This window comes from Netta rufina (genome assembly GCF_964035555.1).
Source record: "Netta rufina genome assembly, chromosome: 1".
Classification (NCBI taxonomy): domain Eukaryota; kingdom Metazoa; phylum Chordata; class Aves; order Anseriformes; family Anatidae; genus Netta; species Netta rufina.
The window spans coordinates 96,365,150-96,498,401 of record NC_140123.1 but is presented as its reverse complement, the minus strand read 5'-3'; the positions used below and the strand labels follow the sequence as shown (position 1 = coordinate 96,498,401).

Sequence of the window (133,252 nt, the reverse complement as noted above, 5' to 3'; positions counted from 1 at the left end):
TGTGTGCTTTGCTGGAGATGCAGGGATGAGTTTGAAAGGCGTCCGTAATATAAAGTCTATGTTATGAAGTTGATTCAAAGGCTATAAGGACTGGAAGGTTGCAATAAGTATAACCAGAGCATCAAACAAAACATCAAGGTTAAGGTAAAAATCAGCAGTAGTTTATATTCTTTGCAGATGGATCTGTTTTCTTTCTTCCTGAAAGTGAATGGTCACTGGGATATAGCCACTAAACTCTCCAGAATTGTATTTACTGGGCAAATCAGAGTTTATATACCTACAGATTATAACACATTTGGAAGCACTGTAAAAATAATAATAATAAAAATAAAGCTGATCTTGGCTCAGAAATACCAAGCATCTCTCCAAGATTAATGCTGGTAGGAAGGCAGCCTGTAAAGCCCTGAGAGGTTGTATGCAATTGGTGGTCCGACTTGGGCACCTTGGCAGACATAGCACGTCACTGAGCTGACACTAAGCCAAATGACTGATAAATTACAGAACTCTTTTCTAGATGCAATTAATTAGTATATATTTTCTCAACATGAGTTTGTATGAGGGAACTTTTTAAACGTTCATTTTAGAATTTTTTTACCCTTAAAAAAAGAAAAAGAAAATCACTTTTTGTTACGTGTGAGTTGGGTTGGGTGGGGGGACATTGTGGATAATGAAGTTTTTGTAATATTATTAAATACATTTTCAAGACTAAGATGTGACAAATCCAGACTTTTACTGCAACAGTGGTGTCTACTTTCATGCTGCTCTGTTTGCCACTGTGATACTTCAGTTTGTTCAAATGGAGCAGTCAAAACCCTTGAAACAGAAAAGCTGGGAATCAGGTGAGCTCACCTTAGCTTTGAGGGGTTTGCTCTGTATGTACATTCCACGTGGATCCTGGTGTTTGTTCAGCCCAAACACTCCTGTCCTACATGCATATCAATGTATCTAGAGTTAAATACATGCTTATATATATATATGTGATTATTTGTATATATAATATAAAAACACAGCTACTTTGTCGTTGTCAAATACTGAGTAAATCTAACAAAAACGTTTATAGGCACACAGTTTTGTTTGTTCCTTTAAATATTTTACAATAATGGCCATCCTTGGGAAATTATTTTTCTGTACATATGTGGATATATTTAGGACCTAATTTAAATGAATAAAGAACATGTTAAACTAGCCTAGTTGCTTGATCTAGTTGTCAGAAAAAGGTTCTGCTACAACTGTAGGTGAATTCCTCGTGCTTCTTGTAGCACTGCAAAGTGTTGCTAACCCTGTGTTTGTGTTTGTGTCTGGGATCTTAGCCTGTTGTGCAAGTGAAGGGAGTTATTGCTTCCTCTGAGCCCTTTTGTCAGGCTCTCAGGCAGCAGCTCCTGCCTTCCACAGTGAGCACAGATGACAGGAGAAGAGGGGAAAAAAGGAAGAAATAGAGGCAGAAAGAAAACATAGGAGCTTGGTAAGCAGCAGACTCTTTTCCCCTCCAAAAAAAAATATAAAAAAGGGGGTGGTTTGTCTAGCAGGTGATGGCCTGGCAGTGAAATCCCTCCCAGGTAGTGGCTGCTCGACAGGGCAGGGCCTCGAGGTGAAACCCACACTCACCAGGAGGAACGGAGAAGGTTGGGTGCAGGACCACAGAGCCCTCCTGGTGCTGGTCTGGGCGCCTGGGCAACTCGTGCTCTTGGCTCTCTCTTCCTCTTGCCTTGCCTCATCAGGGGTAAAATGCAAAGCCTCCCCCATGGGGATGGTTTTCCCGATGGGCTTTGGCTGAATGATCAGTAGCAGCCTTGCCAATGTTCTCCTGCTGTGGCTGATCACAAAATACCTTACGAGAACGTTACCCAACGCCTTTGCTTCAGCCTGTGAGGAAGGAATGGAACTGGCAAGCACGGTGCTCTTGGCACTCACCAAGTGTCTGCGCTGGGTTGAAGCTCTTCCTCCTGTCCAGGCTATAAATTGTAAAGGGTTAGCGCTTTTCAGCGGGCTAATTCACTGCTAACAGCTTTTGCAGAACACCCTATTTCAGTCCTCAACTTGCCAGAACAGAGTTTAGATTCTACCAACCTTTGCAGGCTTTGTCATGGGTACTTTTTACTTCGTGTTGGTAAATTGTTGAAAACCGTAGTATTTTTTCAATGTTATTACTTAGAATTGGGGAATATCCTCCCTGATGATGGTGGTGTTACTTTCTAGTGCACTTTTTGTTGCCAAACAAATGGTATCAGTTAACTTCTTTTTCTTAAAAAAGGAAGTGTTTTACTGTATGTTGTATTCATAAGATCCTAAAGATTGCAAAGGCGTAATAAAATAACTGTTATGTGTATGTCTTAAGATCTGGCCAGATAGGAGGAAGAAGTTACTTTTCCTTTTTTCAGAGAAAATACAATGCACTTGTTTTGTTCATTTACATCATAGGCAACTATTCTACAGTTATACATCCATACTGTGAATTTTTTGTTTGTTTGTTTAAAGCATTTGTAGTAGGTATAATGAATAATTACAAATCATATACCACTGTTTCTCATCGGACAATCTCAACTGTACTTCGGTTGCTCTGAATGTGTTGTTTCCTCTGCCATACTTGGTTAAACAATTCTATTTACAGGCGGTATCAAAACTAAACCAGTCTTTCAGCTGCATTCACCTGTTTGAGGAATTATGCCACATCCCAGACTGCATTCATCGAGGTTGAAACTGCAGATCGGATTTTAGTCTGTGCAATTCATTTGACACAGATGAGACTGTAGTTGTGCAAGTGAAATTATGCAAGAATAAACCCTTTTTTTTTTTTTCCAAGCTTCACTGTGTATTGTTACTTGTCTTCAGTACTTTTCAAGAAAGTGATACCAAGGACATATTAAATCTTTAGATTCCTGTTTGAAAAAAGGACTATATAGCTCTAAGCCAAGGGATGACTCAGCAGTGAATGTTAGCAGCATTTAACACCTGTGACACACGCCACCTTTCATCTCAGTAATAGACTGTTTGCACTTGGAAAAATGAGTGTTGGCCAAATGCATAGCAAGATAGAAAAAACAGCAAATAACACATAAAAAAAACCCTAAAAGGTGAGTGCTTAATATGCCAGGTGTCACTATTACTTTATATAGACCCTGCTATGGGGCCAGGTGTGTCATCTGCAGTATTTATCCAGCTTGCTGGTGACTGTGACTCAGCTGTAGGAGAACATAGGAAGTCCCACTCTGGTCTCTCCCATTTTTTTGTTAATAATTACTGCCTTTGGCCAGCAGCCCTGAGGTCAGTGTCCTCAATATCCTATGAAGAGGTGAGTCCATTCGTCTAGCTCTGCACTTGCTAAAACCTGCACCTTGATCGATGTGTTTCTTTGCATCTGTTTTAGGGCTGGGTTGGCACAATGTACAGTAGCATAGCCCAAGTGCTATTCCATGTTAAATTCCCACAGAAAGATTTTAGAGGGTAATCTTAGTTTAAGGCATGTATATAGCTCTGTTGAACTCTACAGATGTGGAAGTAAAGCAGGCCTGAAGTAGCTGTTGAGAACACAATGATGACAAGACAGCTTAGCAGCCCTTGTCACCTTTAGGAAGGAATCTGCTGGTTGCAGTTTCAGTGTCTTCTCTTCCCATACAGAGAAGCAGCACATGCATTGAACTGCCAACCAGACAGCTTCCTGCTTGGGAGTTTTCTCTGGAGACTGACTGCAACATTTATCAGCTAATACAGAGTTATTCTCTGTATCCTCCAGAGCAACATTCACCTGTGACACAGGTGAGCTGCGTCACCAAAGGGTCAGTGAAGACTGTTAAACTTCCTAGTTTTATCATCTGTCTCCCCCTGCTGTGTTTTGGAATCAAAATACTTGAAACCATCAATTCAAGAATAGCTTTATTGTTTCCACCTTATAAGTTTCATTGCAAATGGACAGGACAGCTTGCTAGATAGTCTCTCTCATGATTTTGGTGAGTTTCTGGATCTTTGTCCTCGTCGACATATCTACATACTTCTCCCCAATATTGACGATCATTCCACCAAGCACTGATGGATCCGTCTAAAGAAGAAATATTGAACAGGAATGCCATTAGCAAAAAATTGCTGACCTAGTATAGAATTTTTACATTTGTAAAAAGAGAATTTTGCAAACAGTACATTCTGAAGTTAAGATTTTAGTAATTAAAACATCATCAGGTCTAGAAGAAAGCACAGAAGTGTATTAAATAAAATGAATACACACCATATTTTTATTGTTTGTTCCTTTTTAAAGAAAAAAAAATAATCAGAGAGAGAGAAGCTCAATTGAACATTAACTTGATTAAATATATGTACAAATCAGAAATCCGTACCTTGGTCTCCAGCTTCAAGATCTCTCCCTTAGCCAAGAATCCATTCAGAGCACTTTTTAGGTCAGTGAGACTGGCATCATCCAAGGGCTGAAAAATTTGAGCAGAAGACAAGGAAAATTAAGGACTTAAAAATTCAAATAATATAATGAGAACACTAATTTTTCTCTTCAGATTCTTCTAACAAACGGCACTTCCAGCAAGGCAAAGTAAGCAACCTTCTTGGACAGCAATAACCACGTGACAGCACAGAAACAGAAATCACTTTGTGCTCCTTTAATTTCATGAAACATTGTGTTCTCTGCATATGTATTTCTAGCAAAAGCTTCATGGTAACATCTTCAGCAAGCAAGCATATTTACTTGCCAAACTAAGCACTCAACAGAAGACCTTCACAGCATCATTTAGGCTATATAAGAAAAGATAAATTTTGCTGTTTCTAACAGTTCAGATTATTTGCCTAAGAAAAGTTTGATGTAAAGCACAGGACAGCAACTCAGGACACGGGCAGAGAGCACCCAGCTCTTCTACTGCAGGCTCGACCAATGCCCTTGGCTAAGTACACCTCTCCCCATCACCATAGAGGAACTTTGCATCCCCGTGGGAGAAGCACTGTGAAATTACCCTTGCATTCCCAAACAGCTGCTCATATATCACTGTGACAGAAATTAAAGATTTCACAGAAAAGTAGTGTTTTTGCATTACTGGCAATTTAAATAATTTCTGTTTAATAGCTAACAGTTGAGAGCCAAAAGAAACCATCACTGCTACCGCCACAACAGGCAGCAGGAAAGTAACTTTACTTATGAATTATTTGGGAAAATTCATGAAAAGGTTTACACAGGCTTGTGAGTTTACACATCCCTGAAGGCTATCAACTAGATTAACAGTCTGTGCTTGTGGCCTACAGAGAGCCAGTCACCCTGAGATAAGTGACACTTTTTACTTAGTCCACTAGGCAGTTCATTTTAGCCCCAACCAAGGCCTACAGAATTACTTGATGTACATAGCAGGCAAGCTCCTGCTCGTAACAGACCTGGGCATGGATCCATCACCAAAGAAATTAATTAAGTGCCAGAATCCCCATATCTCCATCCTCACAGCTTACGGATACATCTTCCTTCTCACCTTTATAAGAATCAGCAAGAAGCATCTGCCTTTGAAAAATTCCTCCCGCAGTTCCAGAATTAGCCACTTCCCCAATTACTGCACACAGCGAATTATGTAGCTGCTTCTTGCAGCTTCTCGCATTCTAAGAATGCCATAGGCTTTCTTAGTTCTCAGCCTTCTGCTTTGCTCTAACACCTGATCAGTACCATTTCAGTGACAGAAATAAGACCGGAGGCAGACAAGGCTGACTTATCAGCCACTGGGTTCACACATAAGAAAGAAAGATGTTACCTGCTAAGCTGAAATAGCAGGAACACATTTAATTGTTTACCAACAATTTTTGGATATCAAAACACTATTCTGAGAGACACTTTCATCCTAGGAGAGGTGAGATTTTTCCTCACTACTCACACAGCAAGATGCTTGTATTATAGAAACCAAAATAAAGCTAAGTAATTTTGCCTTTTATGCCTGTATCTGTTCAGGTGAACCTAGAGGTTCCCAACCTACCTGCGCGGTGGTGACCGTGCACAGCACCTCTCCTCGGTACGCGCTCATGATCTTCCCAAAGGCAGACACAATGCCTGGAGTGTAGCGCAAGCGACCGTTCTCAGCAAGCAAGTCTGGATGGAAGAAGTAGATGTGTCAAGGGTTTAAAGCACCCGCTGGAAGCAGATTTGGTTAGCTACCAGTACCAACCAGTAGCCTTGGATGTTTCTCAAAATCGAAGTGATTACTCACTCATCAGGTTGACAGTAATAGGGGACATCTTCTCTTTTGCTAGAGCATCATTCACAGCTTTTTGTTTAACTGTGCTCTTGGTATGAGGGTTCATGACAACGCTGGACAGTTTGGGGTCCTTCAAAAGAGTCTACAAGGACACACGCAACATTATAACAATAAAACAAACACACCACAAATCCTCCAGGCCTGAACAAACCATCCAAGTGGGCAACAAGGTCGCTCCTTGAGCAAGCCTGAAGAGATGAGATGCGAGCAGGATGATGGCAGCCCCAGGTGCAACTCACTTACAGGAGGGGTGTTTTAGGGGTGTTTTAGGGGCGGTGCTCCCCTCGCACAGCTTGGACCCGCAGTCCCACCTCCCCCCCCCAAGGCAGGGGCACCCCACGCCCTAGGTAGACGGCTGCTGCCGGGCTGCTCACCCACACGCGGAGCAGCTCCTTCTCCACCTGCTCCAGCTTCTTCTGCTTGGTGGCGGCCGAGTACAGTGCGGTGGCATAGCGGCCCTCCAGCCCGTACACCTGCACGGGGGGCTGCGGGCGACAGCGCGGCTCAGGGGCAGCCCCGGCACGGGGAGCCCCAGGACGGGGACCCCAGGACGGGGACCCCAGGACGGGGACCCCAGGACGGGGGGACCCGCCGGTTCCCACCCGCTCCCCACTCACCTTGACCAGCTTGGACACCGGCCTGGCCGCCGACGTGCTCAGCTGCCGCACCTGCGGGACGGGACAGCACAACGGTGGCCTCGCAGCCCCTCACCGCCTCCCCCACCCCTCCCTCACCGCCCTCCCCGCGCCATCACCTTCAGCGCCAGCCCGGCCGCCGCCATTTTGTTTCTGTCCGCTGGAGGTCACGGCGCCGCCCGGCCCCGCGCAGGCATGGCGGCCGCACCGCCCCTCAGCGCTGCGCGGCCCGCTGGGGGATGTAGGCTGCAGGCGCTGCCCTCCCCGCATCAGCTCCACATGCAGGGCGGACCGGGAGCGCTAGGTGTTGCTGTTGCCACAAGTTGGGGAATTAGTGCTCGCTCAAAAGCAGAGAATTAGGCTAGGCTTTCCTCAAGACTTCCTCTTTAGGAAATACAGTCTGAATACGGAAGCTGGTACAGCATCCCCTCAGAAACACGATGCTGTAACCAACATGTGGTGTTCTGGGTGCTGGAATTGAGCTCCTGCTATCGCCGGTTGTATTTGCTCTGGGGACATGCAAACCTACAAGCATAGTTCATGATAGCTTTAACCATTCTAACACCATTCTTCTTGATATTTTTAATAACTACGGTACTAAGAAAAACACATCTAAAATGAAGAAAAGGATTTGTTTTTCTTTAAGGGAAAACATACATTTTTATTTTATTTTATTTTATTTTATTTTATTTTATTTTATTTTATTTTATTTTATTTTATTTTATTTTATTTTATTTTATTTTATTTTATTTTATTTTATTTTATTTTTGTGGTAATGTGCATGCACTGAAACTTGGGAAAAGTACAGAGAATGCATTTGTTTGAAATGGGGTCCTGTATCCAAAATTTCATTAGAGTAACCCTGAAACACCCCATGATCTTTTAGCACTCCAAGATCTTTTAGTCACTATCCATCGTATTTGAGCAGTTGTGACAGAGCAGTGAGGTTCCCGCTGACTGGAAAAGAGGAAATATAATGCCTATTTTTTAAAAGGCATTTTTTAAAAGGGAAAAAAAGAAGACCTGGTGAACTAGAGGCCAGTCAATCTCACTTCTGTGCCCAGCAAGATCATGGAGCAGGTCCTCCTGGATACTATGCTAAGGCACATGGAAAACAAGAAGGTGATTGTTGACAGACTCAATTTTTTTTTCCTCCTACAAAGCATTTGGACTCCCTGTAGTGTCCATCCTTCATTATTTGACATTTACCTCCATCCCTTGTTTCAGCGTGTTCATGTAGGTTCAATACCGCTGAGCACTCACGCACATACTCTGATTACAAGGTCTCCCATGAGAAACACCTGGAAGAACATCCACTTGCAGGTCTGTTGGTTTATGTGGAGGTCACTGTTTGTGGCATTGTAACCTCAGAGTACTCGTTCTTAGGAAATATAGTGTTATTCGTATTCATAATGCATCATAACAAGCATTCTCCTGTTGAGACAGACTAGATCTGAAATCCTACTGAATATATCCTCTCTACTTCTATTTGAGAAATCTTCAAAATAATTTTTAGTTTAGATTAATTTAAACACACGTTTGTGCTTGTTGAAGACATGGACTTCACACATGCCTAGCAGCCACAGAGCTCACTGTAATCAGCACTTTTAAGTCTTTAGAAAGAATGTGATAATTCTTCATTATTATTCTACCATGGTAGCAGTGGGGAAGTGTTTCAAGCAGGGTCCAGCTGCATGCGCCATCATAAAACTCGTAGTAAAACAGACCATTCCACAGAGTGCTTGCAGCATGTAGAGGTAAAATGAGATGAAGCTTGTAACAACACATCTGGTGTCCTCGCAATGATGAGAGCATATCTGTTTATTTCCACAAAATATGCCAAACTTAGCCTCCACCAAACTACGGCCAGCTCCTTCAAAAAGCACATGAAACACCAAAAAAAAGTCCAGTAATTAAACTAGTGACTCAAAATCTTTAAGGAGGCTAAAAATCCAAGTACTTTAGTCCCTCACCTTGAAAATCACCTGAAACTTTAGCTTTCGGCCTATTTGGAGTGCTCCTCTGCACCTGCTAGCCAGTAATTGCAGCCAGCTGTTTCCCTTTGGCTGAGCCTGGTATTCCCATACTCAGCATGGGAGGGTCCCAGAGCAGCCGGGGTGTAGCTGCAAACAAGTTCCTGACCTCTATAAAAAGTTTGTTATTTACAAGAAACAGAGGAGACTTCCACTCAACAGTGCTCAAGCCTAGGTTCAGGGAACGTGACATAGAAAAGCTATGACCTACCTCACCTCTCTGTTGCTACTGTGGTTTTGCTCCTGTGGCTGCTGAAGGAAGCTTTTTTTATTTATTTTTTTCTTCTTTCAGGGTCTGCCCTTTTCTTTCCCAGAAGCAGTGAGTGCTCCTGCTGAATCTAATTCACTTGGTTGTTTTTCGTACCTTTGCCCTGCAAACTGTTCTGCATGGGCAGGTAAGTGCAAGTGCTCTGTCACACGGGCTCCCTGGGGACTAAGCCGTCGCAGGTGGAGTGACCCGCACACTAAAACCTAGCTGCCTAGGCAAGACCTGACTCATTTTGCCATTAACAAAAGGGTTTTTCACTCAGTAACAGCAGGCAGACAACATTTTCTTTTTTCCTTCCAAGCTGGCAAGAGCGATTGTAAAACCACATAGATTGTTAGGGGAATTCAGAATAGGAGCAGCAGCCCTATTAATTGAGTTAGGATGCTGAACTCACTGACCTCAGCATCAGAGCACTCCACTGAAAATTATTTGTAGGGGTATTTGCAAAACCAAGCACCTGTGCCTACATTTTCCTGCCCTCCAAAGGGGATTTCCATTTAGCACTGCTATATGATAAAATGATAAGTCGTTATGATGTTATTGTGCCACGAGCACCCCAGAAGTATCACGTGTACGACAGTTTACTTTCTGTGCTGCCATAGTAATCTGTTGTAAAAGGGAAAGACAACTGCAATTAAGTACTTGTAGCTTCATTGGCAAAATGTCTGCTCTGAGTCTCTTTTAGAGTAATTTAATAAGCCTGAAAAATTGAGGTTGAGCTATGACATGATTTTAATAGATCAGCAAAATTAACACTAATCAGCAAGGCCTTATACTGGAAATGGTGATGAGGGCTCACTTGGACATTTGACCATTTTAGAAGACGTCCACAAAATATTACTTGTAAAAATAACTGATTCTGGAAAATATACAAATAATTGGCATGTTCTGGTGTAGGTACGTGCTAACAGTTGAGCTTTGCCATCTCACAGATTGGCAGAGCAGCAGCTAGAACATTGTACTGAGACTCGGGAGAGTTGGGATCTATTTTCAGCTCTGCTTTGGGCCTGCTGATTGGCTTCTAATTATTCTGCACCTCAGTTCCCCCATCTGTAAAAAAGCAAGAATGAGACCAACATCCTTTACAAACAACTTTAAATTTGGTCGATGAAACACGCTTTATTAATAGCAATGATACCTTCTCACACACACTGCCATTAAAAAAACTAAATTCACAACTGTCAGTCAAATTATGGTAATGTGCAAGTGGCTATGGAGAAAATAAAGTAGAGGAGGACCTTCATGCCTGCTCCATTACTGCTGTGGAAAGCGGGATGTTAATCCTTGTCCCACCTCTAGAGTCAGAATGGCAAAAAAAAATGAGATTTTGGTCCATGTACTGGAGGTCTGTCACAGGAATGACCACTGAACTGACAGGCTCAGCAGAAATCCTTGACTGAGCAGGCCTAGAACATAAGCCACATCTCAGCCAGAGACAGCTAACAGTCTAGGTACCTCTTTTACAGGATTAAAAGTGCACCTGTGAGTGGAAAACATCTCTTGCTTCAGTTTAAACTTGGGCCAGATACTGGCTTGAGTCATACCAGGGTGAATCTCTGATCTCGTCAGTGTTTTCTCTGCAGAGCTGAGACCCCAGGCTGCCATCCACTTGCTGCGTGTAGGTCTTTGCATCTGCCTTGAGCTGGAATCAGCTGTCCTGTGCGTGGATGCAGGGGTCTTGCTGAACGAGCATATTGCAGCATTCTGTATCAGACAGATGCCTCGGCAGATTCTGGTTGCATATTAGAGCTACAGCTTGCTCGTTGCCACAAGAGGGAAGCCAATACTAATATTATAACTGCGTTCATGTAGTAACTGTGGTTATTGTGGCAAGATTTTGATCCATTTCAAGGCTGTTGCGTGTCTCCTCTTTCCTTGTAGCAAACTTGCATTTGATCATATGTCAGCAACCGAGGAACATTATTCCACATTCCTTTGCTCAATGTCCTGTGAAATGAATTTCATGGATTTGCCTGCGTCGTTTGAACGGTGCATACATAAACCTGAAAGAGAAAGTAGGGACGGAACCGAGCTGGTTGTTTTCATAGCAAATCTGAACGGTCCACATGCAAGAAAGGGGAAATTTGGTGGGCACGGCAGCTGGTAAAATAAAGAAGGTGTTTTCCCTCATTTGGCTGAATATGAAAAGTTTATTAAAGAGTATTCAAGGAACTGTAGACATAACTATTTCTAGTAGCTCTTGCCCTGTAGTAATGATAAGTGAATTCAGCAAGTCTGCTGACTCTCGTTCCTTAGCCTGTTCTGCAGTGAACGTGAGCACCTCCTTTACGGATTCATTTATTACGGTGAGCCTGATCTCATTTACTGTGCTACAGACCGGAGTAACTGCTGGCTTCAGGAACTTCACTGAATCACTTATCTTGTGGTGTGTTATCTCTGAAAGTCACCCTTGTTTAGATCACATGTCTACGGCTTAAATCCGATAGGTCAAGATTTGTCGTTACATTTCATGCTGCGGCCAGACGCTGTGGTATGTGCACAGCCTTTGTCAGAAAGGTCTTTGGAAAGTGGCGAAAGCAGAGCTTTTGCATAGGGGAATTTGAAGAATAGCCTGGGTGTAACAGGGATTCATCAATCACATTTCTTTGGTCAGTGCTTTCCTGGTCTGTCTTCTAGATCGCTGCAAAATAGAAACACACTAGAGAAGATTTCTGTAGAGCACTGCTGGCATATGACAATGGTTAAAGATCGCAATTCTTGGTATTTGGAAGTCATGATTTGGCTTGTGTATTTTTTGAGGAACAGCAGAACTGCAAAGCCAGAAGCACTGCAGAAAGGCACGCATGTTGAGGCTTCCTAGGAAGCCCCCTAGGGTGTTCCCTGCAAGTGCAGGAGAGGGAATCGGGGCAAGGTTATGAAAGTCACAGACATAGATTGCAGTCCCCAAAGGACCTTTGCATAACTAGCTTCTTTGTTAAAGGATTTTTTTTTTTTTTAATATTTTAGGAACATTTAATGATATATGGGATATTTTGTTCTCTTCCCCCGTCCCTTTAGAGAAGTCGTACCTTACACTGTTTTCCTAAAGGTACTGCTGGTCTCATAGAAATTGTTAAGCTTAAAAGGGGAAACCTAACTGGAAATATTGTAATCCCCCAGGTGGACAGACACCTTTCACAGACCTTACAGTACGTTGTTCTTCCCATAATACTTCTGTTTCTCCTTTCCCTCCATTGCTGTTTCAGGCCCCAAGTACGTGAGCAGTCACACTGCCTCCAGTGAGAATATTCACATGACTAAGGCCATGCGCTTGCATAGGGATTTCCCGAATCAAGGGCATGAAAGGAAATGGCCAGGTTAAAAATAATGGGTTGGTTTTATCCCCGGTGTAATGCCTTTGACACTAGTGGAATTATACAGGGCTGAAACGGGTCCAATCTGTCCAAACAGAGAACTGCCTCCAGCTCCCTCACCTGCTGTTTTCTGTATCCGTATTTATGGCATAATCAAAGTCAATACTCCATTCCCCAGCTTTGGCCAGCTGAGCCTGAGGGGGTTTCAGATCGCTTTGCACCAGCAGGAGCTGCTCTCCTTCAGCACAACATCTCCTGAGGTGCCAGGTGAGTTTTCCCCGCAGAGCTATTAGGGATATGCCTGTGGGGCTTCACCAGAGCCGATGATCCACACGTCCCCGCTGCCATGGGGTGGCTGATGGCAGAGCAGGTCTCACCTCTCCTGCCACTTGCCTGCTCCTGACTGATGCTGAGCCCTTCTGTGGCCTTATCAGGAGCTGCTGGTCTTGGGGAGAGAGCTCCTCTTTTCTTAGTTGGTGTCTCGGTCGATCCACTTTGTGTTCTCCTGCACCAGCGCTGCCCTGCTCTTTGTGGGTGTTAAGTGCTCCAGGTGAATGCTCACATTTGAAATCAGCTGGTGCGGAAACACAAAGGTAATAATAATTAAAAAAAGAGGAGGGAAAAAAAAGGGGTTGTTAGGTTTAGAGGAAAACCCTCTTAAAAATGCTTCTCCCTCCTTTCTGTGGCTATCCTGCCCTGTGCCTGTGTGGTGTTAGGAGTCGCTCAGCTATGAAACTCCAACCTGGGACCCAGGCGAGCTCACACACCTCTGCGTGTGCTGCTTCTGTGCAGCCATGCATGGCTTTCTTCAGGCCAGGAAAAGCATCTGGTGTACCTGCCATCGATACCACTCAAACACTCCTTCGCATGGGACGGACCTCCAAAGGTCAAAAATTATGGAGCCAGGAGAGAGGGGAGCAGCAAGGAAAAGAGAGGAGAAAAAAAAAAATCACAACAAAACATCTAGCATCCAGGGCTCATGACTGCTTCGACGAGATCTATCTTTAGTTATAATAGTGAGTCACATCATTGTGATCCGACTTTACGGGTAGTTTGAGGTATGAGCCAGGCCATGGGATTGCGAGCGAGAGCGAGAGCATCACGGGATGCAGCTGTAAAATTCCACTACTCTCTCAATCAGGTTCGAAGAGCACTAAGAAACAGGAAGCAGAGAGGGGAGGGGGGCATGTGTGTGTGTGTGTATATATATATATATATATATGTTTGTTTTTTTTTCTTTTTTTCCAGTGGAAAATTATTGCAGCGCGCGGCGCATCGTGATGCAGCTCATCAGGGTGGTGAGCGCGGCGGCGGAGACGTCTCGGCAGCCGGATCCTGAGTGGAGCAGGCACCTCTTCCCGCACCGCTCGGGGTGTGCAAAGCGTCACGTCGAGCCCACCTCGCCAGCCACCACGAGCGAATGCAGGATTTTCGTGGCTGGTGCCGTGTCTCCTAGCAACATTGCTAGGCAGCAAGCTATACATCACGCGCGGCGCCGGCTACTACGGTATAGCGGGGCCGTTCCCAGCTCTTTTTCCCATCTATAAAATATTAATTTTCTGCTCGCAAAGGGGCGGCGGCACCTGCGGGTCGAGAGGCGCTCCCTCCCGGGTGGACGCGTGCAGCTCCCGTTGGCTGTCGCGGGGATCACAAGCAGCCCCAGGCTGGGCTGAGCTCCTGGTATGTAAAATGTGGGTGTGATTCCTGAGATATAAACACTTTCCGTGCCTGAGGTGGGGTACAGGTTGGCTTTGGCATGAATAAATACATAAATAACCAGGCGGTGCAGATTATCCCCCCCCCCCCCCCCCTCTTTCCTTCTTTGACTCATATGAGCAGATCCTGATGCGAGGACCACATGTCTGTGTACACAAAGAGAGGGAAATTTCGTCGACATTTGGAGATTTTGATTTTATTTTTTTTTTTAGGCTCCTCCACACCAGGGCACCGTGGATGAGAGCCCATATCACAAACGCCAGTGATGATTTTCTAGATTGATGGGTGTGATTTCAGCAGAGACTGCCTGCCAAGCCCCCTCCCCGAAATGATTGCATAACCCAGCTGTTGCATGCGCAAAAAAAAAAAAAAAAGGAGAGAGGGAGAGAAAAAAAAAACAGTCCTATTCTATAAGAAGTGGAGTCGTTATTACAGAAGGTAAACAACAGAGCCTGATCTCCAGAGCTGCAGAGAAGATGTATCTGCAGCTCATTTCAGGTGTGCAGACCCAGAATAGGAGCTGCCTTGCTCGAGGGCAAAAGGAGCCTCTTGCAAAGGGTCTACCCAGGACAGGGTTTCAATAAATCTCTGGATCTAAAACGTTAATTTTTTGGACATATTGTTACTCACAGTGTTACCAGGTGGCAAGAAGGGAGGGATGCAAAAGAGCTGGTAAAAGGCAGCAGATCGGTTCTGGCGTCTGAACGCTGTGTTTTTCTTCTGCACGTCAGCGGACAGACTTATTGTTTAAGCCAAAGCAAAGAGGGAAGCAAGAGGGGAAAACCACACTGTCAAAATACACAACGGTCTGTGAGATGAACAGCTGCATCACCCCTCATCTACGCTTGCGGATATGGCAGCACTGACGGAGTCAGCAAAACTGCGTTTTGTCCTACAATTCTTGTTTAAGGGAGCAGAAATTTAGTTTTGACTTAACCCATTCTGCTGCGGGCGTATCTTACTGCATTTTGGGGTACATGGTGGAACCAGAGGAATCAGACTTCTCTACAACAGGGCGGTAGGTCTTCACACTACAGATTTCTAAGGGGTACAGCGACTGCAGTTTGATACTGAAAGCACTCTCACAGTGTTCAGCGATGTTTGTCCATCAACAGAACAAAGCAGCACAACTTCCATTTCACGTTTTTCATGAAATCACAGTAGACTGAAGTGAATTTGATGTCCAAGGCTCAGGCTCCTTGGTCTTTGTACATAAGGCCAATTTAATCCCAGGAGAAGATACTCAGAATTTGCACTGAGAGTAGTATCTGAACGTAGCACTTTGAAGTGATACCTACTACTACAGAGGAGTAAAACATCCCAAGTAAAATACCGTCCCTTGCATACCCATGCTTCAGGCACATCTATAAGCCTGTCCTGGTTTTGCAGCCATTTTTGCTGATGATATACAAAAAAAAAAGGAATTTTCATCACCTGTCCTTTTCTAACTTGAAGGAATTGGAATGATTGCCCAGTTTTATTTATTAATTTATTTTGGCAAGACATTTCTTCCATAAAATGCTTTGACAAATATTGACAGCAGCCACAGTAAAATTTAAGGTGTATGAAAAATCTGCAGAATTTCACCCTCCGTTTGCAAATCTTTCTGTCACCACACAAAGCTTCTCAGCTTGAGTGCTTGACAGCTGACGGAGCTATTATATTTTGGTGAACGAGGACCAAGTGAAAAACTACGAGGCCCATAACTGTGTGCATTCACCGACGCCTCAAGGAAATGAATGGCCCAAGGCTTCCCCTTGTTATTCAAGCACAGATGTGAATTGTTCAGACAGATGCCAGTGACTGGCAGAGGAACGCCAGACCCAGCACAGGTCTAGGACAGTGAGCGTGCCATGCCTGGTGCCTTCCAACGCCGCGACTTCAGCAGCAGGAAGGTGCTTTGCTGGGAGCTTTAATGTCATTTACGCCCTCTGCAAGACCTCTGCGGAGTCTTAATTCAAATTTGACAATCTGTCTCAGTCCTTCCTGAGGGCTGAGAGTTATCACAGCAAAAGTTAAAAGATAAATTACATCTTACCACGAAACAGTGCCAAGTACAACACATGCAAGTATCTAAGTCTGTGCAGAAAGCAGAAGGGTGTTATGCTGGGCAGGGGTAAAAAAAGAAGCAAGCTAATCTCTAATGACATTGGAAAAAAAAAATAGCTGAAGGACTTTTTCTATCTGTGAGTTTCATGGTAAATACCACTCGGTATTTCGGTATCGTTAACATCGTATTATTATGACTACTATTAAGCATCAGCCCTACCTACTTTTGCCCGTGTTTTCTGGGCATGTCTCCGCGTTTTACAAGTTAGAGGTTGTGCTAACAGCTGGAAATATTGTATCATCATTTCATTACCACCTGGCTTGAAGAGAGGATCATCCAGTAATTGGGTTTTGTGCATCTGCTGAGATAAAGTAAGGGAGGAGGCTGCTATGCACTCTGCTATAGTCACTGTGAAACTACATTTATTTTGTTAAAAAAGCAACACTTCTTTTCTACTTCCTTAAATTGATCATCACAGCTCCTTTTTTTTTTTTTTTTTGTTTTTTTTTTTTTTTTTTAATCTCTCCTATTGATTTGCAAGAAATAGAGTTGGTTGGCTTGTTTCATGCCACAAGAAATATCACAGTCTTCTTTCTCTCCATATGACTCAGGGTCAATGTAATCTGTAAAATCAACTCTAACAAAACACCCTTTTTGCAGATAAACCCACAAGAACTAAACCCAGTGCAGGTCTCTTCCAAAAACTGTTTGCATATTTTCCTTTCCTTTACATCTATCTTTACTTGCATGTGTATATATAAAAGAAACAACATAAAGTTGTTCAGAAGTGGAGGAGTTTCATCCACATAAAGATGTGGATGAAAATGTGATATGTCGGAGAGGTTACATGTCACCTACTTTGCCTGGAAGAACTCCTGCAATGAATATAATTGGGAGAAAAAGTGAAAAACACTGGTGTTTTTCAACAACAACGACAACAAAAACCAACGATGGTGTTCTTAGCTGAAAGACAATCTGATCTTGAAATAAAAGGGTGTAATAATATGCACTAAAGGGCTAGTTAAAATACTTAAACCTATTTGGACCACAATGATCACTTCATCAGACTTCCTGCAAAATTCAGGCTGTTGATTCTTAGTCTACAATTTGTACCTCCACCATCAAACTACTGCTTGAACAAGTGACTGCTGAGACAGTTTTCATTTGTTGTTTGTTTTAAATTATGTTACTTGCATTTTGCCTTGCACTGTTGATTTAGTGTTGCAGAGCAGCCCCCCCAGGTTTGCTTACGGTGAGATGCACAAAGGCTTTGTTTGCAAAGTTGTATGTTAAATACTGCTGAAGAAGTCTCACATTTTTGCTTGTTTTTATGTATGTCTTCTTTTATTTATCCATATTTTATATTAAATATTTATGTTCATATTTCAGATTGCAGTGAATTGAAGAATGAAGAAAAACTTGTGTTTTGTTTGTTTGTTTATTTGTTTGAAGAAATAACCTTCCTAAGCAGACAAGAAAATAGATGCTGAGGATTTTTGTGGATGTAGACATTTTAAGAGGTTTTTCCTTTTTTGAGTGAGGGGAAAATTGAAATAAAAATAGTATAACTCCTTCCTCTAGTCAGTCATTTTTAATACCAGAGTCTTAAAATCTGGTTTGGAAGATGAACATTCATTACAGAAATATCTAAGCATGCATTTTTTTTGCACTGGTCCTGGATAAGTGACAGTAACACCCTCTTGAATATTTTTCCAATTCATGGGAGGCTGCTGATTGCCAGTTCATAGATGCTGGGGCCATTTTGTTTGTTCCTTAAAATCGTGTTAATGTTACTGCCATCTCGCAGTACCGCACCATGCTGTTGCTAACTAAGAATTCACTGGAACGCTCAATTATTGAAAAACAGTCTCAGAAATCTTTCTGATTCATGAACGTAGCTGTACGGATTCAGGGTAATAGCAACACAACCATAGCCAGCTTACTGTGTGTCAATTAATCTGTTGTTTCAGCCTGGATGAGTAATGCGATCTAGCTTTTGATATTATTCTGTTGTGCAGCATAGTAACGTTTGTGCTCAGGAGTAACGTGAACCCGGTGCTGATAGCGTGGCAATGAAAGTGATGCCATCCTCTGCTTTAGTCAGCATGTTATTGTGTGTCTTATTCCAGATAATTGTACACCCATGTAATATATCTACTGTAGTCAACCCTTCTTCTTTTTCTTTTTTTTTCTTTCTTTTTTTTTTTTTTTCTTTTTAGATCAAAAAAGAGAGTCTGATTCTGATCTCACCCCCATGAAAATCACAGGTAATTTAGTTACAACCAATGGAGCTGCAGTGCCCAAAAATTAATGAAGAGCTTGAAGGATTAACACCTGTGCTTTAATTTACACAGCAGTGATGATCCTGCAAGTTCATTCTCTTTGTTGGTGTGAGGAGGACAGACAGGAGGACAGAAGTTTTCAACTCCTTGCCAAGGCTCCCTCTCACATAGCCCATAATTTGGTGCTGACTCTTCTCCCACTGACTCCTCCTCTTTAAATCTGCCCTCGATGACCTTTGTTGTTGCCTTTCCAGCCTTCACAATCTGCTAAGACGTATGCTAAATTCTACATTCAGGACGGAGAGAATTTTTTCATCTTCAGGTTTTGAAAGCTATCCATGGCACCTGATTACCACAGTCATTCTTTCCTTCCTCTCAGGTGTTTTCACCTTCTCCCTTTGGCTTGTATTTGATGATCAGTGACCTCTTCAGGTGAATTTCATTTAATTTGTATTTAAAGTGTCTTTCAAACCACTGTGGTGGTCTAAATAACAACAACCAAGAAAGTAAAAATTAATATTTGTGAGTTATATGCTGCAATCCACAAGCAGCTCTGAAGAGCAAGTCACAAGAACCGGGGCTGGGAAAATCTGTTTGCTCATCAGCCCCTGTCAGTGTTCAGATACTTCTCTACAGGATATTGTCAAGTGCTTTTTCCATCTGATGATGGTTAACTGGCCTGTTCCGACTGGCCAGATTAAACATTCCCATGTGGGTTCCTGTCGAGGGGGCTGTCTATTGCAATAAATGCTGTGAATACCCTTGAGCTCAGCTCGCCTTCTCCGGGCTTTGCTGCCTTGTTGGATGGTGCCAGCAAAGGAAAATCAATACAGAACACTTAAAATTGCTGGCCAGAGGTCTGGAATAACTTCTGATGCAAAGAAGGAAGATAGAGACCCCGTTTCTGGGAGAAATTTTTCCAGTGCTTAAATTTAAACAGGGTTAATTTGGGAACAGAAAGTTCTAGAATGGGCATATCTGTTTCCAGGAAAAAAAGAAAAAAAGCATGTGTTTCTCAATCAGCTAAAATGTCCCTGGCCATATGTATTGGCATTCTGACACCTCTTTCCACACAAAACTATCCCTGGATGTAAGAGTGCAAGTAATTTTTTTTTGCTTAAAGTCTAGAAATAAATCTTTTCAGGATCCAAATCTTGTTAAATATTTTGTGGTGCTGGTGCTTGATAGACTGGGTGGAATAAAGCTTGCAAATATCAGATGTGATAAATTAACTATTAGGAGGGAGAAAATGCTCTGTGGGTTTCCTTCTCTCTTCAGAGACTTTGTATGGACAAACCCTAAAGCTGCCGAATCGTAGGTAGCATTGAAACAGTGATGGTGGTTAACAACTGGAATGGCTCAAGTGTTAGATGTAAAATGATTTAGAGAAAAAGCACTAAACAGCGGCTGTTAATGTGGTCAAATAAGGAAATACAGGTCAGATTTTTTAAGACTTACAGAGGTTTTAAAAAGAATCTCTTCATTTTCATCAGAAACGTAACAGTTAAAATCTACCATTGCTTCTGTGTGTGCAACATCCCATCCAAAATCACGACTTTTACACATTCAGATATACCTTTTTCCACACAGAAATGTTGTGCTGTCAGAAAAAAAAAGGTAAGCATCTACCATGAACTCGCAGCTGTCACGCAGATGTCCCAAGTCCTGTAGAAATGGCCACGGTGCCTGCGTCGAATAACTGTGCAAGGGATGTGCAATGAGTCCAATGTGTCTGGGATGTGCTAAGCATCCTGCTCTTTGGCTGCAGGATTGATCTGTGTGCCCAAATCAAGTCCCAGGCTGTTCCAGCACTGCATGAACTCATTTTGTTGAGATTTCCCAGATGGAAAAATGGGAGCCTGAGGTGGATGGGCAAGTAGGAAAAAAAACCCTGTATGGGTCTTCTCACAAGCCTGAACAACAAATGGGTGAAAAAGTCACCACTGAGTATTTGTCTCTGTATATTTGCACAACTGTCAACCTGCAGATCGTGAGCTTCTTGTTGGGCTGTGACTGTTCCTGTGCAGTCATTGAAAGGTGTTGGAAGAAAGTGAGCCCCCCCCGGCATGGGGATTATATCACTGCAGAGGGATCTGCAGCTCCACTGGCAGTATTTTAGGGGTGAAAACTGGAACACCTTGAAAATACGGGTTAGGGTTAAGTGTAAAATGCTGGGTGAACCAGTGTGGCAGACCTTCCTGTGTCTGCTTGTAGAATTTGTGTTTTGGCAGAATTTGATGTAGTAGTTTTCTGTTTACTCAAAAAAGTTATGTAAATACACATGTACATATGCTATTTATACTTTAAAAAGTAACATATATTTTGAGGTATGTATGTGCACACATATATATACATGCATACACGTACCTCAAACTGTACCTTTGTTACTTGCCTGCCCATATGAAACGGGGAGAGAACAACAAGAAATGGTTCAAGTGACTCAAATGGCTGCAGGGCAGTGCTTGTCAAGAGATGGTTCAGTAAACACTGACTGAAGTGGCTTCACCTGTGAAACAAAAACACACACATCTTTTATATTTATTTTTTTCCTTTCCTTTCTCCTCACTTTCAGACTACAATAGCAATAGCAGCCTTTATGGAGGGAATTTCTTCTAAATACTGGCTAACGAGAGTTAATGAGCTTCCACAATTTCTCAGTTCACCAGCTCCTCCCAGATGGTCACTAATCCCAGCAAATGCCTTGTACCTCAACTGCTCACTTGTTTCCTGGAAGAAGAGGCAACAGACCTTTAGTGCTTCAAAACGGGTGAGCCACTTTGAATCACACTGAAATTTTCTATCCAATTTTAGCCTAGTCAACCTTCAATCATGGCATGAGTGCAGTGCTTTCCTTTGTTCCCTCCCCCTGCTTTATACGATATCATGTCTTTCATAAATGCCAAGAGAAACAGGATCGTCGCTTTTAGTTCCTCCTCCGAGGTCAGCAAGTCACAGCTGACTCAAGTGTATCTGGTTCTTGTCCTCTCTGCAAGCAGCTATGGCTGTAAGAGAAAGTAGTTTAAATTATTATGATTACTCCTTGCCTGAGACAGTTCTCCTTATACCACAGCTTTCTTTGGGACCTATGAAAGCACGTGTGAGGGGATGTTTTACAGAAGACAAGAACTAAGATGATGGTCTCACCCAAAGTCCAGAGTAGAGCTGGGAGCCTGCTCCCAGGGATGGGCTGAGATGCCCCAGTCATTGCCCCATGAGGCTGGCAGCGTATCTTGCAACGCTGGCCTGTGTTCCAGTGGAGTTGTGGCTAGCTCTTACACAGCCACTATTGAAGGAATGCCAGTGTGTATCGTTACAGGTAGGGATTTACTGCTCTCCGACATCTCTGTCGGTGTAAACGCAGGGTAATTTCACTGCAACAGCCATAAAGTTGGTGAGAGACGGTACAACCTAGCCCACACTGTTTGTCAGATGAAAACAAGGGAATGTTGTGTTGAGAGGCATTGAAGATAAAAGTGGCCATTCATATTATCAAACAGAAATGAAAGAGAAAACAAATAGTGTAATTAGCATTCATATTGCTATCATTCATGCTGACTGTTAGGAGCAAACGACAGGTCTTTACTCTGCCTGTCACTGGCAGCAGGAAAGGGGCCAGTTTCACTCTCTGCTTTTTTGTTATTATTCTTACTATCTTAGTAGTACATTGATCAGAGTTTGTTGGCAAGTGTGTGGTGCAGATCACAGGCATTCCTGGTGTTGTTTTATTGAAATGAGAAAAATGACATCAGGAGGACTGTTGACCCAATGCGCTTGGTTGTGGGGTTTTTGTTTTGGTTTTAATCACGAAATCTCGCTGGGCACTGATCAATTCTTTTTTTAAACAAGATTGCTTCAGATTAAGCAAGAATAATACAAACATAACCACGCAGGGTTTGCTTGTTTTGGAAGCTCTTCTATTGAAGAGACGTAGCTCACGAGCATCCTGCCAATTTGTCCAGTTTACCAGTGTGTTGGAGAAAGCATATAGTTAACTATTTATTATGCCAGCTACTTATGCAATTATTTGACGCTCCTTGGTTCGTCTGACCTTTAAAACTTACTTTAAAACACTTTTGATCAAGTGGAGCATTAAGGTCAGTTCCTCCTTTCAGAGCAAAGTAAAGCCAGCCACTGCTGTGCAAGCAGAAATGGACCTTTTAAAGTATATCATTGCTTTTCAAATGCAAGAGAAGATTACTTAAAAAGTTAAAGACTAAAGGTGATTTAAACTATGCTTCAGAGCCAAATGAGTGATGCAAAAAGAAGTCCAAATGTAAAATGCTGTCATTTGGCCATATCATTTTATGTCTCTTAAACTTGATCCTGGTTATTTTGGGGTGCTCCTGAGTAAAATTAAACGTGTGAAAACGTGTGCAGAATTTGGCAGTCTTTTGTGTTCGCAGAAACAGACTGCCATTAAGAAGAGCACATTTCAGCCTTATGGACCACCTGAGGTGATCTTCAGCCATATAATAAGACTGAAATAAGATCTAAATGGCCAGGGGGTAAATGTTTCTCTTGTTCCACTCTTCACTTCCCCTTTCAGATTAAGCTCCCACTGACTTCATTGACAGTTTGTCTTAATGGAGAAAAATAATTGAATAAATCTCCAGGTATGACTCATACAATAGCTGTGTGACCCACCCAGATACAATAGCTCATTAGTTTATTAAAAAAAAAAAAAAAAAGCGTGACTGTTTTGTGTGATATTATCTTTAAGGAGGAAGACTTTGCCCTTTGGCTGCTGTTGCTGGGAGAACGTTCACCTCCTGTCAATATTGTGGTATCAGATTGGGGCCTCGTGATGCCCTCCTTTTGGAGATGTGGAAGCTCAAAGTTTAGCAAAGTGTCATGGCATGTGCCTTTGCGTTGGTGTTCAGTTATCAGATGAGAGCGGTGGCTATTGGCCTTGTTGGCTTTGACCAGAGATGAGTCCTACAATCTGAGTTATGTTTCCTGCTAGATCCTCTGTGGACTTTGAAGGTTGAACCAATTTTAAATCTCACAAATCATCCTTACTCACCCAATTGCCTGAGTTGAGAACAAATTGTCAAGGGAGTAAAATACTTTCCACTTGTTTCCACTCCACGTCCCATGATGTCATTAACACCTCAAGTCCTCTCGCCCACTTCCAGTGCAGAGGCTCCCTCTTTTTCACCCCTTTTATAGAGTTAGTGTTAATGCCTCCCACACCTTGTAACACACAGACATGTATCCCTCCAGAGCAGAAGTAGACCCATGTTCTGGTTGCAGTATGGTTTTCAGGGCTGTGTGTTAGGTGCAGCACATAGTAGAGGTACCAGATGTCCGACAGATCCTAAAAGGTCCTAATTCTTATCTTGGTAGCACAGCAAATAACTGGAGCTACTAAAAACAATGCAAAACAAAACAAACAGAAAACCATAAAGCATAAAATGCTGAATTACTTTTCCTGCAGGAGCCTTCACTTGTGGGTGCCAATGATTCTTCTGCTGAGCTTTGTGCTTCTTCTCAGCACTGCCCAGCCCATCTTGGTCAGCTTTCTCTCACTATGGATGGTCTGAAGTAGCATGAACCCATCCAGTCTTGAGATCATTTACTATCTCTTTCTCTCTTGGATCCCAGTGGATCTGGGAGTCTCCCCATCTACCTTTCCACTGAGCTCTGTCAACTACTGTCGGTATCTTTCCTCCTTTACCATGTCTCAGGGCATTTGCCAGTCCAGAACAGGAGAAAACTTGCTGTACCTAGCCCTTGCCTGAATAGCAAACCATTGGGAGTCTTGCATTAAATTGGTGCTTAGGGACATGGTTTAGTGGGTGATATTGGTGGTTGGGGGACGGTAGGACCAGATGATCTTGGAGGTCTTTTCCAACCCTAATGATTCTGTGACTCTATGAAATGATGTCCTTGCCAGTAAATGGTGAGCTCCACAGCCACACAACGGTATCTCGCAGCAGCTTGATGTTTCACAAGTTGTATACAAATATAAGCCACAGGTTGTTTTACGTGTGCAAATATCAATGTGTGCAGTGGGAGACGGGTGTAGATACAAAGAAGCACCGTACGTGAGTGAGTTCCTAATTACGACTTAGGAATTCACTCATGTACAGTGCTTCATTGTATCTGTAATGATCGAGGAGGGGTTATTCACTTAATGAACTAATCTGTAATGAGTCATAAGGTAAATTTAAGTAATTGCTCACTGTTTTGTGTAATCTAAGTGGTAACCAAAGATTTATGGATAACTGAAGATCAGCTGCGTGACAGCAGTGAGCAATCTGATGCCATCACTATACGTGCTGTGGAAGAGAAGCTCTTATCTGGCAAGCCGGTGCAGGTACGTGGCAGTGTGACATGGCAGGGGAGACACAGGGCTGTGCTCATAAGGGAAAGGTGAGGGCAAAGCCCCCTTGCACCGCCCTGGTGCAGGCAGCATCTCAGCAGCTGTAGCTGGGTTTCCTAAGGAACTGCCCTTTGTGTAACTGCTGTCCTTCTCCTCTTCCTTCCCCACCAATTCGGTCCCTTGTGGCTAATTTCAGCTACATGGGATGGAGGGGCTGGGTTTGCAGAGATATTTCTTACCAGTTTCATGGAAATCAGAATCAGGAGAGCGAGGGGGTCAAACTAACACATCACCACCAAGTGATTTGCTGGCTGGTGAGCCCACGTGCAGCCCTGGACTAGCTGCACTGTGTGCTGCTTCTTCCTTGATAGGAATCTCACCAGAAAGGTGCAGTCAATTGGTTTGGGTAGGGGATAAAGGACAACAAATGGCAGAAAAGCTGTTTTTATTCATCCCATCGGTTGTATAATAAGGTGTGGAGTGTCACATTTCCCATGTGATATTTTCCTTCTTGGTATTTCATTTTTCTAATAAAATGATTTTATTAAGGGCTTCAAGAAGTTGATCTTAAGGAATTTCCCAAATCTGTAGTCAATCGTTCCTGTTATTTAAGGAAGTAGAATAGAATGAATTGGAAATGGAATTTTGGGCCTTTAGAGAAAGGCTCCAGGTGTGTGCTTTGGAGATGGGTCTTATTTTTTCTCAAAATCGATGTATTTTCAGATTCAGGGCTCTGGTTCTGGATTCTCTTGGACTGTAATTTTTTCCTACCATACCAGCAGGGAATGTTTTCCTCCCAGGCTGGATGTTAGGGCTTGATGGACAAGCTGCCTCATCAGCTATGGCAGAGCCTATGTTTCTGCTAACATCTTCTCACGTAAATATTCCATTCATCAAAAACGTATGACACGCAACATAATTGCGTAAAAGGGATGATGTACAAAGAAAAATACGTAGTGCCCATGGCTAAGAATTTCTTAGTCAGATGTTCAAAATGCACATCGATGCACCAAGGAAATATTTTGAGGTATATTGTTAAAGCTTGCTATGACTAAAGAATTTATTTATGTTAAACATGATAGCTACCATTGGAGGACAAATCATTGGGATGAATTAGCATTTCTCTTTTTTTGGGGCAATGGAAAATTTCCATTTTTTTTCCTTGTGTAAATTCAAACAAATATGCTCTTTGGTCTTTCCATCCAGATTACTTCAGTAGTTGCCCTCAGGACATCTTTTTGAGCATAAACTTGTGCAGGGTTCATGTTTTTGTTGTTGTTGTTTGTTTATTTGTTTTCGTTAATTCCAATGACTTTTTTACTGTTTTCCCTATTAAATCTGAAGGAGGAGGGAATGATTTTGTCATTGCAACTATTCCCAGAAAAGATATGTAGTTTGACCCCAGAGTACTGAGCTCCCTCACTTTAAGATCTGAAATTTATAAAGATTGGGATGTTTTGTGCTTGAATTTAAGAAGCGTGGGATACGGGAAGTTTTTGGTGTTTAAGTGCAACATTGACTTGCAGGACTGAGGACTGAAAATCTGAAATCTAGAGTAGAGAAAGTAGGAAAGAGAGAGGAGACTATGGTGTTGTATTGTTGTCATGTATCCTTAGTGAAATGCTGCGGTGAATTTATGACTCTAACCAAGGACAAGCTGCTTTTGACATAGCCTGTTAATTTCTAACAGGAATGAATGAACAGCTGAGTGGGTGAAAGCAGCAAAGAACAACAAACAAATAATACAAGCTTAAAGAAAGCAATATGCAATAAATGAAATGTTACAGTATGTGGCTACGCAAGAGAACCTGGGGGAACTAAAAAAAAAAAAAAAAGGATTGAAAGGGAAGGGGAGTTTGTAACAGAGTAAATACGAATTAATATTAAGCTACAGTGAAATTCCCAAGGAATTATATTTTGCATCCACATGAATACTAGGGTAATTCATCATGATTAATGATGTTACAATGAATCCTGGTATGTGTTGAAATACTTTCCTGTTCTGAAAGTAGGAGAAAAATGTTTACTATGAACAGCTAAGTATGGGCATTAATCATTATGTCTTTAATGGCAGGTCAAAATTATTTTCCTGCTGCTAATATTCTGCCCATTATTATAACATTGAGAGTTAATAGACTGACTGAGACAAATGTAAAATTCCTAAAGAAATTGTGCAATTTAAGCCAGAGTTGCATAGAAACTCCCAGCCCTCCTGAAATGTTTGGGCAGTCTCCTTTGTTACTTTCCATGGGGCGCCAGTGCAGAATGGCTGGAGGAGCAGTCAACATGACACGAGGTGTGTTGACACTGATTTCACAATATATCCGTTATCATTAAGGTGCTGTGCTTTTGGCTGCTCCTGAGGCTTGGAGAGAGCTGGAAGGAGCAGCGTGATCCTGGCAATCACTGTCCGTTCACCCTGTTCCCTCCTGGAGCCCATCTGCAGCAGCCTCTGTGGAGGGACAGCTCGCGCTGTACGTGCCACCCAGACAGATGTCCTGGGGGGACAGCAAGAGAATTTGGGGGCTCTGAGGGTGCCAACAGCCTGGGAGCTGGGCTGTGGTGATCCTTGCTACGCCACGTGCCAGGAGGCTGGCCTGCTTTTCCTCCCCACGCGTGCCTCCCACAGACATGCTTTTGAGGGGCTCCTCTCATGCCAAAATGGTTTTATTTAGGGGAAATTACCCTGGCAGGCGCATACCCCTATCTGTCTGTTTACATTTTGAAGCTTCTGGGGCTGCATCCAAAGTCCACTGAAATCAGTGGGAGCCTTTCCACTTGTTCTGATGAGCTCTGGTCAGGCTGAGTATCGACACAAAAAGGAGGCACACACTTGTTTTGCCAGTATCCCACTCCCTTCCTCCCCGCATCCCATGCCCCAGAGTCTTGTCTGCCTCCTCCTCTCCCCATCGACACCATCACCACATAAAACAGACAGGTTTAACAAAGATTTGTGTTATCAGTGACACTTAGAGCTTCCAGAAATCAGGAGGCTTTGTAATCACGGTGGCGGGCTTTGTAATCCTCCTGTGCCAGGACTGATTATACAGGTAATGGGGTGCTATAGAAAATGTTATCACTACCTATTCAGAGTGCTAATCCAGTGACTAGAAAATTAATGATCGCATTACATTTGCACGTATTTCTGTCTGTCTAAGGCATGGGACTATCTCATTTTCCTTATTGGATTCACTTGCTTGGTTTATGTCCTCATTCCCCACAGGAAACACAGCCACCTCCCTTCCACAGCCACACGCAGAGAAACCAAGGTGGGCAAGGAGATGTGGGCACTCTGTGGCTGGACGTGGGCCTGAGCGTGTGTCACCAGGCACCAGGCTGGAGCACAGAGGGAACCTCCCATCATTTCAAACAAAAAAATGACTTTTTTTAAAATGAAAAGCCAAATCGGCAACATTTTGCAACACAAATGGCTGAAGTAATCATTACCAAGCAAACAAACAGAGATAGGAAAGGGGCAGGGAGAAGAATCTAGGCATTTTAACATTTTTTTTTCATGTTGTGAGGTCTCATAGCTGAATCCAAGCCATACTTTCAGGTGATGCTGGAGCAACTGAGTGGCTTGCATGTGGGGACTGGTGAGACCAACAGTGCTTCTCATTCACCCTTGTGATTCCTCCACTCTAGTAGCCCTGGCAAACATTTTGCAATGCTGTGTGTCCCTGTTTGTAAGTGCCGGTAAGGGATGGTGATGTTTATGCCATGGAAACAGGACTTTAATCTGCCTTGGATGAGCATTTAGAGGAAAATTTCCCTGGAAAACGAGGTTTGCTACCCTTTTCTGTCCCTTCTGCTTCCCGGGCACACGGGGCCCGCAGCCTCTGCAGGGAGCTGGCCCCTCTGCCTTGCACGGTGAGTGTTGGAGCAGGGGCCCCGGCCAGCTCCTGGGCCAGCAGAGGGGTGCACGGCCACCCCCGTCAGCTCCTGGCACAGGAGCGGAGCCAAGGGGAGCTGGCAGGGAGGAACCAGCATGTGTTGCAACCAGTTCCTCTCGGCTGACATCAGGGCCCCCGGGGGGCTGCCTGCAAGCCAGCGCAGCTTAAGCAGCCCTGGCACGGGTTATGAGGCACGAAAGTGGCTTGGAGCCACCTTTGTTCCTCCCCTGCTAGCCCCTCCGCTGTGCCCAGGAGCGGAGGATGTCAGGGAGCCGGGATGGAGGCAGCTACCAGCCAGGAACCCGCGGGGAAGCGAGAGATGTTTTAGTCAGCAATCGTTTCGATCGGCTCTGCAATGTTTTAATTGCGTCCTCCTTACAAGGAGTTGCAAAGACTAATGGCCTACGCGGTATGATACCAAGGAAAGGATTTTGTTTAACATAGTGGGGAGTGTATAAAGTAGCAGACGAGAGCTTTGGAAAGATTGGATTAAATTCAACAGATCTGGAGGAACTCTGTGTGCGTGTCTGTAAATTCTGGGGTCCTTAGCTTTGTCTTGGGCTCAGCACCAGCCGACTGAGGGCTGCAGCAAACTAGATTATCCCGATCTTATGCTGTCAGCTTTTATGCTCAGAGCAGCTTATTTCTAATCATTTCTAAATGATATTTAAAAGGCCATATGCATAAAGATCACATGTATTCAAAAGGTTCTTCTCTGCAATAATCTTCATGCCATGCTTTAGTCCTGGAAACAGCAGTGGCTTTCTGGAGTTAGTAAGCTGAATCCTATGGTTGCTCCCGTGTCCTCTTTGGAGTTTATTTGCTCGTGGTTAGATAAGCAAGTATGCAGGAATGGACCTAGTGGAGCGAACGTAAAGGGTTAATTAGATCCTCCCTACCACCAGGATATAAAAATGCAAAAAACAGACTTTAGAATGAAAGAGGAAATTGGTTTTCCTAATTTCAAGCAAGAGGTAGCAACTTACCACAGCTTGTTGCTTAAAAAAACTTGGTAAGTTAACTCAGTCAATGAAGTGGTGACATTTCTCAACAGTCCGTAGCATTGCCTCAGACAAACATTTATGTTTTTCATAAGCAGCGACATTAAATTTTTAACCAACGTTTGGCAGATGCTTTTATGTTTCTAAGCATTTCATTAAAGTTTCAGCATATGTGTCATATCTGAAAAAGCCGTTTTTGCTACATGTGTGAGTGCCCCAGAAAACTTTTCTGCAGACGGGTGTAATGGCTGGGAGAAGACTATATGGTCTTGTGTGGGGCTAAACACTCCCTTGGGAACATGAGATGGTGTGAGGGATGTGGAGACTCAGGAAAGCCAGCTCTGGGCAAGATGAGTGCCTGAGAGCTGTTGAACATCAGGCAGTATGGGCCGAGGCATTGCTCCTGGATGAAGGGTGAAACTGGAAGGAGTTTGCAGGGAGAGCATGCTTGTATTGGCGACAATAGTGAAGAGCAGGCAGGCAAAAAGATCACAGATGAGAAAGCAGTGGGGACTTGAGGAGGAGGTCCTGGATGTGTTGTGAAGTGGGTCTGCAACAGGGTTTAGCAGCAGATACATCGTCTCCTGAGAACCAGAGGGTATTGGAAGGCTTAACTGTGGTCTAGGATAGAGCAGCTCATGCATGGCCATGAGTGACTGAGATAATGAGGTGGGAGTGAGTGATGAAGGATTATATTCAGCAGGAGGGAAGCAGTTTGGTTCCGTCATTGCTCATTCCCAAGCACTCTAATGTTTGGGTGGTATTTCAGTGGCAGGGTTTTTATAAGGGAAGTGTGATGTTGTTTTATGGAGTGCTAGCCAGATCCCACTGAGCCATACTCTCAATCTTCAGTCTTCTTAGTCACAGTTTTTTCAACAGAGCATTCATCTGTTCATAAAGTTGCCAGTGTTTCAACATTATCATTGCTAAGGACTGGCCTACATTCACATTTTTTTGCCAATACAACTGTCTCGGAAGTGTGGGTTTTTATGGTTTTGTTTTGTTGTTGTTATAAAGGTATAGTCATTAGTAGGAGTGCATTTATGCCCATTTATACCAGGACAAATATCACTCGCTATGGTGAAGTATCCCACTTAGTGCCTGGGAACTGCTGCACTACCATAAACAACTCTTCATACTGGTGTGTAAAGGATGCATTAGCATGAGTGTTAGAGGTATTGGAATGACAGAGTACTACAGAGTTGTAATATAGAAACAAACTTGTAAAACGATGTCAGAAAGGTGCTGCTGAGCCTTCAGAGTGGTTTTTTTGGTTTTGAGTTTGAAGGATCTGTCTGATGCTCTAGAGCTTTTGTCTCTTCAAGAAGACACAGGTTTTGTAAATACTCCGTATTTCATCTAGGCTTATTTTTGAGCAGTCATCTGAAGTTATTTTCATGACACACCAACAAGGCATTTAGAAAAAATCTTTTCTTCAGCTGCACAGAAACAACAGTGCAACCAGTTACTTTTGAAACAAACACATTGTTTTCCCCTTTCCTGTGATACTCCTCCACCAGTTCAAAATAGCCTTATATTGTCAAGCAACATGTGATTAAAGTATTCTGGTTGAATCCTCAGTAACTTCTTTTCCTTAGTGGACTAAGCTTTTCACCTGTGATTTTGGGCTCCAGTGGCCAACACAAGCCATGATACAAAATGTTTGGAACAAGATTGTCAAGTCGAAGGCTACTGAAGTTGAACCTGTATGATTTAAAACCAAAGTGTCTGGTCAGAGCAGAGGGCTTTAGAGCAGCAATAATGAACATGTGGACAGTGAAAGTGTTTAAGGCAAAGGACATGTCAACCTCTGCAACAGCATTTTGGCTGACATACTGTGACAAGGGGTGCTTAAAGGCTCCCAAGCACAAGCCATGATAGCTTTACAGATGCCCACTGGGGCACAGTCAGCCTTATCCAGAAAGGTGCAGTGACTGATCCTTTCATGACCAGCTGGACATTCATCACCAGAGTTTCGTAAACAGAGCTGCTTGTTGCAAAACGTGCCCATGCCATCATGATGGAACTGAGCCGCAGATATTTCTGGAGCACTGCCGACTTGCTCTGGCGGAAGGTCTGGCATATGGGTTGCTTATGCAGTTCACCTTTTCTCATTTTGAATGTTTCATCCTCTTCTTTGTGGTTTTTGGTTGTGCTCTGGTGTCATGACTTCAGCTGTAGTGGTCAGTCAGGTATAACATATCTCTTGGGAGTGTTGGTATCCAAGAAGTTAGTTTACATTCATTGCTGTTCCTAACTGTAGGTTGGATTTTATACCTGGAGGCACTGTTTCTGTTAGAGTAAACATTAGGGTTGCTAGAGGAATTGGACACGTGCAATTTACTTACATCAATGCTCTGGCCCTGCCCAGTTTTCCTTCAGTACCTACAGTCAGATTTTGCATTGGCAAGGTCCAATAATAATTCAGATTTTGAATACCTCTTTGTCCTTCATTCTTAAAAGGGTGCAGTGTATTTTTCCAGGACACCTGCACCATTCAAATTCTAAGTAGACTTATTTAGGGATGAATAAGTCCAGTTTGGAAAGGGCTTTGACACCATCCTGGAGGCTCAAGAATTAGATACTTCTATAGCTAAATTTTAAAGCAAAGAGTTCAATGGCTTCTATTACTTTGGGACTAAAATGCAGTGATCAAGTCAAAAGAGTAGTTGCTTCTCAGGGTCAGAGTGGCTTTCTCTTCCCTCTAACCATGGTCATTGCTAGAAGAAACAGCATGCAATCCTATTAATGAAATGATGACCAGATACAAACCTGTTTTTGGGGGTGAGCGTGAAAGGCTGGAAGGAGGGGGAGGCTGAAGTTGGATAGCAATATAGCAATGCAAATCAGCCAGTGAGTCAATGACAGGAGGGAGGGGACCAGGGCCTCCAGAAATTTAATGCTAAAATGTAAAAACAGAATAAAACCACTTGTTCCCTAAAGAGACCTAGTCAGATGGAAACCTGGTCTCCATAGCAGGCCTTGAAATATTCTGGACACGTTTTACATATCGTAATAAAAGTGACTCAGTACCAGCTTTTATTTTAGTAGTGCAATTAAAATGCTTTTAAAACGCAAAATAAAACCAAGAGACACATGATCAGCATGAAACAATTATTAGTAAAACTACAACAATCCAGGATTAAAATACTTTATTAAATAAAGAGCAAATCAGTCTTCATACTGAGTTAGAATTAACTCACCAAATAAAAGCCAGCTCTAAGCAATCTCAAGCCCAACTCTAGAAGGCAGAATATGAAGTTTTGCTACAAACCTCACCCAAGTAACTATACTGAACACTGAAATTATTAATTTGAATTTAGTTGACTGTTTTATAATGAGTTCAAGGGTTATTTTGATTGCCCCTCGGCTTTGATTAAGAGTATATTCTTTAAATTGCATTATAGTTTTACACGGCACCTTGAAAATTAAGAAAGAGGCTAGTTTGTCCACACAACTGCTTAAAACAAAAGACAAGAGAAGTTGTTCCACGAGGAAGAAGCTTTGCTTCCTGTGGGTTTATGCCCCCTCTCTCTCAGCCTCTGGTTTCTTAAATTCTCTTCCTGTCGGGCTGTGCAGGCAGCTGGCCGTAGGTGTGCTGACTGCCTGGCTGTTGGTCCCATGCAGGAGCACAGGTCCCAGACCTCTCCCTTGCCAGGTCAGAAGGAAGGCACAGATACCTCGCCTCTTGGACACCTCCCTTTCTCCATTATTTGGGCAGAAATAAACAGCCAGGTTGCAGAGCTAATAGCTGGGCGAACAACGTAATCACTTTAGCTTTGTGTCCTTGGGAAACCAGGCTAGAGAACAGAAGAGTAAGTAAGAAGATACTAAAAATACGAGGGCAGTGCAAGCTCTTCAGCTCTCAGTCTTCTGCATGCTTGTGTAGCAGGGGCTGGGAGTGCACAGCAGATGTGGTACTGTTTTGCTGGCATACTGCTTTCCACTAGGAGGGATTTTTCAGTCTGGAGCAAGGAAAGAGATGATGGATTAGTCAGCTACTGAAGGAGCTTTTTTAATGTTGGTGCAGTGACTTGCTTTTCCCCAAATGATAGCTGTTGATATTCTGAAGCAGCAGTATTCCCTCAGGTTGCTTGCTGACCCATAAGACAAGGCTTTTCTGCCTCACCCTTGAATTTTGTGGGTTGCCTTGCACTATTTCCCTTAGGGCCAGGCATCTTTGTCCAATCAAGCTTGAATTAGGTCACTGTTAACTAGTGTCAACTTGGAGGAGTCTTGCTGAAGCTGGCAGTCTAAAAAAAAATTAAATATTTTCCATGCCACAGAGACTATTGGTCTGTGACCCACCAAAATATCAAAAATCCAGATGTATAAGACCAATTCTGATGAAGTTGGCGTAGTCTTATCTGGGTCAATTGTCTTAACAAGACATTATGTCACCAGTTAGGGGAAAATACAATCTAAAACCCCTAAAAATAACTAATGGGAAAAACCTTGCACAATAAAGCCAGTCGCACAGCATTTGGTCATCAGAAAAATAAAAATAATTTCAGACTCATGATATATTTAATCATCTGTATTTATTCCTCTGCTAATCTAAAAACAGGCAAATGTTCTTTTTCTTCTTGGAAACAACACAGTTCCGGAAAACTTCATATTTCAGGCAGCTCTTCAAACAGCTTTTCTGCTAAAACTTAAATTTCATTTTTTGTTAGGAGGAAAGCAATTGGAATGATAAAAATTTGAATTTTATATAAGATCCTTTACCATACCAGCTATGTTGAGGAGAACTATTCTGTGGGCTTTCAGAATAGACACCAAAATAATATATTTCGTATGTTTCATTACAGAAAGAGAACTAAGATTTTGTGACAGTCATTCTGATCTGGTCTGGATAAAGCAGAACTGAAGATACCTGAAGGAAGCTAGACCAAGAATGAAAAAGCATCAGATGGGAACAAATATAATTAATCCATATTAGCTGCCATATTGCCCAAGAAGGGGAGTGGCAGCTCCGTAACAGCAGCAGCAGAAAGAGCCCATGAAAGAAACAAAAAAGCAGCGGAGTCTCTCGTGTCATGTGTATGTAGAAAGCATCCTGTGCATGAATTATTTTGCTGTGGTGATGACTGAACCCTTCAAGATCACTTCTTCATTAGGAGAAAAGTTAGCTAGGTATCCTTAGACACCAGCTTCCATTTCCTTTTTCCTCCGTGGCTTTTTCATATAAAAAACATCAAGGCAGGAGTACACCAAACTATGGTATTGAGTCCAAGCATTTATGGATATTTTCAAGACCAGCCTAGATTTGAGAGGAAAAGAAAAAAAAGCAGTGCAAGGAAAGAGCTGTAAAGAGGATCTCTAAGTCTGTGATGCTGCAAAAGCTTGAAAGGTCCTGTGTTCCTTCACCACAGCATTATCCAGAAAACACAAGATGCTTTCAGTGAGGGGATACCTTTGAGAAAGGAGATGCAGTAAAGCATTTCAGATGCCTTGGAGTTCTTGAGGATCTTGAAAATGCTTGTTTGGAGCTTTTTTTCTTTTTCTAAGTGGATTAGAGATTTGGTTGGATTAGGGCCTTAATAAATACCTACAGTGTTTGTCTTTCATCTGCGAAATGTTTGCTTGCTTTTAAATAGACTATTCTTGTTTGCTCCAGTGTTGTCATGTTGATGTGAAACTCTGGAAACAGGAATTCTGCCCTTAATTCAATAAAAGGATTTGGAAACCTGAGGCCAAAACTTGCCTCAAATATAACTGGTATAAATCCAGAGTAGCAGGACTTTATTTCAGCGCTGGAGAAGCAGCAGGAGACTCGCTCCTTGACAATTTTTGATGTCTGGATGACTTGTTTATGTGCCTCATGATAGTTTGTGGTAGTGTAGCTATTATTTTTAAAGCTCAGCCCTGGCCAGAGGGCAGCTGTTCCGTTCCACACGATGGGGAAACCCAGCAGAGACAGTTCCTTCGTCTGGAGGACAGAAGACTGCTGGCTATGGCAGAGATGAATGGAGAGGCCAGGCCTGGCCATCTTTGCTGGTCCGGTGGCCATGAGATCATTAAATGAAAGTGGATCTTGTTAAACAAGAACAGATCTCATGAAATCTTTAGGTGGCCTTGAGTCAAAGATGTGCAAGGAAAGGTGCAGTGCAACAGTGCTTACTCCTGGTGCTGTGCATCACTGCTGCTGCTCCTTTGCCTGTTTTTCCTTTGCTGAGTGGCTTGGGTGGTCGAGGGTGCAGATAAGCCTGTGCATACGATGCCGTTGAGAAGATGCTGCCTCCTCTGTATCCATAAACAGAGGAGCCATAAAACCTAATCCCTGTCACTCTGGCTATCCTTTGGATGCTCTTAACTGATGAACATTTCAAAGGTTGTAACTCAATGATGACAATTTATTGCAGCGATTTATAACTTCAGTCATGTACAATTAACAACCTACAGGACGGTAATGATGAACATCTACTGCAACCATTTCTCATTTGTGTTGGTGGCCAGAACAAAGTATGTCAAGGCACAAAGGCCATGAACCGAGGAGTGGGAGCCACCTGCCAGCTTTGTGGACAGGGAGGACTCCAGCTCGGAGTGCTGACTCATGGCACTGTCATGAAGTCATGTTATGGCACTGTCTTCATGTCATGAAGACCCCCTCTCAGTCCCTCTCCCATCGAGGCATGCACGGGCCTGGTTGTGTGCTGGCACCATGGGGGAAGTTTCCCATTGCCGATGAGGCTGAGGCAGAAGGTGACAGTGGGACTGTCAGCACCTTCCCTTGCAAGGTGGGGTGCGAGGTGGAGCTGGAGGCATGGGGAGCTGCACGAGATGTAATTGAGTCATCACGGCAGGCCTGGCCCGTGGTGGCAGGGCTCGGAGTGTGTTCAGCAAGACGGCTGACTCCCACCATGATAGTTGCACCTGCTTCCACCTTCTTGCCTACTCCCACTGCTCATCCCACTCTCAGTGCTCATCCACCTTCACCAAGAGATGGTAGCAAGAGGCAAACAAGACCCCTGCCCATTTTGGTGGCAGCGAGATGTGGGGCTCTCTGGAGTGGCCGGAGGGGACACGGGCCCAAGCCTGCTTCCCAGCCGTCTGGGGAAGTGGTAGGGTTGTGCCTGCTCTGCAGGCAGAGATCTGTTTCCAAGGGCATTATTGACAGTCTCTTTGTAGAGCGGAGATTAGCTCAATAATGAATGCCTCAGAATAAATCAATGGTGGGACAGCTTCTAGACCTGGTGATTTTCCACCCTCTGCAGCTTCTGGGTAGCACACGAGTGCTGGCTTCAGCCCAGCAGGGATAGCAGGGCATGCTTCAGCTCTGCTGGAAAGTGCTTAAGGAGGGTACTGGCTTTTGCCTCATTTCAGGAACGTGGCCTTTTTCTTCAAGGTGCACCTCAGCAGCATTTTACGTATCCTCCAGGCTGACTTTTTTGCTTCAAGGAGCTGTAAAGGTCACCTACAGGGCTGTTCAGATGTCATTACTCACTCTTTAATACTGAGTCCTTTGCCATCTGATCTTTTCGTATTTGTGATGATGGAGAGTGGTCTTCATTCTGCCTGATGAAGACAGCTGCTAGCTTGCAGTGTTTATTTCTGCTCATGTAAAATCTTTTAAGAGAACTGTATTGATCTTTATAAAGGAAAATTACAAGGTCATAAGACAATTATCACACGCTGAATTGCATAGTGTACATTGGTATTGAAGAGGGCAAGTCCTACAAGTAAAGGTGAATTTTATGTGTGGAATATAATGAAAATTGACCTGCGTGTAACATCCCATAAGGTGATACAAATTATTACAATGTGTTACTTATATTTTAAGAATCCTGTTTTTCTATCCACCACAGTCATATATGACAAAAAGAGTTTCTGTCCCAAAGCATTTCTTTTGGCAATGTATTCATGTGACAAAATGCAAGTAGGAAAGAGCAATAAGAAAGGAAGGTGGCAAAGGATGCAAAAGGACACCCATCAACCCAATGACCACAAATGTTAGCATACTGTCTACCTGCCCAATGTCAGCTGATTTGTAGACATAAACGATTGTTCAGCCCCATTTTTTTCTACAGAGATTGTTTTCAATACAGTCTTTAGCAGTCTTCTTGTTTTGTTTTGTTTTGTTTTGTTTTGTTTTGTTTTGTTTTGTTTTGTCAGATTAGGACAGCAGTAGATGAGTTGGTATTAGACACACACACAAGGGAAGAAGCAAAGAAGAAACCAGAAGGTTCATGTCAGACTGGAGAGTCAACAGGGAAACTGTTTTATGGTGGTGAGAGAAAGATGTCAAATGACAGGCGGAACAGTTTGGGCAAGTGGAGGTGTTATTCTTTGTGTCATTTTAATGGCTGATGATTAGAAAAGAAGAAAGAGAGGGCAGGCAAGAATATTTTGCTATTAAAAGGGATAAGAAAGAAAAATTGTGTGATCTCCTAGGACAGATCACACGCCCAGAGCGAAACTTGTCACAACAGAATCAGGTTGATTCATGAGTCTGTGTGCTGCATGTAATTATACCTTATTTAAAAATAATATTAATATATATTAAAAAAAAAAAAGGAATGGTCTCCAGGTTCTGTGGCGCTGCTCCTGCAGAGCGAAATCCTGCCCAAATTAGGATGGAGGAAGCGCTGCTGGAAGGCCCTGAGCCGCAGGGCTCCTCCTGGCCAAACCAAGATTCCTTGGGATGGTTGAGGCAGTACGTTCTAGAAACGAAAACACACCCGGGCCTTCCTCCAAAGGCAGCTGTCGTGCTAGCAAGCCTAATAAACTAGCCACCCCCCAAAACCACACGCCGCGGTAAGCTCTTGCGTGAGCTTGCCCACATGGTGAGCTGGTCCTCTGTGCTAGCTCTTTCTTGAGTGTGGAGAACCTGATCAGCTACACGGGCCGGAAAAAGAGGCCCCCTACATCTGCTGAACAGCACATGATAGGATTTAGCCAAGAGATGACTTAATTTCTGTGGAAATAGCCTGTTTTTTTTTTTTTTTTTTTTTTTTTTTCCAGAGTGGCTGAGCACCACGCACATCCTACTGAGAATGAAGGGAGGGGGAAGAGTCAGGCGCTCAGCCTTGCTGATGACCACTGCGACGGGCTGTGCTCCTCGGTGCAACAGGAAGGGCTGTCAGGATCTGCATGTCTTGCAGATGTATTTTTTTTTTTTTCTCTTGCAAAATTCAGCAATGGCTGAAAAGATCCAATGAAATTTTTTCTGACACAAAGTGGGGAAACTCCAGCCTGAGCAAAGAATTGCTCAGAAGTGTAGGAATAAGTGATAATGGGATTCAAAAAAAAACCCACAGTGTTGTGGCTCAAAGTGAAGCCATTGCTGCCCCAGGGGCTCGTGTATTCTGATCAGGAGTGGGAGGCAAATTAGGCTGGCAATGCCTCTGTCTAGTCACCCCACCTGCAGAGTTTCCGAGTATGGTGGTTGCTTTCTCTATTAAACAGCCGACGTTCAGCCCCTTCTGCACTGCTAAATGCTAAAACCATTTCTCTCTCATGTCCTTGATTATGTGATGGCTACTGATAATGTTCATCCTCTTCTGCCAGGTTCCCTTGATCTAAACTGCCACCCTTAGCAAGGACTTCGAGTCCAGCTGGCTGTCTTATTTCCTTCAAAACTGCTGTTTTTCATGACTGCCTCTGGCCAGGAACATAGCGAGGAAAGGAAGGCAGTGCTGCACAGAGGGCAGCGACTGGGATGGGACACAGACAGCCCGGGCTGCCAGCAGACGGGGGCCAGGAAGTGTTTGGAAATACCACGATCCTTCTTCACACTTGCAGATTCTGGCATCGAGCAGCGGTGCTGTACCCTGCTGTCGGCGCTATCAAGAGTCTGGAACTAGGTCAGTTAACAACGTGCAGGCTTGAGCTGTCCTCTGCTCCCACACAAGTTAACAGCACCATTAAATGTCAAATAGCTTTTGTCACCATTTTCTGCTCTTCAAGTGCCAGGTCTTAAACTGCATTTTGCTCATGTATGCCATACCTTCTCAGTGTTTTCATCTTCCATCTCTTGTCATCTCTTGCTTTGCCTTGCTGGTGTCATGATTGCATCTCTGGAAGCTCTTCAGTCTGGGGCATGTGTATTTCTGAGGCATGTGTGACTGGTTTTGCATTGTTCTCCTGCACCCTGTTGACTTAACGGGGGTGGCACCTCTATACCGAATAGCAGAGCATTGCTCTCTGAATGTGAAACACGTTAATAAATAATACCCTCACTGACCAAATGCCAGCTGATTTTGTAAGCCTTGAATGGATAAACCAGCAATAACTTGGTATTTGCTTGTCTGGTATGAGCCGCTCCATTTTGTGAGCCCAGTGTGGGATAGGCACAGAGATGTGACCATCAGGCTCATCTTTAATTCCATTTTTAGGGCTTGTTGGGTAAGTCAAAGCTCTCATGACACATCCTTGTCTGTGGACACAGTCTTATGCTGATCTCCATCCATGCAACCACTTTCCTCCACATGCCTACTCCCTGTTGACATAACCTCTGCTTTGATTTCCTGTGGTCATGCTAGTGCTCGTGTGGCCACAGTGTCCTCACAGCAATTTAGGGGCTAGCTGCTGGCAAGGGTGTGCACCAGAAGGAAAGGACTGGCTCATGGTAAACAGAGAACCGTACTTGGAATTATGGCTGGTTGTGTGTGACTCCACACAGCTTCTTAGAAGAAGCCAAGGGGCCATGACCTCTTGCAGTATCATGATTTTGGTGAAGGCATAAAGATGTCCTAGAGGCTCAGTATCTGGAGGACAAGAGGTTTCTGAACATGATCTGAACATGACAGAGCTCTTCTGCCAGGTGGTTAGGTTGTTTTTTTTGGTCACTTTGCACTATGTAAACAAAGGGCTGGATGAAGCTGAGTTTGTAGTTGTGAGTGCTCAGGCTGCCCTGTGCTTTGCAGCATTGATGTTTAGGCACCACAAAAAAAATGTGGAATTGAATCCTGCTTTCTCCTGAGCAGAGTATTGATCTTTAAATAGGAAAAGACCAAACCATAAACCGGAAACTCTATATCCATGGAAACATGGAGCTTAGCTCCTACGACTCAACAAGCACAACAGTAATTATTTTGCTGTCATTTTTATAACTTCATAGCTTAATGGTATTAAACGACCCTCAGCTGCTCCAGTTGATTATTATCTGTCATTTGTGGTTAAATAATACTGTCAATAGAATATCACTGACTGAAATTTTATGTTCCCACTTAAAAAATAACACCTACCACATAATGTTGTATTAAGTAGTTCTTGAGTTTTTAAAATTAGATAGATAGACAAATAGCTAGATAGATATTTTGGTCTCTTTCCCCCCTCTCATTCATTTTTATTTTATTTTATTTTTTTTTAAATTTTATTTTTTTAAATTCAAATACAAACGCGTTCTTTAGTTTTATTAGAGCCTTGATAGAGCCTGTTAGCTACATTTTGTTTCCCTGGTTGTCAGGTTGGTCTTTCACTCAGTAGCAAAGGAAGCCTTTTGTACAAAAACACTGTTTCAAAACTGAAAAGACAACAAGAATACATCTGGCAGGACCAGTTTATGCATAAAGACTCCTTTTTTTACTGCAGCATCAATACTGATGGGACTGGTTTTAACAAAGAGCAGAACTGCTCCTGCTAGTGAAAGCTTTTTTGGCTTATCTCAGAGCTCTGGGGAGCAAATGGGGGGCCATAAGAACAGGACGGGGATGGGGAAGGTGGATCTTGAGTGAACATGACCAAGCTTTGGGTGACAGGAAGGTTCTTATTTTAAATAAAAGGTATTTAACTGTGTTGGATCCCATGATTTTTTTTTTTATTATTATTATTTCATAAATATCCACTTATTCACATTGTGGAAGACTGTGTCGTGCCATATGTAGAACAAACTAGCTTTAGATTGATTTTTTTTTTCTCTTTTTCGCCAGCTTTGTAACAAGCTGGTGGCAGGCTGAAGACAGCATTGGAATACATGCATTGAATCCTGGGGAGAAGGAATGAAAAGGTCTGATTTCCTTACCAGAGCTTGCAGGATGCTCCCTAAGTGTAACAAGTGGTACTGCAACTCGCAACACAAAGGGCTCATAAACAAGGAAACCTTTATTGCAGAAAAGTTTCCACTGCAGCGAGTTCTCAAATGGTCCATAAAAGGGCATAAATTGGCTCTTTCATTTCAGAAAAGTAAAATGCCTTCCCACTTGATAGCACAAATAGTAGAACCCGAAGCCAGCTCTTGTTTAAGGCGTTTACAGGACTGGGCAGACACCAGAGAACAGGAGTGGAGGAGGGCAAGGGAGGAGCCCGCGCCTCCCTGTCTGGCCGTGGCACGTACCTGGGCCCAGAAGACTCAGCCAGAATTTATGTCAAAAGAAGCAAACAAACAACACCTTAAAGGTTTAAAATGCACTGGCAAAAGAGAAGCACCAGGAAATGTACTGGTTTTGTTGCAGCCTGACAAAGAGAGAGAAGGCCTTTAATTTTAAGAGTTCCAGGGCTTTTTTTTTTTTTTTTCTTTTTTTTTTTTTCCTCAGTTATTCGCATGAGAAAATAACTAGGCATTCCAACAACATCATTTGGCAGAAATGAAATCTAAGTGCTCCAATTTGAGTTTCAATAAATCAGTACTAGAATTGGCTCTGTCACTCTATAAACTCTTGGGCATTGGCTTTTATACCCTTTTGGAGCTGGCTGGCTGCTCTCTTAAACATGCTGATCGTGACGCAGTGATGGTTTCATCATGACACGCACTAATCAAAAAAAAAGGCAGGCGAATATTTGTACTGCCCCCCACCCCAAAGATGAGCAGCATTTTTAACGGTTTTGTTACAGCCTAATCAAAATAGAACTGTTTAACATTTACACGGTTCCTCTTCTTTTCTCTTTCTCTTATTTCTTTTCTTTTCTTTTCTTTTCTTTTCTTTTCTTTTCTTTTCTTTTCTTTTCTTTTCTTTTCTTTTCTTTTCTTTTCTTTTCTTTTCTTTTCTTTTCTTTTCTTTTCTTTTCTTTTTTAATGATTTAGAAAAAATAAAAAGGCAATATGATACCACACAGCAGCCACTACTGCTAACATGATCTTTCTGTAATGGTGTGTGGAAAGAATGCACAACAAAGGAAGTAGAAAAGCTTTGTAAATATACATTGCACATTTTGGCAGAGAATAAACCCACCTGATTATCTTTCTGCTACTGCTGTAAATGATATTGCCCATTTATTGAACAGATGCAAGCCCTTCCAAATCCAATTAAAGGCTTCTCAGGTGTGCCCACATGAAGAAAGTCTGGATGCTGAGGTGTAAGTGCATTGGTGCTGCTACCGATATAGGCTGGCAGGTAGGTGTCATTTCTGCCATAAAAGCTATGAAGCTTTTATGAAGGCCTGGGTGTCAGTGTGCGTACATGGGGGACCCTGAGCGTTTCTCCAATGTAGACATGCGGTCAGAGACTCTTAGTACCAGTGGATATGAAAAGCATTGTTGTTTCTCTAAATGTTATGGCAAAAGCATGAATGGAATTACAGCATTTCTAAATATTTTGCCTAATTAGTCTGTTGGGAAGAATTTGAACTCCACTTGTCCTGGATGTGAATGCAAAGTATTGACTAAACCCAAATATCGCACTTGCTGGCTGTTGGGAAGGCCCAGGGTCAGTGTCACCAGAGAGCTGCAAATCCCAAAGGCCATTTTTCATGAAATCCTCCCTCTTAGCCTTTGCATTTTTAAGTGTTTTTTTTTTTTTTTTTTTTTTTTGACTCAGTACCAGAAATGTCTCAGATTACAGGCCCAGGTCTTCCTCCCCTGGCTTACAGAAGTGTGATACAAACAAAAACAAAGGCATAGGCATTTAAATAAAAAGTAGCCCAGGAAAGGATTGTATTTCTGTACAGCAGCTACTCTCTAGTAGGCCTGGTCCAAATGGCCGTGTTCCTTTCTGCTGCATCCATCAGAGGGGAACCCTTTGGTGTGTTATTTCCTAGCTTATTCAAAAACAAAGCCTACATTCTGTGGTAGGTAAAGCAGCTGCTTTCCCACAGGGGAGAGAAGTTGGAGCGAGGAGATCTGCCTGCTGCTCCATGGCTGTTGCTGGCAGGGCTGGAAGTGGTGGGGCGAATACGGTTCATCAGTGTGACACGGGGCTGAAAAAACAAAAGGTCTGCAAATGCTCTCTCTTCCTTTGATCCTCTCTGCTGTGACTACCAAGACCACCACAGTAACACTGAGTGGTAGGGTTCGCCAACAGAGACGTGATCCTCTTCTTTGAGTCTCCCTGGGATCCTCCAGTTCCTGCAAAGCTCTGGAGAGCAATGCGAGCACTCCTCACAGGCTCTCTGCCCACACCAGGAGGCTCTGCAGAACAGGGCCGTGCTCCCGGGTAGCTGAGCAGATCCCTGCACCTTTCCAGTGTAAATCCAATGGGAGCAAATCTTGCATCCAGTTGCAAGATCCACATAGTCTCTGCAAGATTTGGGAGCCAGCAAAGGAGAGAAACAGGATGATAGGGGAGCTCAGCGGTGGGGAGAGGACATAGCAACAACACTGAAGACATTGCTGAACTGGAGGCAGATCAGTTTGTCCTCATTCTTCCTCTGTGGGCAGGTGACAGATGGAAGTTGTCTGTTGTCTACTTCTCTTCCATGAATAGACGAGATACATGCACTCCTTCCCAGAATTTGTCTTAGTCAGTTAAGAGAGGGTCTTCTGCTCTGTGTGATACTCAGAGGCTCTTGGGTGCCAAAAGCTTTCCCAGGTACCTTTTTTCTGCGTATCTCTTTGGTTGTCCTTCAGGTGTCTGCCTGTTGCAGAACACCTTAATGGTGGTTGTCTGGTATATGAATCTCACTTTGGTTTGGACAGCCAATATTCATGGAATCACAGAAGTGCAGAGATCGGTAGGGACCTCTGGAGGCCACCTGGCTCAAACCCCCTGCTCAGGCAGGGCCACACACAGCAGGTTGCCCAGGTCCACGTGCAGGTGGCTTTTGAAGATCTCCAAGAAGGGAGACTCCACAGCACCTCTGGGTTCATACTGCTCCCTTTCAGAGAGGGGAAGGAGCAAAATTTGGGGGGAAAAAGTCACGCTACTTCTTGTCCAAGGGCTGAGCTTGTGGAAGTGAAAATATAGGTGCTGTTGTGTGTGGCAAGCAAGTCTATGTGCAAGTCTATGATGCAGGCTAACCTGCCATCACCTGGTAAAAAAAATTCACAGTCTCCTAATAAAGCCTGTTCCCACTAAGCTCACTTCTGAGTTCCACCACTTTTCCACCACTTTTCCCTTCCCTTTTCTCTGTTTCAACCAACCCCATATCTCACCAGGGAACAAAAAGCCCCAGCTTTTCACCTCCTGCTTTTGCACTGACACCTTACCCTGCAAAAAACTTCTGCAAAGACGGAGGTGTCATACCCCTTGAATCAAGGTGCACCTGCAGTCACTTCAGGAACTAGCCAGCGATGTCCCAGGTATACTCTTGAGGACCCTAGCTGTGAGGTACTCTGAGACCTAACCTCTGTGATTCATGCTGGGTACATTCAGAATCACCCAGGCTGTGAAGATGGATTTGTTACATTTAAATAAACAAATAACTAGGAAACAGCATGTTAAAAAAAAATATCAGGAGAATGAGAGTGAGGAATCAAAATTAGTGAGGAACAAAAACTGGCAAAAATGCCTACTTAAAGGGGAAACAGCCAACAAATTCTGTATTAGTGAAGCTTGTTAAATTAGCAGCCTGTTGTGACTGATATTGTAAGACTGCTAGTGGGCTTCCCACTATGCTGTGATACACTAAGTCTATTAATGCATGCTTCAGCCCTGTGATTAATTTTTCAAGCAATTTTTACGTGTGAATTTCCTCTTCTTTAGTTTTTTTGTGGCCAGCATTAATTCTCTGAAAAGAGAGGCGAGGTGTCTACCAGGTAATGCGTTTGGTATTTAAAAGGCATCTTTTATCCACAGCCATCATGTAATGCTATCAGGAAAATCGCAGTGTTTTCTCATGTTTAGAGTAGGAAATAATCATAAGATCTGAGATGTCTCACTGAGGTTACGCTCGCCAACTGCAGGCAATTGAGGAACCTTCAGATCCTTTTCTTCTTGAGTTAAGTAAACCACCAATCTGTCTCATTTCTACACGTAGCCCGCGTTTGTGGTGAATTATTCTTTGGTTATATTCTCATGTGCCTGGAGGCTTCTACCTAGAAGCTGAAATTTGTTCTTTTGTTTCAGGAAGTTGTCTTAGATAGGGTTACAGCAAATGGCCCGTGGCAATCCTTAATGCTAATCCTTCACACACTTCAGAACATTAGGTTAAAGAGAGGACAAATACCGCACTTGCTCATGCAATTGATATGTTGCCCCTTTCACTTCCCAAGGTTTTAGCCGTAAAAGTGAGGACACTGCCATTGTGCACATCCTTTCTATAACTGCTGGTAGTCCTGCTGGTGATCAGGCAGCACAAGTGTGTGTTATGCCATTGACCTGCACACAGGTCTTGTACTTCAGAGCAGGACTTGTCTGTGAAGTTTCTGCTCTGATTTTTTCTGAGACTTCCCCAGGATGCACTGACTTAGGACCATGTTATCAAGGGTGTGCTGTGTGTTACGTTGCCTTGTTTCTGAGCTGTGAAGCTGAGATACTTGGGATTTGATTTTCAGACCAAAGAAGTTCTTGCAGTGCCACCTGCGATGGGTGGTTGTCCAGCAGGAACTCAGGCTCAAGTGAACTCTCCTTAGAGGGATTCAGAATGGGTGCTGCTTTTGAAAGTGCTCACTTCCTTCCTACTTTTCTTAAAAATCACTGCAAGTATTAATTTCCCTCATCAGGAGATAATTTGGCTGATAGCCTTTCTAGTCTCTGTGGGCTGTTTCTGTCTGATGTGCAAAGTGACTGAAAGTGTCAGATTTAAATTAAGCACAGACTGCATTTTCTTACTCGGTAACATAGCCTATTTATTAAGTTCAAGGTGGCTCTTCCTACTCCTTGGGTGCGTAGTTTATTAAGCGAGTACATCCCTAGAAGCAGGGAATGGGAAACATGAATAGATAACATGGGGAGACGTTGATTCATCTTCATTTGTAGAAGCGACTGCTTAACAAGTCTTGAATAACAGTGACTTCTGGGACCGAGTCCATCTGGGATGAATAACTTTTATATAACGTTTGGGGGTCTAAATTAAGAGCTGGATTCTGCCCTTGGCTGGCCCCCACAAGTAAGAGCGTAGGGAAGCACAGATGGTAGAAAAGCTCGGTTTAAAGTAGTGACCTTACACGCAGTATGACTGCCCAGCCAACAAATCTGCTCTCTGCACTGGGAGATATTGCTCATGTAGCAGACTGCGCACTGAGGTAGCTCTTAGGAGCTAGAAAACAGCTAATGGACTATTTCTTCCGTGAGCATATGCACGTGCTGTTCTCAGCTGCAGAGGCAGGTGCTGATACAATGTGAGGTCAGTTGGGAAGAGGGGCACGGAGCATCCCATGGCCCCAGGCTGCCTGGTGCAAAGTGGCCTTTCGTGACTGTGCACTCGATGAACTGGAGCCAGCAGTACCTCTGCTATTTGCCAGATGGGTGGGATGCATTGGCAGGGTGGTCCCTGACACTTGAATGGCAGCAATCAATTGTTTTAAGTACATCTCTGCAGTATTGGGCTCATCTTTTTGTTTTTTTGGGGGGTTTTGAAGACGAGGGAGTGGGTGTACATCCTGCTGGAAGAATGCCTTTCAGGCCAACTGATGCAGGTGACTGAGTGCCATTCCTTGGCTGGTCTTCACCAAATGGGGGATAAAAAGAAAGGGGAGGAATATGTGACCTTCCAGCCTTACGCTCTGCATACCATTTGGCTGGTGGGTGGCATTAGCAAGGCTCCACTGTTCGCTGTTGTGGGTGTCTTTATGAACATTAGCGACAGAGAGCCAGCGGGCTAGCAGTAAATACAGGGAGGCACCACAATCCACTTTAGCACTTCTCCAGTTCATTGACAACAGAAAGGCTATTGGAAGTGCTCTCGTTTTTCGGAAGTTATGTGTCAAGTCTGGTTTGCAGTGGAGAGGTATTTAGGGCCATGGTGACATAATCTATCCCACCAAGCAAGCAGTATTTGCAGGGGACTGTGTACAAGCCAGCTATATGTGTGCTCTAGCCCTACTTAAAATAAACCTACACATACTATCACTTTCTTATTTTAGGAACCAGCTGAAGGGAACGAGGGCTGCAGCAGCTACATATCAGTATATGCTGCACATACGCTGATTACTCCCACTCTTGTCATGGCCATTTCTCCTCAGCATTGCCAGCGCTGCGGAGAGGCATAACTCATGGTATTTTGGAGAATGCAGGAACAGGGTAGTCAATGCTTGCTTTGCCCCCTTGCTGTTGTCAACCTAGGTGATGGATTTCAAACTGCACGTGTGCATGTGTGCACACCCAGCTGGGTTAAATTTCCTTGCTGGCATTGAAGACAAAGGTGTATGCACTGAGGGGCTCCCTGGAGCCTGCAGGAATCCATCGGTGGTGTTACAGTTGTAGTGTTACAACCCTAGTGATGGCAAAGCAGCAGCATGGAAAATGGACTTAATGCTCACTCAGCAAAGTCTATGGACTCTGCCACCCACCTCCTCTCTCCCAGTCCCCCCATTCTTTTCCATGCAAGTATGCTGGATAGCTGGTAGAGCTGGAAAAATACTTTAGGATAACGATACTGAGTCATTAACCACGAGGTGGAAACAATTCATCCAGTTATCACCAGCCAGCTCCACCTCCAGCCTCCCAGTAGCTGGGGGCTGTGAAATGGCTGTCCCTCCTCCCCAGAGCCTTCTGTATAACCAGGCCATCCATCCATGCCCAGGAGCATGCTGTGATGTACATATGGCTCATAAACTGGACACCACACTACCTATGGTAACACTTTGGACCCTTTCATATCCAACACAGTTGGGAAACTCTGAACTATGTAGAGCAGGGGGGGGAGAATGGTCATCGCCCCATTTCTTCTCTTTTACATATTTAAACGAGTACCCAAAAACTAAATGAGTACCTGAGTACCTGAGTACTTTAAAAGAGACCTCAGCTTGGCCTCTGAAGCTGTAAGTCTCAATTTTCACATCCATTTCTGTGTATGCACCATCCTAGGCATAGGTGTGCACACGCTGCAGATGTTAGTTTGCATGTAGAAAAGCTATTTGTGCAGTTTAGAAGATGTGGGAAAAGCTTTTCTATATGCAAACTAACAACTAGATTTTGAAAATATGTCATTAAGTGGTAGTGTGTCACAGATTTTTTGCCTTCCTTCCTTCCTTCCAAAAGGATGTACGCGTGTGATTGAAATACTGTGTGAGCTGCTAGTTGGAACAGGATTTTCTGATTCTTCAGTAATTTATATTTACTTCCACCTAACAATGAAAACTGCTTACCGCACACAACTTTCGGCCTACTATGGATTAAAATGCATTTTGGAAATCTCCCCAGATTCCTGGCACATTTATTACAACAACTCAAAATATAGAGCGTTTTGGATCTTTAATCTTCACATTCCTGTAATACGAAAAGTTGTATAATCCATCTCTGAAGGACAAATCCTTATGAAAATATTGCAACCACACACTGCTAGTAGACTTGCGTCATATTAAATCTCTCATCCATATTCAGTGAGGACAAACCTCTCATTTTCTTGCATTATGACATTTATTTGTTTGCTAAAAAGCACCCATGAAAATGCATTATTTTTTTTTTCTGAAGGTCCATTTTCCACCCCCCTTTTCTTTTCCGCACAGCTGGCTTCCTGATCATGTGGAATTTGTTGGTGGGCAATGACAGCATCCGAACAGAGTCTGCTGCAGTGCCATACCACCTGGGAGAGGGAAAAGAGGCAAGGTGCAGGGGATGGACAAGCAGATGGAAAGGCAGGGGCAAAGTATGGTGTACGCACTTCCTGCTCTTCCCTCTGTGGTGTACCTATTGCAGTAAGGAGCAGTCTTTTTCTGGCAGAGGTCTCATGGGTCATTTCCATCTCCAGCTTCTAAACTGCTAAAGTTAATGGCGTTTTATTGCTTCATTTTCCAGTTCACCTCTAATAACTTGGCCTCCGCACACTGCAGCTGCAGATAAAACATATATATGGAGGAAAATTCCACTGAACATATTGTTTTTTTGCTTTCTCTTTGCTTCCAAACACCACTCTCAAAGCACGCAATGCCAAGTTACATATTACAAATTAGTCCTTCTTGTTCTATTCCTGGGCCCAGTACAGAAACCTGTTTGTCGTCTGTAAAAGCAGCTGAAGAGCAAGAAACAAATGCATCATTCTTTTATATGCGGGCCAGATAGAAAAACAGCTGAGCTGCTCTGTTGACAAAGACTTAGTATTAGAAAGCATACAATTTCCTGGAAAGGTGTGTTGTGCAGTGATCATCTATCTAAAGAGTGATCTCTGGATGTGACACAACAAGAAAAAGTCTAACTATTACTTGGATCCTTTCAGGGTAGAGACATTTTGGACAGAGCCTGAGGAACATGAGAAGCCAAAAAGAATCTGTTTAAACCAGAAAATCCCTTGTGGACAACAAACAGTGATTGTTAGTGATGTTACGTAAAAAAAAAAAGGGATTGAACATCCCAAAACTTCAACAGACTCAGTTCAGAACTTTGATAGTCTTTCGCTGTATGACATTTATATCAATCTTTTTATCTATAGATATAGATAAACCTCTTTCCTTTGTCAAATGAAAGGATACCTATAAGTCATCCAGATAAAAAATGAGATATGGGACCATCGTTTATATGACATGGAAAAATTCCATTATTGTTAATTATCTATTTTGGTAAAAATTTGACTCAGAACCCCACTAGGAAGTGGTAAAAGCCTTTTATTTATTTATTAATTTATTTTAAGAAAGATAGGAAAAAGCAAAATTAAAGTGTTCCAGTTTCTTTGGCATTTTCATTATTGGTAATGGGCTTGCTCAGCTTCAAGACTTAGAAATGCTGAGAGCCCAGGAAGTTAAGGTTAAGACAGACAAATTTTGTCTTACCCCTCTGCTAAAGATCTGTCAGTTCCCGTGCATTTCTAAGTGCAATTTTATTGTACTTTCAACTATGGCTATCGAAAACTCCACCACAAATCTTATGCAGGTTGGAATTGCTTTTTTTTTTTTTTTTTTTTTTTTTTTTTACAAACAAGTGACTGAACTTTTGTTTTGTTATTTTCCTTTCTTTGTTATCTCTGTGTTGTGTGTTCACCCCCCAGTTCTGCGGGAACTCATCTGGAGCAGGGCCCGAGTGTCCTGTGCACATCTCTGCAGTGCATGTAGACAAGGGGTAGCACAGTTCCCACAGCAGCTTGAACCACCAAAAAGACACAATTACAGCAATTCTGGTAGTGCAGCTCCACAGTTTTGTGCTTACACTGCTACCAGAAATATGGTCCCACCTTTCCTCTGCTGCTCTTTCCTCCCCACATGCTCATTCCTCCCCTCTCTGCCTGCCAACAGTAGCATCTATCTGGCTGTATGTTGAGCCAAATCACGGGGTTGATCTGGCTGAAAATTAAACCAGCCCCACAGCCCCTCCATGAACACATCCGTGTGTACACACACACACACATGCATGCCTTTGGAGTTTGTGTAGAGTCGCCACCACAGGAGGCAGACACAGGTCACCAACCTGTAAATAGTTTGGGCATTGTCTTGTTTTGTGCTTACAGTGTGCCTGGCGTGCACAGAGCACTGGACAAATAACATTTCCATGGAAATGACCACAGCCAGTAATAAGGATGATCACTAGGATCTGTGTCTTTTGAAGTTGAAGGAACCCCTGGAAAATCATTGTATTGGTACCCCAGGTAAGGGAAAAAAATTTTGCCACTTAATCATTGACAACAGCTGAGACTTTAGCCTCCCTGGCAGATATTTCATGAGCAAAGAAACTGAAGGAGTGTTGTAGAGGGCTTTCTGTCTGCCAAGAAAATCCCTAGTGTGAACACTGCCTGGAGCACCCCCGATGTTTGCACTGGTCTGGGACCACCATGGAGAAGTTGTTCTCACCGTCGGTACCAACCTGAGTTATTGCAGCCTGTAGTGGGAGCCCCGGACAGCACGGTTCCTTTGTGCTTGGTTCCCTCTTTGTGCATGGGAGGGCACAGCTCAGGCTCAGCTGAAACCACTATCTAAATAGGTGAACAAACAAAGGAGGGGAGGATGTGGTGTTGCTGTTCTAATTTTACATCAGGGGATGTTGGCACAGCGCTGAGCGTGAGTAGCTGGTGGTGCCAATGGAAACCTGCCAGAACTGTCAGCTACTGCATGGCCAGTACTGGAGGGGAAGAGGGTATAAAACGCTGGGTATAATTATGTGCACTGCTGCACCGTTAGCATGAGGTAGGTGTTTGGTACCTCCTATCTCAGAATCTAGGTTTTCCATGAACGGGGCACATTAAGGAAGTGCCAGCTGAAAAAAAATGATCTCGAGAATTAGTGATTGTATCATATTCTCTGCACAATTTTGCGCAGGGAGGGAACCACGCAGACATTAATGCTAAGAAGCAAGGAAAGGAGTTGCTGTTATGTCCTGGGTTGTTCTGCTGAGAATAGCACAAGTTGTTCTGCCTAGCCAACTTGTAACGTCTTATTACACAATACAGACAATTCCACATCCCATAAAGCAATGATACAGTTCATTGTTTCACGGTGTCCACTTTTTTTTGTATCTAATTTCACCAGCGGAAATGGGAATTGCTAGGATGTTTTTTAGTGTATCAGCATTCATGACATCTCTGCAAGGGGCTATTTGATTTCCTACTTTCCTGCAGCTGTCATCTGTTTTGCTATTTCTTCCACATATTGTTGTGCGTTTCTTTTTTTTTTCCACACACATTTGCGATAGAAATAGTTCCGTGACTTACCTAATCATAACTTCTTTACACGGAGCCTGGTATTTTGCTGATACAATATACAGTTCTGAAAGCAATGTCCTGTTCTGATTCACCTCATTTTTTTGTAGCGTTGCCAACTCCATAATTGCTCTGCATGCATTGAAAGTCCAGTATATGTGACAGCTAGATCACCTTCCACTAAGAAAAAAAGGTATGATTTTTTTCCCAGACACTTGTAGCTGCTGAAGCAAGCCTGAAAATCCTTATTTTAATAGGATGCACTGCTGAGGAACACTGTGGTACCTCATAAAGACAGTCCCATTCATTCTCACTTGCTGAACAATAACGCATGCATGCGTGTGTACGTGTACGCTCCCTCTCCTGCTCTGGGGAGGGCTATGTACACTTCTGCCAGGCTCCATGCTTGCCCTGACTTGCTGTGCCTAGTAACTCAGGTTCAATGTACTCTTGCTCTTACCAGGCTTGCTGTGTTGTTAAATTGTGTGTTAAATTGCAGAACAGACCCAGCAGGACTGTAAATAGAAAGCAAATCCTACTGATTTTCTCAAAAGCTAAGAAGAAGGCAGAGATTTGGGATATAGATTGGTATCCGTAAGAAACGATGCTGCAAATTGTTTTCAGCTGTTGCTTGTATCATTTTTGTCTCCTGTTTTGAAGTTGCTGTCCTGAGAGAGGTTTCTGAGTTCTGATTCAAAGTATGGAAGAAACAGCCGATCTTCTGTTTTTCACACATTCCGATATTCTTGCTTGTACATTTTTTTCCCAAGGCTTTTTCTTTGTTACTTTACTGTGAATAAAAAAAAAAAAAAAAAAGGACCGAACAAGCTGGAGCTTTTTCCCTCTTACAGATGGGACGGAGCTGATTATTGCATTACATTGAGTTAACTCGGCAAATTCACTGAAAGCAATGGGATAGCTAAGATGCCATTAAGGCCATAAAAAGGGCAACACGCTTTATGACTGGAAATGATGCTTATGCTATTAAAAAACCTCTGGGTTGATCCTCAGTGCCTATGGTTTTATCAGGTCTGGGGGTTGGAATACGCTTTTATTTCTAGGTGGAGCACCGTTCCTGCAAAATAACAGATAAAAACACAGAAGCCCTGATTCCATTTTTTTTTCTTTCTTCTTCTTTTTTTTCTTTTCTTTTCTTTTCATGGCAGAATCCCTTTTAAAAGTTCAAACTAATTGAATGTTTCATGCTCACAAATGCAGAGTTGGCCTCTAATTGTCACTTACACAGAACTGTAGTGTTCTGTCACTTCATTCACTGAGGGACTTGAAATATATTATGCTGAAAATTTATTACAAGATTCATTAGCTTTTCCGAAGCCACCAAGTTCTTAATGCGGATTGGTTTGAATATAGCCATGATTTACATGTAAATATGGTAGATCCATGCACTGATTTTGTTTGATGGGAATTAGATATATAGCTGAATATATTTACCATGCAGATATGTCTTATTGCTTGCTATAAATCATTTCTCAGAATCCAGTATTTTAGTTACAGTAAATTTTTTAAAAAATATAATAAAAAACAAGACAGCAGATTACTTATTTAGTATACATTTCATTATACTGTATTCCGTGAAAAAAAATGGTAGGCATGTATCAGTTCCTTGTCTTAAGGGAACTTAAAATCTAATTGTATTTGAATCAGATGGGTAAAAAAAAGTAATATCCAGAGGTATTATCATTGTGTTGAATATTCATTGTTTAGCTAGAAAGCTTCATTGGGATAATTTAGTAGGGAATTAAATATTTTGAGGAGAAAGAAATGCATTCGGGCGACCACAAAAGTTCTTTCCAAATCAGTCTGTCCCAAGGGCAGAAAGAATATTGCCTGAGTATCCTTTTTCGCATTAGCATTTTGTAGTGTGAAAACATCCCACACCATGCTTTTCCCCAATGTGTTTTCCCCTAGTATCCACTAAGATAATTTAACATCTGTAATACTTTAATTTCTGGTGTCATTTTTTCCACCTGCGCACTCTTTCCTAGCTCATTTGCAGTGTTTTATCTTCTCGATTAATGTGAGAGATGAAAGCAAACAAAAATAGGAACAAATGTGCGTGTTTATTTAAGATCTGGGTCAGTTGTTTTGGCAGCTCTGTATCTGCAAAGAGGAGAAGGGAGGAGTAATTGGTTTAGAAATCTGTTGTAATTTTAGTTCACGGTCACGGATGATCCTGGTCTGTCACCAGACAGCATCCCTCTGGTATGTACATCTCATGAGACACCTTTGACTGCAAGACCTCAGGATGAAACACCAGTTTTGTACCTAGAAATACCTTCACTTTAGAGAGGATCTTCAGCTGAGCGTTTTCAACAGGGTTATGCTTTTCCTTGTGTGACTTCAGAAGTGCAGAAAGAGCAAAGTTAGGCAGGGATGCAGCCTCACTTTCTGCTCTTTGTTGTGCTACATGAGATTATTCTCATGACACAGGGATAAACTATTCCACTTCCTCCCAATGAACATACAAACTTTTTGATTTATGGTTTAAGTGAAACTTGGAGAAAGCATTCCTCAGAGCACCCGGAACCAGGAGTGAGTCAAGTGGGAGGTTTCATATTCCCCTGCTAACCGGAGGGGCAGTGCTTTAAACAGTGGTAGAAGCTGGTGTGCTTGCTGGGCTCTTGTGGCATTTTTTCTGTCCCACCATTACTGTGTTGGTCCTGCTTGACTTCAGAACAAGCTATTTAGTGCTCCCTTGGCCAGCTGCTGACCTTTTATAAGCTAGCTACCATTTCTCTGCAACCCAATTGACTGTATTTGTTCAGAAGACCCAAAAGACGGTCAAGGCCATTCCAGTGCAGCATATACCAGGCTGTCTTATAGCTTTTCCAAGACCTGGAACTTTCTTCTCTGTAAAAAAAATAAGAGATTCAGACATGCATCTATAATTTTATTTCAAGCCCCTAAATCTTGGGGAAATCCAGACAGATGTTCAAGCTTTCACTTTCGGTTTTGAAGTCCTGTTGTTGTACGGGATTTTGAAGAACTACCAAAAAGGCATTTTGTTAATGATCTCCCGTCCAGCCAGAAAGACAAATTACCAGAAATTTCACAATCATTTCAGAAAAACTGTTACTGTAAACTCACACAATTCTCAGCTGATCTGATTTCCCAGGTAGATGATATCAGTAACGTTAAGCACCTGTAAGTGGCCTGCCCTTTGTAAAGGATAATACACTTGCACAAATGTAAATTGGACAAATTGAGTAACAACTGCATTAGTCACCTGTAAAAACTGAATGTGAAACTTCTGGTTTTAACAACATACACATCTCCTGTAGGTTGTGTATGCAGGAATAAGTCTATTATCTGAAAGATTTTGAATTCTCTAATCGAACTCATTCATATGGCACCAGATAGCTTTTTTAACGTAATATTGCTAAGACTAAACTCCTAAATTCCTCTGTAGTATAACTACAGTGAACTGGAGTTAATACTGGGGAAAATATAGAGTCCTGTTTATTACAGACATTTATCAATTGTTGCGCCATAATAAAGAAACCCATAATAAAGACTAACAGCAAGGCTTTTTATTTTTAATTTTTATTTTTTTCTTTTTCTATGACAATCTTTCAGTGGCTGGCAGCATGAGAGGCAAACAGAGAAGCCGGCTGACAAATACTCTTTATGTCATGCCAAGAGAGAATTCCTGAATCTTGTGGAACGAAAGATGTGGGATATATAGCACATCTCAAAGTGGGAGTAAAGCATGTCACAGCTAGCTTACTTGCCAGGTGGGCAGCCTGGGGAGAGGTAGATTTGCCTCCTCACCTGCTAAACATACTTGGTTTAAGCTGACCATTTCCTCCAAATGTTCCTCTCTCTTCTCAATGGATTCTTAACTGCTCTTTCCTCTGTTCCTTTGAAAAAAAACATAGTGTAATTTAGGATTTAGCTCTAATTGTTTCTAATTTCTGCAGTATTTCTAATATCTCCACAAAGACTTATGGGGGTTATTTTTTATTCATGGAGATTGCTCAGAAAAAAAAAAAAAAAAAAAAGGAGCATGTTCTGGATATCGTGTGCTAAATCTGAGGCTTTTGGAGTTATTAGACTTGCTCTGCAGGGTGTTTTAGGTGGTCTGCAAATGCATAGTACGTCCAAAACATCCGTGCAGCATCAGAATTCCTGCACAGGTACTGATCAGCTCTACAATACCTGCACAGTAGATCTCACGCTTCTTGGAAGCATCAGCCTCCCAGTGCACGAAACATAGAGGTGATCTGTGGTTACGTGATAGGCGAGTCAATGATCGTTGGACACCCACCAGCCAGGCTCAAAGTCACACTTCCAGTCAGGCTGTCTGGTACCTGAAAATCGTGGAGAAATGTATGAAATCTGCATTTTCTGCCTAGACACAATTTTTGAATGGAGAAAGAATAAATGTCCAGGGAAGCCTGGATAAATGGTAACCTGAGGCAGAAATTATTATGCCCAGAAGAGAGTCAGAAATGAAAGCTGACTGAACATCCTTTGCTTCAATAAACTAGAGTTTGGGAACAGAATAGTCTTAAGCCGGGATGCAGGGCTTTCCCCTGGGAAATAGGAGACAGGTGGGCTACACTGAAATGAGAGAGAATTATACTTTAGGATTTTTTTTTTTTCTTCACTTTAATCATATATTCACAGGATTATGAGCATGCATATACATGTCAGTATCACTAATAGGAAAATAATTGCATATTTTTTTGCTTGTGTGATTTATAAGGGTGATGGGGTCAAACCTCATCACATCTCTAAATTAATCTGGGTTAGGGATTCCTCTGAGTGAAAGTAGTTTTAAACTAGATTACACAATTGGATCATTGTAGATTATTATATTTCCACAACACAATTCATTATCAGCAAGTGCCCTCACACAGAGCATGGCAAACAGCTGTAAAACTAGGGAGAAGTGTTGTGCATGCGGGAAGTGACATTTTAATTTCACAGAATTGCATTATAGCTTTCATAGCACTAGAAAAATGCCTCAGCGATAGACACAGTCTGCAGCCATTGCCAACATACAACGCAACCTTCACATGGGTTCTCTGTAGAGGAAACCTAACTGTTGACACAAACACTGCTACAGCATGACAGCAGTGCTAGAAGGTGGATGGTGCTGGCATGAACACCAGGAAGCCTTGGATTTTACTCCCACTCGTGTCATGAAAGTTTTGTGCAACGTGAGGCAAGTTGTTTTCCCCTCTTTGTACCTCTGCTGCTTCTCGCTCCGCTTTCTTGGCTTGGCTATGCAGAATATCAGGCCCCCAGGACAAGGACAAGGACGTTTGCCTCCCAAATGTTTGCAAAGTGATGCAACAAAACAGCTTTTCAGGTTCGTGAGAAAACCTTCCAGTCTCCTCATAAAGGAGAAATGCTAGTGCTTGTTTGTCTCCCAGGTGATGGGATTTCAAGCTCCTTTGGCCAGAAATGCACATGATGTAGCTAGAAAAAAAATTCAGATAAGTTACCAGTGAAGGCTTAATGCCTATTTTTCACATGTAATAGGAATCCCCTGCAGCAGTAATTCAGCCCTTTTGGCACAGGCTGCGTCTACTTACAAATGTAGAAGGTAGGAAGAGGCCTCAAGAAATTCTCTGGGGGTCAGCAACCTTTCAAAATTCGCATCCAATTTCTTTCTCCCTCCTTTGAGGTTATGCGTGCTGGGCAAAGCTTAGCGATAGCTGGGAGATGCTTTTCCCAGTGATGACACTCTCCCGCTGCCACGACTCCAGCTCCAGATGCTACATAAGCCTTTCAAACATGTGCCTGCGAGCTATTACGCACACTTGCCTGACAAGCTCCGGCCCTTGGGTCTAGTACGCCCTTCCCAACACAATGATGTCTTTTTCAAGTGTGTTTTAAACCATCAGCACCAGAGACTCAGTGACCTCCTCTGGCACCAAGGCTTCCTTAACCTCCTAGCTAGGCAGGTATTCCTTATGCATAGCAGAAACCCTAACTCCAGGCACCATTTAAGCTCCCTGCTTCCCTCTCGGCATGGGCAGCACTTGCTGCCTGTCAGCGAGCAGCTGCCTTTTACATATTTCAGGACCGTTATCACGTTTCTTCCCAGTCCTCTCTTCTCTAGACTAAACAAATCCAGTTCTTAGAGATTTCCCTCCAGGGTTAGCTTCTTAAGACTTTTAGTATTTTTTGTTGCTCTCAGGACTTTCCCTGATTGCCCATTCCCCTCTTAAACCCAAAGTGAGCCCATTTTCCCGACTGAGACCTCACCAGTGCTGGGTAGGAGTGGAGAAATTTTTTCACATCTCACCTAAGCAGTTTATACATTTCAGCACAGTACTTGCTTTCCCACACCAGTATAGCATTGCTAATTCCTAGTCAGCCTGAGATCGACCAAAACCTCCCAGGTTTATTGCCTAAGTGTTAACAGATTACACCTGTACTTGCTGCACAGACTCCTTGTGTTTTCAGACCTTTTCCTCTATTAGTCAGGATGCCAACCCTGCTCACAGAACTTTCTCAGCAAATTTGATAGCTGTTCTCTACACATCGCCTTCCTAAACACAACAAAAGTAGTGAGTGGTGCAAGTCCCAGAAAGGGCATCTACAGAACTGCTTTCTGTAACTCTTCCACATCAACAATGAGTTGATGATAATTACTCTTCTAACACTTTTTTTTTTTTTCCTTTCCAAGCAGCTCTGAGTCCACCTTACAGCAGTTTTGTTCTAGCTCACTTACAAGAAATCACAACAGACTGTGTTGAAAGCCTTGTTCAAGTGAAGATACGCAATATCTATTGTCCATATGGCCCGCTACTTGTCAAAGAAGAAAATCAGCTCGGTTCGGCATGATGTGTTCCTGGCAAATCTTTGTTGGCCTCTACTTATCCAGTCATTATCGCCCATGCACAAAAGAAAAGTTTGTTGAATTACTTGTTTCAATGTATTCCCAGGAATTCCAGTTAGGCTGTTTTCTCTGCCTGTGCTCCTCAGACTGCTTTTCTTCTTTCCTTAGCATGGGTACTGCTATCGCCTGTCTCTGGTCTCCCGTTCTCCAGGTTGTTGTGGGAAAGGATCCCAGTTCTCCATGTTCTTTCACGTGAGTTGTGTCAAGTCTGGCTGGATGGAGAATAACTCAAGTAGTCTGTTCTGTTCTTCCTGTTATTTAGCCTTAGACATTAACAGTTCGTCAGCTGGTCATAACTAACTCTTTTAACTGAGGAATGAGGGAGAAAGGCATTAATCACTCTGGCTTTTTCTGTGGCACCTCTTACTAGGTTTCAATCCTGGTCAACGGGTAGATCATTGCTTTGCCATTGTTTTGCTCTGATTTGTAATGTACAGAAGCACTTTCCTGTTACTCTCACTTTCCTTTGTTAATTACATTGCTTTTTTTTTTTTTTTTTTCCCTGGTCCTTTCTGATTTTATTCCTACAGGCTCCTACTATTCTTTTATTCGTGTCCTTAGTTTGCTGTAGCATATGATCACACTGGAGGACCCACTTGCTGAGGTTTAAAGAAGTGGCTGCCCGTAAGCTGGGGCACAGAAGCTGACAGTACACCAACTGGGGCTCTGAAGCTTTCTTTCCAGGGTCTTTTTCTATATGCTCATTTTATAGAGGTGTTTCCTTGTTATCTTTTATCCCTGGTAAGCTACCATTTGCAACCTGAGTGCTCCTCCCCAACCACATCTTGATTTCCGCAGCGCCAGAGCCAGTACCTTCGTCTGGAAAAACTGGACACCGTCAGAGCCCCCTGACCCTCCACCACCACTCCCATCTCCATGTAACCCTGTTTGACCTGTTCACAGCAGCCTTCCCACACCATCTGGGATTTGGGATTTTGGTGGGCAGGACACTTCCTTGGATATCAGGCTGGACAGCATGACTCCTCTTCCTCCTCTTTCTGCATAAAAGAATTCCCAGCCTTAAATACTTTTTGATATCTCTTGGGTGCAATGTTTTCGGGATGGGCTTGGGTTGGAAGTATATGTAGTTTAAGGGTTTTGTAGATTTTGACAGCTCAGTTTGAGACAGTAAGTATTTCAACTGAATATTTCAAGACATTGCTATGCTCTCTGTTCAGAGCACTTTATATGTCCAGCATCAACTGAATTCAGTTTCAGCTGGGATCATTCAGCACTTCTGCAAATTAGACCACAAAATCTCAATTGAGATACCCAGAAACTAGGAGCATGAAATTTATGGCCACCTGCAAAAAGTGTGGTTTAACCGACTTATCCAGCATTACAGAAGAACTGTGCAGCAAAGGAGGGATTGAATCCATCCCTAAGGCAAAGCTCAGCTGTTTTAGCCAGGACTTCATCCTTCTTTTTCACATGATCCTGTACTGTCACTTTGCTGCACATCTTCTGTTTTCTGAAATAAATGTGAAAAAACTCATGAAGATGGTGGCCTTCCCCACTATGTAGCGCCTGACATAGCTCCAGAGCAGCTCCACCCTGAGAAGTAAATGTAGAATAGACCCCATGGAAAGAATAGTATGCAATTATATTATTTGCAATTATTTGAAAATGCGTATGCAAGTGAGAGGAAGGATAAAATTACACACATTATGTAGTATTGATTTTGTGACCTAATCCTCATTTAAAGCAGATTTTATATGTGCAATTAGCTAGCTTTTAAAAAAGCAAACAGTTTAAAAAAAAGAGAGAGAGAGAGAAAAAAAAGAAAACCCCTACCATCGTGTGGCATCATATTGCTGTAAATGTCATTAGGGCTGGAGCCTTTAGATCTATGGCAGAGAGCCCTGCCACTCTGAACTAACAGGGAAGCTGATAAGAGCAGTGGCTTGTCATCCATGTGTGGACAGGGGCAATATTAGACAAATTACTTTGTCAGGAGATTCACAGGTATTTGCTGACAGAGGAGGACTGGTGGCTGTGGGTAGGCGGGAAACCCAGACGTGCATTTTTATGAGAAGCTCTGAAGTACATCATTCTGCCTGTTTGCTTCTAGCATGGCCCATTCAACTTCCTACTGCCCCATCTTCCCCTACCCTAGTCTTCTTCAAGACTGCCCTATCTGAACCCTAGTCTTTCTCCATCCATTCTTTCCCTTTCCCCCTTTAATATCCTCTCCTTAAACCCTACTCCCAGTTTGAGAGCATCACACCCCAATCTGTTCCACATTCCTTCCTCCTTGCTCCTGTCAGCTCTGCTCTGGGCTTTTTGCCCCAGACTTTATCCTTTCTCTTCTTTGATTTTTCCTTCATTTCTTTCTCAGCTCTGTTTCCTTTCAATCCTCCCTCCAGGGAAAACCCTTCCCATGTTCCCACAGCTCCAGCTATTACTATCATCTCCTTCTCTTCAGCCTGGCTTGCTCATCTTCTCCCTCGGATCAGATGACTTCTGGCATTTCAAAGCTCTGATCCAGCTCCACCCATCACTTCTTTGGAGTAGGTTTAAACCACAATCACTGCCACACTGCAGAGCCACACAGGTATTCCCACGATGGCTTTATATGAGCTCGTTCACCTCCTGTCACCGCAGGTATACAGTGCTCAGCTACAAACCCTGCCAGGAAGGTGAGCAGATATTAGGGAGAAGAGGCATGTGTATCTGTATCTGTATTTGTATCCGGATCTGTATTTCTATTTGGATCTGTATCTATATCCCTGTCTGTGTCTATAGACAAACACGAGTACAAGCAAACAAAAATACACTTGGCAGTGTATCAGTGTACAGCAGATCTCTTTCCACAGGCAATTCCTGTTTTCTACTAATGCCTCTGAAAGTCTGTCCTGATTTGGAGTTCAAGATGGGCAACATCCTACTACTAAATCTATGATAAATTTTGATTTTGGGTTGGTATTGTGTGAAGTATCACAGCTAGAAATTAAAGCTTTGATTAAGAGGAGAGTATTGGCTTTTCTGTGGTGCACAGAGTACTTGTTTCACAATGAGGTATACTCCAGCATAAGAAAGAAATCACAGAAGCACAATATAGTTATGCTCAGGCTATTAAATATCATCTTAAGGTTTTAAAAACACACAATACATTTTCTTTTCTTTTTTTCCCCTTAATTCCTACCATACTGGACCAGCTTCTTCATCAGAAGTCTATTAGATATCACATGACATTTCTGAATTCCCCAAAACATTTCCAAAAGCTTTTTCAGAAGATAGGTTTTGTATTCACATATGCATACAGAATGCAGGAGGACGTATTTTTATCCTGTGCTCTATTAGAAAGAGTGACGTTACTCATTAGTGCTCTCTGTGCTGCTCACTGGCACATGGATGGGTATGAAAGACACTAAGGGGTAGAAAGGACGGCTTGCCTTTGTAGCACCCTCAACCTCCAGCATAAAAAAAACATGACTCAGGCCTCTCAAGTCACATATTTACACTTATTACTTTTTAAAAATAAAATAGAATACCGGGGGGTGGGAGCGGTTTATGTTTGCTTTCCGAGTCCTCAGGGCACGGTCACTACATGTTTCTCAGACCTTCCTCTACTAGTGTGTGCTTTGAAACGGTAAACGAGAGTTTCCTACTGTCTTTGGATACTTGTGGTTAGTGCTCTGAGGAACAAACAAACCTGTGAGATTCAAGGCAGCAGTGGACACACTGCATTAGCAGTGAGAAAGTCAAAAAGTGTGAGGAACTCTCATGAAGATACGGGATGTCGCTAATGCACGCAGTAGCCAGCTCATGAGTGAGTGTGCACAGCTGGACGTGGGCATGGAGCCTGAGACCAGAGGTCTGCATATGTGGTATTCAGTCACAGGTTGATAATCACTGTACCTGTGTCACTAATATGCACATCAAGAGCCCCTCAAGCATGGAGATCTTGTTCAGAGAATATACACGGGAGCATGTATCTGGGAGTGTGTTTGTTAAATCTCATGCACAACCATTTCTGTGTGCATGAACAGATGGCAGGCCCAGGCGTAAATGGGCTCAGGCTCACTCTTATGTTGGTGAGGTCTTGAGATGTTGTGCTGAAGGACACGTGTGGGTGAGGTTCACAAACAGGGAAGGGGGGCTTGTTGGCCACATGCAGAGGTGTATTGGTGGGGCTTGGATGTGGAATGTAGCTAAAAGTGCATGTGAATGGTGAATATAAATGTACATCCAACTGAGATTAAATACTGACATTTGAGTGGTACTAGAAATTTCAGTCTATAGACTTGGGGATTTCTGTGCATGAGAAAGACTTCAGGAAAGGAAGTTGAATGTGTTTCATTTTTATTTATTTATTTATTTTTTTCTGGAAGATGAGTATTTTAAGCAGGTAGAGCATGGGTAAGAGCAGCAGGACACAGATTTCATTCTATGGGACGAGAACAGTGTGCTCATGTGTGACTGTACCACCACCAGCAGGGTGGGAACTGCTGTCCATTTGTGTCCGTGTGGCAGGGGTGTCTGGGCACCCTCCCCTCCATAGGGGACCACCATTTGCAGACTATGTGGATCTCCTCTGGAGTAACTCAGGCAGCTGTTCAGGACAAGGAAGAAGCTCTCTCCACACAATACCATATAAAAACCAACCAACCAACCACCACCAGCAACAAAGAAAACACAAAGCAAAGTGACCCAGGGAAGGCTTGTATGTGGTAAGCACCAGCAGGCAGTAAATTATACCTGTCAGCTGGCAGATTGGCAATGAGTGCCAAAGCACAGGTGTTTACCTGAGCTGGGGGGTGTAGGCTGGGAGTATGTGTAAAGACTTGTGCACAGGCAATTTATCCTGAACAGCTGACAACCTGTGGTGGTGCACAGAAGTGCCTAATAAAACACAGCCCCTGTGGGTGCTGCCTCACCTGTAGGGAATGACCTAGAACTCGAATTTGGAGAAGATGAGGGATGCCCACGACGTTAGCAGTGCTGGCTGTGCTGCAAGTCGCTGTGGGAAAAGTTTTCAGTTAGCAGTGCTTGCATCTCGGATTCGTTTTACCAGCTACTATATCACTGCTGTGCAAACAGAGCAAAAGCAAGCAATGCCAAGTTGATGGTATTTTTTTTTTTTTTATTATTTTTTGGTAGAGACGGGCAGGGATGGGCAGCTGAGGCCTCTCTGACTGGGGTGGGGCTGTAGGCAGGTAGTCTGAGTTTCTGAGTTGGTGAAAGTACACGTCAATGCAGAGTGAGGTATGAATTCCCCTTCCATTTTACAAGGAGGTTAAAGATGTACATAAACGATGAGTAAGAGGTTAGGCACTGTTGAAGAAAAGAGCAGGGGGTGTGGGATTTCCAGCGTCTTTTGGAGAGAACGTGGGCTTGGTGTACAAGGGGACACAGGCATACAGCAAGAAGCTGGGGTGCCGCGATATTATTTCGTTAAAGTTGTTTAGTCTGGAGATCTGCCTTCTTCCCTGCATCCTCATCACCTGGAGCCATGGCTGGTGAGGAGAGGTGAGATGTGCCACCTTGTGAACATAGGCAGGGCCAGGCCAAGAGGGCTTCAAAACCCAGGGCAGAAACTCAGCACGAGATCTCTCTTTAAAGCCAGCTCTGTGCTGTGTTTTTGGGACGCTCTTAAGCGTGTGCGTGGGATTAGGTGGTACCCTCAAGGCATGTTTCTATGCTGTGGAGAACAGAAATCCTTCTGAAGCCAGCCTGACCATACCGTGAGGCTCTTCCAACGTGCCTCTTCTGGGGCCGTGGGTGTTTGTGGACTGGCAGCACACGGTCAGGGCTGGGAGCTGGTGTGTGGTGACCCTCCATTGGGGTCGCCTCACCACTGTACCTCAGCCTAGGTGTCCCTCAGGCACCTACGCACAACCACGTGCTGCACTGAGATAAAAAAAGAAGGAAAAAAGGACAAAAAAAAAAAAAGAAAACATTCACTGGGAGTGACCCCAACTCTGTGGGCACCAGGACGCCTCCACTCAAGGGCAGCCAGCTTCCCGCGAGGGAGCAGGGCGGCCACGCCGCCGCCCTCAGAAGCTTCTGGAAGGGCACCTGGGGCACCCACCCGCGGGCCCCCCTCGCCGTGCTCCCCACCCGTGAGCGTGGAGCCGTGGCCGCAGCCTCCCGCCCGTGGGCTGCGAGGCCCCGCCGGGTGCCGAGGGGGGGAGCGAGGGGCGGTCGCAGTGGAAATTTCCACTCCCTGCAGCACCAGCAGGCAGGAAGGCGGGCGCAAGCCCGGAGCCACCGCAGGGGGGGGGGGGTGGTGGTGGAAGGAGGCGCGGCTCGGGGGGCTTCGCCATCGTCCCCCCTTGTCCCTCCGCCCCGCTGGGGGCCGCAGGAGGAGGAGGAGGAGGAGGAGGAGGGAGGCAGCGGACCCCGGGCGGGCGTGTGCGGGGCAGCGGCGGAGGCGGCGCCAGCGGCGGGCAGGGGGCGGAGCGGCGGAGGCTGCGCAGCTGCCGGCGCCCTTTAAGCCGCGCCGCCCGCCCGCCCGCCCCGGTGTCTGTGCCGCCGCGGAGCCGCGCGGGCAGGAGCCGCCGTTGGGGACGCGCCTTCCTCTTCCTCCTCCTCCTCCTCCTCATCTTCCTCCCTTCTCCGCGCACCGCCGCCCCTCTTCCTCCCCGCTCGCCCTCCGCATCCCCGCTCCTCCTCCTCTTCATCCTCCTCCTCCTCCTCCTCGCGCCGCCGCCGAGCCCTGCGATGCCCCGCTATGAACTGGCTTTGATCCTGAAAGCCATGCAACGGGTGAGTGGGGGGGGCGGGAGGGGAGGAGGGACGGCGCCTCGCGGACCCCCCCTCAGCGCCCTGCCCCGGCCCCTGCCCCCCCCCGGGGGCACCCCCTTGGCCCTTCATTTTCCCTCCCCCCCCCCCCCTTCCCCAGTATTTTGGAGCCGAGCTGCGCAGCCTGCCCCAGCCCCCCGCCTGCGCCTCTCCCTGCCCTCTCTCCCCCTTTTTTTATCTTCCATTTTTCTCATATTTTTCCCCCCCCAAAAAGGCTTAGTAGCCGTGCACCTAGCAGCACAGCCCCCGCAGGTCTCAAGCCCGAGCACCAGGGTCTTAACCCCCTATACCCCCCCCATACCCCTCCCCAGCCCCATTGACCCTCGCCCACCCCTCAGTCCCCCCCTTGGGGTCCTGTAGGGTGCTGTGGGGTGCTATGGGGTGCTGTAGGGTGCCCATCTAGTGGCCTCCCCAGCCTCCTGGCCTCGCCTCAGCAGAGGCAACACTGCGGGCATCCCCTTGCTACGGGCAGGAGGCTGCCAGCCCCGCGCCCCTCTGGCCCTCGGAAGCCTCAAAGCATCATTTTTTAAAATATATACGTACATATAGCGTAGTTAGTTCATTTAACGCGCTTATTTTCCGTTGGTAACACCAGTTGAGCCCCGCTGATAGGGCCGGCCGTATCGCCCCTCCGAAGGGCTGCCGGTGGCGGCGCGGCGATAAGCCCGGGGTGACGCGGTGCTGGGCCAGGGGTGTGCGAGTGGACCTGAGCGTAAATATTAATAACACAGAAGCATCTCCATCTAGGTAGGACCCCCTCTTTTTTTTTTTGGGAAAACGGTAGCTGGTGCTGGTCCTCCGCCAGTCCTTCCGCAGCCTTTTGTTTATCTGCCACCTTCCCGCTTCATGTGCGGTGCTGGGGTGGGAATGTAGCAGCCCTTCTGCTAGCCTGCAGCCCTTCTCATCTCGCCCGGTGTGGACACGCTCGCTCCTGCCTTTAACCTTTGTTTACAGGATCACCTCTCTCCGCAGTAGCATATCAGGAAGCTAAATAGCGTTGCTCTGTTTCCTCCGTAGTTACGGGAGCACGTCTTCATGCTTTACATGTGCTACATATACTAGTACATTTCCATTCATTTTACATGTAGCATCCACATGTCAGGGTTGGCTTTTTTTTTTTTTTTCAACTTGGCTTAACTGCAGAAGCTGTAGTAGACTTCTCAGGTGAGTCCCCTAGTGGAGAAATACGGCAACTGGAGCAAATCTGGTGGCATCGCTGCACCACCTCATGGAGCAGCATTCAGCCTGACAAAACACGCTTCTCTTGCTGGGCTTGTGTCACAGGGTGACTTCCATCCCCGTCCCCCCAGTCCACGTGTAAGCCGTAGGTAAGGTGATGAGATGCTTTCTGTATATATGCTGCTCGTGTGGGAGATGCACTGCTCTGTGCAGACCCTCTAAATGCAGAACAGGGCAGAAGGCATAGCAAATCTGACATACTGAGACACCAGTAAACTGACTGCTCTGAAAGAATGCCATAGAGTGCTGTGCTGGTGAAAAGCATCTTTGACTCCAAGTGTTTGAGCACTGAGATGCAGGGATAAGCTTTTAGTTGCAAAATGCTTCTAAGGAGCCACTGATGCACTCAGGATTTAACATCTGCAACCTTTTTCTCTTTGACTCTCTAGTACGCTCTTTCCTAGTAGTAGATGTATCTTAATGTGTCCTTTGTGGTGGTGGTAATGCACCGAGTTTTGGTTCAGGAATACTGCTGTTTCTAACCTGCCTTTGTCATAGTTCTAAAGTCAAGGGAGTTAATCTCTAGATGCTCTTTTTTTTTTTTTTTTTTTTTTTTTAAGTATCTTACTACTGTTGCCATTTCTGAGCAGTGAAAACACTTGAAGAAAATTTCTGTACGGGTTCTATGCTACGCAGTGTTGCTGCATCCTGACAAATGATCCTAATGATCCTGTAACAACGCACAACCTGAAGCATAATGCTAACTTTAATTAGTCAAAATACGGAGACCTGAATTCAGTCTGAAATTACACAGCGACTACGTACTTCTTTCCTGTGGAAGCTGGAGTTTTCCTATGCAGTCCTGAATAAATTACGTGGCTTCTTAACGCTAGTGCTCTCCAATACAACGACCCCAGGCAGATGCTCACCACGCTAGCGTGTTGGTCCCTCTGTGCTGTGGCTGCACGCTCTAATACCTCCTTCAGTCTGAGACTGGAGCGAGTGCTGGCTCTTCTCTTGGTGTCTGTGGTATTCTTCCTCATCTGACAGCTCCCCTGCCCTGCAAAAAAAATAAGCCCCTGCAGCCTGTCTTTCTTACGCTTTTAGCACTGTTGTTAACTCCTGCGGGCTCCCTAGCAGCTTGAGCGCAAACCTTCGCAGAGCTGCAGTCTGGTAGGCTTTCACAGCTCTTTCTTCGGAGGCAAACATCGTGATTCTACGGGGTTTCCCCCGCCCACAATTGTTTTTAATAGTTGCCTTGGCATTTTCGTAGATCTAGGCAGAATAAACTGCCCCCCCCCCCAGATCATTTTTGTTGCTTTAAACTCCCTTGCTCCCTAGTACTACCTGTGTCTGAGGTGGGTTCAAGTCATTCTTCTCTTGCACGTGGCTTCTGCCGGGACTGGCGGAGTTTGTTGAGCAGCAGCAAGGCTCCTCCGTATCCAGCTAGCCTCGGTGTGGTTGCAGGGCCCTCTGCTAGGACATTGTGACCCTACAGTCCCACCTGATGCTCCTGTGTCCATTTCTTGGCAGATTTCCTCCGTCTCTTCAGCTTTCCTTTTGTTGCCTTAAAAAATGCAGTACCTAAAAGCCTGGGGGGCAAGGGGAAAAACTGAGACTTTTCAAACTTTATAACTGGTTGCCTGCATGTACTTATCTCAAAAGATATGATGACTTTATCAACCATTCTCTGCCCTGTTGTGTAGGTAGTGTATGATCAGGTATTTGACTTGTAGTAAAAATCTTATTTGCAGATTGTTTGTGCACAGAGTTCTCAGTCAGCAAGGACCCTGGTTTGACTCCCAAGAAAAACCTAAATAATAAAAAACCCTAAAAGTGCCCCCCAAAACAAATACCTTAAACAGAGCAAAACCCCACAGCATTTCTTTGTGGCTTCACTGTCTTAGAGAAGCAGCTGCAGGGGGAGGCTTGGATTGTATTGCTGTGTGTTTGAGTACAAGGAGGAGATGCTTTTGGAAAAAGAAGGATGTGAGGCCAGTGAAGTGAAATAAGTGTAACTTATGGTGGAAATAATGAATTTTGCCTATGTCTGTGGCTCTTTACACTCAACATGCCAGTGACAAATAGCATGAGGAGCTTGGAGAGGTTGATGGCAGGCTTGTTGCTGGTTATCAGCAGCACACAGCCGTGTGTAAAGGGACACTGCCAACCTTCCAGAGCCGAAGTCAAAGACTGCAGTTGTGGGGAGGGTAGAGATACGAGGTGAGGACATAGCTGTTCGTGCTCCAAACTTCACTCTCCATAGCCAGAGATGATTTTCTAATTATTTCCAACTTTCTCCCAGGAGAGCAGCTTTCAGCGGGGGGGTTCTGGCAGGACGGGACCGCCAGCAGGAAGGGGCAGTGACCTGCTAGCAAATTTGCAGGAGCTCTCCCTTTGGGGAACGGGTTGTTTTCCAGGCAGGCTTCCTCTTGCTGCCCTCCTGATCCTGCCGAAACTCCCGTGGGAGCCTGGGGAAGGAAGGAAGGAAGGGAAAGGGAAGGAAGAGCTGGAAATGGCTTCCTCGTGCTCTGCTGTTGAGCAGCCTGATAGCCAGGCGGCAATGCGAGGCGCCCTGCTCCGATCCCTGGCCACCAGGGACCCCCACACTGCTCTCACTGCTGCGTGGCTCATGGAGTTTGGGCGCCTGTCCTCAGCCAGACAGTGCTGCAACTGCAGCTGAAGTGTCTGGGCAGCTTGAAGACTTTCCCTTATAGAAGAGTGAGAACACTGAGAGCGAGAAAGCGTGTTGAGACTTTACAAGCAGCATGGTCTTCACCCGCAGCACAGGATGAATCCGCAGTATGTACCATAGTCTGAGCACCTTGTTTCAGCAAAGCCCTGGGATGGGGGACCCTCCGTGCCCCGCTGCAACACGATGGTAAACCTGGGCTCTCAGTCTGGCTAGCAGGTTCACATGGCGTGGCTGGTATTCAGCACCTCTTTGTTGCCTTCTGAGCAGGTTGCCTCATTTCAGAAATGCCCTAGCTGCCTTGGAGATCGTTCAGCTATTTTGAGAAAGCCAAAGTAATGGGCAGTAGTGTTGCTTGACATCTTGACTATTACACTTAATTGCTGCGTAGGCAGCAGCAGCAATTGGGCTTTTGATTTCTGCTAGGAGGGGGGTGGGGGACGCGCAGAGGGCAGTAAGCAGGCAGGTACTGTTTTTATTTTCTTGCCTCTTTGGTGAGCCTACCTGTTCTTGCAGCTGAATTACAAGTGCAGTTTTTCCTGCACACTCTTCCTCCCCTTCCTGCACTTGGTTGGGAAGGTCTTGTGTACTGGGGGAGGTGCTGGAAAGAAGGCCAAATAGCTGGAACCAAAAGAGGATTGGAAAGCCACAGGGTCTGCAGTTGACTGTCCTGTAGTAGTCAGCCTTTTGTTTCCTGCCCTTAGCGTTTCTGTCAGAATTGCTGGAGTTGACCTGTTGGGGGAATGATACCCTCTTGGCTGACGTTTGCCGTTTTTCTCTCTGAAGACCCAAGAATAGCCTGTCTTTTAAGTTTCTGCCAAGTGTGGGATATGTGCCTGGCTTGGATATGGGGGAGGTAGAGGATTATTCTCTTCCACGACGTAGTTTAAACCTTTTTATAGCAGATAGTTGTTAGCGAGATGAATTTGGCAAAGTTGTCCAAAGCGAGTACTAAGCTGATGGCAGGAATAAGATAGCCAAAAGCCTCTTGGTTTAAACAGCCTTCTTCAGCTGATGAATGTGTGTACTGGGATGTCCAGGTTTAACTCTGCACCTCTTGTTCCTGAAGCTTTCAAGCCACGAGCCTGAGTGTTGAGGCAGGACGCTGGGCAGGACCTTGTGCCCGTGCTGGGACAGACAGACTTCGGTGGGATTTGGCTAGCTGCTCGACAGCAGGCAGAAACGGCGGCTTAAACCTGCAGATAAGAGCTCCCCTCTTTGCCCCTGCTACCTGTCCAAGCTGTGCTGTTCTCTTTTGGCTCTGCATCTCTTCGTTTGCTCACTGTGTGTGTATATGGATATACGTACACACAGCGCATATGATCAGGGAGATGCTTGTAAAATGAATGAAGGAGAACCTGTTGTGGTGATAAAATCATGCCATTGCTCTTTGTTGTTGTAAAAACCCTTGAGTGACTCTTAAAGATGTCCATTACGTCAGTTAGACTTACCTGCTAAATTAGCTCAAGTCTGAATGTATTTATACACTTGCTTTCTTCTCTGTAGTTTGTAACAATGAAAGTTCTTGCTGTCTTACCAATTCTTTCAGGATCTCATTTCTCAAAGTCCTTTGTTCCAGAGCCGTAATGCTGGTGGTTTCCACCGGAAACTTGCTTCTGGGGGTTGTTGTCTATTGATCAAGTCACTTGTCTTGTTTTTGTCAGACTCCAACCAGAGCAGGCTGTCAATTTTTTTTGTGCCACAGCTGCTCAGAGCTCCTCCGTGACAAATCTCTGGTAGTGTAAATGTTGATTATGTGCAAACAGTTGTCTGATAGTGCTGCTTGTATCAGCCTCTGTGCTGTTTAACTGAGAGCGTAAAGAACCGCCAGGTTATTCCCTTCCAAGCTGCCTACCTGCTGGACCAGCAGGGCTGGCTCTGGTGTGCATCCTGCAGAAGAGGCAAGAAAGAGGTGAAAGGGGGATTCAGCGATGGGGAGGACAGACAGGTGAAATATACCTAGTTGTGTAGAAGTGGGACAGAAAAAAAAAGAAGAGAAATGTAAATTCAGAAAGCAGAGCAAGGTTTTTTGCAAGCTAAGGACCTGTGCCGTGGGAACACCAGCTCAAATACTGGCGCTGGAAATGAGAGACTACAGAAATGTAGGCTCCTGGTGTGGAGAGGGAACAGAAACAAGCACAGGGCAGCAGATGGCATAGAGTGTCATCAACCCTGGAAATGTGAATGGGAGGAACTACACAAGAACTGCTGTTCTGCTATTTCTTGTCTTTTTAAAATCATTTTGTCCTGCTTTGTCCTGTTTTTGTAGTCTTTGTACTTCAGTTACACAAATGTTTAAGGAATAATAAGTAAAAGCAGAGGTACATGCAGAGCATGGATGGAGGGGGGGAATGTGTTCAATAAAGCTCTTGTGTTGACACTCTTTTAAAACAAATTGGGTAACTTTCACTGTAGGTAATTACAAAGAATAGTACTAGTTGTTCTTTAATCAAGATAATTTCACTTATGCCTCATTTTGGTGTCTTGAAATGCCTTAGCAGGATCAGGAATCTGGCAAGACCATCAGCAGACTAAGAAGCGTGGTGGAAGGCCTCGAACTTGAACTCTAGGATTATATATGCCCCAAAAAACTTCGGTCTCACCTATCAATTAAACTTGTGATGCTTCATGTTGTTGGAAAGATGGTGGGCAACCATAAATGTGATAGGAATATGGCAAAGTCCTGAATAAGCTTAATGAGGGTGTGTTTTGTGTGTTTCTCTTTAGTCTGGGAAATTCTGGGAAGAATTGCTTCCTCTTCTGCCCAGTTGCATGGTGACTCTCACTTCCAGTGCTCCTTTCTCTTTCTTCAAGTAGGTTCTGAAGTTCCTACTCTCCTAATCAAAATCCTCTTCAGATGGGGTGAACCAACACATTTTTCTATCCGAATTATGTCAATTATTTTAGTTATTGGTGAGTGCTGGTAGTAACCACCAACTGGATTGCATCTTTGTGCCTTGCAGCTAAAGAAAATGATCATCTTGAGCAGTGGTAGAGAGATGCATTTGCTGTCTGATGGTGTGCTTCTTACAGGACGGTAACATCTGTCCTACTCCCCTGATTATGTGGTCCCAAGTCCTCTATGGAAGTCAAATACTTGCATCCATTCTCTTGTTTTTGATCTTAATCACTAACTACTTCATTAAACTGATTTATCCACAGATAAGTAGTGCCCACCAGTGGAAATGTTGGCGCCTCTGAACGTCGAATAGGCCACCACAAGAAGGAATTCGAGTTTTCAGGCTCAGTGTTCCTCCACAGCTGCCAACATAGTATATCAGCTGACATCTTTACAAACTTACCTGGCATGGCAAATTCTGCCTGATGCCAGAACCTTCTCTCTTTTGCCGTCTCCTGGAGGAGGCACCCCTCCGCACCCCAGTAAGAATGGCTTGCTGTCCCTCTGTCCCCTGTTGTGCTCTTTACCTAGTTACTGTTGACCACGTGCATTCTCTGTACCCTCCTTCCTCTTTTGCTTCCAGTTCCTGTGTAGGAGGAAGAAGGTCACGTGTCTATCTGGAATTGCAAAGGAAAGCATGGTTTTCTTGCTGAGGGAAGGAGCTGCCTGCTCATAGTGACAGCCCAGCTGTGGGCATCTGAGCCTCGTGTCCATCTGCTGGAGTTCTGGTGAAGGCATGAACGATTCTGCTCATGTGCCAGAGAAGCGTGGTCCAGTCCCTCAGCGGTGCTGAGCAGCTGTAATTTCTACTCTCCTCAGGAACTGATAATATCTGTCACCTGTGTAAACATCAGCCAGCTCTTTCTTCCGATAAGCAGAAGAGGAAGTCCCTACCTATGTGTTTTCATTGAACTAGTAGTCAGTTTAACTTAAGCTGATGGACTAGTCTTCCTTAAGACCCGAGTTAGCAGATTACGGTATGCCTAGATAGGCATGGAGCAGATGGTCTTTCTCTCTGGTAGCCCTCTGTTTTAATAAAAAGGAAATTTCTGCTTCCCTTCTTCTGTCCTTGCCTTCCTCCCCTTAACTGTGTGGAGTTCTGAGGAGAACGGTACAAACAAATAATCTGTTACTCCTGGCACAGTGCTGGGGATTTATGAGGAAAGAAGCCATCCGAATGTGAAAGCCACAGGCAGTGGCATGAAGTGGCTTGCTGAGGCACTGCTAGTGATGTAGGTTCCAGAAAATAAACCATCTTCCTCTTGCTTTGTCATTCTTTAGTAGCCTTGGAGCTTCTGCTGTGCTGGGAAGTGCTGCGTAAGCACTACAGTAAAGCTGCATCCTCTTCTGCTCATTTTTTTTCCCCCTTAATTTGTGACTTAGTGGGGGAACGAAAGAGTTATATGCTTTGAGGACAGGAGGTTGGGAGATAAATATTATATACATGCATATATATAATATATATTTATTTATATTATATTTTTAAATAATAATAATAATAAAAAAAACCTTGATCTACTGTGCTAATGCTGTCAGTCATACTGGCCTTCAGCTTCAGCTGGCCTCACGATACTCTAGTTATGACTTCTGTAAGAGACCACAGTAGCATTTCCTTCCTCATGGGCAAGTGTAGCACACCTCTGTGAAGATGCATTTCTCTGTTTCTTCTGCTGAACTGCATGCTGTGAGTTACTTATTTCTCTCGCGTTTCCTTCAGCAGTCCTTTAGAAAAGAATGTATTATGGAGCAAGCTGCTGCTTCTGATGCTGCTGCAGAATGATGAAGAACAGCATTGGAATGATTCCTGAGACCCCAGCCATAAAAGCGTGTTACATGTTTGTAGTAACTCCTTTGAGTGGCCGACTTGACTTGAACTTTGCACCTTAAATCAGGCTTTTATGGTGGCAGCAATTTACACAGGTGCTACAGAGGCACCTGTGTTCTCCAAGGTGGCAGAAGTGTTAACGTAGGCTCTGCAGCCCCGAACTGGAACTATGTGGCAGACAGGCTGAGCCAGGCAGCTGTCCTGATTAACTGTAAGGCTGTACTCCTCCACTGCAGCATGCTGAGCTGCTGGAAATGATGTTGCAGGTGTTAACTGGTTTATTAGATGCTACAGGTCCACTGCTGCCTCTGAGGTTTGCCTTCTTCCTGTGATGTACCTATGTCTGTCTTGGGTGCGATCTCGCCTGTCCCATCTGACCCAGTCATTTTTGAGGGCAAGTCCTGAAACTCAGTTCCTGGACGTTTAGGGTTGTGTTGAGCAGCCCCTGCTTTCTCAAGGTCATACATTAAGAAGGCTATGTTACGAATAAGCTGATACATATCAATTTTTGATGAAGAACATTTTGTTCTTCTTTTTTTTTTTTTTTTTGTATTCTAGAGTGCTGTAATAAAATGTAATACATGGAATATAGTTTTTTTTTTTTTTTTTTCTTTTTCCTGAGAGATAGGCTGCCTCAGACAACCTTGTGTTTACTATGGAGCATTGAACAGGTAGGAACTTACCTGCGGTTCTGTAGCAGGTAGCCTGCAGTTTGAAAAGGACAGACAACACGCTCGAGGGGTTGAATGTTGTACAGGCCTGCTCAAGGTGTGAAATCGTGGAGAGATCAGGTGTTGAGCCTGGCAGTCTGGGTACGTTCTGCTTATGCAGGTGAGTTGTGCAATGGGTGAAATGCTGCTAGAATGAGTTACCATACCCCTGGTTGAAAAAGTGAGAATGAAGAAATGCTATTTCTGAAAAAGGACCCTCAAAACTGCTCTGTAGCCTATAAACAAAGTTAAGTATATGCTTCATTTGCTAACAAGTGAGAGTGGAGGCTACTCCGTGTGATACATGGCAGTCTGTACCCTCAGGTTAACCCTTACAGCTTTGGTCATTGAGACCATCTCTTTAGCTGCAAGAGGAAAGGGAAATAAACTGGGAAACTTCCCATCTGCAAAGAAGAGAAATAGACTAAGCATGAACCAAATGGTTGCTTCAGGGCTAGAGCAGTTTGATTCTGGTGTATTTAAAGGCCCATCTTATTAGAAAAGCACTGTGGAGAAAGTTTTCCTTTAAAGCAATCATATGAATTTCTCCTAAAAATCCCACCCTCAATCTGCTTCGCATTATCTAGTATCTCTTGAGGGAATTGAGACTTTTCTTCTCTTATAGCATGGGCTGCCTGTTGGAGAGACATGAGCATTGTTTCACCAGAGTTGTAGCCTTCTATCTTCACACAAGAGGGAAAAACATTGTTTTGCGTCTTTGATACGATCCAGCCAGAAAACAGCTCTAGGGAAAAAATTCACAGTCCTTGGCAGCAATGCTGTCTTTCTGTCTTTTTTTTTTTTTTTTTTTCTGTCAGTGCCACAATGTATGCTGCTCTAATAACTGGAGATTAAACTCGCATGGGGCGTCTCAAAAGTCCTTCTCAAGACTTGAGGTCATAACTTGCTGAAAGTTCAGAGGGACGAGTCTCATTTTTCGTAATGAAAAAAAGTTCCAGGGTTATTTTAGAATTAGGTCTAATAAGAAACTGGTACAAGAGGCTACTTTAGTGCAGTAATTTAGTGACAGTGCAGCAAATTTGTAGCGGCTACTGAAAACTTTCCACCTTCCTCCTAGAGCAAGCTGAACCCTGCAGATTTCAGATGTTGATTACAAAGGTGATGGTACAAAGCCTCTGTAGACTGCTTGTTTAAAATGCATGATTTGGCTGTACCTTCCAGTGGAAAATAATCAAGAAACTTCACGTATTGTTTATTTTGGTTAGGACTAGCCCATAGTAGTTGGCAAGTATCCTAATTGAGAAATGTCACAACTTATTCAAGGGCAGCTGCATCTTCTACTTACACATTTTGCAGAGGGATTGAATGTGCCTGTAAGTAGCCATACCGTGAGCTGGGTACCTCTTCTGTCAGGTAGATGTAGTTTCATTGAATATTGTCATGATTTATATATGTCACAGTATAGCATAGTTCTGTAAGGTCATTGATTAACCTACAGGGAAAATGTTGGAAAGTGAACTAAAGTTCAAGTCCAACATTTTTTCAGCAAAAGAGCAGGACGGTAGAAGAGGGAGAGTGTAACTACTTACAATTTCTTTATCTTGCCCATTATTCGGACTCTCTGTGTAGTAGTTTTTCTTCTTTTCCACCATGTGTCAGTTACCTCTTCTTCCACTTCCCTTAAAATGCTTGCATTGTTGGCATAAATGTTAGAATGTGGTTGCACTTGAAAACTTAGGGAAATGTAGCAAAAGAAGCAACACTATTGAAGTGTTACCTGGAAGTGCTTAAGAGCAAGAATAGCGTGCAACACTTGCATCTGATGGCACCACACCATCCGCAGTGTCTAGAATTTTATGTTGGGTTAAACTAAACCGTGGAGTAGACCACTTAACTTCTGCTGCAGTTGTGGGTGGGGATAAATACGAATTCTTCTATGGAAGAATTTAAAATACATCTGTGGCTTGAGGCTTATGAGCACGATAAATTTAGCACACTACTGTAATCAGTCCATTTTGTGCCATGTCTCCATAGTCTCTCATTATTGGCTATAGCTCCCGCAGAATGAATATCTGTATTCTCATGTGGGTTTGTGGTGGTGGTGGGGAACCCTTATTATCTCGTTCTGATTCCGAGCTACTGTTGAAAAACAGCCAGCTCATACAAGTAACATGATTGTGAATTTCTCCTTAAGGCTGAAGCTGTGGTTTGCTGTAAGCTTTTTTAAAAATGCATCTGCCTTAATGAGAAGTGCGCATTCCTATGTCAGCACCTCCACTGCCATCATGAAGTAAGGCAGAGGGTGTGTGCACGCATGTTTTTCAACCTTAACTACAGCTTATTACGGTCTATTTGAGAACGTGTAATGTTTTTATTTACTTTTAAATTTTTAACAAAGTGAATGTGCTACAGGGGTGCTGAACAGGAAACCGCCCATATACTGGTATGTTATCTAGGTGCTTGTATTAATCAGAGATGAATTCAAGGGGAAACGTGAGCTTCAGTGATTCTGCAAATGAGATGGAAGGGGGAGTACCTAAAAGTGATGCTTGTAGGACTTAGAAGGCTGATAGACATTATGGTCAGAACAGCAGTTGGTGATCTGTGTACCTACCTTTGTTAATGTGCGGGAAAGAGGAATGGGGTCAGACCCTGTTCTGAATAAGCTTGAATACCAAGGCTGTGCCTATTAGATAATGGGACCAGAAAAACCTCATGTTGAGCCCTTTGTAAACCCATTAAATGGTTTTGGATGGGCATAGGTGAATATTTTCCAACGTAGAAATAGGAGATAGGAGCATCCTTTCTCCATGGGAGAGACAAGAATCCTAATGCAGCTCTTTAATCCCCTCATCCTTTCCCACTGTCTTGGTTATCTGCCTGCAAACCTTTTTATTATCCCCTTCCCTCCACTTTGAGTGCTGCAATCCTTGTTGTTTAAATAAGTTCCCGTGTTCACTGACATGCTTTGGTGGAATGGGGTATGACTGGGGGGCTCAGGAATAGAACAACAGGGTATGCTTGGCTTCCAGACTTTCTGCCCCTGAGGTTAATGGGATCCTCTTCATGCTTGGGTGCAAAGGGGTGGTGCTGGGAACAGCACTTCCTGACATCCTAGCAACTGGAAACTGCCAAAATCCACCTGGTTCTTCCTCCTGGTGCCTAGAGTGCTCCCAGAGGATCCCAAAACCACATGGGTGCAGGTATAAAAAGGCATGTGGAAGACAGAAATACCCTAAAGTTGGATGTCAGGCATAGTTTTGCTTTTGTCATCTGGCTGAATGGGACTTTCTTCACCCTGTGTGTGTGTGTGGTATGTGTGAAGAGCTTTCAGAATAAAATGTAACCCTGTTGTGATAATCTGTACCCCAGACAGGTGCAAACTTGCTTAAATCCTGCAGAATAACCTCGATTCTCCAGGGGATCTTAAATGTATGTTGTTTTTTGGCAGCGTTATGTCCTCACTTTCCTAGTTCTAGCAGCCAGCTGGTGTCTCCAGTGCATGCATGTTACATCAGGATCTATCAGGATTTGTGGGGTGAAGTGCTAGAGAAATGCAGGAAATGACTAGCCAGGGTAAAGTTCCTTTGTGTTTTCTCTTTTTCCTAAGATTGTCTGCAAGGGGAAGGCCTTTTTAGTGGCTTGAGAAATAGACTTGAGAGACTGTAAAGTAATGAAATAATAAAAATGCATTTGTGTTTCTTGCCTTGTTCTGGGGAATTTGGGTCACTTAATAGTCCGGAATTGCCGCGCCTCTTAAGGTACTTGTTAAAGTTGACTTATTAAAGGAATTACGTCTTAGTTTTACAAGTATTTAATGTATGTGTGTTATGGATTGCATAAATGCAGCAGGAAATATAAGGGGGAAAATCTGTGGTGTTCAGTGATTGTTTTGCTAGACTTCAAATTTTTTCTCATTACTTCATGAAATTCTTCTCTAATTCAATCTTTGTCTTTTGTCTTTGCTGCCTTGCAGGGTTGGTACAGTAGGCCTCACTAAACTTAGCTGCAACTAAGAATTTCTCCTACATCAACTGAGTTAAGGCTGATGCTCTTGTGGAATGTGGATTAAAAGTGCGTGCTAAGTTCCAAATTTCCATTTGAGAAGCGGAGAAAGTAAATGTACCACAACCACCAGCATCAGGACAGCAAACCAAGGGACAAAGAATTTGATCCGCAGTGTTGATATATGTTAACTGGTTCACGTGTTGCTTAAGAGACGTTTGCTGGGGGGCGAGAAGTGGACGTCAGCTGTGCGAAGTCATTTTGTTTACAAAAATGAGGGCTTCTTTGGAAACAGCAGACATTGCCATTGTGGCTCTGTACTTCGTGCTTGTAATGTGCATAGGTTTTTTTGCCATGTGGAAATACAATCGAAGCACCGTAAGTGGCTACTTCTTGGCAGGGCGTTCTATGACCTGGGTAGCTATCGGTGCATCTTTGTTTGTGAGCAATATTGGAAGTGAACATTTCATTGGGCTCGCAGGATCTGGAGCGGCGAGTGGATTTGCAGTAGGTGCATGGGAATTCAACGCCTTAATGCTTTTGCAGCTTTTAGGATGGGTCTTCGTCCCCGTCTACATCCGGTCAGGAGTGTACACCATGCCTGAATACTTGTCCAAGCGTTTTGGAGGGCATAGAATTCAAATCTATTTTGCAGCGTTGTCTCTCATTCTTTATATCTTCACCAAACTTTCAGTTGACTTGTATTCAGGGGCACTTTTTATCCAAGAATCGCTAGGTTGGAACCTCTATTTGTCAGTAATCCTCCTTATTGGAATGACTGCGCTGTTGACTGTGACTGGAGGTCTTGTGGCTGTCATCTACACAGACACCCTTCAAGCTCTGCTTATGATTATCGGTGCCCTCACACTTATGATCATAAGTATTCTGGAGGTTGGTGGGTTTGAAGAAGTTAAAAGAAGGTACATGTTAGCATCACCAAATATCACGTCTATCTTGTTAACCTACAACATTTCCACTACCGATTCCTGCAATGTGGACCCAAAGCCTGACGCTCTTAAAATGTTGCGTGAGCCAACAGACGAAGATATTCCCTGGCCTGGATTTCTGTTGGGACAGACCCCAGCTTCTGTCTGGTACTGGTGTGCTGACCAAGTCATAGTTCAGAGAGTTTTAGCTGCAAAAAACATTGCTCATGCCAAAGGATCCACCCTGATGGCAGGCTTCTTAAAGCTGCTGCCGATGTTTATTATAGTTGTCCCAGGGATGATTTCACGAATACTGTTTGCAGATGATATCGCCTGCATTAATCCAGAACACTGCTTTCAAGTCTGCGGGAGCAGAGCTGGATGCTCTAACATTGCCTACCCACGGTTGGTGATGAAACTTGTGCCAGTTGGCCTGCGGGGACTGATGATGGCTGTGATGATTGCTGCACTGATGAGTGACTTGGACTCTATATTCAACAGTGCCAGCACCATATTCACGCTTGACGTCTACAAACTCATTCGGAAGAGCGCGACGTCTAGAGAACTGATGATTGTAGGAAGAGTCTTTGTGGCGTTCATGGTAGTTATAAGCATTGCCTGGGTCCCGATAATTGTAGAAATGCAAGGCGGTCAGATGTACCTTTATATTCAAGAGGTAGCAGACTATCTGACCCCACCGGTGGCTGCTCTGTTTCTTATGGGTATATTTTGGAAGCGTTGCAATGAACAGGGGGCGTTCTATGGTGGAATGGCTGGGTTTGTCCTCGGAGCCATACGGTTGGTACTGGCGTTCATCTATCGCGCTCCGGAGTGTAACCAGCCGGATACTAGGCCAAGCTTTATCAAAAACATCCATTACATGTATGTCGCTACAGCCCTGTTCTGGATCACTGGGATTGTGACCTTTATAGTAAGCCTGCTTACGCCTCCGCCTACGAAGGAACAGGTTCGGACAACCACTTTCTGGGCCGTGAGAAACAGGAATGTGAAAGAGCATACTGCAAAGGGGGAGCTGTACAAAGTGCAAGAAAAGAACATCTTGAGGTGCAATGAAAACGCTAATCATATCATTCCAAACGGCAAATCTGAAGAAAACATTAAAAATATTAAGCCTGAGGATATCAATCTTCTGGTCACTTGCAGAGATGACAGCAACCCGGTGATTTCTGTAAGTCACTCTGAAGTCGAGACACCAGTTGATTGCTATTCGAACGGACAAGCAGCTTTGATGGGTGAGAAAAAGCGCGAGGAAGAAACTGATGATAGAGAGAGACATTTGAAATTCATAGATTGGTTCTGTGGCTTTAAAAGTAAAAACATGAACAAGAGAGCTGTTCGGGAGATTGAGGAAGAGACTGTTTGTTTACAAATGCTGGAAGAGACTCCAAAAGTTAAGCTATTACTAAATACTGGACTGGTCTGTGTCTGTTCGCTTGGAATATTCATGTTTGTCTATTTCTCTTTGTGAGTGAATAGTGAACTTTTAAGGGTATGGCTAAACATACAGAAGTTGATACAGGTCTCTGGAGATTTTTTTATTTTTTTTCCAAATAACATAACCGCAACCCAGGCATTGTTTACGCTATAATTGTAAAATCAACTCAACTTTAGCCTATTTAGAGACCATTTGAGACATGTTGTCCTATCTCTGCTGAAGGCAGAATGTGTTGTGTGGTGTCTTTCCCTTTTCCCCTTTGTCTTTTTTCTTCTCTTTTCTTTTCCCCATTTGCAGTATTAACCTTTTCTTTTTCCACAAATACGTGTATAAATATACCAAAGGCAGGCAGGTGGCTGTGTTTGAAGTCAGGCAGCTCTAGAGTTCAGTCAACATGAAGGTGAAGATAACAACAAGTAATCGTTTACCTACGTGTAAAATCTGAAACGATTAAAGCTGTGTTGAAAGATTTTCAATGTAAGGCTGTGATACACATTATTGTATAGTTGTTCTTTGTAACGTAACTGTGTTACCTTGGCCAACTTAATACATATGAATTTCGCTCACTGCTTCTAGGTGTTTCAGTTTCTCAGTTTTCTTATGGCAACAACAGGATGATATTTTTTCTCATCTTGTAGTATTTAAAATGTGATACCTGTCAATAGCTTTCTGTCATTTTTCCCTGCAAGGAAATGTCTTTTCTTTTAAATTCACTGTTAATTTCATTACTGAAAAATTGGTATATCTGAAAACAAAAACACCCTGGAGATTACAAACCCTCAATGGGGGGAGGAGGGAAGGAATTCTCTTTATTGGACACTTGTAGTATGCTGAAAGATTATATACTCAACCTTGTCTGTCCCAAACCTTTAGCCTTGTGTTGTCATTGACATAATTAGGGTTAGCCTCTTTGTAGAGAGAAGCCTCCACGTAGGTTCTACCACATGGGAGAAAGAGAAACGGGAAGCTTGCATGTCTTCAGTTTGGTAAACACACCAAAAAATAACCATCTTCCTCTGTGACGTATGTCTAAAAGGGAATATGCCGCAGCCCTACCACTGCTGGATCTGTAAGGGGACAAAAAGAAGTGGGAAGGGAGGAGGGGGCTGGGGAAAGGGGTGGAAGTGGTCCTTAGTTTCTAGAGTCCTTTTACCTAATGCCTTACCCTACTTCTCCTTTTGCTCCCAGACCTTTTTTAAGGAATGAGTCCTGAGGCATTCTTTGTCAGGAGATGAGGAGTGACTGCAGTAGTCATCTGTGCTGGCATTTGAGGACTCCTCAAAAAAAAAAAAAAAAAAAAAAAAAAAAAACACAACCCCAAAACCTGAACCTTTTCCTGGGCAGTCACAGGTGGTTAGTAGGTGTTGAGGCAGTCAGGGTCTCTCCTCCCAGAGGACGGTGACGAAACCCTCCAGTTCTGTGGGGTACATGTGCTGGCGGGTCCATGGGCTCCAGCAGACCAAAAGGCAGCAGAGGGGGGGTTTTGGCCACTGCCCCCTCAGTAAAACAGGAGGACCTGTCCCCAGCCTGGGTGCTTTTGCCCTTACTGGAAACCAGCAGTGCTCGGCTTGGTGGCCATCGCTTAGCCAGGCCACGGCCTGGTTACGTGCATAGTCACAGGCTGGACGAAGTCAGGGCTGGGTGTCGGGCACTGAGGCCTGCTGACATAGAGTGGCCGTACACCTTCGAGCTGCCTTACCCCACAGAACTGCCTCCAAAATTAATTTCTGCAGCTGTCTTTGCTCCTGAGCTTGTCTGGGGAATTGTATGGGAGAGCAGTAACTGGCCAGGCCAAAGACAGCCCAAGGGACCATGCTGACTGTGTAACGGTGTAGATTCAAGGGTCCAGAAACGTCTCCTTGGCACAGTCTAATTTCTTAATGTAAACTCAAGAAGTTCTGTAGAGATGAAATTTGAGTTAATCTTGCCATTGACTGCTAGAGAAAGTTTGCTTTCCATTAGAGTGGTCCCAGAAGCTGCAGGCTGTCTAAAGAGCTTATAGTAGTATGATGTATATAATGCATATTTTCAGATAAACTGATCGATGTCTAGTTGTGTGGGGGATTTTTTTGTTTTGTTTTGAAATCAGTTGAATCCTATTAGTTCTGAGCCTTTAATTGGAGGATGTGATGTCTAACTTTTGTCCACTTTTAGTTGTTGCCACTGGAAAGTAGAATAACTGGAAATACAGTAATAAGTGTCAGAGCTGTCTTGGAATATATGGAGGAGAGTTACCGTACCTGAGTCTTAACGTTAATACCAGTGCAACAAGACACGTTTTCTTTGTTTGTGTGGCTGCCTTCATTCAGGAAAAAAAAATAAAATCTTTTTTAATAGGACTAGGTGAAGCCCTAGTATGTGAGGTATGTTAATGGAATCTTAATTCATAAGCGGGGGGAACTGGGAAGGGTGATATTATATGTAAAGTAAGATACAAAACATAATTAATTGCTTCTGTTCAGGATAAAGTAGCCTAGGATGAAGCTTTATTGATCACAGTGGAGTGAAAGATAAATTTGGAGGGTAAGGATAAGCCTCAGATCAGCAATATCTCCTTGAAAAGCCTAGGATCTAGAATGTCAGGTTTTACACAAGGAAAGAGACTCAGGTGCCAGGCACTGTCCCTTAACAACTCGGTGTATTTTTCCATCAGTGGCTGGTACTTGGGTTTTTCAGACCAGTCCTCTTGGCTCTAGTACTAACAAATACATTGCCACCTAACCTGTGAAGCCAGGTTAGCTCAGGGACCCTGTTGCTTCATCCTTGCTTATTTTTCCAGGGTGCCTTACGTGGTTATGAAGCTGAAGGCATGGCTTTTATTGCCACCTGAATAGTGGTTTGCTTCTCACGTCTTTTCCTTGGTTGTTTTTCCTCATTTCTTCCCCCAGGCCATTTGCTCTTTAAACAGAGCTGTGTTTAAATAGTTAATGCATAAGATGCATGTATCCTGGGCAGTATAACTACAATCAGATCCATGATGAAATTGATTCTTTGACCATCATATGGAGTCACAATCCTCCCCAAATGTGCAGTGCAACATTTGACTGTTGAATCTGAGACACTCTGCATTCCAGTTAATATATTCCATCTTTTGCTAAACTAACAAGTTGCTGAATTAATCACAGTGATAATTGGCAGGCAGTCAGAATCTTTAAGAAGTATTACTTTGCATCCCCCCACCTTTCAGACTGTTATTGTGAAGAAGCTTTTAAGCAAATTGTTTCTCCAGTGTTTTTTTCTCTTAGTTGAAAACGTTTCTATGCTACTCTCTGCCTAACGTCGGCCTCTTCAATTGTGTTCTGCTTGTATGTCTTAGAGGTCATAAAACTTGCTAATATTATTTGCTGCATGCAACCACCTAATGAAAACCCTTTATTCAAAAAAAATAAATAAAAAATAATAATAAAAAAATAAGGCTTCAAGCAAACTGTTGGTGAGCAAGTACCTCACCTTGAGTTACGGACTACAGCGTAAGAAGCTGCTTGAGGGTTTTTTATAGCGTAAACATGCCTTTGCTAATTTTCTGGTCATGACCTACCTAGAACCCCGGTTAATATGTTTTGGTTCAAGCACCAACTTTCCAGTCTGGTAAAACCACAGAGTGTCTCCCACAATGGACAATCGGTTCCATAAATTTTAATGACTGGCCTCCTCCGAGGTGGGACTGGCTAGCTGTGCAGGGGTAGAGCCAGGAGGACACTTGGCTTCTGTCTCTGCAGCGAGGGGTTTATTTATTGCCTTGAACTTAGAATGACAGTCTTGAAAAAGTTGTTTTGGAATGACACCTTTTTTATTGTTATTCCCCTTAACTTATTTTTCTGTTAAGATATTTTAATCTTCTCCCAGAAATTTGTTAAAGCCTTTTATTTAAATTAAAAAAAAAGTCAAAAAAAAAAAGAAGGCTTCTTGAGCACTTAATAGTATGTTCTGGGAGACTATTCTTATTTAATTTTTTTTAAATGAATGATTTGAAGCTATTCTCTGCCAAAGGTTTTTTTTTAACTGTTTTGTTTTTGTTTTTCCTGTTAGCTTTTGCTAATACCTGAAAGGAAATGGTGAGAGTTTTGTAAGAAATTAAAATGGCCTTCAGTATACCCTTTTGTATTTTTTTACTTCTCCAAATCTGTGTTTCCCTTTTCACCCTTACCCCAGAAGGGCCAGCATGAGACTTCTGATGCAAGTCATGAAAGTACTGTAACTGAGTAGTGGAAAGGATTTCCCGCAAGGTTACAGTGAAGTGGGCAGAGCCGTCAAAGGATCTCTGCATGAACACTTAAAGCAGAAGATGCTTACAACTTTAAAACATACAGCTTTATTTTTTTTATATATATATTTTTTTAAATCCTGAGATAAAGGAGGCGTTGGGAGATGCTCCCTTTCAGAGAACAGGATACGTGGAAGAAGTTGGAGTTGATAAGCTCCAACTCTTTTGAGGAAATCTTTGGATTTAGCATGTATAGCAAAGCAAAAATACTCATCTGTTAATTTGGTATTCTGTATGTTCTGTGCCCTTAAATGTAATTGTTTTTGAAAATAAAACTAACCTTGTTACGTGATGTTAAAAAGCAAACTTGTGTGCAATGTTTTAAATTTTTTTTTAAGAAAATGTTTGTATATAATTAAATGGTTTAATGTGCTTTAATTGGCCTAAGGTAAAGAGTAGTCCTAGAATGTAAACATATATAATTAGATTTCTGATTTCACTGTGAGATCTCTGAACTCTCTTGTTTTGCAAAGTGGTTTGTTTTGTTTACAAAACACTTTCTATGATTTCTTTTATGGTGTTGGTTCAAAGGCATTTGCTTCACTTCTGTTCTAATATTGAATTCATGGTATAGTGACATCTGGTGACACTTAGCATTATCAGTTTCACTGTGTAAAGTCAGACACTTTGAGCAAAAATGGTAATGATATGACAATTCTCTGTGTCTATGAATACACGTTTTTAAATGAGGTGGTTATAAAAATAGTTGCTGTGCAAAATGTTAGTAGTCTTCTTCAAGAAGAAAGCAAATTTTCTAATATCACTAGAGCAGTCTCTTCATTCATCTTATTTTTGAAGCACAGTGTCAAAGTGATGCTGCTTTACCTTGTATCTCTGATGTTTTTTTTAAATATCTGTGAAGTATTTTTTGTTGCTGTTGTATTTTTCTGCAGATTTTATATAAAATACCAGTTAATGAACTGCCTTTTTTTTAAACTATTCTACTAAGATACATTTCAGACCAAAACCAAATGATATCATATAGCATTTGAAACCTGCCTTTTTTCCTTGTCCCTTGTTTTTTTTTCTTTTTTTTTTTTTTTGGTTCTGTTTTGTTTTGAAATAAGCCAAATGGGCATGTAGATAAGATCGCTATAATGGATCCAGGTCTCTCTTTTGGTAAAGTGTTATTTAAAGGTCTATTAAGATCTTATAAGACAATATACTGAAAAAATTATTGTAGTAGGAATATAGTTTTAGAAGTGTTAATGAGATTAATACAGCTTAATTATACTTGTAAGTTGCTACTGTCCATAATGACAAGCTTTTTGTCATAGAAACGATGTATGATAAATTAATTTTGGTCTAGTGTATAGAATTATCATATTGCTATAAATCTTTGAAGTAAATCTGATGCAAATTTTCATAGTTAGCATTGCTGGCCCTGTGTATACTGTTCTTTGTATACTGTATGCATATTATTTTGCCTACTGCATTAGTCTTCAAACTAAAACTCTTGTTAGAGAGTATTTGGATACTTCAGACTGTGTTTCTTGCAGTTTACATTCCTTTACCATGGCATTTTGTCCTGTCTAAAAGTATTGTATGGAAATGTTTAAAACTTCTGTACAAAGTTTCAATAAAAATAGAGGAAAAACCAGAATAGATACTTGTGAAGCTATTTTGCAGAACCTGTACATAATTGTGTCTCACGGATTCTTGCCTGTGATAAGCCTCACATCTACGTGAGAATACCTCCCCCCTTGCAGAAGGGCAAGCCTCTTGAAGCAGGGCTTGGGCATTTGGTTGGAGGAGTAAAACAAATTGAGAACAACCATAGCAAAACCCAAGTCCTTTAAAACTTCAGCAAGAACTTAAGGATGCAAAATATGGTCTCAGAACTTGGCTGCAAAATTTAAGGCCAACTCATGCTGTGGGTGAGATGTGTGGGTGCTGTGATGATCTGCTCTTTCTGCAACCAGGAGGTCAGGATGCTAGCAGGGGAAGGCTAGCCACCTGATGCACCTTGCAGAACAGCAGCTTACATGCAAAACAAATTATGGGTGAGCCCTAAACTCAGTCTTCCTGGACACTGTAAAACCACATTTTTTTTTTTTCTCTTATAGGCCAGCTGTTGCTGCATTAAGCAGTTCTGGAATGGGACAGGCACCTTTATTCTTGGTACTGGAGTGTACTTAAATACCTGCAGTTGTGCTGCCACTATCCCTTTGGGACAACACCAGCCTTGGTGGCTTTCTTCTGTTTTACTTCTGACACTGATCTTGAATCAATCCTGGTGCCTGAGCCCTCCATCAGCCTGTGCTGGTGGTCATGCTCTGAGAATGATGAGTGTGATGCTGTTTACTGCCTCAGAGGAAGCAGTTACAGCTTGCAAGAGTCAGTGCTTACATCTTGGGGCTAGGAGGGATACCTGCTCATGATTTGGACTTGAAAAAGATTTAAAAATTGGCTCAGTTCTGGAAGAGGAGACCAAATGGGGTCTTCCACTTCTCTCCCAGTCCTTCATAATGACGTATTTGAGCTAATAGCCATGGAAAGTGTGGTGTGAATCATGATTTCATTGCCCAGGGAAGAAAGTTCAGCAAGAAGGGGGGCAGGCCTGGTGATTAAACACCTGTTGAGTGGTGTCCAAGATCTTCCAGAACTGGGAAAAATTAAGGACACCAAACACAGATTTTCAGCTGTGCAATAAGTGATGCATCCATCAAAATTATTCTTGATATTCTCTTTTGCTGCCGTCTTTTAAAAGAAAAGTGGAAGCTTGGTTGTTGTTTGTTAAAGGAATAAGAGGAAGGCGTGGGCTCGGAATGAAAAATAAGCAGAGCTTCTTGCCTGCAGACTTAGTGTGGATTTGTGATTTCTGTGAGGGAGTGGAACCCTTGTGTTTTTATTAGTTAGCTGTTAATTAATTGGTTATCTAATTAGCTTACTAGGTGATTATTCAGTGAGCATCTTTCCATTTCATTGATTTTAAAGGAGGTTCAAGAAGCCTTTGTCACCAGCTGGTTCTACTTGCGTTAATTAGCAATCACTCTCTCAACCCCCAATTTGTGGACGCTTGAGACCTTAATATTTCTTTGGGTGTGGAGTCCTGGCCTAGGCAAGTTGTGGGCACATTTTGCAAATGCTGCAGCAGCATTTATTTTGAGGGTGCACTGGAAAAACTGAAGGAGATGGTGGTAATGAGTACTCTTTGCCTACTGGCGCTAAAGTGAATTCTCCCTCCTTGGATGTGGTTGCCCTAGTTTGTGCTGTGTGTGCGTTGTGCCAGGAAAGTCAGCGAGGCAGAAAGTTTGAATTCGGTGCTTTTTTCCCCCTGTCTGCCTACTAAGTGCGTTTAATCAGGGTGTAATTTGCAATTTGTTTTTTCTGATGTCTTTTTTGAGGAGTATGTAGACTGATAGGGATAAGGTGATGCTTTGATTTCATGGCTGTCATGCTTATAACCCCTGAGCTAGTCAATTATTTTTAATACTTACCTAAGCCATGAAACTGTTTTTGTAAATTAGCTTTGAATATCTCTGTATATGTATGTGTGTATTTAAATATACGTGTTGTGCATAGGAGAATTTCACCAAGAAATTACCAAGTTTCAGTTTCACTTCTGCACGCCAACTGGTCGAAACAGTGTGATTTCCACCCTACGTGCTATTCTGGGTCAGAGTCGAGGACAGTTAATTTTCTGCATAAGCAGGAGGATTTTAAACCTATGGCCGTGGTCCCACACATTTGTAAAGTTTATTACTTATTCAGTGTTTTTCTTAGTCCTGACACTTGTTATATAGCACTAAGGATGACATTGATGTGTATAACAACTAAATAGTAGGAATCAGACCTCCTGTTCTAGTCTTTAAGTCTAGTCTTTAACATTTCTTTCATTTAAGGGCTTTAGTCTGGTGCTAATGGTACACCCTCACTCTAGAGTGTTTGGGGCTTCACGTGAATATATCCCAAGACTTGATGGCTGCAGTGGATGCTTTGGACGGTTGCATGTAATTATTCAAGGGCTTGGCTCTTGCTGGAGCTCTAAGGCTGGAAGCTTTTGACCAGGAAATGTTGAAATTAACAGTCTGTGGCCTTTGCAGCTGTGACTCTACCAAACTGGCGTTTCCCTTCTGTAAGGTGTGCAGTGCCAGCCTCCTTTGCTGCTGCGCACGTTTCCCCGAATTACAGAAGTGTGAAAGCTGACTTGAAAAATACCTAGCGTGCTGGAAGTGTCCGGTGCAATTACACTGAAAGAATCCCTGCGGGTTTTGAGCTGCCTGTGCGTGTGCCGTGTCAGACAGCGAGCTGGTACCCGTGGGGAAAAGTACCAGGCTCAGTGTCACCTATCCGGTGCTGGACAGGAAGGCAACTTGCGTTGTAAATGCTTGTGATGTTGCATGCTGTTTGCAACACAGCGAAGCCGTTCTTGTTCATGATCCCTCTGACTTTGTCCCTGAAGTGTCCAGGCCAGCAAAGTCACAGCAGCCACGTGACAGTGGTTTGATTCACCTCCCTCCCCTGACTTGCACAGAAGCTGAGGATTCGAGGTGATGGGCAGCTGAAGGAATTGCTCAGCTGTGCGTGTTCAGGCAGCCTTTTCCTTTCAAACACTGATGGTAAGCGGGAAAAATGGTTTTGGCTTACCTTGGAATAGCAGCCATCACTTTTGGACCCCTTCTGTCAGTTTCTGTAAGTCTTCCAAGCTGTAGTTAAATGTGTGTAAAGAAGAAAATGAGAGAAAATACTAGGGGAGTGAGATATGGACACATACACACAAAAGAAATACAATAGAAAGTAAGGAGATGGAAACAAGGATGAGAGAAGAGATACTGGAAGAAAGTGCTTTTCTCAGAATAGATATCTTAACCCAGAATTAAAATTCTGACTTGAAATTAGTCTTGTCTTGAGAAATTTGATAACATAGATGACATTCTTAGGAAGTATGTAAGTCTCGATTTAAGTCTGCTGGGTAGTATGAATAGCCAGTTGTGTTAGCAGCAGCCTGTTTTTGTAGGAATTACGTCTTATTAAACATCGTAGCAAGTAAAATTGCACCAAAGGACCTCTTATGCAGAGAAGCCATAACCAGCTTTCTCAAGAAAGCAGTAAGCTTTAGGTCAGCTGTGATATTGGAAGATGGGGAGGAGGAAAGAGCAAAACTCTTCTCTCTGTGGTGTTTAAAATCCTGATGATGTCTAAAAATACTGTTGTGAACTGAATTTCATACTTGTCTAAGGATGACTTGATGCAGATCTTTATTAGATTAGGCTGGGCAGCTTAGTTTGGCTTTATGTTGCTCATCTCAAGGCTTTTTGAAGGTGGAGGTTGGGCAATTCCAAACCAAAAGCTTGAGGAATCAAAAGGAAAGTTTGTGAAGTCAGAAGAAGTTTCAGTTTTGTTTTATTATTGTTATTATTTATTTGGCAGCTGATAGCTCTGGGAACGAGACTTGATTACCCAAATGGGCAAACTGTGCAACCACTTACCCACTCCTAATGTCCTCAGGTGGAGGTTTACCAATGAGAGGTACTGGGATGGTAGAAGAAGCTTCTTGACTGTGGTTTCAGCTTCTGTATCACAAAATGGCAGAAGACTTCAGTTCTTCTCACTTCCCCCATTTTCTGTTCTTACTGTTAGCTTTTTGTTCCGTTCATTAGAATGCATTTGCTTTTTCATCTTAAACCTGACAAATATGGAAACAATAGGAATTGTAGGTGAACGTGTGTACATGCATATTTCAAACACCACAGAGAAAAGGCTTTTGGGAATAACTCCCAACATGCTTTTTTCCTTTTTTTTTTTTTTTTTTTCTTTTTACCATTTGAGCCTATTTAAGCTTAATGAATATTTAAAATAAACCTGATGAAATGTTCTTCATGACTTTTAGATATGGAGTACAAGGCTTACTTGTAGTTTCTGGTAAGTAGACTTTAGCTGATCAGGAGCGTTAGATTGAAGTCTGTGTTGCAATTTATTGTGATTGAGAAGAAGAGGGTAAGTTTCTAGGTGGTGTTGTAACAAAGATGGCTCTCCAGTAGTATCCAATTATTAAGTTCAATGTTTCTAATAATAAACCACTGAAATGGCCCTGCATCACTGGGGATTTGGTTATAGTTGGCCAAGATGTTCAGTTCAGACTTGGAAGACACCTTCTAGAGTTCTTTTAGAAAGCGTCAACTCTTATAATTTCTAAAAACTAAATAATTATAAGCTATCTTCAGTGGTGAGACTAAAGTGTTAAATTCACTGAAACTTGGTCTTTATTTGGAACTTGTATTCATTGTGTTTTAGTTCAGTTTTGTAGCTTTAATAACTTGCTTTGATGTTAAACATTGGGTTAAAAATATTGTGGAATTTAGGTTCTTTGAAGAATAAAGGTGGATTTGGGGACAGAAGAGAGGTTAGCAGCACTTTGACTTTAAAAGTTGCTTCCTTTGCATCCAGGTCCCTGGGCTTCACATTTGCATCAGGTGAAGTTGATAATGCCTTGGCTTACCCTTCATTAAAATGCAATTAGAGAGCTGTTTCTGGGGGGATGCAGTGCTGCATTTAATTCAGACAGGGATAATGTTGGGCACTCCCCCAAACTTATCTTCAGAGACTTGCCATCTATAACTTCACTGTTTTCCAAATCCATTTCTAGAATAGTATCATGCCTTCTTGACTAGTAAATTTTTGGTGAAAATATCATCCTCGGTTCTGTCATTTGTTCCTTATTCTATGTCTGGAAAATTACACCATCATAGTTAGAGAAATCAGTTCCTACCTAGTGCTGCTCTGTGTCCAACTTCCCCTAGATAGTTCCCTCCTCACCCCTGCCTGGCTCTGAACTTCGAATGAGGTGTCTGGAGTCCTGGTTCTTGTTGCTTGCTTTCCAGAGACCCTGCCTATTATGCTCAGAAGTCGCACGCGGGTCATTTTTAGGATGGGTGCAGCAGGGCTAGCACGCTTTCTGTTCACTTGATCTACCACTTTGATTTTTTTTTTTAATACTACGTGTCCTTCCACGGTTGTGCTCTACTCGCTGCTTCTGCTCCGTGTTGTTTATGCTTTTACGGTAATTGCAGCTTTGCATCTTGCACCGGGACTTCAAGTTTGATCCCTAAGCAGATAAAGAACTAACCTGTCATGAGCTGGCTTGCATGCCCGGTACGTTTTTTGCTAATATTAGCGCTATTTTGTTCTTTGCTGTCCATTCTCAACCTGCTGATTGGTTTTTCATCTGTCTGCTGCCTCTTGTTGTGTACTAAGAGAGGGTGCGAGAGTTGAATGACTCTCCAGCTTCCCCTTGTTCCTCGTTGTAAAGTTCATCATCTTTCTTTCTTGTTGATCTTGGCAAGTTCACAAACGTATGTGTTTTTATCATTTTCGCTAATAAGTTTTTAGTATTTAATTACGTATTCAGTAACGATATGGACGTGTTTTCCAGTTTTACTGCTTTTAATTGCAGTTTTTAAACATAGTTTTTGCAGTCTTTAATTTCCGCCTCAATGAATAGTCGCAGAAGAACTTTAACTGTTTAATAACCAAAAAGACGCAGTTTTATGCTACTACTACTGCACTGAAGGGAATTTGAAGACTGCTGGATTCCTTTTTGTTTGTATTTTGAAGAGGTGTGCCCACTGGTTTTTAAATGCTTTGTATTAACAGAATGAGTTAGTTCAGAAGGACTTGAGTATAGTCCTAACTGACCCTAAAACTAGGCCTTCGGTGTCTGTTTCCTGTTCTACCTCTGAAGAAAGACTCTTTTAGGAGGAGAGCCCTGGTGGCTTGAGAAAGCTTCTTTTTTAGCCAGTTCTGTTTATTTCTATCCTTCTGACTTCGTCTCTCGAGCTCCCTCTGGCCAGCTCACTAGGTGGGACATGGAGCAGTGCTGCGATCTTTTTAGGTGGCTCTAATTCCAGCCACAGAGTTGTCCTTTCCTTTAGGATTGAGTGGATGGCTCCTTGGTTTTTAGGAGACATCAGCATTACAAAAGCTTTATTTCATGCTTTTACCAATTTTCTGGTCTTTCTCAGCAATGCTTCTTGTAGCTTCATAGCTGACGAGCTCATCTTCATTTGGTCTCCAGTAGAGCAAAGGATACTTTGCCATCAGTATATTGCCTGTTTTTTTTTTTTTTTTTTTTTTTTTTTTTTACTTGCTGGTTGAGTGAGTTCTTTACAACTGCTAGAAACTGTACTATAGTTTTTACTCCTGCTGGTGATGTATAACAACTTCCCTTCACAAAGAGGTTGTTGGAGCTGTGTTTTGGTACTTGTTGGTTATTGCTGTGCGCTTGCGGCTTTGCTCTTGGGTGACAACTGGCTGGGTGCCCCCCACCTGTTCCCATTTTTGCAATCTCTTGAGATCCTGAAGAAGTCTGTGCATTAAATAGCTTTTTGTTTCCTCGTGACATTTATGATACACTGTAAAGAGCCACAAAGGACATACCATACAGCTGAAGATCTACCCAAACCAACCTTTGACATGGGGTGGCTTTGGGGTGCATGGAAGAAGGGGTGCAGTGTAGACAGGCCTCATAGACTTGGGCATCAGTCAGCTCGGGTTTGCATAGAGGCATTTTGCTTTGGCAGGTGGTGGTGATGGTGGTATTGCTGCATGAATATGACCAAATGCCTTCCAGAGCCGGGTTGGCCCATTTGTACGGTGTGATGCCATCTTGTGCTATGGGGATTTACCATCAGGCACTTGATCTTACAGCCTGCCCCCTATGACTGGACAGAAGAAAGACTGGTGAGGAGAAAGGGACAAGCTGTAGGTATGGGGAAATGCCTAGGGCATGGTATGCGGTTGTGGTTTCTGTGATATATGGGGCTGTGCATAGCCTCTGGGCCCGCGGGAGCAGCAGCATTTCAAGTAAACTTAGCTGGATTATTTGTGGAAAGGCGCCCGCTGATCTTGTGGCATTGGCAGCAGCAGCACCAGGTTCACCCTGCTAAGTGTGGCCACAGCATTCCTCATCTCTGGAGACAGCCAGCCCTACGCAGAAAGTGTCTTTTGTAACGTGCCTCTGCTGTTTTTGCTTGGTCAGCCAGCTACAGGCTTGACTTGCTAGTTGACACGTTTCCTCTGGGCCGCTCTGAGTTTAAAAAGTGCAGGGCAGAGGGGTGAGGAAGGTTGATCCATGGATAATTGTCCTTCAGTTATGTTTTCCAGGGGCAGTTTTCCAAGTAAATGCACTTGGAAAGTCTGCGGTGAGTTCCCCTGTCTTCCTTCCACAGCTTTGGTAGGCTCAGTAGATCTGTACCCCTGAGAATAAGGTAACTCACTCATGACCAAACGATGGGGAACTGAGTTCACTAATGAAGTTCATCAAGTTCACTAAGGGTGAACCCATTCGAAAGGGCTTGATTATGCACCCAGGAGGGTGAACAAGAGCTAGAATTACATACCAAGGTTTACACACTCTTTCTAGCACTTCCTGCTCTCCAACATGGGTATTCTGGCACTGACTGCCATTTTCCCCTGCCTTTTTTTTCCTTTTTTTTTTTTTTTTCTTTCCCCTCCTTGTTTCCCCATATCTGTGGTACTGGAATTGCTGCTGGCTGTTCAGGAAAAAAATGTTGTGGCTCCTGGGTTGGGAGCCAGGCAATACCATTTCCTATGTCCTCAGCTGGTCTGGCTCTGAGGCAAACCAAGGAACCTGTGTCTGTGGATATTATGGTTAGCAAAGGCTAGCCTATATATAGTTTGGTTGATGGCTTTAGGCAAGCTATGATAAACCATGATCTTTTTTGGAGAGGAGGAATGAGAGGGATTACAGTGACAAGCTTTCAAAACCAACAGTTTATGTTTTCAAAGTACTTCCACAAATGGGGAGGTTGCAAAAAAGCGTAATATTTTACAATCCTGAATGTAGAAATCTGTGGCTTTCTTTTCTTGTTCTTTTTGTTTTGTTTTGTTTTTAAATATATAGGACTTTGTCTTAGGCTTCATTGTGTTTGGAAACTGCACATCATGTTGGACATGCTGCCACTCAGGGAATGTGCTGATCTGTTGGCATGTATAAAAGAGACGAAAAGCTTATGTGTCATTTGAGGGTAGGAGGGATGCAGAACAATAAGCTTATCCAGCACCGTTTAACTCAAATATGCACGGTTGTTATAGCAGGGTATGTCAAACAAGTCCACAGCTGGACGTACAGCTGCTTGTATAAAGGTCTCAATCAATTACGGTCGCTTTCGACCAGAGCTCTTTTTATGGATCAGCATTTTTTGTTTGAGTGGGAGACAAGCGGCAACAGTAAACTTAACGGTATTTTTATTCATTGACCTGACAGATTTCTCCTGTGATAATTGCCTGAGCACCACGAAGGCTTCTGCAACCGGAGCATGCACAGCAGGAGAAGAGTTGAATGGCAGATCCTGTTGCTTTCCAAGTGTATGTTTCCCAGCCTAGTGCTGGAAGCTCTACAGGTGTGCTGTAATGCACAAAATACTAAAGCTATTAGATAAGTTGCCCTTTCTCTCCTAAAACTGCTTTTTTCATTGTAATATAGGTAAGTAAAACCCTAATGGTCAGTGTCAGATTCTCGTTTTGAAGTCAGAACCTTCTAGGAAGTAATATTTGCATCGGTGCTTGTTTCACAAAGGCAGCAGTTCTTGTTTTTTCCCTTCTTTCTTGAAAACAGGTTTCTAGTATGGTTCTTAGAGCATGAAGCTGTTACAAGCAAGAGTGCTGAGGTGTGTATTGATAGAAGCAGCATAAAAACATATCCAGAGTTTGCACCAGCTTCTCACACCTTTGTGTCCTGTAAGGTGAGCCAAAAGAGGCATATAAGGAACTTGGAAAAACAGTTCTTCTTGGGGAAAGCCTTGAGAGGAGCCTCAGCTCTACTCTTACCCCTTTCTTACAGCATTTGTGGAGAATGGGGTCAAGTAAAGCAAAGCTCTTACCTTTCTCTAGCTGTCATTGATGTTTCTGTAATAGCAGAAATCGTAACAAACACTTTCTGCTGTGGTACAACAAAAGATGGGTGTGGTGGAAAGTAAGAGATTTTTGGTTTATGGTCGTTGTTGAAGGTATTGTGAAAATGCTGCTTGATCTACTTGGCTTTCCAGAGGGCATGACTTAAACATGGTCTTCTACTACTAAGGACTCTTAAAATAAGGAAAATATTAAGGAAGATATCCAGCATTCAAAAAATACCATGTTACTGGCCCTTGTTACTCTCTTCTGTTTCAAATAAATACCTTCAGAGAGAATGTTAGTTGGGTAAGCTTCTGCAGCTTTTGGTTGCTAATATGCCACGGTAACACAGGGAGGGATAGAACAGACCTTGAAAGCTGTGTCTCTGGCAGGCTCTGTACCTCATTAGCAATATTCTGATCTTATTTTTAAGAATGTTCCTTTTGTGGAATTTAGTATATTAAATTAAAAATAAAAAAAAAACAAAACCAAAACCTTTTAGAATTCTGTTCCTCACTTTCAGTCCTGTCAGCCAACAGGTGTCACAGTGACCCTTCCTTCCTAGTTCTTGAGTTCAAAGTAATTCGAAGTAATGAGGTAGTAACATCCTGCAGCTGTTGCTTCCCAATTCTTCTCTGATAGTATTTGCTTGTCCTTCTAGGGCTTGCAGAGAGAGAGAGGTCTGTGTGTGTGGCTGCTTGGTGGTAGTTGTCAGATGTACAGAGGATGGAAAAGATGCAAAATATAAGCACATAGAGAAGACTAAGAATCCAGTCTTGGAGGATAATGCTTGTTTTGGTGGGATACTTTGGTATTTGAATGTAGTGTTGTAGTAAGCAGCAGGGTTTGAGAGATGAGGGAGATTTAAAGGAGGAAGAGAAAGTATTAATGTGGTCACCATCAGCTGTTGGTCAGCAGCATCAATGTGTAAATGCCTACATAACTTCACAGAATTTTTTGATCTATTTTTCTAGCAAAGTGAGGCCTCTATAGTTGTGGTCTACCTATTCATCTGTCAGTCTCTCCTCGGTAAGTTTTGAACACCCTCGTTTTGTTCCAGATAAGCTTGAAGGAGGAGCTGAAGTCAAATTCAGACACCTGTAACATTTGTGGGAACAGCTTGCTTTGTGGCAAGAGGGCAAAAAGAATTGTAGGGAAAACAAGAGAGTTCTCCATTTGGGGAAGGAGGTCCGAAGCATGAGAGACGCTTACTTGGAAATGTAATAAGTACTGATGGAGGCAACCACGTGAAGTCAATTGAAAAATAATGTTATTCCTGTTTTTGAGCTAAAGAGTGATTTAAAGTAATATAGTGTAATCCAAAACTCTCTTAATAATGCCTTCATCGTATTTTTTCATGCTGTGACAAGAGATACTTTAGTATTTCTCTGTTGTGAGAAACAATAGGTTTAATGCTTCAAACTTTGGCGACGTAGTTCAAATGTGAACCTCTGGTCCCTGTGATGGTTTTACAACACAACCTAAATATATATTGGGGAAAAAAATCCCAGGCGTTTTTGCTGACCTCATAACTGTTTAGGCTCTTTGTGTTGAAAATAAATTTCCCAAACAGTTCATCTAGCTGGTGAGGGGGAAATAAAATTTCTGATTGATAGGAGCAGTTAGGTGCAGACTCTTGACTGCCACACGGCAATTAACTCATGGAGGCAAGGAATCGTTTCAGACCATCTGTGCGTCGGGTCTTTCAAAGAGCAGTCAACGTTGCAGCATGTAATATGCCGAACATCTTTGCTCTGCATCTGGAGGCTCTTTCATATCACCTTGCATTTTCAGCAAAAGGAAAGAAATTCTACATGCCTGCATATAGTGAGGTTCTAGTACCACCTTTCTTATGAATTTCCATTAAGGGACTGGGGCATTAAACAACTGTTAGGTGTACATCTCTCCTTTAGACTTGGGAGACTAACTTTCAGTCGTCATATTCATGAAATGATTGAAAGATTACACAAGTTTTCTGCTGGCTGAGAAAAGACAGTGAAATTATTATGGTGATGTGATTTCACAAAATACAAACTACTCAGAAAATCATCTCTTTCATTACTTTTTCATTTACAGTGATTACCATCTTCCCAAACAGTAGACTTGGGAGTATATGTTGATGTGAAATGTTGCAGGGAGCAGAGAAGGAAGCTGTGCAGTTTTTGTTTAGTAGGATATCCATTTATTTTACTTTCTTTGTAGGATATCTGTTTCTTAAAATGCTTCTTGTCACTGAGAGTGTATACCAAGTTTGTAGTTGTTTTCAAAACAGTCTAATTTATACTTTATTAATATTTTTCATAGATATTATTGAGTGTTATTACAGAAACGATTCGGCGCTTTAGAGCTCTGTTATGCAATAAGCAAGAAAATATTTCATCTGCTTTACCTACTGCTTTTTGGCTGCCTGTCCCTCAAACTTGTTTTTCTGAGGAGTGAAATCTCTGCGTGTTAGTCTAATTACTGCGTGTCAGTTCTTTAACTCTTAAAAAGGCTCATATGTCAGCTGTGCAAAAGCAAGGAGAGGTGCAGTGACTTAACCAAGGGTCCAAATGCCTATAAAGCATGTGCAGTAGCAATGACAATGCCAAATGAAGGTGGTGCTGATTATTGTCCCCTTAGCAAGCCACAGATTGGTGTTCCCCCCAAACTCTTCACTTTTAATGCTGTGGTGAACGATATTAATTAGCATCAATGCTCAGGGACCTTAAGTTGCTCTTTGCCAAGTGTATTTACTCATACCTGTGCAAGGGTCAGCCAAGGTGATACCAGGTGAGTTAAAGCCGTTAACTATGTCCTTTTTCCTGTTTGTTGTTGGGGCCTGCCTCTGAGATCAGTGGAAACTTTGCTGTTGCTGTAAGTCACAGAGGAATTGGCTGTTTGCAGCTGTTTGTTGTTTAAAAAATAATCATAATAAATTAAATAGATGTTTTCCTTGGGAGCAAGTGCTTCCATTTTGCCATCTCAGGTTACTACACGCTCCCTTCCAGCACTTAGCCATGCAAGTGCATGCGTTGATTGTAATCACATAATCAGAATAACCAGATTTGTGTACATTTCCTGCTTTCTCTTTTTTTTTCTTTTCAAGCCTGAGACCGCAGCTGTGCTGAAGCGCACTGTTGAGGCTCTCATGGAGAATGGAGCCGTTGTGAGGAACCTCGAAAACCTGGGAGAAAGGGCTCTGCCGTACAAAATCTCCAAGCACAAGCAGCGCCACAGAAGAGGAGGGTATGCACGATGTGTTTTTCCTTAAAACCCTTTCAGTGCTCACTTAAAAAGTCCACAAGCCGCTGTCGTTGTTTGGTCTTCCTCGTGCTTTTGGGGAGCAGATGTGCAACGTGTGTCGCCTCAGCAAAGCAGATCGTGCTCCACTTCAAGTGTTTCGTGCTGCTTTGTTTTGTGTGCTGGCTGCTCCTTGTTCATGTGCTCCTTGTGTCTTGTGAGTGGCCTGAGCTCAGGCCTCGGGACTGCTTTTCCCCAATGTACACAATGTTATTTTGTTAGGCCGTTTTTACGTAACTGTTTTCCAAGGCAGGCAGGCTGTTTACTGATAAAAGTCTCACTTAATCTGCTGGTTGCTAATTGGCAAGATTGATCCTTTTTCTCTAATGCATCTGAGCTAAATGTTGATTACCATACACATCCCGTAAGGCTCACTCGTGATTTTGGTACAGCTTTAGCTAGAGATGACCACGTAAGCACAACTGGCTTGTTTTGAGGAGAAACATCTCCGTTTGTCCCCACGGAGGAAAACTGGGACATGGGATGTCAGCCTTCTCCTGCGAGGCAGAGCAGAGGAGCTGCGGCCTTCTCCCCTGACTGCCCGCGCTGGCGTTTTGTTGCTCCTTGAGGCTGCCTCCGAAATGGAAATGGATGCTGGCTCTCCGCGAGGGCTGAGAAATGTTGCTAAGCAACCCGTGCTGCACCGGGGCTGCCTGCCGTAATCAAAATAACAATTAGCCGACCGCTTCTCCTCGTCCCCGTAGCACAACTGGGCATAAGTGGACCTGCTGCCTTCCTGTTCAGGCCTTCTGGTTCCTGCCGGCATGAGGTGGCTCTGGGGAGCGCCTTTTAGGAAGCCCTTGGTAGGTTGTCTCCTGAGGGTGCCTCACAGCTTCGCTCCCTTTGCCGAAGACCCCTTCCTTCTCCTGCAAAGTGGTAGCTGGCAGCTCGAGCAGACAGACAGTAAGCGGAGGGGAGGGAATCTCCACGTTGTGCCTGTTGCTTACCCAAAAGCAACAGCGATGTGGCCATGGTTGTCTTCTGCTCCTGCTCCTTGGTGTCTGTGATTGCCTTCGAAACATGGCTTAATCCCGATAGTTTTGCATTTTAGGGTGAAGTCTTGTTGTCTGCATGTGGGAGCTAATCAAAGCCTTGCCTCAAGACAGAATGATTCATTACCTCATCCATCCAACATTATTTCCAGGCTGAATCAGCAGGAGAAGGAGTTGGTGTAACTCTGGTACTACAGGTGGAGACCAAAGGCAGAGAGACTGTATTCCACTGATTTGGGATGCTGAAGTTGAGACTTTTAGCTTCTGGTTTCTTTTTTTCTACAGCACTGAGCCCTCTGAAACACTTCACTGCTTTGGATCACAGTTTTCGCTTGGCTTGGGTGGCAATACTCCACCGTCAGGGCTTGGGTTCTTCAGCAGGGAAAAGAGAAAAGGAGAAAACCATAACCAGATGTCACAAGAATTATGTAGAGGTGAATACAAGCCTTTTCTTGAGGGTATCTTTCAGACATGTAGGCTAGCTAAACTCATTTATTACAACAGATTACCTGTTTAATAAGCAGGAGGGGATCAGTAGACTATAATAACCCTCTGCAGAGCTGAGAGCAGACACATTTTGTTTTCTGCTTGAGGTGTGGTTTTAGTGACAAATAATTGCCATCATGTTTTGAAACATGGGCACGAAGCCATCAGATTTATGTCACCATAACTGTTGTTTCTCTACCTCCCAGTTCAAGTGTCTCTAAATTAATTTAGCAGTCGTTCTGCTTGCCCTGGATTTGGATCCTCTGTATATGAATATGGCAGTTCCCTGCTCTAAATTGTTTGACTTCCTAAAAGGAAGCGATTAAAAGTAGGTACTACAGGAAAGGATAAGGTTGTTGTTCAGAGAGTTCAAATTCAGGAGAAACCAGATATTGCAATGGGAAGCAGCAGGCAGTTTCGGTACCTGGTAATGTGGGAGAATGCATTTGTGTAGATATGCCAGAGAGGCTGCAGTTTGGTGTACAGCTATGGTGGATTCCTGATCTGATATTTTATAAGGTCCAGAGAGTAACTTGCTCAGAATATTAAACAATCTAGGAATAGGGAGTGAAAAGTCAGTTCTTTATCCACCTCATAAAATCAGTCAGTTCTGTTTTACAACATCTGTAAAAGTAATCTCTTTTTTAACAGGACAACATTAAAAAGAAAGGGAAAAAAAAAAAGCTCTTCAAGATGGTTCAGTAAGTGCACTCGCTAAAAAATCCTAACATCTTTTCTCCTTCATAATGAATTTTTAATTCTGCCTGTCTCCCCTTCAGTACCGAGGTGGTGTATTAAACAGTATAGTCTCTCACCTCTTCCTTATTCTGGGCTTTTTCTGAAATAACTGAAAGGGTTTCTGTGAGAGTGCAAATGAGGCTGTGTGTATGGGGAGAGTGGTGAACCCTTCAGAGCTTCTAATTTTTTGGGGGGTGGACTTGTTTGTTTTCTTAGTTTGGTGATTCTCAGCAGAGCTTTGGCTAGTTTATTTTCTGAGAACGTGGAGAGGCTTGTGGGCTTAGGATGCATGCTGAATCCATTACTTCCTTTGACCTCCTGGCTGGTTTTCCTGTGTGAAAATTAGGGCAGTGCAATATTCATAGCATAGGTCACAGCTTAATGGAGTGCATCTCTTAGAGACAGCTCTTGCCCTAGCGATCGCTACTCGAACCATCTTCCTGTCACTCAGAATGGCACCGAGTCCCCTCAGCTGCATGGGAAAACAAAGTGATTTTCCTAAACAGCCTGCTTCCTTTACAAATGCCCAGGGTTATCTCAGCTGTTCCCCTCACCTTGACTCAAGGGCCATCAGCCTGGCACTGCCAGCTGCTCACAGCTCTGCTGAGACGTGCTCTGTGGCATGTGTAGTATCATCCCTCTCCCAGCCTTTTGCTATGCATCTTTTCATTTAGTTAATTCTATCTGCAGTTCAAGCCTTTACACGCAGTGTATCATAACACTGAGTGACTGACAGAGAAAGAGGTGCAGTACACACAGCAAACCTGCCACTGGGCTCCACCAGGTTTTTTGTAGTGTCTTTAGTAAATAGGAAGGAATTAACCTAGAAAATGCGTAGTTGTAGGTCCACGAGCAGGTACTTTTTATCCTCAATACACATTATTTTCTTCTGAGTTCTGCAGTGCTTTCAGCATCATCTGTCTCAGCTATACAGCGTTACAGGCACATTACAAATTTACGAGTATCCAGGACGCTTTGCAGATCGATTGGCAGCAAAATTCTCATTCTCTGTAAAGCTGAGATTTTTCAAAGGCTGCCATAGGGGATTGTGGCCCACAGCTGTCACTGGAATGAACAGTTTTACTCCACCAGCAGCTTTGCAGACCTTGGATCACATGTATAATTGACTTGTTTCTTCTCTGGAAATGGTATTCACTGAGCAGGTGATGCATGTGCATTGAGAGTGTATTAAAACAAATTTAGGTCTTTCTCTTAAATGCATCTTTCTTTTGACAGAAAACACCTTCCTTTTTTAGAGACCTAATGTTGACAGGCTTTGAATTTAGATAATTATGAAAATAGTATGTTTCAAGAACCGTAAGGGTACATCTGAAGAACAAAACTTTTAAATTGTTGGTGTACTGATATTTTAAACCGAAGTCAAAGTAGCTGCTAACTCACAGTACTAATTGCTGTAGCAGAATGTTGTTTTGGCTTCAAAGTATTTAAGAGCGTGATTCAAGTACATTCTGTAGCATATCACAAAATTGTAACAAATACAAAGTCACCTTATAGGTGAATGAAATGTGACACATTGGTTCCAGCGTGGGTTAGGTATGGAAGTGTACTTGGGGCACTGAGCCTGAGCGACTTGCCCGTGGCAGTCACATCTCTGGGAAAAAAACAGCTGAGGAATGTAAGTAAGGATTCCTGGCAGTATCTCCTAATGGGCAATAGATTTGTGCCAAATATTTGTTCTGCTAGCCACTACTTGTTTCTACTTGTTTATCATTTTTAATGAGGTGTACTGAAGTTGCTTTTAACACTGGCACATTTTTTTAATACTGTATCACACGTATCAGGAGGTGCTTATTTCTGGAATAAACAAAAGTGAACTGATTTAAATAAGGTGTGTATTAGGATATGAATTCAAGGAATGTTAAACTTTGAATTTGTTTGTTGTTTAAAATGATACAGAAGCAACAAATCCCTCAAAGCTGCTTTCAAATAAAGGGTCTAGACCAGGGCTGGGGGATGACATTGCCGAGCCATTGCTGCATATTTGGTCAGTGCTGAACTGGAGGATATTGCAACTGCTCGTAAAATGATAGATCTCAGTGGCACAGTCTGTGGGTTTGCACTTTGTGGCATACCTGTTTTCTTTGGCCTTGCCAGGCTGTGCCTTAATCATACGCTTGTGGCACTTTGTCCTTCAAGGCATCGGACCGAGGAGCTGGTCTGGGGGAGGCGGTTGGTATGCCGGATATTTTTGCTTTAGGGGAGCTGCTACAACAGAGGCTGCAAAACAGATCTTAAAAAATGATTCAGGCACTCCTTTGGGAAGGTAGTGGCTCAAACTTTTTGCAGACCAGGTTTGTGTTAAACTGGAAGGGGATAGGACAGGGACTCTGGGAAGAAGGAAGTGGTCGAGTGTAATTGGGGTTTGATTATTGCCTTCCATTTGATATCCTGGTATCCACTAGAGATTTTTTGTAAGAGTTAGTGTGTTTTTTTTTTTTTTTAGTTTGTTTTTGTTGTGCATCAGCCTGCTCAGTGCTCAGATTTAGTACCATTTCATAAATCAGCACAGCACCGTGGTCTTCTCCTTCCACTTTGTTCTGTGTATGCATGTGCTTTTCCCTGCTTAATCTACCTGTAACATGGTAACGTTTTTAGACCTATCTCCCTACACTTTTGACTGTTTCATTTTCTTTATTTGTGAATTATCTAGCTAAACTGTGAATAATTTTGGTTGTTCCTAACAATTTCCATTGCCTTGTTTTCTTTTTCTCTTTTAAACTTTGATTTTTGAGAAGACAGCAATGTTCTTTTGTTATTTGCTTGCTTGTCTCTTAATCTTTTTGTTTTGCTGTTCACTCTGTTATCTCATCAACCCACTAGTTCTCTGAAATAGCAAGCTCAGGTCTTACTTCTGTACGTGCTGAGTTGTATTTTGGGAGCTTACCTTAACAAGTGTATGGGGAATTTTCAGTCGGAGGTGTGCAAGGATCCTAGTGATTGCTGGGATCTGTGAAGTAGCACGGAATGTGTATATATAAATGTATGTACCTGCAGCACCTGACCAGAGCAGACATCAGGAAATTAAAGTTACAATTTGAGTTGCAAGGTGGGTATGTTTGTGTGACAGTGGGAAAACTGCAAGGCCCAAAAAATGAGATGCTTTCCTAAGGATGCATGAAGTTTTTAGGCTCTGCAGTGCTGTGATTGCTCCCCAGGAACTGGGAGCAGCTCACCAGGCTTCAGTACCAGCATCCCCTCCGCAATGGTGAGGAAGGCTGCATGCCTCCCACAGGCTGTCCTGGCCTTCCCACAGCTCACTCCCAGCTTCTCTTGGTGGTTTAGGGTCTGAAGCAGTTTCCCCTCCTGTGGAAGCACCTTGTGTTTTGCCTCTATTATATGGCACCTGACTTAATGGTCATTGCCAAAGCACAGGCTCAGGAAAGGAGCATGAGTCTACCTAATTTCTTTGTGCCTCAGTGGCCTAATACACAAGAAATAGGTAGTTATTAAGATTAGTATTTCAGTAATGGAGCATAATGTTCTTTAGGAGATCTGAACATATCTGTGTAAATTACGTCACATGCTCAAACTTTGACTCTTTCCATAAAGTATCTAAGTTTTGGAACTATACTTGCACAAATTGATTTTAAACAAGCAGCTTGTGGCAGAGTAATATTCTTTGAGGACAAGAGAAGTTAAATTGTCATCCAGTCACCCATGCTGTCAGGATACAGCTTTACGAGTAAAATAATAGTTACCCATCAGAGTCATTCTCAGGAGTGTTCTCGACTTTCAACACACCATCTCTTCCCCAGTAAAATACAAGCTATCATGTAGTTGAAGGACTTCATCCTGAAGATAATACACCAACATGTGTAGCTTCCCTCAGGTAGGCTCACTTGATTTTCATGGCTCCTGAAGGCCAAACAGGGGCAAAGAAAAACAGAGGCAGGAGGATGCAAACTTTTCTTCTTTAACACTGCCAGCCTAAATTTATGGTTAGTGCACAACCTAAGTGTGATTTTTGTTCAGATTTTAGAACATTTTATTGTGTTTCAGCAAAAAGGAGTTCGGGATCTGTGATGTACTGGGATGAGAACAGACACAGTTTGAATGTTTGAGTATGAGGCATGCTTGTAACATTTGCTACTAAATTGATTGTCTTCTTCCACTAGATGGGGCTTTCTCCATTGATGAGTTGAACCATTACTTTTTCTTCAAATGCTTTTGTCCACACTCATGTATAAATGTGCATCTACCTTGAGTACCAGAGCCCTGAAATGTTGAGTTTTTTTTTTTTTTTTTTTTTTTTTTTCCCTCACCTTATCACTGAGGGTGCGATTTGCAGTTTTGAAGCTTTTTAGCAGGAATGGCACAGTACAGTAGTTTGTGATGCTGAGGTGCCAGCATCAATTTCTGGTGCGGTAAATTCTGTAGCATCTTTATGCAAGCATGGTGATTAAATGTGATGGCTGCACTAAATAGTGGTCTTGGTCAGGTGGGAAGCAGTCACTTTTTTTTTTTTTTTTTTTTAAGCTCTGAATTAATACTTGCTGTGTAACTGCAGCTGTGCTCATAACAAATTTGCAGACATTTCAAATGCTGCCCAGTGAGCGTGACTTTTCAAACACTCCGAGTAGGTCAGGCTTGTTTCTCTTTTGCAGTGAAACAGAATTTTTCTGCAACACTGCAAAATGTCTTTCTGTTATTTAATTAGCTTAATAACAGGCGTCTGGGTATAGAATTTGGCAAATGAAATTTCTGAAGAATGTGCACAGTTCTTTTTTTTAAAAAAAAAACAGTATTTTTTTTCCCCCAGTATTAGTTCATTGTGGATTATTTGTGTCATTGCTGTGGCACAATCTAGTTACTAAAGCACTGGCTTTTGGTTTTGATCTGGAATGTCTCCGTTGCTGTCCTTGTGATTGTCAGAGGACTTTCATCTATTCCATAGGAGTGTTTTAGTTAGAAGTAGTAACACGTGCCTTAGTCCTTCCAGCTACAAAACGATGGTCCTTCTGAGCATAAACTCACCCACCTGCCCTGCTAAGGAAGAACAGTGACCACGAGAGCCAAGGAGAAAAGCAAACTACTGCTCTTCAAGAGCAACGCAGTGGTTCCAAAGATGAAGTGGGCATTCTGGTAGCAGAGCAATTTCATTAACAGAGGATTACTATGGAGAAAACGACTGTCCAGCTACTTCCATGACAGTACTGCAGCTTGCTTTCCTCTAAACGGTTTCTTGTTTCCTTCTGGGATGCTTTAGTTGTACATTTTCTTGCCTTTGTATCTTCCACTCTCCTACTGGGGAAGCTTACTTAGACTTCGTGTTGCTGCGTAAAGGAGAAATTTAAAGGAAAGATAGCTAATTGAGTTTATTATTAGAGCTTATCATCTTTAAGCATACAGACGTTTTCTGGGTACAACAATGGCACCACACAGCCTCTTCCAAGTCCCCTGTAAGTGTGCTTTTTCCCTCTGTTCCTCAGGTACATTGAACATAGCCTCACAGTCATAATCCAGGAGGATTTAAAAGTGAGTTTTGATCCACATGCCTTTCAGGGTTCTTTGAAGTCACAGACTGTCCATGTGAAAGCAAAATATACAAGCATCCATAGGACTTTAGGACTCAAATTCAAATGATTTCTGGCTTGGATGTATTAAAAAGGATACATGAAACATGGCATTTTTTTCATATGCAAAAGCATGTCCTTCTTTTCCTGAAATCCTATGATTTTCCTCTTTTTTTTTTTTTTTTTTTTTTCAATTAACACATTGTTTCAGTACATTTCAGTGGTTAGGCTGCTCTCCTGTATTTAAATCATCCTTCTATTTACAGTGGAGCGTGATGACAAAAATAACTGTGGTCTCATAGTGAATCAGTGGAATTTTCCTGCATTTCTCCCCTGATGACTCGGCTGACTCCTGGACAGCCTGAACGCTTCTGCATTTTTGCTTGCAGGAATGAGGTAGTTTCCCTCCTGCATTCCTGTATTTTTCCCCATCTTTGAGTCTGGCTGGGATTTGCTTTTGTTTACTACGCAAACAGTGGCGGCAGCGTGGTGTGTCGGGTCAGAGATGGCCAGCTGAAATTAAGGTTACTGCATGCTTTATGGACAGCGGGCTTAAAAAAAAAAGCCCACAGCCTGATGGCAGCTAATTTAAATGCATGTATTTGGAGGAAAGGTGCTCCAGATCTCCTCAGGAATTGCATTATCAATTGCATTTGGTTGTTTTGCTTGCAGCAGGCAGTTTCTGCTCTTTCTTTAATGAAAGAATAATATTTTTTTTTTATGCTGGCCCTCTTTTCCTTCCTTCTCTTTTGGCACAGGGAGGCAATCATTGCTTGTTACGCTGAGGAATGGGTGTTGTTTCAAGAAATGGCATTGTCGCCAGTGACTGCAGTTTTGTACCCTCAGATAAAATACCTATTCTGCGAGGAGTCATATAAAGATATGCTGCAACAGCTCATCCTCCCTTCCCCCACTTCTCCTTCAGTTATCAACAGTGCGTCAGTGGAAATTTCCACCCTTTGCTAATGTGAGAGAAAGCACAAAGTTGCAAAGCAGCCTTTTGAGAGGGAGGGGAAAAAAATATTGCCGTTTTAGGAACACAATGAAAAGCAGCATATGACTTGAAAGCAGAAATGAAATGAAATTCTGGAGAACTGGGAATAAAAAGGGATGGCAGAGAGCACAGGTTGCAATCCGAACGAATGCTCTTGTGAACCAACTGCTTGGGGAAGGGGGCAGGTGAGTAGTGGTGTATCATCAGCTCGAATTTCTCCCCCCGTCGTCCCGTTTATTAGCTGCAACTGATTAAGAATTTGTAAGGGTTCTTCCAAAGGAGGGGATTGAAGTGGCATCTGTTAAATTTACCAGTGGCTTTTAATGGCTTTAACAGAAGATGCGACTTTCCCTTTTCAAGGGGTGTGCATCCTTCAGAAGTTGCTATGCCACAGTTTTATTGAATTTTCCAAGATTAAAGCTCGTTTCTCTCCCTGAACTGTTAACCAGGTGATATCTCCTGTTTACTGGTCTCCAGAAAATAACAGGCAGTTCAGCTTTCCAAATAAATTAAGCTCCGTGTGTGAGGATCTGCAAGGGGGACCAAGCCCACCATATTTCCTCCAAATCCTTGCTAAGGTGAGCTTTTTCTGCAGCTCATAGCAGCCCTCCTGCTGCTGTCAGAGGAGCAGCACCTTAGCTGACGTGAACTGGCACTGCTCCCTCGGCTTCTGTGATGCTCGGCCACAGCCCGTGCCAGCTGGGCACCTCTTCTGGAGGACTGGTTCCTTCCAGGCAGGCTGCAGGGAGATTTCTTGCCGTCAGGCCCTTCACACATGAGAAATTGTTGCTTCAATCTGCTTTTTCTAAGAAAGACTTCAGACCTGAATTGTGGCTATTAATATACACGCATCCATAAGAGGTTTGGGATTAGGACGTCTGGCTGAAGGGAAGCTTCTTTGCAGCGTTTTCCATGTGTGGATTCCACCCTGTGCAGCAATCCAGCACACGGTGCTTAAATCATTCCTGACCTGGTGGGTCTCCTCTGTGTGTAGTATATCTTGGTGTTACTTGGGCAACACATTTAGGTGGGTGAAAAAGAACCCCATGTGGGATAAGCAGTGTAAAAAACACAAATCTGTCTGTTGTTGGTGACCCCACCTCCTCTATTTCCTCTTCAGCTTCTTGTCTTGGGGACTTAATCCTCAAAGATTGCCTTTACCAAGGGGGACTGTGCAGTGTGATGTTCGTCCTACAGTTACAGAATCACAGAATTGGGTTGGAAGGGACCTTGAGAGATCATTGGGTCCAACCCCCCTGCCAAAGCAGGTTCCCTGGAGCAGGCTGCCCAGGTAGGTATCCTGATGGGCCTTGAATATCTCCAGAGAAGGAGACTCCACAACCTCCCTGGGAAGCCTGTCCCAGTGCTCTGATAAAGTTGCCTTTGTAAGAATCTGTACCTCCAACAGGACAAAGTCCCACCAGGTATACAGCTCTTAAATGAAACTGTGATGCTAGATCCTGCTTGGGTTTAAGTGATTTAGGAATATGGTCCTTGGCAAATGTGTGGTATGACTTCATTTAGAAGATGCCGCTTTGAAATTATACTGATGCTTCGTGGGGAGGTATGTTTGTGTGGACTAGAAGGAAAGGAGAGTGTTAACAGGAGGATGCATAAAAATTAGAATGAAATATCTGAATGGTGAGTTCTGTCCTGCACACCTGGCCTTCAGATTACTGTTAGTCTTCGAAACAAGGTGGATGGTTTGATCCCTTTCATGAGATTTCTGAGGCAGTTGTGGTGTCTTTTTACGGTAGTATAGTTAGTGCCATGCCAAACACAGACTGACTTACTATAAAGTTTTTTAATTATGGCTCTACTGACAATGGTAGTTTATTCACAGAATTTCAAGGGAGGAGGGATGGCCAATGACACGGCTTCTGTATCAGCATGGTACCTGGCACCAGGTCACCCATAACTTGGAGGAGTGGTAGGCATAATGTTGCAATGAATTCAAGGTATATCTCATTTTAAGAAATTTGCGTGCCTGAGATTGTTGGTGTGCAATACTAGCTGTGTCCCAGACCTGAAGTTGCATTACTCATGAAATGCAGTTGGCCTCTTCACGTGTCTGAGCCTACTGGAGTTCTAAAAGCCTCTTGCGAAATTAAAATGGAGCTCACGAAGAAGGTGCAGTTCTTCAAAGCAATTTATTGCAGAAGTGATCTTGGTGACCTAAGATATTAATGGGGAGCAGCGTTCTCCTTTCTTTGTGTAGGGGTAGTTATTTTATTCTTTGTAGATGTCAAAGGTAGTCGTGTGGTGGACATGAAGGGCTTACCTGGTGCGGTGCATTTTGTACGTGCCGTGTATGTGTGGAAGGAAGACCTTTTCAGTCCTGCCAAGATCAGCAAGACAGTAAGCTTGTCAAGTGCAAGCTGGCATTTCCTACATGCGTCTTCAGCTCCTGCCCTCAGATCGAAAATTTAAGCCATGCTCACATTGGAGAGGTGCCTAATTTGGCATAAATCCATCTCTTTGGGTTTATTTTACTTTTTTTTTTAATGTACATTCAGCTCCGAAACAGAACTTTAAAGAACTGTGTCCATATACATGTAAGCTTGAGGTGCTTCACACTGACATTTGTTCCCCAAAGAAACAATGCCATGAATTCAAAGGAGATCAAGTTTTTCCCTCAACTGTTCAAATCGAGATGTGTAGATGAATGGAGTAGGTACAAGACGAGTAAGGTCTCTTTAATGTCCTTGTGTAAGAAGTGCTGTGCAACAAAGAAGAGTTCAGACTGAAGCTGCTTGAACTGAACTCTTTGTGTTTGAAATCAAAATAATACCGAACTTTGATTTAAAACAATTCTGGTAGAAATATTTAAGGAAAAAATAGAACTTTTCATTTAAGAAGTCCCACAGAACAGCTACTTGAATTACAGTTGCAGTACAGGTATTTTGTTTTATTGTGTGTGTGTGTTTCTCATTACAGGTATTTTTTGGTAGACTTAGAGGCCCCACCTTCGATTGTATCAACCATGATGGATCATTTAGGACGTGATATTGATGTAATTAGACGTGCTTTTATAAAACATCCCGTGTCAAAGACAGAAGAATGCAGTGGCATAATCCCGGTCAGCTTTGAAGACAAACTAGCTGCCAAGAAGAAATGAATATTTTAAATTGCATGTTTGAAACTTTTAAAAGATGTTTTTTAGTCCTGCTTTGAATACAATTGTGATAACTAATGTCCATCAAAAATTATCAGTTTTAGCCATATTACGTGTTTGGTATAGTACACTATCTTAAGTTATTGTAACATTTGAGGTTTCTTTTTTGTTTAAAATAACTTGAGTAGACTTAATCTGTTTGCTTATTTTGATATACAACTCTGAAAATTGATTTTCTTTTCCCTTAGAGCATTACATTGATAAGATTTATCCATCATCAGAATGCTTGAAATAGCATTCTTTTCCAAAGACAGATTACTTAAGAATGTGTATTTACATAAGAGATTAAGAAGTTTATGGTGTAATATAGCGGTATAGTATGTGATCTGTTTGAGGATTTTTCTGCTTGCTTTTGGAAAAAAGGTAATAAAAGTGTGCTTAAAAATAAAACTTGACTCCTTCTCTGGTCTTCAAAAAAAAAAAAAAAAGTATAAGAAAAAATAGCTTACACTGCCAAAAGACATGCCGAACTTCTCTTTAAGGTTTTATCAGAACTCTGTTCAAAGCACAGGTAAAGAATTATTCAAATAATTGTATGAAATTATACAAAAAGCCAAGAATTTCCAAGTGGCATGTGAAAGAATAACCATACGTCTATATGAACAGAAGAATAAAAAATGTTTTATTTCACTATCAACCAGGCCCAGGCTGAACATTCAAACTGAGAAAAATGTCAGGAAAAAAGTCTTGATGTATATTTTGCCTTTTTTTTTCCTCACATAAAAACAGGACAAGCAGCAATGCATATGAAAGCTTATGTTACTGTCATATGATCTCCTCTTGGTCTGACGTACAAATTCATTAGTTTCTAGAGGATTTCCAGATTTTCCCCATGTTACTGAAGGAATGCACTTCCCATTTATCCCACTGAAGGTGTATATGTGTGCGTATGGTAATTTTTGTAGGAAAATGAAGTTGACATCAATCTGTTGTTATGCACGGAGGGTGTTCTTTACCTGAATGAGCTTCACCAAGAAACCTTCACTCCAATGCTAAATGATGCCAGAGGGAAGGCCCGTCCAGCAGCTGAGGTCAGATTCCCAGGGAAACGTGATGGGTCTCATTGGTGTGACTGCTCTCCAGCGTGCTGTCTCTTCATGCTCTTTTTCATGGATGATGCTTTTTTTTTTTTTGCTTTTTTTTTTTTTTTCTTGGATACAGGACTTCAGGGGGAAATGAAACTAACTTTTCTTCAGAGTTTTTTCTTCTAAGGAAAAAGTAAGGTAGAAAAATGAAATTTTCTTTCTGTATGTCCATATTTAGGAGAAGAGAACGTGTGTGTGTGTTTTTTTTTTTTCTTCTGTTGTTAAATCTGATTTTAAGAGCAGACTGTCACATTTTGTCTCTTATTTCCTGGAAAGAAAAGTGTACCTTTAGTAGAGTAGGTACACTCCACTTTTTTTGTAGCTGTTGCCAGTACTGATCATGTGGCTGCTACGTACCAGTGCCTGTTCCAGTGCTGCTCCTATCAATAACTTTTGCTTGTAGGGCAGACCTTTTTTCTATACAGGTGTGAGCTTAGCTGGGAGGAGCTGTAGGACTGAATGTTTGTGCTGTGAATTGGGATCCCTCAGCTGTCATTTTTCTCTGGCCCACTGAAAATTCAGACTGCCAGCTTAGAAAGCACAAGCTACAAATAGGGAAATATGCAATGCTTTAAAGAATGTGCTTTACTTGAGTTTCTCAAGTTTTTCTTAATAGAACACAAACAAAAACCTATAGCTTAAAGTCAAATTGAGATTCCGATCTTTTGTCATGGTTCCAGTGTTTTGTGGCATCAGGGCTTCATTGTTTTTAACACCTACATAATCACACAGCAAATTAATGATATTTTTTTTGTAAAACAAGACCAGTTCTCCCTTGTGTCACCACCTCTGCAAGCTATTCACCTACACCTCTCCCCACCTTTTTTAAAAAAATAAATAAATAAATGGCTTAGGTGACCAAATAGAGTATTAGTTTGTTCCTCTGATGTTTTATTCTTTAAAAAAATTGCTTTCAAATCTAGCTTACAGCAATTTCCCTCTGGCTAGGACTTTGGGCCCTGTCGTTCATTTGAATAGGAGTATATAAGCTTTCAGCCTTGCAAAATGAAGAAGATTGAAAGCAGAGGCTGTACACATACAAATGTTGTATGTTTGTCTTTATTCAATTCTCTTTAGCGTAATATTAAGTCTTGCACTTAATTTGTTCCAATTTTGATGTAGGTGCCCACATTCAGTAGGAAAACCCTAGATGCTCATTAGGGGTGACCGTGTCAGCTTATCTATGGTATGTGTGATTTGTTGTGAATTTAGGACCTTAGGTTAGCGAGACTTTCATGTCCCTGTGGGTCCCATTTCTGATCTGAACAGAGGATGCCAAGAGCAGAAGACTTGGGCACCTTAGCCTGGCTAATCCCAAGAACGGATCAGAAGCAGTGAATCTCTTGGAGCCTCAGCTGACCCCAAAGAAACGTGGCAGTACCCACTCTGAGAGACAGCAGTCCCCAGAAGGCCACAAAACAAAGCATGTGGAGATGCTACCAATCCAGTTCTCCTCTGTTCTGAAGTACTGAATGTGCAAAAGCGGAAAACTGAAAATCTTTGCCTTTGGGATGGAAATAGTGACCACCGAAAGTCACCGGCCACAAGCACTGCAGCGCTTGCAGGCCTGGTGCGTGGTTACACAAGCACTCGTGCTTTCTCAGCAGCAGGATTTATTTATAAAAGGTCTGCTGAATAGCTGGCTCTTAACTGGGTGTACTATTTTCTTCATAATTGATAGTTTCTAATATGAACAGATTTTTTTTTTTTTTTTTTTTTTTAATAGGGATTGGGTGGGGGAGGATGAGGAAGGAGTCTTGGGTTGCAATTTGTTTAGCCCAGTCAGCCACCCAGACTAGTAGTTAGCTATTTCAGGAAAGCAATGCAGAACAGTGTGTGCATTCTCTCTTGGTAGCTATAAATGCCGGAATGGGCATTGGATTATGTCAGAAAATTTGAGCAGTTTTGGTTTTGGGCAGCCCGAGTTGTCCCAGACTATACCTTGAGCAGTCGCAAATTCTCCCTACAGAGAGAGGGGCGATCTCAGCTCATCTTTGAGATGTGTTGGGGGTTCACTTCGCCTTTCTGATAGCTGTTCTGTCCCACTGGACTCTTGATCTCCAAGAATAAAATTTCAGGATGCTATGTGGTGTCAGTGGAGAGCCAGGAGAGTCGGTGCAGCTGGACCGTGGCAAAATAATAAAATGTCAAACTCCACTTTTGGCATTCCCGAAGGCGTAAACAATTTGAATACCAGTACCTTAAATTTTGTTTATCTGATAATGAAGCTCTTCCTGCCTTTGATCATGTTCCCAAGTGAATAAATGAGTAGTTTTATACTCCTAAATGCTCTGTTTTTCTTGTGGACTGTGGAGATGCACTGAGGTTGGTAAGTATTAAAGTAACAACTGGCAGTTCTCCTGCCTCAGAAATGTTTTCTGTTCTCTCTCCTACCTTCAGCAAACAAACGAGCACAAGCGGTTTCATGGTGAAGATCTAGGCACATCTTCAGTCACTCATTTTCCCCGATTTTCTCTCTCTCACTCATTTGAATCTTGCACTGGGCTGCTTTCTCCGGCAGGCTGAGGGCACTGCAGCGTCAAAGCACTTAGCACTCTGCTCACAAAGCCCCTGGTGTGACTTGACCCTAGGAAGTTTGTGCACGCAGCGATTTGCCCCCACTGACCCAGAGATCAGTTTCTGTTTAGTAAGTTGCTACACGGTTGTGAAGCAAGACTTCAAAATTTAAAGCAGACCTGTTAAAGTCACAGATTTTTTTTTTTTTAATTTTATTTTTTTCTTCCTGAGACTTAACCCATCTGCCACATTTTATTCCTTCTCAGAGTAGCGTTTAGGATCTGTCCAGCACTGCCAGTGTCTCCGGAACAAATGTTCAAAAATCATGAGGCAAGCCCCACAGATATTTTGAAGCCATGGCATGTAATCATGGGCTTAAAAATAATGAGCATTGATTCAAATGCGAGGTTCTTTTTATTGGCCTTTTAGACTTTTGAGCTTTTATGATTCACTTTTTTTAAACTTTGTGGCTGGCATGATTTTCACATAACATCTGACTGAAGAGCATTTAGAATAACACAGCTATAGCAAATGAGATCCTTGATAAATTCATTGGGGCTGGTGCTATGGCCCTACACCCACTGAAACAGAACAAGGGAAATTAAAAAGGGGATTGTTATTTTGTCCTGCCTGCAATTCTGAGCTTCAGATAACCGTAGAAGTGCGAATTGACGCGGAGCCAAAACATGCATTTTTCCCAACTGCTGCACAAAGGGAAGATTAAAAATGTGTTATTTTCTGTGACCTATGTAATGTGTTGCTTTCTCAGTGCTGCTCCAACAGACCTTTAAGCACAGGCAGGCTGCAGCTGGTGGACGCCGTTTGGCTAACGCCGCAGCTCTTTGTGCAGTGCTGCGGAGGAGTGGGAGAGTCACCACTTATTGAGTGCTGGCTAAGAGGGGGAGTGATGCATTGACAGATTCCAGTACTGGAGTATTCAAGGTTGCCTCCTAAAAGCATTTTTCAAGGGGAGGTAACGCTTGCTGTAAACCCGGGAGAGTTTTCATCCCTGTTATTTTTGCATTGTGCTTAGGCTGCCAAGCCAACCTTGTTTGGAGAGTGCTAACTTGCCCACAGAAATTCTGGCTTATTAAAAGCTTCAACATGTTGACATTGGGACAGTTTTGGGGGACGGTGTGGTTCCACTGAGTCGGTAAGAGGCCTCTCACTGAGTTCTGTAGGAACAGGGGTATCCTGACCTTAAGGTTTACTTTCTCCTAAGATCAAGCCACCTTGGTAGGGCCGGCTTCACCTTGAATGCAGCCGTGGGGTGAGGCAGGGTGGAGAAGGCTTTTCGTGGCGTCCTCTGATCTCTCAGGCTGTCTGCTTTTTGTGTGCGACAGGCAGAATGGAAATGTCACACGTAATCTGTGTCATCCATATGCATTTGTACCTGAGAGAGAGAGAGATGACTGGGGAAAATGTAAAGAGCAGGATGTTTATTATCTTATTAGCGCACGGGCATCGTTCCCGTTCTCTTGCTCAGCAAGTGGGAATGTCAGGCAAGAAATACACTCACTGCTTAAATGTCAAGGAAGTAGGCACCTCAGAAATGCTAGGATCCATAGAGTGGCGTGGAGGGGTGAGTGGGGTTGAGTATCTTGTTCAGAAGTAGTGGTGATAATGGGCCACACCGGCTGAAAGGGGCAATGGGGAAGGGTGTCAAAGGAGCAAAGGGTCTGAGTGGAGAAGCCGATGGGTCCCGCGCTAAGTACAGGCCACAGCGGCATGTAGGAATGCTGGGGGGGGAAAAACCAAGCGCATCCCTGCGTCCTGCCCTGAAGTAATCTGTGTGTTTGCACAGAGGAGCACTGGAAGCAGCTGGTGGGTATGGGTCTGTGCCCAGCTTGTTCAAAGTGTAGACACAAGACTTGTGCTGCGTCAGCACGCTGGAGGAGAATCAAACCAAAATTGTTTGATCCTCCAACTTGCTAACTGTGAGGCAGGGTAGGATATTGCCAGTTGTACCAGCCACTGGAAAGTGCAAATGGTTTGCTTTAGTAATCCCTGTAATCCCCTATAAATAATGCCCTCCCCTATATTGATGAAAAAAAATTACATAACAGCTACACCCAGCCAAGGGGGAAAAAATAAACGAAACAAAAAAAAAATCATCCAATGCACTCGTGATGCTGGTCAGCTTCATCTGAGCCGCATTAGGAGAGCTTAGGATCGCAGCCAGAGAAAGAAGGACTATCATCAGGAAGGAAAATCTGCGTAATCTTCGGCTGGAAAAGCAGTTTTCAAGAAATTCCAGACCCCAAGGCTCTGTTTGTTGTGCTGTATGCAGGCCGAGCTGGAAGGTGGGGCATTGGCACGCTGGGTCACGTTCAGCTACTTGTTTGTAGGGACGTTCAGCCTGGGGTTCCCACTCTGGTCTCCAGATCAGCTGCACCAGCTGTGGCGTGGTGGCTCTTCCATTTTCCGTGTGTATGGAGGCATGGGCCATAGGGTTATGCTTTCTGTATATACCATAGGGATATGGAGTGTGTGGAGAGGCAGTGCCAACGAGGGCTGCTGCTACACCTGTCTTTCTCCTCCACCTCCCAGCAAGCACTCCCCCACCATCCTGTGCTACCCCTGCTTGGACAAAAATGGTCCAACCACCTGGTCCAACCATCCCCCTACCACCAATATCACCCATTAAACCATGTCCCTAAGCACCACGTCCAACATTTCCTTCACCCTGGCTTTGTAGCTTAGGATCCGGGGAGGTGGAGAGGGCTTGCCTGGGATGGGGAGGATGGGGAGCAATGGCCTTGCATGTGACAAAATGGTGTCAGGACCGTGTGTGGTGCCTGGAGGCACCACACGTGGGTGGAGGAAGGCCACTGGCATGGTGGCTGGTGTGGTCTTTTCTGAGGATGAGCAGCAAGTGGGCCTCATCCCTGGTACCAGTGCGGTCCCCATGCACTGGTGCAGGGTGGGATGTGGGACCTTGGAGGAGACATGCTGTCTGTGGTGGGACAGCGAGCAGTTTGGGTGTGCAGTGGTTTGGCCTGTGCTGTGTTATCCTGCGGGTGCAAGGGATTTGGGCAGCTCTGGGACAGCCACTTATGATGTTCCCAGCCTGTCGTACCAGCAGAGGGGCTCTCATCATATCCCCACAGACAGCCTGAGGCCAGGAGAGCATGGAGGGTCAGGGAAGGGGCACCAACCAGGCAGCATAGACACAGCCTGTCCTTCCAGTTGAGGAAGGCTCTGGAGGATTTCTCTGCAGGCTTTCTGTGCGCAGTGGGTGAATCACCGTCAAGAAGTGCAGCAGTTCTTCTTGTGTAGGTCTGTGCTTCTGGCTTCTCCACAGCCTCCGCTGGCACTGAGTAATTGCTCTGAGACAGCGGGGCCGATGACTGTGAAGAGGACTGTAAATCACAGCGTTGCGATCGCTCCTGCATGTGACATTCCTGTTGACCTCTGGGGACTCTAAAAACAGCTGTGGTCTAAAACCCCCCGGTTAATTGCATTGTGAAAATGAATTGGTAAGAGCAAGAGCCCCCTCTGAGTGTTATTATGATTTGAATTACATGGTCCTTAAATGCTGGCATTTAGAAAAGTACAATAGTGGTCTTCCTCATGTGAGAATCCACAGAAATGTTATGGGTTCTTTTAATGGTAAATGTGGCCAACCCACTGAAGCCAGTTGGAGTCCATGGTATACGGCTTTACCAAAAGTATTTGCTAAGGTATTTTTGTAACGATTAAAATTAAGAAGTCCAGATGGTCAGCAAGGTATCTCATTCCTGGAAACACATATATATGCTTTGTTTTATTCCTATGCCACTGATTTTTGTTCTCGGATCTGGGGGAAAAACATCTATTTACTTTGGATCCCCTATTGATTTCAGCCTCACTGCTTACTTGCACAAATCTAAGCACATACCTGAAAATTTGCAGGACCAGCAACTTGCTTCATGGCATCCAGGACTGAAAATCAGAGCTTTATGCAGAGTTCTTCCAAAAAGACTTCTACCAAATCTTCCTTGAAAAATATTCATTTTTTGTTTATTTATTTATTTATTTATTTATTTATTTTTTTAAATCCCGGAAATAAAGTCCAGAAGGTCACTGCATACCAATCATGTCCTCCAGATGTCAGTTTCTCCTTAGACCTAGGTGAAAATAAAAGTCTTAGAAATTCTCACTGAGCATTCATCTATTTTGATACCTATCTGTGTTAGCAACAGAGATCTTTTTTTTAAAAAAAAAAAAAAAAGTTGGCATAGAAAAGACTCTCTGGGTGGTCCAATTAAGTTTAATGAGTTTTCTCCTCTTTGCTATGTGTGTCCACTATCTGAAATTAACTTGTAGAGTTCATTTGAGAGCCTCCTGAGGTTTATGGAAAGCCTGCTGGTTTCTCCAGGGTTGTGTGTTTGTAGGCATGCTTAGGGAAGGATGTAGTCTTTTTCTGATTTCTAATAAGCCGATACCATTTGTTTCTGACACCTTTTCTACATTTTACCATAAAGAAGTCCAATTATATCTTTTAGTTTGAGCTTTATTGTCAGGAAACAAACCATTTCAAACAGGATATATCACTCCTCTTGCTGTTGTAGGAAACTGCAATTCAAAGGTACTTGCACTTACTTGATTTTCAAGCTGTTCCAGGTGTCTTCCTATAATTAGATAAATTTTCACATATTCTACACTTCTGTCTTCATGTATTCCTGAATTAATTTCTTCTCTTTTGACTTCTGATTGAGCTCTTCTATTACCATCCATGGCCAGTGAGCTGTCTGAGGAACTTTCCGTCTTAACATTGCTAAGATGGACTCTGCAGAAATTATGGTGGATCAGGTAAGCTGCACAGCAAGCCTTTGAAACATTCAGAACTGCACCCTCCTGGCATCATAGAGTCATAGACAGCTCAAGGGCCAGAAAGTGCCTTAGATCATTTAGTTTAATCTACTGGTTATCACAGGCTCTACTTACTGCCATACTCCAAACAGTTATGAGTTGGCCCAACAAGTTCGGTTTGGCATAGATTCTCTCTCTGAACGGCGGCCAGACTTGAGATGAAGATTTCAAGTGAAAGCTAATCTAGTCCCTCCCCTGGAGAGCCTCTTCCACTGGTTAATCACTCACACTGTAAAATATGAGGGTTGTTTTTGCCGAGCTTCCTACAACTTGCCATCTGTTTGAAAAAGGCAGGTTCCCACTTTGGGGTTTGAGAAATACATAGATTTACTTTCTAAAATGCATATTCTCCTTGCCCCATTGACCTTAAAAAAAAAAAAAGAAAGTAAAAAAAAAAAAAAAAAGTGAGATGAGATGTTGATGTATTGATATTTAGGTACTGGGTTTTTCCAGATCTGCCCACTGTCTTTGATACCCTTCATACTGTCTCTGGTGTTCTTCTTGTAGACAAGATTCTCCACATCCTCCACTGGTAGAAGAGTGGAAGAAGCACGAAGTGGAAGGCATAAGCCCAGAACAAAGGCAGCCCAGGGCACCGTGCCTGTCACCTTCAGCAACAGAAGTCAAATTGTGATTGTAAGAATGCTCGTTTGTAAGTCTTACACTGCTCATGATTATATTTTTCTATGTACAGCTTCCCATTAGAGTGAACAGTTTTATTAGACGCTTTTCAGAAGTCATCTATATTTATACACATATTGTTTATTTGTAGCTTTGTATATATATATACGGCAGATAAATATATACATTCCAAGAGTCTTTCCCTGGAGGATCAGTATAAGGCAAGAAATTTAACAAGAGAAAAAGGGAGAGAATCAGGGGAAGTAAAAGAAAAGATGCAAAGCTTGGACTAAGGGAAAAAGTGATTTTCAAAGGAAAAAATGGGAAGACTCGAAGCAAAGGAAAATAATGAAATAGTGTGGGGAAACACTTGACTAAAACAACCAAGTACTCTAATCAGAGAAAAGAAAATTCAAGAGTGACTGAGGAAAGAAATTATAGAAAACAATCATCCAAATTATGGCCTTCATCACTCTTCGATTTGATTTCCTAAGGTATCCATAAACAGTTTGAGATCAAAAAGCACAAACACAGAAAACATATGCAGTGCCTACTTATTTCAGGCATTACATTCACACTTGAGCCTGAACTCCCTGTGAGTTGACTTTCTCTGGCCCTTACCTGGGCTGCAGCAATTTGCTGTCTGGGCACGAAAGGTTAGGTGCAAGGGAGGATTCGCTTACACTCAAGCTCTGCTTCCACAGGCACTTTTGATACCGCCAACTCACATTACTTACACCTCCAAGCTCAGGTCTGAACTCCAGGCCAGCCACCTTGCCTGTGTGGACAAATCCAGGTGCTGCATTTGCGCTGGTGTGGCCAAGACCACATCATCTGCAGATACTGCCAGTTGGACTAAAGAAGGTTATGACACAGAGCAAAGTGTGATGGCAAGCACCTGAATGGTGATAGAAGGCTAGGCTCTTGATTTTATACCTAATGACCAGGTATCTGAATCTAGGTAAATCTCTCCTGCCACAGATTGCTTCCCTTTACACTGGAGACTCTTTCCTTACACTGAACTCCTGGCACTTTTTTTGAAAAGCTTAGGCTTGTGCACTTGGCTGGGGACAGATACTAGAGCTTTAGGTTCACTGTAAAGCAAAATGTTTCCAAATGCTTGTCCAGCAGTACGAAGTTAACCAAAATCTGGGCAAAAAGGCATGTAAACCAGGTTCTGATGGTCTTCTGAGGCCTTTCCACAGCAACATGTGTCTGTGTTTTCTGGCTTTTGTACTTACTTGCCCATTCACTGCCTGTTTGCCTAAAGCTGCTTGCTGGCTTATGCACACCTGCCTAGCATTTTGTTCTTGATATTGTGATACTCTGTTTCTGCATTGTTCTGCTTTCTTCAGCCAGCTGTAGACGATGCTGTCCCAGTCTGCTGATAATTGACCAGAGGAACGTGTTTTGGCTTGTAGCTAACTACAACAGGGAATGTGCTTTGGGAAGGGTCACTCAGCTCCCATACTTGTATGGAAAATTGTCTGGAAAGGGACTGGCATCGGGGTGGTCTGAGAAGCTCTTAAGGCTGAGGAATGCCCACTGCAAAGCGGGCAATAGTAACTGTGGTTATGCCTATTAGTTTTTCTGCAGGGAGTTCATCTCGCTCTGAGTCTTTAAGCTGTTCAGCCTGAGATATCTGGAATTTAAAGCCTTGCAGGCATGCATATACGTGGCTTCACTGGAATGGCTACCTATGTACCTTACAGAGCCAGGACATGAGCACCCTCTAGGTCCTTGCATGACGTCTGGGTCAGTACAGTTCCAGTATGGCCACGCATGCTCAGATAAGAGCAGAATCAGCTAAGTTTGTAAAACTGAAAAACACTCGAGGAGAAAGGATGCATCTACGCATGTGCCATCATAACATGTATGAGCTTTATAAACACACACATATAAAACTAACTGCTTATTTTGAGAGCAGGTGCCAGCCCTTCCCTCTGTGTAATGCTCTGTCATTCTCAGGTTGTGAAACAAAGTCCCCATCATTACTCTATGTCCACAGCTACACTTAGGGTAAGATTTGTTGCACTGATGGGAGATGTTACAACATAAGCAACTCTTCTCCCATAAAGCCACCAACTATTAATGAGATGCTTTCCTGTTAAATCAGACATAATATTAAGATACAGATCTTAATATCCTCCAGCTCCCAACATTTATTTCCCCTGAGAAGTTGTGGGGTTTTGTTTTTACTGCCAGACACCGGCTCCAACCTCAGCCCACTGCAGTGTCTATCTGGAGCAGACGCTCCGAATCCAATCTCAAGCACAGCAGGGGGCTGCTTCTGGTGATGAAGCTATTTTCTCTCTTCCACTCGTCATTAGGAGAATTTCTTTACTTTATGTAAATGGGCTTCTTAACATCTCAGGCTGTCAGCAAAGGGGAGAAAGAAAGTAAACAAGCACCCAACCACCTCTGACTTGCTCCCCACACCATTCACAAAGGGTGGTAACAGCCATGCCCAAAAATCTGATGTTCACCCCAATATGGAGCTGGACAGCTGACAGCAGGAGGGTGTCCTGGGCTTATGGTGGTTTCCGAGTGCACGGAGATACAGGGGGAGGTGGCGATGGTGTGAGTGAGGCCTGGCTGGCCACTTCCCGACAGTGGGGACTCTGGGGAGTTTGGGATCTACTGTCCACCCATTTTGACCTGAAATTTAAAATAACCCTGATTTAAAACATTTTTATTTTTATTTATTTATTTTTAGCTGCTTAGGACACCAGTTAAATAAGTCCTGTCCGGCCCTGCAGGACAGGTGGAGGCCTGATGGTCCTAGGGGATCTAGTGGCTGCCACATGTCACTGTGCATGTTGCAAATGTTGAGTTCCTGCACAGAAGCCCTGGCCTTTTTCTTTGAACCCCACCTGAATAAAATCTGCCCTGTGGTTCAGTCAACAGAGATGCTTTAGCACTCTTTGAAAAATGCCAATATTTGAATGTGTTACTTAGTCATGGGCCTGGGACTGACTTTGAGGAGCTGCTTGTGGCCTTATCTTTAGTGAGGAATGTGCTTCTGTGTGACTGCTCCTCAGGCTGATTTGTCTCTTTTGCATGCTTCACAGCTGCAAATTCCAGCTTTATGTTTTCTTGGAGTTTTGGCAGGTCCCTGAAGGGCCGCTGTGTGCAAATTGGAGTGGGTACACACCATGTCAGGATTTCTTCTTCCATTGCACAGGCATCAGCAAAGCTAGAGATGCTGCAGAAAAATGTTTCCCTGCAAACATAAAAAGTCAGGTAGAAACTGTTCACTGAATTTAGTTATTTTGTGCATTTTAAATACTGGGACAAATTGCTTGGGTATTATCCCAGTATATTCCAGATCACCTGGAGGTTATTAGAGAAAAAGTAAAGATAAGGTGTGATCGTTAATTAGTAGTGACACAGAAATATTTAAAAAAAAAAAAAAAAAAGAGAAATTTGACATGATTTTTTTTTTTTCTTTAATGCCTTCATTCCCTTTGAGAAAGACATTTTCTGAGCCTGTGTTTTTTTGCTATTCTCACAGAAGTGATTCTATCAGCTTCAAAGAAAAATGCTTTCATCAGTAAGATGGAGCCAGATTTGGGCTCAGAAATTGCAGCAGAATGAAATAGATTGCTACTCTCTTCCTCCTGCTGCACATTTTGTTTTGGAAAAATAACATAATTTTGTATACTTGTAATGTTATTTTTATTTCAAAGTATTTTTATTGCTTTATTTTGTATTTTTCATTGTTTTAAACTATTTCTAGATATTGTATGTGCTGTTAGCATTGATGTAGCGCATACAGTATGACATGCAGTTCAAACATTCTATCACTTAAATTTTACTTTTTATTTTATTTTAAACGTAATTTAGAGGAGCTTCTGCTTAGTGCTGACTGCAATATTTCATCTTCCTTTCTTTCTGTGTCAAAGCATCAAACTATCCTATGAGAGAAAAAAAGATGTTTTGATCAGTACTAGGCAGCAACTGCCCTTAATGGTGTTAAAAATAACGCTTTTTGGTTGAATAGAAGGATATTTACATTATGATATGTCATATTATGACATGCCAGTATTAGTCAGTGCATAATTCTATTGATTAGTCATGGAATATCAGGAAAATATGAAGTAAGAAAATTTCCATAAAATAAAATACGTTTTAAAATTAAAATTCTGTGTCCTGTAATTGACTCTGGAAACAACATGCCTTTCAACCTTTTTTTTTTTTTTCTTTTTTTTTTTTTTTTTTCCCTCTAGGTTGTCCATTTATTGAGAAATTGCTGAAACATTTGGTTTCATGCTTGGATCAAAACCAAATTTCAAAATGTCAGACTTCAATGAGAAAAGTTGAGTTTCAATCAGCTCTGAAATGAATGCATGTTGTTGGAACTACAGTCACAAAATGATCTCAGGTCATGTTCGTGTTCATATTTTATGACTTTATGCTGCTACAACAATATTGCATAATATTAGAAGCCATCATACATGGAGAATTTTACTTTTTTGAAACTTGCTTGTAGAGATTTTATGAGTACAATAGAGTTTTATTTATGGTAGAATTTAAAACCACTACAAAGCTCTATTCAGCATCTGAGACACAAGGCCAGTTTTAAATATGTGCCTAAGTTCCTTTTGACAGTAAGGGAATTCAAATATGAGCCTACACATAAGAGGCTGATTCTGCTGAAAAGGCGACCACAATCCCCTGTCCTCTCCTTTCCAGTGAATACTCATGGTATTAATGCCAGTGAAGTCATACACCATGCCAAGCTGATCTGTCTGAAAACCAACCTGACAAGAAAGATCTGTTTACAGATAAATCAGTTCCCTCATCTGTATGACTATCTGACTTCTTGAATTCTTGGTGCACGAAGGCCCCAGGCAGAGCGAGCAAAAGTGTGCTGATGTGCTGTGGGCTAAACACAAGAGCCATGCAGACTCGGTCAGTGGCAGCATAGACTTGTATTGATTCAAGCAACCATGTAAGCACAGCCTAAGTAACTTCAGGCTTTGTTTACTTGTGTTCATAAGACTGTTTGGGCATACTGGTTCCTGGCTAAAAGAACAAGTACATACACGCTGTGTGAGAGCGATGGTTACAGATAAACATAACACCCATTTCCTCCACCCCCAAACAAACAATTTCAACGTACGTATCCTTTTGTGGCAAAAAAATGTGAGCATTGAGAACGGAAAAACTGGAGTATCATGTGATAGCCAATGTCTATCTACTTTTAACTCTTTCTCCGTCCCTCTCCAGTGGCAGCACCTGCTGAACTCGAACTGCTCTCTGCCTGTCCATTATGCTCCTGTGCAGCATAAGTGACTGAGAGTGCTGACATTTGCAGGCCCTCTTTGTATGTGGGAAATAAGCTATCGGTCTCAACAGATAAGGCCTTGCAGCTGCCGAAACGTCCCCAAACATTGCCTAGCTTCCCCTCTGAGCGGTGGGGCTGCTACTTGTCTGCTGCCTGTAGAGTGGTGAGAAGAGGCGAAGGTGAGCGTCACCTCAGCAGCCATTAACCTTAGCCATATTTTGGAGTTTCTGGTGACTGTCAGCATTTTACCCTTGGGTGGTTTAAAGCTGGGACAAGTCACTAATGCCTTGCAGAATGTCCAAGAAGAGATTTCAATGAGAACATGCTCTCAGTTTACTCTTCTGGATCCTCTTGGCTTAGCATTTACCACAGTAGGCCTGGAAAGATTGATTCATAAGACCAGAACTCAAAACATTTTGTCCACCATCACATTAGAAAGCATTAACAGTACTTACAGTTATTGGTGTTAGATAATTGAACAGTTATATTAGAATTGCCTTGCAATTTTTGGGTACAGTCAATCTGTCCTGTTTATGGTGCAGAGAAATGGGGTCTTGACCCCTTCCCACTCTTCCAAGCCTATCCCCTGCTATTTCTCAAACCTCACTACATAAAGAAGTCATTTTTTCTTGATTTGATGGCATAGTTGTCTGTGTGAATACCCCTTAACCTGTTCCAATCAGAGCGCGTCTGCTGTGGCAGCAAAACCCTATTGTATAAACAGTTTAAATTAACTTAGCTTGTTTTGACTGAGTTTGGCAGATGGAAGAGGACAACAGGAGGGCAGTGACCTGTAGTGGCTTCTGTGATGCTGCCTCTGAAATGAGGTGATCAGGGCCTTTTTGCTGCTGTTTCTGTACCTCTGCTTAGGTAGGAAGCTGGGGTGATAATCTCTCTGTGCTGTTCTACAGGCCAGTTCTTCTACATCTACAGGCAGAACATCTTAGTATTTTGACTGCTCTCAAACCCTGAGTCAGGGTAGCCTGGACTCATCTGAAGTGGCATGCATAGCCCTTTGCTGAGCTGATGCAGTTCTGGCAGTTTTCCCTGCAACAAGGAAAGGCAGTTTTCCCTGCACTGTGCATTATTCATGAGTAATAAATTTTGCTTGGCATCATATAACTGTTGTCCATCCTTCTGGAAAATCTTATTGCCTGACAGACCTAGATAACTGTGCACTATGGAAATGTTGCTGCTTCCGTGCATATTTACCTTTTCAGGTCATCAGCACTTGTCTTTAAAGACAGCAGACCTAGTGTGGCACCATAAGACTCTCATTACAACCTTTGGCCCTGAGAAAAATTGACTATTGACTTTGATGTCATTGTTTCCTGCCTTTAGATATTTTTTGCTGCATGGGAGTACCCATTCTTACAGCTTAGGATCATTTTGTGACTGCAAACCATGGACACCCGACTGACAGTCACTGTGTTACAATGGCATGGAGATGCTTTGCAGATCAGTCGAGTACTGCCTCATTAAACTGGAACAATTCTGTCACATCTGCCCCACACCTGTGGTGACTTCTTCAGGACTTTTGTTGGCCATCTTTTGAATACCTGCAAAACTTTGTCAGCCAGTTCTCCAGTGCCTTTACTTCTACATTCCAGGGAACAGATGACCCAGGAGTTTTGTAGGACAGAAACGAATTCTGTTAGAAATGATCATGTCTAAGTGATATTCCTGGGGACCTCTTGCTCTTACACTGTTTTAAGCCGTGAGGCCTAGTGGTCTGTAACTCAGCTCCAAAGCTTTCTTAAAAAAAAGGTACAAACCTGTGCTGTCTTCCCAGCTGTTGAAACAGAGAATGCTTCCAATGAATTTACTGATTTCTTTAAGAACCTGACTTGACTCACATGGAAGTTTCCCCTGGACTTAAGAGGGTAAACAGAAAGTGAGTGCTCTTTAAACCCATTCTTGTGCCCTAGCGCAAGTCACTACTATTGATGCATCCATCACTTAGTCAGCTGGAACCTGTATTGAAAAATGAAGGTTTGGGATAGTTACCTGCCTCCTCAACATCTTCAGTGTTAAAGATTGGTGCAAAGGAGTCTTTTAGCTTTTCAGAAATGTAGTGTTTACCTTGACTATTTTGCTAAAGGCTCCTCAATTGAGTGCGTTCTCATGTTACTTCACACATTTCTCCCTTCAGATGTCATTTCAGATTCTCATTTCAAGATTTGGAGACACTGAGGCTATGTAAATGTTAGCACAAAGTGATGTCCAGTAGGAGCAGACCTGCAAAGCAGAACAGCTGGTGCTGATGAAGATGCAGTATCCACACACACTACAAATTTCAAGGGGATTTTATTTTAGATTTGCTCGAGCCTGGTCCTGCAAAGTGACCTCAACCTAGCAACTGCAGCACATTCATTGCTCTCCCCGTGTACATCTGGTTTAATTTCATCCAACAAGAATCCAGTTTGTCTGCTCTGAGATACGAATGAAACATATTAAGTGAAAACGATGAGATTTCCTTCAAAAGCATGCTGCTGATCTGAACTGAAGCACTAATGCAGACAAAGCCTTAAAGGACCTCTAGTTGATTTGTTTTAATACCTCAGGCTATTTATTTTTCAAACTCAATTTTGGCTGTTCTGATTTCTCTCTTGTTTTTTTGCTCAGTCATTTATCTTTGCCTTCATTATGAGTGGTTTTCCAAACATGCAACTGCATGTTAGCCTGGCCTGAATAGCCTCTTGAATCTTCCCATTTAGCCATATGTTGTTTCCTTAGGGCCTTTTATTAATGAACTCTCATTGGTGATGATTCTGTGTTGGCCCCAGGTGGCTTGTTACTTTTCCTTCTCTAATTTCAATGATTTGTGAGCCTGAACATAGTACCTCTGCAGTCCCACCCCCTCCCCCTTGCACTCCATGTAACAATTATACATTTATGAATGCATTTGTCATAGTTGATTATCTAGGACTTACAACATGCTTGTTTCACAAGTGTCATTTCTACTCTATTGTTCCTTAGGTCCTTGTTCTCATTTGCTTAGAAGCAAGACAGAACAAGCAATTACTGTCAGCTGCTTTGCGACTGAAACGAGGTGACCAGCTTTCTGGACTAGTCCAGGAGATGGAGCAGAGCCAGTGCTCTTACCTTGATGAAGAACTTTACCGAAGTCCCATTTTACACGCAGCCTCACAGCAGTGTGAAGGATGAGTGTTGGGAAGGCAGTTTAGTAGGTAGGAAAAGTCACCTCAAAGTCAAATGGTCAGAAGTGGATTGAGAACTCCTTAACTAAGCGCCATTTATTCTCACGATAAGGTCATAGAAGACATTTGGAACTAGACCTTACTGGCTCCCTGTCGCCACAGTACTTTTAAAGTTCACTTTGAAGATTGCACATATTCATTCTGCAGGTATATTTGCATATTCCAGCCTGGCAGTTGCACGCACAATTAGATGGCTGATTGTATGTGAACAATTCACTGAGTTATTATCTCATTTGTGCTCAGCAACGGGGAAACTTCAGGCAGGTATTATTATATGAACTGGATTCTTTACTGAAAAATTATCGTAGCGCTGGCATTTTTCCTGTCATCTTTTGCAGCCTGTGAAATCAAGAAGTGCATCAGCTGTCTAAAAGAAGCCTAAATTTTGACTCCCCAATTCAGCCACGTTTAACATCAAATCAAAATTAGCTAATTATGCACCTGCCTGCTGGAGCAGCTTAGCCGAAGCTCTGCTTGCGTGCATGAGAACTGTTTTGTGAGCACATGTGGCCTGCTTCTCAAGGGTGCAGGGCACCAAAAAGACAGTTCACAAAATTCTGGTTTTGGCCTGACTTGGAAATTTTCTGCAGTGGCAACAAATGTGATCTGGCACTTCTTTCTGGCGAGTTTGCCAGGGATGAGGTGTCTCTCAAAAGGAGTCACTCCATCAGATCCTTTGGCCCCTCTGCACATTTTTGCTGATGCCAGGGTAAATGCTTTTTGCAGCTTTGTGGTGGAGGTGTGCCTTGCTTATTTGTGTATGAAACAGAGCAGGCTACAGGACAAAGTGGGTAATTTTGGCTCCTGCTCTTCCTCCTTGGCCCTCCTTAGGTACCAGTGTGTCTTTTGATCTAAGTCCTGGGAATGCTGTCTGAGATAATTGATCCCAGCTTTGTTGAATACGTTCAGCTGCTAATTAAGGCTCAGCAGGCAGAGAGATCTAGTGCAAATGAGGTGTACCTTGTTTACTCTTTATCCAAATTGGTGTAGTAAAGGGGAGTAGTGCTGATTCAGGTACTGCAAGTTGCTCCTCAGACCATGGGCTTCACACCCCTGTCCATCTTGTCTGAACGTTTCACATTGTTCAGTAGGAAACCTATGGCAACCTCAGATTTCCCTTACAGCTGAGACTTGACTAAGGCAAAATTGAATTAGTCTGTTCCTTGCTTCTTTATGGCCTGATAAATAGCTCTCATGGCAAATGGATTATGGCTTGCTAATGTTGGATTTTTTTTCCTTTTTTTTTTTTTTTTTTTAATGTGAGAAATTTCAGGCCTTACATCCCCTCTCTTAGCTGGGGGGTTTCTAAATGAATGAGATATCACTTGAGGTTGAAACCTAAACTACTTCTCCCCTCCCTTACCCCCAAGGAGGGAGGACTAGTTGGATTAAGCTAATCCTCTTGACTTGAAACCTCATTGACTTGGATATTAAAGGACATTCCAGATGGGACCACACTAGGAGCTCTGTGCTCTGTTCTGGGCGTCGCAATACCAGAAAGGGCCTCTTCTCACTTCAATTTTTCTTGTAATGTGGGCTGTGCGGTGCTGTAGGGCAATGTTTGACCTAAAAATGAAGGAATTATTTTCATATGTCCCCAAGAGTGGCACTTTCAGCCATTGGTGAAGTAGTGTCATCTTAAAACAATTGATTAGAAGAAGTGGTGGCATCTTTCCCAGAAACTGTACTCCCTGGCACGAAACCATAGGATGTTTCCTTGATGTAATAGACTGCATGTGGGAACTGCAAGGGTACAGTGGGTAGGTTGAGTCTGGCCTGTTTTCAACTAGCTGAACCTAGGAAATTAGCTGGGAACTGACTGCATATGACTCGGTCAATGCAGTGAGTAGAAATGAATGGAGAAGGACTACAAACTTGCTGTGGCTTTTTTTTTTTTTTTTCTTACTCTTTTTTTTTTTTTTTTCCTCCCCCAAGTGCTTTTCTGAGCTAACCCAGCTCCATGCTCTGGTCATCCATCCTGCCAGGTGACCTGCTGTGGGCTAATGGAAGGGGCTGTGAGTTTTTTAGCTCAGTAGCTGGTGTTTATTCAAGTAAACTAGGCTAAAACATCACAGGGCAGGCTCAAGGCTGTAAGGTGTGCAGGGCAGGGGTGTGGGCTGAAGCTGGGTCTACTGAGCACAACAGTTTTGTGGTTGAAATCAGTGGGGGCTCCTCTGCTTTGTGATGGGTATTTCCCGCAAGAGAGAAGCAGACCTTCCCTTCTTTCACAAAGAGCCGTCCACATTTGTGTCGTTAAGCAAATACTGCAGAACAGCCCCTTGAGGTGTTTTCTTGGGGCTTATGAGTAATGGAGGAGCTGTGAGCGGACAACACAAACAGTTATTCTTCTCTCTGCACCCACCACAAGTTGGTGTGAACTTATGCCAGTGCATCTGGGCTGCTGCTGAGCAGGGGTAGTGTTCTTGGCTGGGACAGTGCGGTACGTGTAATCTTATTTTAAGATTCGCTCTGCTAAACATTTAGATTCCCTTATTGGGACTACTGAGAAAACAGAAGCTTAATCTCCAGGGAAGTGCAACATTTCCACGGGGCTGATCCACCTTTCCTCGCCTCCCTCCTTCCTTCTTTCCTCCCTCCTCCCTTGTCTGCTTCGCAGCATGCTGTGGAGCGAGTTCAAAAACACACACTGCGCAGAGAAAGTGAAACTGTCAGTGCATTAAAATGGGCAGCCCAGTGTAGTAAAACGTGGTAAAGTCTAGCTGCAGGCGGCAAGGCAGGGAATTAGCCTCGTGCTGCTGAGAAATAGATGTGTTTTCCAACAGAAGAGAAAATTGTAAATCTCTGTGATATGACAGAAATCCTCTCTGGGATGGAGATGCATTTACGAGGGTGGCACAGCATCTCTGTCCCTCCTTGGCCCTTGCTTGCATATGCAATGTGATGATTAAACCAGGTTGTGAAAAACAGATGTGGCAGGGTGCAGGGGATCTGTGGGCTCTGGGAAGTGCTGTTTGGTTTGCAGGGGGTGCAACTGCCTTTCCTGGGGGGCCTCGGCACCGCACCCGCGTGCAGCAAAGCTCCCCGCTGAGCTTTGTTTGCTTTTGCTCCATGTGGTGGGGCGGCTGAGCAGCGAGGAGGTGGAGGGAGCTGCCTTTAGGGAGCGGGGCTAACTGATATTCTGCCTGGGTGTGATACCTAGCTCGGGGCTGAGAAACCTCTGGTGGGCTGTGCAGGATGTGTTGTGACTGTTTTGCAGGTGCTGAGGTGAATGTGTGTGAATATCATGCTTTTTGGCTCCCCTTGCTCCTCCTCATTTTGCCTGGCCAAAGTGACCTGGCCTCTGCTAGGTGAGTTAGGCTCAATCCTGCCCCTCTGGTCAGGAGCAGCAGTGTTGAGCTGAGTAACACTTCCTAATACCAGGCATGGCCCACTGGGTTTTGGGTTGCAATGTATTCAGAAGGTTTCTTTTGAAGCCATTTTCATGCCATCGCAGCCCAAGAAGGCACTGAGCTTATGAGAAAGGTGATCTCATAAGATTTAAGATTTAC

At 43.2% G+C, this 133,252-nt stretch overlaps 3 protein-coding genes across 3 annotated transcripts; 2 read left to right on the top strand and 1 right to left on the bottom strand.

The window, feature by feature from the left end:
• Nucleotides 1-3,857: 3,857 nt before the first annotated feature.
• On the bottom strand, nt 3,858-7,081 carry ATP5PO (ATP synthase peripheral stalk subunit OSCP). Its single transcript, XM_084306232.1, has 7 exons — nt 6,976-7,081; nt 6,839-6,889; nt 6,596-6,706; nt 6,174-6,303; nt 5,943-6,055; nt 4,326-4,412; nt 3,858-4,033 (listed from the first exon to the last, which is right to left on the bottom strand). Exons 1-7 carry the CDS (start codon nt 7,000-7,002, stop codon nt 3,920-3,922), a joined length of 633 nt encoding a protein of 210 aa, XP_084162358.1. The 5' UTR covers nt 7,003-7,081; the 3' UTR covers nt 3,858-3,919.
• Nucleotides 7,082-65,821: 58,740 nt separating this feature from the next.
• MRPS6 (mitochondrial ribosomal protein S6) lies at nt 65,822-112,687 on the top strand. The gene is made up of 3 exons (XM_084288075.1): nt 65,822-66,144; nt 100,043-100,182; nt 111,918-112,687. The coding sequence occupies exons 1-3, from the start codon at nt 66,100-66,102 to the stop codon at nt 112,096-112,098; spliced, it is 366 nt and encodes a 121-aa protein (XP_084144201.1). The 5' UTR covers nt 65,822-66,099; the 3' UTR covers nt 112,099-112,687.
• On the top strand, nt 79,725-82,180 carry SLC5A3 (solute carrier family 5 member 3; the record flags this gene model as incomplete). The annotated part of the gene is made up of 1 exon (XM_084305940.1): nt 79,725-82,180. The coding sequence occupies one exon, from the start codon at nt 79,725-79,727 to the stop codon at nt 81,864-81,866; it is 2,142 nt and encodes a 713-aa protein (XP_084162066.1). The 3' UTR covers nt 81,867-82,180.
• Nucleotides 112,688-133,252: the final 20,565 nt, after the last annotated feature.

Coding starts and splice junctions, on each gene's coding strand:
- ATP5PO (XM_084306232.1), bottom strand. CDS start 7,002: ATGGCGGCGGCCGGGCTGGCGCTGAAG. Junction 6,304..6,595: donor AGGAGCTGCTCCGCGTGTGG/GTGAGCAGCCCG, acceptor GTGTCCTTGTAG/ACTCTTTTGAAGGACCCCAA. Junction 6,056..6,173: donor TATTACTGTCAACCTGATGA/GTGAGTAATCAC, acceptor TCTTCCATCCAG/ACTTGCTTGCTGAGAACGGT.
- MRPS6 (XM_084288075.1), top strand. CDS start 66,100: ATGCCCCGCTATGAACTGGCTTTGATCCTGAAAGCCATGCAACGG. Junction 66,145..100,042: donor TCCTGAAAGCCATGCAACGG/GTGAGTGGGGGG, acceptor TTTCTTTTCAAG/CCTGAGACCGCAGCTGTGCT. Junction 100,183..111,917: donor CAGCGCCACAGAAGAGGAGG/GTATGCACGATG, acceptor TTCTCATTACAG/GTATTTTTTGGTAGACTTAG.